Source organism: Oryx dammah, unplaced genomic scaffold (assembly GCF_014754425.2).
Source record: "Oryx dammah isolate SB20612 unplaced genomic scaffold, SCBI_Odam_1.1 HiC_scaffold_8, whole genome shotgun sequence".
Classification (NCBI taxonomy): domain Eukaryota; kingdom Metazoa; phylum Chordata; class Mammalia; order Artiodactyla; family Bovidae; genus Oryx; species Oryx dammah.
In genome coordinates, this window is record NW_024070192.1 from 25005842 (window position 1) to 25150020 (window position 144179).

Consider the following 144179-nt stretch of genomic DNA (forward strand, 5'->3'; position numbering starts at 1 on the left):
GATGGAGGGTAGGGGGAATAAGGCTATAAAATATACTTTTAGCCATCTAAAGTGAATGTAAATTTTTTTCTGCTTCTCTTTGACCGGCATAGCCACTCACTAGGTCAATGTCCATAAACCATGTATTAACACTTGAGGCTGTATTAATTACCTTTAGCAAAGATACCAAGTCTGGCACAGCAGTTTCAACGGAGCTACCATTTGTTGAGTTTGCAGTGAAGCCGGTTTTAATCCCTGAAGCCCAGTCTGTTTTTTGCAAAGGCCAGACTGGTGAATTTAGTGAGGATATAATGGAGATTGTCATTCCTGCCATGTTCTATTAATCATCTCTGTAACTCTTTGCAGATCAGCTACCCTGCCCCCCAAATTTGACACGGCCACTCATTATAATTGAATCCACCTTGCCTCTGATGTTTAAGTGCTACCATCTGCCTCCATTATGTAAGGATCCTAGCATCCCCATTGCTATTAGGAAATCTAGTTCTGTACCATCAGCTCTGGTCAGCAGAGGACAGACACATGGAGCTTCTCAGCCATGGTCTCCCTCTCACCAGAGATTTCTAATTCCTCTGGTAAAAGGCATGAGCTCAAGGTCGTCCTGTGGAATACAGTTATCTGTTGAATTTTCTAGCTCTTCATTGTATGTTCCACTCAAGCATGCCTACTTCTTTGAGTCTCCCATAGCAATTTCGGCTTATCTACTTCTCTTGGTGTAGGCCATTTTCTCTCTGCATTTCCAACAGCCATCCTAGCAGCAGTATATTAGCACCATCTCCTGTGGAGTCTTTGCTAGGGTCCATTTTTAGAATGCTCCCATTTCAAGAAACTGCCATCTATTCAACCTTACACCACTCTATAGCTCTTGATCATAATACTGTCCTGGCTTCTGTCAGTACATGCTGGCCAGGTCCTACAACTTCAGATTATAGAGTCTGAATCAGTCAGAGTCCAATCAGGAGTCAGAAACCTCACTGTAATTTGGACATGGAAACTTTAACATGTAGAATAATGAAGTATAATAGGGAACTGGAATGATAAATGATTGGCTAGTAAAAAAACAAAGAGAACTGAGAAGAGCATAAAGCAGCAAACATAAGGAACAGCCACTACCCTTAATGTTGGGATGGAGCAGTCAGGAAGAGGCCAGCCCAGGGCTGAGATCCAGATCTTGTTTAGAGGATATAGTCATGACTCTCAGGATGGCAGAGAAGTCACTGTGGTGCTGAGCAGGTGGAGCAGGAAATTGGCCCTGCAGACTCACCAAATGCATCCTCCAGGCTGCCTGGCTCAGTTCACTATGAAACTTTCTGATGGGAGTGCTGGGAAAGGCTGCTGGCCACTGGGTGCTGCTGACTGTCTTGCACCAGAACTGGACATGGAAGCTGCCCATGCTGCAGAGGCTGGGAGCTGGAGAAGCTATAGGAACCAGCCAGGAGTGGCACACGAGAACTAGGAAGGAAAGCCCCTTGCTCCTGCAAAGGTTCTCCATGGCCCTCTAGTGCTGAAGCTTAGCATCATGCCAGCCGGCAAAGAAGAAACATTTAAAGGGCTCAGATCCATTCCTACAGAGCAGGCAGAGAAGGGTATTTCTGGAACTAAGAGGCAAAAATTGACAACAGGCACAACTCTTTTCTTCCTTTGGCAAGGCCAGCATTTCTCTGGCTAGGTTATGTTGTGACTTTGGCAAGGCCAGCATTTCCCTGGCTAGGTTATGTTGTGACTTGATCCTAGTTATTGGTCTGGTAGCCAGGAGGAGAGAGGGGTAGACCCAGAGAGATGTGCATTATAGCAAGGCAGAGGTCTCTACATCCTTTTGAAGCAAGAGGGGGATATTAATTTCTTCCAGGAAGGGGTGAACTGTTTCTGCAGTGCTAGAGGTTCAGGGAGACCTGGGATTCCTTGGCCCAGATGTCCCCATCACATCTCTTCCCAACCAGACCCCTGGACTTGTCATAGTAGACAATGGATGAGAATTCATTGGATGAGAATTCAACTTTATCTGGAATTCTGCTACTCTTACATTTAAAAACTGGACCTAATCTTCAGCTTTTCTGCTTTCTGACTGAAGAAGATGAGGATTTGTCCTTATATGTTGCCAAGGCAGTTAGTTTTCTATTGCTGTGTAACAAAAGACCACAAAGAGTTGCTTTAAAAAAGATCCATTTAGTATCATGCAGTTATGTGGTTTAGGAATCTGGGCAGACTGGACTAGGTTCTGCTCAGGGTGTCAGGTCAGCTGTGCCATAGTATATAACATAAATATGGGGGTAGAATCTCATCATATTAATAGGTTCCAAGGATTAGGGCATAGAATCTTGGGAGGCCATTTTTAGAATTCTGCCTTCTATAGTCTATCCTGTGGTCCCCAAAGATTCACATTCCTCCTAAATGCCAAATATACTCAACCCCTTCCAAAGTTCCCAAGGGTCTCATCCTATTACAGCATCAATTCAAAGTCCAAAATCTAATCTAAATATCATCATCTCAAAAGTACAAAGTTTTATCATCTAAATCAGGCGCAGATGAATCTACTGAGTGTAACCCACTAAGTACAGCTCCTGGGCACAATTCTCCATCTATTGACCCGTGAAACTAAAGAAATAACAGGCTCTGGTTCAACAAGCAGGAAATGTCATCAGTCCAAAGCAGTCATTAAATCTAATCAAGCAAGCTCTTAGATTTCAAGGCTTGGGACAACTGGCTCTTGACTCTGCCCTTGGGGCTCTTGAATCCCCTATTCTTCATTTTTCATGAAAGATAGCACAGGTTTTCAGCTGAGATGTTTTATCAACCTGCTTCTTGCCAGTGAAATTTGGGGGACCCAAAAACCTTTTCTCATTTTCCACTCTCTTTCCCTGTGGGTATAAAATTCTCGAGAACCTTGTGGGCTTTGCACTGATTACACAGGGATTAACCAAACATCTAATGAGACCAAAGTCTCTCCCACACATCTTTCTGGAATAATCCTTTCTCTACATTTGGCTTCTGTTGAGATGGCTAAGGAACAATAACCCCTAAGCTTCCTACAGGACCCCTGGTTTGCTTGAGATCTATGACAATGACAGAGACTGAACTGTGTCCTCCCCAAATTCATCCTTGAAATGCTACCTCCCAGTACCTTAGAATGTGATTTTATCTGGAAATAGGGTTACTGCTGAGGTAATTCGTTAAGATGAGGTCAACCTGAAATAGGTGGACCCTTAATCCAATATGACTGGTATCCTTATAAAAAGGGGAAATACACACACACACACATGAAGATACAATGAGAAGATGGAAGCAGATATCAGGATGATGCTTCTACAAGCCATGGAACTCCAGAGATTGCCAGCAACCTCCAAGAAGCTAGAGAGAGGCATGGAACAGATGGTCAGTCTTCAGAAGGAACCAACCCTGCTGACACCTCAATCTCAGGAACTGTGAGACAATACATTATTGTTATTTAAGCTACCAAGTTTGCGGTACTTCACTGCGGCACCCCAGCAAACTAGTACAACCCCTGATCTCTGGTTGACTGGCTCATGGATCTTTCTGAAGTTTCAGCAAAAGGTTTTACAGCCACATACCAGGGCTTTTCTTTAGGCCAGTTTTTGGCAGCCATTTGGCTTCCCTGGTGGCTCAGATGGTAAAGAATCTGCCTGCAATGTGGGAGACCCGGGTTCCATCCCTGGGTTGGGAAGATGCCCTGGAGAAGGGAAAGGTTACCCACTCCAGTATTCTGGCCTGGAGAATTCCATGGACTGTACAGTCCATGGGGTCCCAAAGAGTTGGACACGACTGAGCAACTTTCACTTTCACTTTCTGCATTTTACTATCTTTCGCAATCTAGATAGGCTGAGAATTTCCCAAATCATTGTCTCCGTTCCCTTTCAACAATTCTTCCCTTAATTTCTTTCTCTCCTCTTGTATTTTACTATCATTAGCAAAAAGAAACCAGGCTTTGCCTAGAGAATTTCGGCTAAGTATCTACTTTCCTTGCTTATAAGTTGTTTTCCACATAACTGCCGGACACAATTCTGCTAAGTTTTCTGCCACTACATAACAAGAATCATCCTTTCTCCAGTTCCAATAACATATTCCTCACTTCTGTCTGTGCCCTGTCAGCATCTTGTTTCTATTGATTTGTTCATGGAGATTGAGGCTTTCTCTGAGGCAGTTTAGGATTTCTAAATATTCCTCATGTTCTTTTGACCTGCAGCATCTTGAATGTACATATTTCTACTAAGAGTTGGTTCAAGGCAATCTAGGTCTTTTCTGTCATGCCCCTCAAGATTCTCCTGGCCTCTACCCACTGCCTACTTCCAAAGCCATTTCTACCTTTTTAGGTATTTGTTTTGGTACCCTGCTTCCAGGTACCACGTTTTAACCTTCTATTGCTGAATATCACAAATTGTGTGTGGGGGTGGTGCTTGAAACAACACAGGCCCTTGGCTTTCACACTTGTCTTCAGTTGGTCATTAAGCACCCTCATCCATTCATTATTTTACTCCAGTGTGTCAATGGCATTCACCAGTAGCCTTCAGATTCCACTGTCTTTAGAGTTAGTACTTATTCCGCCTCTCAAAAGCCTGTGCCGTCAACAACCGCTCCCCTCAACCCTCATGCCCAGTGCTTCCCTTCTGCAGGGTCACCACTAGTGAGTTTGAACAGTTGTCCCACCTGTCACTAGTGATCGTGTCATTACCAGCTGCCCAGCAAGGGTCTAAAATCCCATTTTTGACTCTGCTTCTCTGAGCCAGTCCTAGTACCAACTGTATTAGGTCAGGTCCCGATAAAACTTGGAAAGTCTTCAAGGAAGAAGGACTGGACAGAGGTCAAGTTGGACAGAGTTGAACTGTGATGCATTCACTGCAAAGCCCTCAGCTGATCTCACAGGAGGTCAGGAGAGGGCAGCTCTTTAAAACTGGGCCCCCTGAGGCAGTAAGTCTGGGTCTTTATACCTCTGCACTAACAAGTCACTGGAAGCAGGCTGCCCTTGGGGAAGGGAGGAGGTGTGACTTTGGGGGAGGTGGCTGTCTTCAGCTGAGAGCAATCCTGGAGAGACTCAGAAGCTGAGGCACAAAGGCTTTGGAGTGACTGGGAGAAGGAGTGCCTGGGCCCTGCAGCGGTGGCAGTGGGGTGGGGGAGAGGGCAGGGGGTACTTGGGGGGTAGAATTTGGAAAAGCACACCACAGTATCTACTGCAGTTATTGTTTTCTGTATCTGCTTTCATGTAACATTTATACTTTGTATTAATTCTTTACTGTTGCACAGATTACCCCCAAACTTAAAATAACAAACGTATCATTTCATCGTTTGTTGGTCATGAATCTGAGCTCCGCCTAGACAGGTGTCTCTGGCTCAGGATCACCAAGCTACTGGCCTGGGCTAAGTCAATTCCAGACTGTACTGTGCTGGACAGCCCGCTTCCAAGCTCACTGATGTGGCTGTTGGCAGGCCTCAGAAGATCACTTCCAAGTTCACTCACGTGGTTGCTGGCAGGCTTCCGTTCCTGGGCAAGTCATCCATAGGCTGCCTTAAGTGTTTTCATGACACAGCAGCTGGTGATTAAAGAGGGAGAGACCACGACCAGGAGTCTTTTTTCTTTGCTCCCAAGTCTTCTTGTAACTAATCTTGGAAGTGAAGCTGCATCACTTCTGTCATATTCAATTCCTTAGAAGCAAGTGTCTGAATCCAGCCCAACTAAAGGGGAGAGGATTGCATGGGGTGCAAATATCAGGAGGTAGGGGTCATTGGGGCCACCTGTCACAAATACTACCTGGCAAACACTGAGCTGAGCATTTTACTTGCCTGGTTTTATTTAATCCTCACAGTGAACTCAAAGGAGCTATTAATATCTTCCTTTGCAGATGTGGAAGTAGAGTGGTTAGATAACTTGCTCGAAGCCATACAAGTGACTGTTAGAGGAGAGAAAAAACAGAGTCCAGTTTTGCAGACACACACACGTCTATGTGTTTCTATTTCTTATACTGTTTCCATTAATAACATCTCAGGAAAGTCAAAATTGTTGCAAAGATTAAAGCTAGATTGGGGGCTACCAGCTTTAGGTGCAGGGGCTGGGAGTGAGAGGTACCAATCAGAGGGGTCTAAACCCAGGCAATTCCTAACTCAGGAAGCTCAGGAAAAAGGCTGGGGACACAGAAGGCAGGCCAGAAGTCTGGGTAGAGGGGAATTTTGAACTGGTTATGTTCTTGATGAAATCAGCTGTGGACATGAGGAAACCCCTCTTTCCTTTGCGTGTATAGTTGCTGAGTAGGCACTAGAAATAGAAGTAGCAGAGCTACAAGTGAGCTACAACTATCACTTGGTCATGCCCCTCAGAGTTCTTGCATAATGGACTGTGCAAAGTTATAAGCTTTTAATTGTTAGACTTAAGTTTCAACTGTTAGACTTAAATCTTAGGGCTTTTCCAAGTTATCTTATTGCTGTGTAACAAACCACCCCAAATCTTAGTGGTTTCTAAACAAAAATAATTTCTGGTGATTCTCTGAGTTGGCTGGGCAGTTATTCTGCTGGCATCACCTGGGCTCTGAAGCAGGCATTTAGTTGGGAGTGTTAGCTGAGCTGAAGGGTCTGTGATGCCCTCACCTACAGGCCGGGAATCTTGACAGGGACCCCTGGGACATGTTTCCAGCAGTTCTTGTCAGTCAGCGGTTTCACCTGAGTTACCTCAGTCATGTCCCAAGAGAACAAAGGCGGCTGTTGTACTAGGCTCCAGAACCACATCACTTCCTCACGTTCTATTGCTCAAAGAAGTCATGAGACCAGCCCAGGTTCAAGGTAGTTGAGAATGGCCACTAAGTTCCTAGTGGGAGCTTAAGGGAGAGAGGGGTAAGGCCAAGACTACAAAAGGGTATGGACACAGGAGGCATGGCTCATGAAGGATCACTATTATTACCATTTACCATGGAGACCTTGACACTGCAATAAAGTAGTTCTAGCTACCTTGGTACAGGCAGCAGGTTAGAGGCCCCACAAGATAGGACTGCAGTGTGCCCAAGATTGACCTGTCTTCACTGCAGGGCACTGGAATAAGCAATGGCTAATCTGTGCCAGGAGCTTCAGAGTCTGCACCCGATCAGAAATAGAAACATGTAAGACTTAAGATGTTGGAAGACCCAGTCAAAATAACCAGATTCTACATGAAATTGAATTCAGGCTGCTGTTGGGATAAAATAATACACATACATATATACCCTGCTTTAGAAAGATTCTTCAAACTGCAGGTAGAACTTAGTGGGACTTAACATTAATTTTGTAGTTCAAGGTCAGCATTTAAAAAATAGAAAATATCAAAGTGGATATTTTTCTGAATTTTTAATTCACTTATACAAACAAACTCATCAATATATATATTGGATAGCCAACTAATGAGAAAATACACTTCTTACTATGGGCCACAGCCAAAGTTTGAAAGCCACTGATTTAGTATATGCTGGGGTCAGGGGCTATCTACTTTATATTCATGAAAAAAGTGTGTTAACATCAGTATTTAGTTCAGAGTTACAAAATGACAGAAAATAAGAATGTCAGTTCTATGATTTGGGCAGTTATGTTCCATTCTAAAAGGTTTTAAACAAAAGGAACCTTGAACAAAGTTTCTCCTTTCTATGTGCTTAACTCCCTCAGTGGAATTCTTCATCTGAATGAAACAGGGTGCATCCTGAGCTGAAAGGCTCCTGGCAGAAAATGGTTGCTCCTCCAGTGGCTACAGTAACAGCTCATGTGTTGGAGAATTATTTACTTGCTTGTTGTTGGGTTTCCTCCACTGGAACACAGGCTCCATGCGAGCAGAGACTATCTTGTTTATGGTGGAACCCCCAGTGGGCAGATCAGTGCCCAGTATGTGCTGAGCACTCCATAAACATTTGTGGAGCAGACAAATGAGTGCATGAATGAATGGGGAAGGGAGCCGCATCCAAGTACCACATTTTATAATCATCGCTTTTCACTGAATGTGCTTTCTAAGCACTTTCCATCTGGCTTCTTTTTCTTCAGACTGATTCAGAACCCAATCATGATCCTTTCTTCAAACACTGTTTTCTAGGATAGGTTCAGAGTAGTGTTACTGAAACCAATCAGCCCTGAGCCAGGCAGCAGAGAAGAGAGAGAACTAATCACTCTAACTTTGGCCAGCAGCTGTGAAAACACGCTACCTTTCATACAGAGGTCAGCAGGATTCATGGGCTGGACAGCGTGTTATGAAGACTGTCAACTGAGGATAAGGAAGAAATGAAGTGAAGAAAGACACGCAATGGATATGGCTACTTTTTTTTTTTTTTTTTTTACTGTGAACATTAGCATTAAATTGGTTACCGTACACATCCAAAGGCCCAGCATCTTGGAAATATCATGAAATGGCACATCTTGTACCAGAGTCTCACAAGAATAAAATAGACAATGCTACATCAAGTGGTTAAAAATACACAAAAAAGTAGTTTTAACAGTCTATAAATTTTTATACTTAAAATCATGATTGAGTTGAAATAAAAAAAAGTGCATTTCAATTGCTAAAAAAATAATATTGGTATAGTTAACACAAGGGGGGGAATCAGCACATTGAGGGATCTGACAGGATGCTGGAATACAGAGGACTCCGGAAAGCTGGGCACATTTGGAGATGCGGGAGGGAAGTGTGGTTCCCCCTCACCATGGTTCCCTGGGGCCGAGCAGCTCTCCCTCCCCAGTGTCTTTCCCGTCTTACGAGATCCTGTCCCATTACCTGTCACCTCCCCAACTGAAGACTCCTCTAAACTTCTTTGCAGCATGAGAGGTACCTGCCCTACATGAGTCCAACTTGACCTTCAACTGCATCCTCACAGAGGTAGGAGAGGGACACTGCCCTCTTCTGGACTTGACACAAGTACCCCAGCCACATGGCCTTAATCCTTATGACCTAGCAGGCAGAACAGGGACCAAGCAGCTTCTGTTTTGTCAAACTCCTTTGGACAAATGTTCAACATTCAACAACAAACTCTGTAAACCTAATGCTGAACAATTCCTGGCAAGCAAACTGGATTTTTTCTTTAAGAAATGAGGGAAAGTGCAAGTGATTTCAGTACTGTCAGGGAAAACAAAAATAAAGACAAACAAGTTACACCTGGCCCCGTTATCTGAACCGATCACAACTTCAGTTTTTTTTTCTTTTTTTTTTTTCATCAAATGGAGTTACAAGCAGACGCCTCTGTCTACCTATATCACTCAGGGTCAGATTTGGCTGGGGAAGAAGGGCCAGGCAGACACCTGTTTGGAAGGCCATTTCAGGTGCAAATGCCTCCCAGTTCTACAGGCTAAATAGTTAGGGTCTGGGGTTTCCTCTTGGTTGATCACTGACCTGCATCTTGTGAGGAAGACGCCACTATAAGCACAAACAAACCTTGTGATCAGAGAGCTGATGAGGATTAGGAGCCCGAAGACAAATAACTGACACAGAGGGAACATGAGCTGAACTCTTAACTGGGCGGAGTGGATGCCACAGCAGACCTCCCACAGGTCAGGATGAAGAGCTGACCCCAATGACTTGCTCTCTGCTATAATGGACATGTGCTTGGAGCAGAGAAGGGAAGAAGCATTTCCTCATTCATACTCCAGTTATCCCTGCCACTCTTCTTCTTCTCAGAGACATGATGGCCCTGCACTGGATTTGGGAGGAAGAAGTAAGGAGAGTGCTTTGCATTTAGCACATGACAGATCCCTCAAGGGAAGGTTCTGGCTTTCAGTTCAGATGCCTGACCCACAAGGACACCTGACCCACACATCAACCTTTGTTTCCATAAGGCTGAACACTTAGTAATATGGGGAAATGTCTTAAAAACCAAGATCTGAAAACAAATATTGAGCCAAGACAGAATATTCTGTAAGAGACTTAAAAGTGGGATGTTGCTTTAGAAGGTGAGAATAAAGAAGCTGAAGTATTTTGTTGCTCCCTTGTGGACAAAGCCAGTACTGCTGGTGGAGCAGAATCACACCGCCCATGTCAAGAAAAGAGGAAAAGGCGTACTCAAAACTTGCAGAAGATTGAGAATTCCTCCGAGGCTGCATATGTATGGTTGGGGATACGACTCTAGCAGGAAACACCAAAATTATGCCACATACTCTTTCCTTTTCACTTTTGGAAAAAGTCTCAGGAGTTGAATGATCAAGCGTAGAAAAGGTATTTCCAGGTCAGGTTAGAGATTCTAAGAGAATAAAGTATTTCCCCATGAGCTTTCAAATGCAGTTAAACATAGCCTCAAGTCCTATGCAGAACGTGAGTTGGAGTCTCTGGCCTTGCAATCACACAGTCCCTTTCCACCCGTGAAAGGCAGGTAAGAAGGAAGCTGTGTTTGTCAAGGGAGCTGGATATTTAGAAACACCTGGACTCTCTGGCACATCCACTAGAGAGACAGGCTCTTTGGTTGACCAAACCCAACAACACAAGTACCAGACTTCATTCCAACTTTGGAAGGAAAACTCAGCTCCTACTCCTTCTTGCCCTGTCCCCCAAATCATTTTCAAGTAATTTGTAACATCCCTGGTCTCACCAGGGAAGCTCAGATAGTGTGAAACTAGAAAGTGGAAGCAACACTTCTCCGGGGCGAAGACCCTTTGATACCTGTGCCAAGTGTCTCATACAGACGTGGACATGAAACAAGCCAACAGTCTGTCTCAGGGATGTGGCTCCTCAGTGTGAGCCCCCCATCACTCCCACTGCTGTACTGCCCGAGAGTCCCAGGAGAAAAGCCAGATATACAAAGTGGTTGCTTTTGGTAGAAAGTTACTACATGAAAGAGGCAAACTTCTAGGTCAATAATGAGGACTACCAAGGCATATTAAAAGTAAAAGGATTTAAAACAACAAGAAACTTTTGTTACTTATTTCCGTAGAAATCAACTTTTTGCATTTTGTAAACTAGTATTCCCATTCCAAATAGCCACTGAAATCTTCAAATGTCTAGAACGTATTCATTATCAAACATAAGCATTCTCACAATTTTGCACTATCCCATCAATAACATACTGTCACCAGATAAAAAGCAGTAAGAAGTTATTAACAGCTGCCTTCTTAGACTCCCACTTCATGTGGTTATTAGTTAGTCTTGAAAACCTGAGTATTAGAATTATTAACTTTAAGGAAAGAGACATGACATTTCAAGTCAGAAAGGAAAGATTTTGACTAAGGCCAACATACTCAACTCAACAGCCTTCTTTCACTTAAAAAAAAAAGCACAATCTAATTTCCTCATTTGAAAGAATTGAATTTGTTTTCAGTTTTGGAGGAGAACTGAAAGGGAGCAAGAGGCCTGTACACAGCACAAACTACAGTGTTGACCGTGAACGGTGAGCCAATGACTAAAATGTTTTTATCAGTAAGGTGCTCATCTCACATGGAGAATACAAGGAAACCTCTTTTTTATTACATCCTTCATATATTATGTATCAACAATATTTTAAAAATTAATTAGATGAGAACAAGCAGAAGAGAAAGTAACTGAAGTTTTTGAGGGATAGGATAAGAGGCAGATCAAAACTCAGTAAGGGACTTCTGATAAACCCAGAGAGCAATTTGAAATTGGATTAAAATAAAATTATGAGTACAACCTGGCAAAATGTTTCTAGAAGAGAGAGAGAGCACATAGAAAGAGGGCATAGCAACAGCAGCATTCACAACCCCTTACTCAGAAAGGGGAGGCATTCAGGAAGACTAAGATGAGAAAAAGATGTTTGGAAGAGATACTTAGTGACCTTTAATTTAAAAGGACCATCTAGTTTCTGGTGAAAGAAAAACACATGAGGAGTAAGATAAGGATAAAATATTTCATCAATAGAGATGTAATACATGAAGAAACAAGACATAAATAAAAATTTAAAGTGTAATCTAAACGGAACAAAACAGAAATGCATAAAAAATTCACACCCAAGGTTTCAGCGAGCTGGTGGAGACAAATCAACTGGAGTATAGGTGAGTTCCAATAATCATGGAGGATGAAATAATCAGAGGTAGGATTCAGATCAGGAAAAGAATGTTCCAGGATGCTGGCTTTTTGAAGGCACTCAAGAACAGAGTGAGAGAGACTGAAGCTGTAGCGAGACAGATTAGAGAGATGTACACTCACTAACTTGTCATAAGAAAATTAAAAACAACTCCAAGAACACTGTGACAATACATATATTATCAAGTTATACACAGAGTCTAACAAGGTAGAAATCCACTTTGTAAGTAGTTTCTGACAACAGTATAGCTTCCACTTAGGGGATAAGGAAGAGAAGTTTGTTTTCTGGATATGCAATTCTGCAAATGATAAATGGTATACTATCGAATTCTTTAAACAAAAGTACCGAGTTACAGCTTCAAAGCTGGGACAATCAAGGAGTGTGATTTTCCTTTGAATATTGCAAAACTTATCCTCTAAGACAAAAAGATCTGATCACAAAGTCTATAAAAAGTCCGGAGAGTATAAAAGTACAGAACTATGAAAGTAGATATCTTGATGGCAACTTTTATGGCTTCCATAGAAAGTCTAGAGAGGATCTCTGGTTCACTTTATCGAGGTAGTGTCCAGGGTTGGAAGGTCATTGTTATCTGTCACAAATGCTACAGATGACAGAAGCAGGTTAGCTAGGGTGTTGCTAGTACATAATAATGCCAGTATCTCTTAATGGCTAATGACCTTTCATTCCTGAAAAAAAAAAGAAAAAGATCTTTTGGGAAATTTCCTATCTGGGTTCAGGCAAAGGAAAATTAAAACCCAATATTTACTTGCTCAATTTTAATAGTCTGAAGAAATCCAAGTGAGTTTTTGTAATGGGACATAGTTCATAAAATTCCTAAATGTAATTTATCCCTTTTTCATCAAATACTTCTCATACAGTCTGGAACAGCATCAAAATGTTCATCATGTTGGTCAGCAACATAATAATAAAAGTTGTCTCTTCTATACAGTAGCTCAAACAGAAGGATTTCTCTAACTTCAGTTTTTCTTCCTCTCTTTTTTCAAACATTAAAATCCCACCCACCATTCTGTATTTCACTAACTGAAATCTTTAAGATGTGGTAAATACACACACACATACACGTATATATACACACACATCTGCAGTGAATTTCTATTCCTGCTTGATTTTCTTAAAATTTAAAATTTTCCAGTGAAATAAAAATTAAGCTAAACAAGCATATCCATTCAACAAACATAAAAACTGAAAAAAAAAAAAAAGTTAAGAAATAGAAAATCAAAAGCTTACAAGCATCTCTTCAGAGTATTTTGCCTTTAGAATACAAGGGACAATCAACCAAATATAGAGAGTATATATAGGGAACATTTTAACCACCATGAAAATTTTCTTCCAATCAATGTTGGCTTAAGAAAGATGGTATGACTATGGCAATGTCCATGCTCAGTCATTAATTTAGAACAGAAAATGTAAATGGTAGACTGTAAAAGTATATGTAACTGATCTGTAAAGGCTACTGTGAGCTATGTAGTCAAGTTTTACATGGAGACTTCCCTGCCTGCTAAAAATAGGAATCAAATCACAAATATACATGGAAAGGAAGCCATATGCTTTAAACTGTTCATCTTATTTTCTTCATTCAAATGTAAAAAGTCTAACTCTGCATAAACTTGCCCCTCTCAACTTGAGAAAGCAACTAGCAGCCTTTCATTTAGGCTAAGGAAGAGTTTATATTTGAACGACAAATCTACACGAAAGAATAGAAAAATGTAAAAAGAAAATTAAAAAGCAGTATCAATTCAAGCTGGGAATTTCTAAGTCAGTCTTAATTCTGGCAATGATACAAGCCTTTGAAGAAAGTAAAATTTAAGTCATGAAAAACAGCCTCAATTTGATATCTATATAATGCTGAAATGTGGCCTTTGTTGTCTTTAAAATTTAAGTATAGATAAGGGCTGAGAACTCAAACTCCTCCAGAGTTCTTTTTTTCATTAACAGATAACAAATAGGTAATAATTTCTGAAGAAGTCACAGGGTGCTGTACCATAGGTGGGAGGGAACATGCCACACAACTTTTATCTTAGTAAAGGATCCCATCAAATGTTTAACCCTGAGTTTGAGTCTTAAGCAAGTTGAACCTGATGCACATATATGTTTAAGGCTTCATCCTGCAGTCCTTCTATTCAGAAACATTGTTATGAATATTCTTAATGCATTTCATTAGGCATATGTAATCTGACACTGGTGAGCAGCCAATATATTCTAAGCAGTTTTCCTGAAGACCACAAACCCCAAATCAGGGAACGTATACTTAACTAGGGGAAAAATTTGAGTTTCCAGATTGTTCCATAATATATTTCACTAAGAACCGTATTGTGTGACAATGCTGATTTTTTAAAAAAGATAATCCTTTTTTATTTTTTGCTTCTATTAAGGGTGGTAGTGATTTTCTGCTTAGTATTGGTTTTCCTATGTAGCAGATATTTTATGGCTATATTCACTTGAATGAAAAAAGAAATATGACTACCTGGATTTTCCAGTGTGTAATTTATAGTACACCTCATAAAATGGTTGATTCTGTAAGTCTCCAGTTAGAATTCAGAACTGCAGCCCAATACTGTAAATTTATTTAGAATAAAATAAGGTATAACCAATTAATTAAGCTCAATTTACATCTTAAAAATCATTTTAATATTATAAGCTTGGACATGAAAAAATGGTATGTCCACACAAAGGTGTATACCCACAAACTTGTCATGGAATGCCAAGGAAATTGTGGAAGTAAGGGGAGGCAGCCACTAAAGATAGAACAGTCATAAATAATTAACTTTTCTTATTGGTTTGGGTACTTGAGTGTTCAAAGAATGTGTACAAACATTTAAAACAGCATTCTTTAGAAGTTACATCCAAAAATAGGGAGAAAAGTATGATACTGAAGATACTTTTCTGCCTCACTCCCAAATTTTCCTATGCTCACTATAGAAGACAAAGGCAATAATCAGAAAGAAAAAAATCTGGAAGTATTAAAACCAAAAAGCTAGCAGAGAATGCAGCATTTTAAAAATAGGGACTTAACCTCAATGGAGAGTTCCAGTTTTTCCTACCACAGAGCTAATAAGCCAGAAAAGTGCTGCAAATATTTCTGCACACTTAATATTAAAAATAAAAATAAATAAAAGTCAGGGTTCTGAGTCACGCAAATATTTAAAAGCCCGAGGAAAGAAAAATGAAGAAATTTCAAGATTAAAAAAACTGAGGAAGGGAGAGAGAGAGAAAGTAGACTTCGCGCTGGAACTCAGTTCACTGACATGAAAAATTACAAAACTTTTAGCTATACTGAGTCTGGATGAATGTGATCAGTTAAAAATAATCTGTTAGCCCTTCTGCTCAGCCTTTCCTATAATGAACCCCTGACTGACCATGTTCTTTAGAAGTTGCACAAACTCTTCCAAATCTACCCCAAATTAAAGATTGGCTCTTATCACAAGAAGACTGCTACCAGGTAATTACTTGCAGAGGACAGGGCAGTAAAATGTCACTTTCTTCCCCTCACTGCAATCTTCACTGTGTTGAACAGTTTGATGTTGTGACTATATCCACTGATACAAGAGACATTTTAAAAGGCATAGCCCATTTGTGTTCTTATCCAAATTTCTCAGCCACTATCAGCAACATCATGTTTTGATTTTAATGTACTATTTTATCTTTCCACAACAATTCTAGAAAAACAAAGCAACCTCAAAATAAGCAGTGTAGCAGGAGACTTCAATCTGTCATCCCACAAAGGTTGAACCTGAACACAGTTCTGAGGAAAGTGAGACGTGACTGGGATGAAACAGCCTCCCCAACTTCCTCCTCTTGATGGTGAACAGCTTGACTCAGATTTTCAAAACAGGCCAGCTTCAGGTGACTTCCCTGGAAAAGGCTTAACCCCCTGCAAATCATTCCATTTAACACACTAACTGAACCAAACGGAACATGGAGGACAGAGCACGTCCATAAGCCTAACAGACCCCCCAAGTGTTAAGCAGAGATTAAAAAACTACCAAGGACTTAGGTCAAGTTCTGAAAGCAAAACCTCACTTTCTGCAGTAACTTGGTCTGGAGACCCTCTGAGATACATCTACTTTCTGAAGCACCTTTGAGTTGTACGGATGTAAGAATAACTTTGAACTATAGAAGTTATATGCATCTTTAAGAATCACATTTTGATGATTATAAAAATTTTTCTATTTTACAACATAGGTCCAGCTACACTGAAAAAATTACACCGCTTATTGAAATACATTTCATTTTAGAAACAGACTACTAAAGAAGTCTATACAAAAACTCTAAAATAATTTCTGTAGTAAAATAAAGAGTGCATTAGGAGAGCTACACAAAGAAGAAGATTTCTGTCTTTCTCTATAATGCTTGATATACTGTGAAACACAGCTAGCTCAACTCTGAAGCCAGCACCAAAAGCTGAAAATAATTTGTTATGATACACAGTGATACAATTAATGCTCTGGATTAATCTCACAGCCTTCCCGATTAGTACAAAGGAAACCAGGCCTGTCCCCTCTTTGAGGAGAAGTCCAGGATATAAAAGCAAGCATACCTCATCAGCTGATATGAAATTATAAAATTCCACAAGTCTGAGTATTTCGAATTTATAAACGTCACCAGAAAATGCAAGCAAATTGGGCTTTACTTCGGTGGTTCCCTGGTTTAGATGACCGTTCCCTCCGCGAGCTCAAGGTCTTCTTGTTCACTCCCTCGGATGTGCTGATTCACCAAGAAAATGACAAAGCTCTTGGTGGCGGCTGAGAGTCTGACAGCTACAGAAAGGCTCACCAACCCCCTCTCTGCACGCTCACACAGGGGCACGTGACTCGTGGAGAACACCCTTAAGGAGATGGATGTTAGTGATGCTGTGCTGCACTGTTCTTCTCTGCCAGGTGCCGCAGAAACGTGTCCTCACCCTGGCCTCTGTTATTTAAAGGCTCACTCTTAAAGAGAGCTGGAGGTGGGGGGAGGTGCGGGACGGGGGGGATGGGAAGGTGGTGTGGGTGGTGAGGGTGAGCGTGGATGTGAAGGTGTGAGAAGGGGTGGGGGATGGGCCGAGGGGGCAGAGTGCCCACAGGGTTCATACTGACGGGCGGGGCGGGGGTCGTGGGGGTGTTCACCGCAGAAGGAACTGGGGTGGCTGGGGAGGTTGTGAGTGGGATCTGGACAGCAGGCGGCACGTTCACGGGGCTGGTCACCCGGAAGCACTTCTCCTTGTGGGCCTTAAGCATGTTGGAGAAGCGGAACCGCTGGCCGCACACGTCACACGGGTAGGGCTTCTCGCCTGTGTGAGTCCTACGGTGCCTCTTCATGTTGGGGCGGCTGGTGAAGCTTTTGCCACAGATTTCACAGATAAAGGGTTTCTCTCCTGAGATGAACACAGACACAAAGACATGATTAACACACTAGGCGGCAAGTATGTGCTCCAGCTACCCTTCATATTAGATAAGGAGGTTACCACTTCTCTCCCTTACTGCATATTATATTCTGATAGTCATAAAAGAGTCCCCCAAAGTTGGGACTTCACAAAAAACAGCAGACACAACTAAAACTTATATACAACCTACCATCGGGGCTTGGGTAAAAGAAGATTTAAAAAAAAAAAAAAAGGCATCTACAAAAGTGATCTTCCACATCCTACAGGAAGAAGTGGTCAGATGGCTTTCCTGTGCTCAAGGGGATCAAGCCCACAGATGAATCTCTGCCTTTAAGCTAGGCCAGCTGATCTGTAAGCAATTTCTGACATTCCAACACAAGGTAGGACTTTGCTGAAAATGTCCCATGGAGTAAATAAGTCTCCGTATGTCTACTCGTTCCTAATCCTTAGCGTGTGGCTTACTTTTTGGTATTTGGGGAAATACTGGACTGACTCACCCTACAACATGGGTTTCACAATGCAGTGTTTCTCTGCAGGCAGTCTTCCATCACATCTGAAGAGCACTCAGTGGTCCTGGATCCAGTTTACTAAATGCCCCCAAGAAATTCTGACCATCAAAAATGTCCCCATACCATTTCCAAACGCCCACGGGTGTGGGGAGGATTGAAAGGCAGGCTACCGTTCTTGGTGGAGAACCTTTGGGACAGGGAGCCAAAAAGGAAACAAAACCCCATAATTCTAAGTGCACCTAGGGAGGAACTTGGGTTTGGGTTCTAAGGGATTAATTTTTAAGCTTTCCTTTGGACTTACTGCTTATTCTATGCTGTTTGCCTGCTCCTCTCCCCGGGTCATAGGGGAGAAACAAAATGATGTTTGAACATGTGTCTGTGATCACTTCATCCAGAATGCTGTGGTATGGTGTGCAGTACCTTACACATGTGCTTCAGTGACCATGGGCTTGTACTTAGCAATTCCTTCACCAATGCTCAGTGTATGTAGCTTCTATCTTTACTGTAGCTCCTGCTACAAGAGTTTGCTCTCACTTCAATCATTGCTCCCTTTCTTTCTAATAGATGTCCTTATTCTGTTCAGTATAAATAAAAGATACTGCATACTGTTCTAATATGCAGTATTACTTACTTACTGTGTTTTAATCACTTAACATCTCATTAACCTTTGGTGATCCTGACAGCCTTATGAGGGAGGTATGTTGTTATCCCTATTTTACTGATGAGGAAATTAAGAAACTTGCTAAAGGTTCTATGGCTAGCGGAGAGGCAGGATTTAAAATTCTGCAGAATGGCTCCAGACACAAAAACCACAGCACTTTATACCTCAATGCTTTGTGCATTCCTGCACACACAAAGGCATGTCATTTTCTTACTGTTTTCCTTCACTTTGAGACTTCTAACCCTTTGGCAAACACCTCTTTATCCATATTGCAGTCTTTACTTCTCTCTGCCTTTGAAAATGGAAATTTCCTGGTGCCCTCCCCTTCAATGGAAGCTAGAATTGCCCTAACTTCCTGAAGACTGAACTGAACCATCAGGACAGACCAGTTTTCTCCACTGTTACCAGTACTATCTGCTGACTAGGATATTTCTTTTATCTTCCTACCTTTTATTATTCAATCACTGCCACTCTTCACTGTGATTCACATTCATCTTTCTAGATAAATTCTGTACCCATTTGCTTTCCTTCTTTTTAATCCATTTCCTCCAATTAAAAACTTAAAATTCTATGTTAAATGGAATTGATCAACTGTGATATACTTATCTAATGGAGAGTGTCATTAAAAACAATATTTTAAAAAGTATAGAAATGTAATTGTTAACATGAAAATCTATAATCTATTATCTGTAGTCTATTAAGTAAAACAAGCAAGTTATGAAAATGTATGCATGTGTTACCCACTTTTAATGAAAAATGCATATAGGAAAATATTGAAAAAAAATACAACAAATGTTACAAGTGATTATCTTTAGATAATGGGTTTATGAGTGATGCTTTTTTCTCTTTTTTATGCCTATGGATTATGTTTTATTCTCTTTTTTATGCCTATGGCTTCCTGTTTTCTAAGATAAACATGATTCATTTGTATAATAAAATGTTTTAAAAGCACACCTATTTGATAATCTATTAATCCCCTTGACCCTTTCCTCCTTGACTCTCCAGAGTTAATATTCTTCATTCCTAACAGCCATATGGAACCAGAGCCAAAGGACCTAATCTTTGATTATTAATCTAATACAGGCAAACACTCTCCATTTCACTAATTACTTCGTTGGTTCAACTATATGTTTTATTGACTGAAAGTTTATTAAATATATGGACATGTAACTTTCTGTTATGTGTTCAAACCTGGGTCCAATACTGGATCGTTCTAATCATCTCTCATTTGTAGTCTTCAGGCTAAAATGATTTGCCACAGATAGATCAAAAACTATTAGAATTGATCTACCACAAATCCATGTGTTCAAATTTAAATGAGTCCTTTTTACTACTTACTAATCTTTTATCCATTTCTTGAGATCCTACCAAATTTTCCACATTTGCTGTTCAAGACATAAACCCACAATCTCACCTAACTCTCTCATTATTTATTAGGCCCAGTCTTTTAACTGTGCTAATGACTGATGATAAAGTTTCCCTGAAACCTCAAGGCAAGATTACAATGAGGCTGAAACAAGGAAAAATAAAAATATAATACTTGAAATCAACCATGTCCCATTTTAAGGAAATGCTAGCAAATGGGTGGCTGGAGGAGGTACTAACATCTAAGTCCATCAAGGTAACTAGAAACACATATACAATACATCTTATGATGTGACCTGTTACATACAGATAAAGCTAACCTAATTGTAAGAAATAGTATTATAGTGAATCTGAAGATCACACAATATAAATGAAGAGAGAATCTGCAGGGAAGATAAAAAAGAGCAAGAATTTGGCTAGTTAGCTGTCTTCTGCACTGTTCAAAGGAAAAAGTGATCTGGCCAATAAACGTAACCACTGTAGTCTGCTTATGAATATCCGTGAGCAGCATCAGAAATCTGTATATCTATATTTCTGGCCTACCATAAGATTACAATCCTTCACCTGGATTACTGCAACAGCCATCTGACTGGTTTCAGCTTATGTATTCTTGCTCCCCACCCTCCAATCAATCCACTCTTCACACTGTGTAGCCAGAGTGAACTTTCAGACAGTTGTGTCACACTCTGCTTAAAACCATTTAAGGACTTCCAACTGTCCTTAGAATAAAGCTCAAACTTTTCTACATGGCTTATCCTGTGATCCAATACTTGCTTATTGTTCTCAGGTATCATGTCTTATCATATTCCCTGCCTCCTCTCCTCCCCTAATTCATCAAATTCTAGCCAATTTCATTTAGTTGTACTTACTATGCTCTCACTACCAAACCACTGTTAGGCCTTGATTGTCTATCACCCTAAGCTGACAATAAGGTCTGTGAACCTAGGGACTGTTTTAGCCTTGTTCATTACAGTAACCCCACTGAGTAGATTCTTAACATCAATAAATAAATATTAGTTAATTCTAAGACATGCATCCCCCCCAATATTGACATCTGTGAAACATATATACCATAACGATGGCATTTCATTCTTTAATTTGCAGCATTTTCTTAGTGATATATAAACTTTGCTTTGTCATGGAACTGATGACTTCTTGAATTCAATGAAGGTTGGGACTCACCATTAAGATCATATGATTACCTTCCTCACTTATAATTTCCTGTCCCTGACAATCTTGTGATTATAATTTAGCAACTAATATAAATTTTATTTTAGGCAAAGAATATTCTGACCAAAGAACATAAGAGTTCTGAACCACCCATCATTCAGCCTTTTCATTGTAAATTAGCAATTTTATTAAGATATCATTAAGACTATTTAGCATACACACACAAAAAGACTATTTAGCACACACACACACACACACACAGACTATTTAGCACAGATCAATCCCTCTGATCCTGACTGGGTACGCTGACAAATTCTGGAATTTGAGAACCAGACTCTGGGATGGTGCTTTTTGCCCTCATCATGTCCTGTGTATCTTTCCATTTTATTACTTGCTTCATTAAATTTGTATCAGAATGACTTAAGTATGTGTTTCTGGAGTCAGATTGCCTTGGACAAGTTCTTTACTCTCTAAGCCTCATCTGAAAAATCAAGATAATAATAGGTTACTGTGATAAGTTAAAAATTCGAGGAGTATTTGATCAAATTCGACAGTATTTGATACACAGTAAACATTCAATGCATTTTATTGCCACTACTACTATTATTATTACCATTACTATCACTGGACTATAAGTTTTTTAAGGGCAAAAACCAGGCCTTAATTCATTCTATATCTCTAGGTACTTAGCACTATGCCTGGTACAAGGAGAATCAGCAATTATTCTATGTTGAACTCACCCCGTGTCCACACCATCCCAGGAAACCCTGCCTGAGGGCTGGTCGCTTCCCTAGATAAGATCTGCCTCACTTCTGTTTAACTGCAAAGAAATAGCCCAATCAATGTCAGTTCCTGCAATGGCCTTAATCCCCACCAAAACACTCTACAAGTGGTTCCAACCAGCCGTAAAAGAGCTATCTTTTTTCTTCTGTAAAAGCTAACCCTTCTTGGGTCCTCTCCAAGGTACTACTGTCATCCTCATTTAATACTGATACCAATGGAACCCGAGGCCTACAGGAGTTGCACAATTCAGGTAAGGTCACACTGCTAGTGAGTGGCAGTGCTTTCCCAGTATGAGCATCATAAACAATATTAAAAGGCAGAGGACAAACCAGGGGCAAGTATTTTAATACTGCTGTTAAACAAGGTCCAGGGGACATAAATATACACAAAGAGCTATTATATAAAGAGCTACCATAAACAATAAGAAAAAGCCAAACACTGCAATGAAAGGATGGATACAGAAAGGCATAAGCAATTCAGAAAAGGAAATACACTGATGCCCAGCAAGTGCACTGAAATGTTCCATCTTACTTAGCAATTAAGTACACATTAACACAGAAAGAAACCATTTTTCACCTATTAATTCAACAATTATTTTATTTACATTGGACAGGGTTGGGAAAATGAGTGTTTTCACGCACAGCTGCTAAGAGTGTATATGGACAGCTATTTGGCAATACATACCACCAATTCTTAAAAATACACACATCCCTTTGCCCTAGTAATCCCATTTCCAGGAATTTATCTAAGAAAATAATCATGGATGTGTTAGCCAGAAAGTTGTTTGTCACAGTACTATTAATACTTATAACAGTAGAAAAATTGGAAAAATCTAAATGTCCAATGGGGAACTGGTAAAATAAAATGGAGATAATATCCTTAACAGGACTGTGGTAAAGGTTATATTGATTAAATGAGATAATGTGTGCAAAGTGCTTAAGATAATACTTGGCATATATGTGCATAATAAATTATGGCTATTATTACAACAAATTTGTAAGGACTATTACACAGCCATTAAAATGATATTACTGTTAATGACATAATACAGTAAAATAAAGGTAGGTTATAATAGAGGATAAAGACCCAACTTTTGTTTTATTTGCTATACATATATGAATATATAAACAGTTTTTCACAATATCTGTATATATATTAAATCACAGAATTTAAAAAATATATATGCTAAAATGTTAACAGTAGTGATCTCTCACTGATAAGATTATAGAGCACTGTAATTTTCATATTTTCTAATATACTTTCATAAGTATGTACTACTACTTTTAATGAGAAGAATAAACATTTAAGTGAATATAGGTGGCTATATTCCTTTAGAAGAAATAGGAAATGTTCAGGTTGCCTATTTGGTCAAAGAAGAATATGTTAAATATATAAAACTTTGTTTTTATTCAACAAATACATTAATTATGAAACGTACACTTCAGTTTCATACTCTGGACATTTAAGGGCCTGAAAAAAGAAAGAAGGACAAAGGAGAAAGAAGAAAGAGGAAGAAACACAGAAGGAGAAAGGGAGGAGAAAGTCCAGGGAGGAAGAAGCACAGGGAGACAGGCAGGGAAGAGGTGAGCACAGAGGCAGAGGCTCACATGGTGGACATTCCTTCCAGGCTTGCAACAAGCATTAACTGGGCGTCTACTATGTGCCAAGCACTGTTTGTGAGTGTGAAGCAGCTTCTGCCATCAAAAAGACTTATTTTCTGCTGAATAGTTTCCTGCCGAATTAACAAAAAACTGTGCCCTAAAACTGACGCAGAACTGAGAATCTATCCAAGAACCACCAGACTTTAAGGGGAGAATCTATTAAATACTCTGATATATACTGCTATCTGCTTAGGCTTCAAAGTTAGCATTACCTTTTGAAATGTAGTTTACTTAAACTTCTCTCATGACTCTTCCTCTAGCTTATTCCTTAAAATCTGAGGTGCTCTTCTCTGAAGGGGAAAGAAGCTCATCAGGCAGGCCTTCTTCCTTGGACTTTAAATATAGAAATGGGAACTACAGAGATCCAGACATGGGCAGAATTTCCTCACCACTTGTAAGCAGGCTAAGCAAGATAATCTCTTGTGGTTCTTTCTAGCTCTGCTACTTTGCAGACTAATAAAACCTAGAATTCTGTGATTAGATTTTATTTAAAAGCTTGAAAAATGTTTCATACTGTTCAGTTTGTGCACAGACATCTAATTCCAGAGCATCAAGATGAGATGGAGATACAATGCCCCAGTGTTTACACTGGGCTATTATTCTAACCAGCTTTCTGAAGGCTGGGTGATCAAATGCTTACAAGACAATTCTATGCTATGAAGCATATACCCCTGAAAACATAAAGCAGTTAAAACATTATTTAACCTCAGTTGATGGTTATGTTCATGAAAAGTAGTGAATTTTGGTAAATCAATTCCAATCATACTGTAAGAATACTGAGAGGGTATTCTGCTAAAAGCAGTCAATATCCTCCATTTTTTAAAGACCTAGAATCCTTTCCTCAGAAAAATAACATATACACATACACAAAATAAGTTTCATACAATTTCAGGAGATCCTGTGCCCCAAATAGAGTCCATCACCTTGAAGGAACTCACAGTTAAAAGGCACTAACAATACTTTTTGAAATAAATAAGTTGATAAAAGCTTAATTTTTCAATATTATAAATTTGTATTGTTCAATATCAGATTTATGTAAAGCGGCATGTGCACTTAGGATGCAGGCTTGTGGTTTAGAATTTTAAGTAAACGGACTCACAGGTGATCATCAATAAGCGCCCGAGACACGTCTGTACCTTTCTCAAGAATTCCTTACCAGTGTGTGTTTTCATGTGCTCGTCGAAGTACTGCTTCATGTTGAAGTCCTTGCCGCACCACTGGCACATGAACTGTTTGTGCCCGATGTGGATGCTCATGTGGGAACGGAGCTGGTACTTGTACTGAAACCTTTCGTCACAGTTCTGCAATGGACACAGTGGAGACTTTTGAATGCCAGGCATAGCAGCTTTACTTGCGCCCACCCTATATAGTCTGAGATTAGGTTTATTTTTCACACTCAAAACAGAACCTGCTTGTGTCAACTGTTTGGCTCTGCTGTATTTCCCAGCTAAGTTATTAATAAAAGGGAACATTTCTTAAATAATTATCATTGAAGTATATCCAACTTCTCTGAATTAGTGAGAAAAGTAAAATAATTCACCATGTGTTAGTCCCAAGTTTAACCTAATCTAAGAAAGTCAACACTGTGTTAAACATGACTGCTCTTTACCCAGCAGTGGGCTAACAAACACAGCACTCAGCACATGGGTCTGATGGTTCTGTGGAAATGCAGCCTGTGCCTTGCACAAGGCATGCCTCTCTTCCACTGCTCACCACGCATACACACACAAGCCAGCCCCCACAGCTGGGCCTGGGGGCCAGCCTAGGCTCACCTCACATCTGAAGGGCTTCTCTCCAGAGTGCTGCAAGGAGTGCACCTTGAGTGACATACTGCGTTTGAATGACTTCCCACAGGTTTCACAGGTAAACGGCATATCTTTTGTGTGTGCTGCAACAGAGAATGGACTTATACTCAAAATCAGGTCACCAAAAGGCTCAAACTGGAAAAGAGACATGTTCTACTGTAAGGACATCTTAATTTACTACCCTCTAATCTGTGAGGCTGTAACAGCAAAGTTGAAAGAATAACAATGGTGAAAAGAAACCTGGGTGTGGAAGATTCTACCATCCAATCTGGTGATGCTTACTGAAGACATGTTGCATTTGGTTTCAACAAGTCAAAACTGATTCAAATAAGGCAGTGTCTCATATGCTGCCCAATTCGAAGCATAAAACACACCAAAGAACAAGGGAAAATTATAGGTGTTAGAGAAAAGCAACTTACCAACCATATGTTTCCGTACATGAGCCATGGTATAGAATTTCTTCTCACAAATTTCACAGGAAAATTTCTTTTCTGCATATCCATGGACAATCTTGATATGTTCATGAAGGGACCAGAGTTTCTTGAACGATTTATTACAGGAAACACACTGAGCAGGATAAACAGAAATAATCTTTACTTATAGGGGTTTCCAGAAAGCCTCACCTGTGGACCAGCAGCTGAAATTGGCCAAGTTGAATGGGTTGCAGTATCTTAGTTCCCTCAACCAAGGACTGAACCCAGGATACAGCGTAAAAGTGCAGAGTCCTAAGCACCGGACTGCCAGGGAAGTCTCATGAAGTGGGTGTGTTTTAGATTTGCGGCACAGACCAGAACCCAAACAAATGCTATTCTTTCATGAAGTCCAGATTTCAAAACCAACATCTTTATGTTCCATTTCCTAAGATGAATTTTTTTAGAGACACTTTGGGAGTATGAAAACAATGGCAAAAAGTAAGACAAAAAGAAATACAAAGTTCCACTAATATCAAAGAATTGACTGCTTTTATCAAATTAGTATTGTACCTTTGAAAAGAACCTTCAAGTTTTGTTTTTTTTTAAAAATATGGATTACTGTAAGCAGCTGTTTCCTACACATGGGTTACTATGTAGTTAATATGTGTTTACCAGAGGATACAAACTAATTTTAAATTAACATAAAAGCAAGATAAAACAAAGCATACGTGAATGGTTATAGATCTACGGAAGAATAACAATATTTTTGTAGCTTAACGAACATATTCAGAGTCTTCATTAATACAAACTACTGAGATTTTATTATATTTTCCTAATTTTCTCTATTAAACATTTCCCTCTGGCAGAATTTAACATAACCCCTCAGCTGCTGGTATCTTCCCTTTTCCTGAGGAGCTCAGATCCAGATCTCGCACAGGCATCTGTAGGAGACACAGGCAATCCACCTACTGCCCTGTATTATGCATCATTACTAGTCTAGGATATCATAACGTATCAAAATAAAATACTTCTGTTTAAAAACAGTATTAGGAAGTTCTAGGTAACCATCAGACTCTGCAATACATAAGGGAAAAAGTTGTTACTTGCTACAAAATTTAATAAAGATCTCTGAACACACTGCCACTCCAGGAAATGAGGACCAAGAAGAGTCACAGAGATAAGCCTCTGGCTGGATACTGCTGGAGGAAAGGACAGACAAACTCTATAAGCCATTCATTCTGTAGAGCACAGCTTTAATTTTTACTTGTTATTAGGTCATTAGGATTAGAAATGCAAAGAGAGTTCATTCAGCAGAATCCACAAAACTTAAATTATAAGTTTAAATGAAATTACAGTGAGGAACAGTGGATACAATCACACAAAAAAAGGATTTATTAAATGTTTTCTTTTCGCATTTCTTCTTGTTGTTTAGTCGCTAAGTTGTGTCTGACTCTTTGGGACCCCATGGACTGCAGCCTGCCAGGCTCCTCTGTCCACGGGATTTCCCAGTCAGAATACTGGAGTGGCTGCCATTTCCTCCTCTAGAGGATCTTCCTGACTCAGGGATTGAATCCGCATCTCCTGCACCGGCATGCTGATTTTTAACCAGGAGAGCTACCAAGAAAGCTCCTTCTGTACTTAGTGAACCAAAGTTAAAAGAAAAAAACCTCAAAAAACAACTACACAAAGATGAAGATCAAGAGACACCTTTTCAGCAATGGATCATTACAGAACTAAGTCTGACCCCTAGGGTGCAGCACAGCATCGCACTTCCTCTGGCCTGAACTGCTGCAACCAATTGAGAACCAAGTCCCGGCACCAGTAGTTACTGAGTGACAGGTGCCACGATTCAGTCTTCTTTTATTTACCAAGTATGCCAGAGGTCAAGTCGCAACTGAGAGTCAAAATGCAGTGAATTTTTAGCAAATATAATTTATAGATATACTTATTTATAAATTATGTATTTTTGGCAGTGCTGGGTCTTTGCTGCTGCGGGGGCTACTCTCTAGCTGCGGTCAGTGCTTAGGTTTCTCACCGTGGTGGCTTCTCTTGGTGCAAAGCATGGGCACAAGGGTCTCAGGACTTGCAGCACATGGACTTAATAACTGTGACTCTGGGGCTCCAGAGCACAGCACACGGGATTAGCTCTGGCATGTGGGATCTTCCTGGATCAAACCCATGTCTCCTGCACTAGCAGGCAGATTCTCTACTACTGAGCCAGTGGGGAAGCCCCTAATTCATATTTTTAAAAAGCCTCTTTAAAGTAATGATTTCAGTTGTGGATTAAAAACAAGAAAAGAAAAATGAAAAATAGGGAACATTCCAAATCAGGAGTACTCCAAGAAGCACACTGAAACCAAACGATTTCATCTTCTACAAGAAGTTCAGCTTAAGTATGGTACAAGAAATGTCTATTTTAGATATCTTTTGGAGACATTAATAGACTTACCTTTTATGAATGAATATTCATATTCATAAATATGCACTTACATGTGCAAACCAACATAGCTCAACATAATATAGTTCACACAACATAATCAGCACACCTCTTAACCTATCACAATATAGTCCTTTCAAGACACCAACCTGGTTTGAATACCGTGTTGTGTTACTTTAATACTACACCGTAGCATTATATAAGCCTACCGCCAGGTAGGCAATATTTTCAATCAGCTCAGCCTCCTTTAAAGTTTGCATATTCCCATGAGCTTAGCCTCTTGACAAATTTAGTGCTGTCATCTCTCCACTGGTTTAGAAGCAAACTCACTCCTGGAGATCTTCCATTTCCACCAGTCTGAGTCATTATGGTTTTTGTCCCCAACAGCTGCACTAGAACCTGGCATCCTTTCAAACCTTAGAAAAGGACCTCTCTCTACTCCTGACTTTTACTTGATATCTCCCACCTTGACAGCGAAGACACCAGAATGAACTATATTACATGTCTTACAAGAGTAAATCTCAGTGCCAAGTCAGTGTTGACTTTATCTCCTCGTCAATCACCTATAACAGATTCCCCTTTCCAATGGACCTGGGTTCCCACTAGTCCAGCGTCAGTTAAATTTATGCTTTCAAAAGAAAATGTTAAGCCTGGTTTTGAAAATACCAAAGCAGGGGCTTTAAAAAAAAAAAGATAAATTGGTGAAAACTGTCCCTTCAGCCTCTACTGTATTTATTCTCTTGGGCAGATACCAGGTGAGTCTGAAACAGCCAGGTTCTATCCTGGAAAGTTTGCCCTCTTGGTGATAAGACCTACCTGAATATTTTTTTCACAGTCTGTTTGCTGGTGAAGGGACAGCTCACTTTCCAGGACAAACTTCTTGCCACACTTATCACAAATCTGCATGCGCCTATGAGTAACGTTCATGTGCTTCTCCAGGTACCAGCGAGTATTAAACACCCTGGGGCACTTCTCACAGGTCAGAGTCTCTTTCTCTTCACACTTAGCTTTCTGGACTGGTGCTTTGGGCTCCTTTGTGGCCCGCTTCTTACGCTTAGGTGGCTCTACACTCTTCCTACGACCTCTTGTAGCTCTGGGAGTAGGGGAAGTGGCAGCTGCGGCGACAGAGGCAGCTCTCCTCGTTCTCCTCTGTGTAACGCTGACCTTCTCCACCGTCTTCTCCTTTTTCTTCTGCCTTTCATTCTCTCCGTAGTCATTGCTGTCATCCGTGGCCTCTTCCTCACTCTCTTCCTCTTCCTCCTCACTGCTTGTCTTAAGAACAGGAGTCTCTTTGGACTGAGAAGAGACACCCTTCTCCCCTTTAGACACATTTAACGTTTGATTATTAAGGTTTACCTCCACTATGATCTGCTCCCTTTTGTAGGAGACCTCCTCCTCCTCCTCCTCCTCTGTGTCATCAGAACTCTCCTGGTCTTCTTTAACACCGTGCACGTCAGACACTGCTCTTGTTTCCCTGAAATACGGCTGCTCCTCTGTTTCATGGAGATGTGGCTTGCTCGTCTTGGTGTCCACTAACACAGAATAAGGACTTCCTGATTCCCTTTTGTACACTTTGGTGGACAGGTCGAGTTCTTGGTTGGCACCATGATAAAAGGAAGATGGCACTTGACCACGGCGGCTATCTTCTTGTGCCATTCCTGCTCCGTGCACAGCACGGTTTTCAACCAGCTCCTGACAAGAGCTGGCTGTGTGGCTCATTAGTAAGTGGCCTAATGTATTAAGCAGTTCAGACTACAGAGAATATGTTTAAAAGAGGATAATCATTAAGACTCAAATCTTTTTCCATCCATGAAGAATCACTCAAATGGGGGGGAAACAGGTATTCCTGGAACCTCTGTGCAATTCTTCCAGTGTGTTGCAGCACCAATGCATAAGTCAAAAGGTTTGGTATTATGGCAAGAGCAGAGCACTAGTGATTTTCCTTTTGCAGAGAGCTGCAAGTGACTTGGAGCATCTTATCTGCAAAGAAAAGCAAAGAGAAAAAAGATCAGATATCTCTTACTTCCTTCTTATAGCATGCACTAACATCATACAACAAACATACCTTAAATGATTAAACTCTTTATATATACAATTCTTTATCCTGCTCAAATGGTTCAGTGTGGGCCATCATTTTACTGCATTACATGAATTCAATAAACTATTTGTTAGAATGTAAATTCTAAGACAGCAGGAGTCATTATCTGTCCCATTCACTGAGATATCCTTAGAGCTTAGTACAGTGACTACCAGCACTTAGCTGGTATTCATTACATACTTAACGATGCTTAGTGAACATCTGTTTTTGCATAATAGTCATTATCCTGGACATACTGACACGGTAGAATATATGGTCCATGTCCACAAGGAGTTTACAATCTAGATACACAGTATGTGAGGTCCATGAAATACACAAGAACCTCATGCTGGCTGGCTTTCTTTTCAACATCAGACACCACCATCCACCACAGTGAGAGCTTAAGGAACAAAGGTAGTAGTGGTCTAGGCACTGTGGACCCGAAAAATAAAGCAGCTAACTGATGTAACAATAGAAGAGAGAGAGATATATCCCTGGCCTTAAATAATTTATAATCTAGTTATAGATATTATTGTTTTCAAGTTTATTAGAATGATTTCAAAGTTGCTACGTATTTTAAAATTTGGTCTACACATAGCTCTCTAGATTCACTCAATAACCAGATGATTTTCATGTGTCAGCTACACAGAAGTCTAAACTCTAAGAAACAGTAGCCATAAAGCTGATATGGTTCCAGGAAAAATAAAATCATCCATTAAAAAAAAAAAAAAGATGAGAAGGGTACATAATTTGCTTTGTGACATACCTCACATTGCTGCTTAGCCAACCACTTAACTTCTGAGTCACATAAATATTACTACAGGCATATACCCTGTCTAATTAACAAAATGAAGGAAACTAGTACTTACTGAATAGCTGCTGTGTGGACAGACACTGTAAAGGTGCTCATTATTTGTTATTTCTATTTAATATCCACTACGAAACTTTGGGGTTGAGTTTTAAACTTATTTTTAAAGCTTTCATCAAAGTAATCACTAATAAAAAAAGCATCTGCAGTTTCACAAATCAAATATACTGCAAGGTTTATAACAAAAGAAGCCATCCTCTGCCTACTCCATCCCATCTGAGTCCTTTACCTGAGACAAAGTGTTTCTTTCAGCTGTTCCTCTTCCCTTTCCCCTTGTATTTACTTTTATATTTTAAACAATGTGGTTATATTTCTTTTCTTTTTCTTTTTTTTGGCTTTGCCACATGGCATGTAGAGTCTCAGATCTCCCATCAGAGGTTGAGACTGGGCCCTTGACAGTAGCAGCGTAGAGTCTTAACTATCAGACCGCCAGGGAAATCCCTGTGATAATATTTCTATTTCTTGACTTTTTTGTAAAGTATTTATTACTTACATTATTATGACTATAATAAGTAATTCACAACTATTTCTATCATTCCTCTGCTACTGTCTCTCTTCCATTTTCTAAAAAATTATTTTAGGGAATTCCCTGGTGGTCCAGTGGTTAGGATGCTGTGCTTTCACTGTCAAGGGCCCGGGGTTCAATCCCTGGTTGGGGAACTAAGATTCCATAAGCTGTGTGGCATGGCCAAATAAATAAATTAACTTAAAAAATGTATTTTACTTTCATTTTAGTAAATTTTCAGAAAGCAGCAGTGATAAATGCCACCGTGCTTTATTTGACATCTTTATATATATATATATATATTTCTTTATATTTATAAAAGAGGAAATTATGCCTATGAGAGGTTAAATAATTTGTCTAAGATCACATATCTGCTAAATGTCAGAAGCAATATTTGACCCCAGGCCTGACTCCAAAGCTTTACTTCTACTATGACAAATGACATTCCAAAATAATTTAAACTCAACTCTTCCTGTAACCATATAGCTTTTTAATCAGTTTTATACCTTGCATTTTAAGTAGGAAAATCACAGTAGCTTTATTTTGTATTGCCCAAACTTCTGAAATAATGTAAACTACTATAAGTACCAGTAAATAAAACTGACCCACATTAATTATCCAAATTAAGCAAGGGAAGGAGGACAGTAAAATTCAATTAACCAGCAAATAAATAGGAATAGAACAAAATCATGAAGGAAAATAAATGAAAGGATATCCTCTATGGTAGTCATCCATGTGTTCTTCCCCAATATCCTGGCCCTCAGCCTTCTGGACACATGACAGGTCCAGGCACTTTCTGACTCTGCCTGTCCCCAGTAGTTGGGTGGGGCCACAGGACTACTTGCAGCCAGTACAGCTGAGTAGAAGCGACATGAAGAGCAACATGAGACCCTCCAGGCCTCTCCTCCCACCGTGACAGCAACCAGCAAGCCTGAAAGTGATGACTGCTATGGCTGCTATCAACCTAGGACCCTGAGTAACAAAACGGCCCACAGGATATGCACCGTGCAGCCATCATTAAAATTCTTTTGTATTTTATTTAACTTGAGGGAGAACATGATTTCAAAGCCACTGAAATCTTGTGTTGTGTATTACTGCAGCATAATTTGGGTCTCTCCTAGCTGATACAGGTGGAATCCAGAAGTATGGTACTGTCTCATCAAAAAACCTAAAGTATATGGTGAAGGCTAAGGAGCTAGGGAGAAGGAGGTTAAGGAAAAACTTATCAGAGGCTAAAAGGATAGCAGCTTATAGTGTGCAGTGGTGAAGAGAGCTAATATGCCTTGAGAATTTATAGCTCTAGTGGGAAAATGGACCATTAAGAGATTGTGTTGGTTACTGCTGGCTGTATTTAACAAATTATTGGATGAATTCAGAAAAGAATTCATCAGTTTCCAGCGATTTGTGGGGTCAGAAGAATCAAGTGCTTAACCCCAAACTGAGAAGGTCTCTGAGCTACAAATGCTGATCAGAGTTCAGTCTTGAGGCAAGAATCAAATCAAAGATTTGGCCTTTACAACTACTGATAAAACCTCCCAATTGATTAAGGTACTGCTGAATAAAACAGCTTTTCTAAAAAAAGACTAAAGAGGGGTTCTCTCATTAAAACAGCCTCTTAGTCTGTTTTGCTACTAAGCATGTTGCTTTGATGTGAATTAGTTCAAATGCTATTAGTAAATAAGGAAATGATGTCAATATAACACAGAAGTTAAGTTGGTTTATATGCATTTTTCTCTTGTTGGAAGTAACCAGGAAAAAGCTTTCCCAAATTTAAAAGAAAGCCTTAGAATATATGAAAACACTAAGAAAAAAGCTAAACATCCCACTTATGTACCTTCCTTTAATGCAAGTTGTGGCTGATTCAGTTGCTTCATGAACCCACTGCATTTTCCACTTTATATCTGGTGAAGCTGAGGATACATGTTTCTCCTCCTGTGTTTAAAGAAGAAAGTTTTTGACTGCTGAATCATACACCACACCACAGATCAAATTTTTACTGTAATGAAATTAGTTTCTATTGTAAGTGAATGTCTTGAAGACCCCAAAGTCTCAGAGGAAGAAACAAGCATTCTGGAGACTGAGTCTGTAAAGCTTCAGCCAACTGATGCTGACTGCATATGCCAGTGGAGATTTAATATGCTATTGTTTTTATTTTAATTACTTTGTTTTTATTAGTGTACTGGTTACAGTGGTCCACAGATTTTGAGTCTGCAAAATCCTATTTTTTCCTATAAGCCCTGTTTATTTTAGTGTGCAATTTTGCAGAATTCAGGAAAGCATACATGCCGTTATAGTAGAACTACCTCTACTCAAAATTAAGTCAAGAAAGAAGTATGAGACCAATAAGGCAGAGCCACACAACAAATCTATGAAGTATGGTTAGAAAGAATTATGGATGTGGCTAGGGCACCTGGTGGGCTGCCGTCTATGGGGTCACACAGAGTCGGACACGACTGAAGTGACTTAGCAGCAGCAGCAGCACCAGGGCACATGGAGCTGACTGGAAACAAACAAGTAAAAAGCCAACTAAGTTTTTGAGGGTTATACTTCTAAAAGAACCACCAGCCTACACTTGAGAGGCTGTGACTATTCAAGACTTTTTCTTTTTGGCCACACCATGTGGCATGGAGAATTTCCCGGACCAGGAGATCAAACCCATGCCCTCCTCAGTGGAAGAGGAATCTTAACCACTGGACCACCAGGGAAGTACTCAAGACTTCTAAAACTGATCTTTGGGTTCCCAAGCATCCATGGCAGGAAGTGGATTAAAAAAGCTGTTCATCCCCTTAAGGGGGAATATTCCTCATTGTCCGTTTGGAATACAGCCAAGGAACATAACAGGAAAAAAGGAGGAGGATCAAGAAGATAAGCCAGGGAGCAGACAACTGAGTTAAGGAGCAAACTCGGGATCTTGTCAAGAACATTCACCATCCCTGGAGGGGGCCCTTCAATGACTGCTCAGAGGGACTGCAGTATTTGCTGTATGTCTCTTGTGCTTCCCTTTTCAAACGGGAGGTTTTTTTTTTTTTTTAATCATCCTGCCACTAGTCACCCCTGTACATTGTGAGGGCAGCCAATCATTTGTCAATTTTTTTCTTAAGTCTATGGATCAAAAAGAGCAACATTTGGGCCCTATGTAGAGATGACCGTGCATCATCTCCTCACGAACAGACTACCAAGATCACATCCTTGCATATCTGCTCAGAGATCCTGGACTTCAAGCTTAATGTCATGATTGGACAGGAACTTAGGGTTTCGTACCTGGGGAGGAAGTGAGTATATTTTTCCTGTGTGAGAGAGTAGATCAACTAACTGGTGGTCAAAAGAATCGTGCTATTAATCAAATATTTTCAGCTGTCTGCCTGGCATAGGCATGATGTTTCCTGGCCCTGCCTAGTTACATGGGACCATCATGTTGTGAAATAAGCAATGTGAGTCATTTCTGAGCTCATGAGAGACCCTCTGGATTTCATTTCCCTCTTCACTTCATGACCAGCAGAGTACAAAAAGGTGGCTGGTGGTTCCATCAGCCTGGGTCACTGAGTGGCACAAGCAGAGCTCCCCTGCTGATCTATCACAGCCGCGAAGTGAGAAAGAAAATTCCTTCATTGTTTTAGTGAACACAACAGCTAATGCAGTTCTTTACGAATATATATACAGACATCAATGGTTTCAGTCTTAAGCTAGACAGAATTGCTAGGTGAAAGTTAAAAAATCAGAAAGATAATGAGATCAATTCTCTACTTAATAAGTTAGAAAATAAGACTTTTCCTTTTTAAAAAATAATTAGACTTAAAGGGCTTTATTCTATTTTTTGGGGGGGTGGTGCTGCATGGCTTGTGGAATCGTAGCTTCCTGAGCAGGGATTGAACCTGGGCCCTGGAAGTGAAAGCACCGAATCTTAACCACTGGACACCAGGGAATCCCCTCCCCTCCTTTTTTGGCTTTATTCTATTTTTAACGACATACACATATATGGGAGCTTCCCTGGTGGCTGCAGTACAAGAGATACAGGTTCGATCCCTGGGTCAGGAAGATGCCCTGGAGAAGGAAATGGCAACTCACTCCAGTATTCTTGCCTGGGAAATCCTATGGACAGAGGAGTCTGGCAGGCTACATGCATGGGGTTGCAAAAGAGTCGGACACAACTTACCTACTAAAATTAGCAACACATATATGGATTCCCATATGAAACTGAAAGTGACATCTCTCTACTAATAAAATCAGGAAAGCTCATAGAAACATCAATAAATGACATTGTTACAATATAAGAGGCAGTCTAATGGTTCACTCCGAAATACCTATGGGCTTTCTGCTCATACTTTACTTTCTTCATTTGATTTTGGCACCTTTTCCCTTGTCTGAGTTTTGATGATAATCTTCTTGTATTTTCTTTCCAGAAAACTTAAAAATATCTCATAAGGGCACAACTGAGTAATTTTTAAAAAACCAAAGCCACATTAGGGAAATTAAAACCTTCCATGTTCCATTATCCAACTCTTCATGTGTAACTTAGGATAGAGTTCTATCCTTACTTACAGAGTAAGAGTTCTAACTTACCTATTACAAATCATCTTAGCTTAGTTTTTAAGAAGACTAAGTGAATATATTGAGCTCTAAGAAACTAAAGATAGAAGAGGCAAATGAGAAATAACTTTCACTGATATTTAAAGCTGTTCTATAGTATTAAAACAACATAAGTCCATCAGTTCTTAAAGATAATTTTCTAAAGTGTCATAAAATAAATTCTAAAATAAAGTGGGTCATTCTTTAGTGTTTTGTTATAATTAATGTATATAACTTGGGGGTAAATGTAGTATGAATGTCAGGGGTACACAAGCTGAGAAGCAGTCAGTCCTTGTACTCTATAAGTTGGACCAGCTATCGGGAAGAAAATACAATTTTTTTTAAAAGTTGGAAAATATCTCAGCATATATACAGGTAGTAAAGTACAGCTTCCAGAATGTGCTTTTTTTCAATGCCATTTCCCCCCAAGTGGACTACAAAATAAGTTTATGCAGTCCTCAAGGAATTTAGTTTTAAAAGGAAAACAATTAATTTTGTTCCCTGAAAATTTTAAGTTAATTTCAACAAATTTAACTTTTTTTTTCTTCTATTAAAATATGTACCTGTGCATTCTCCTTGTATGTTAAAAAGATTCTATTTGGGATGAGTCTTTTCAAGTTGAAAAGGCAATCTTGTAAGGTATATCAATCTGGTACCTCTGCTTACTCCACTTCTTCAGAGCCGTGGCCTCTGACCTGTTTCCAAAGCTCAAACCACCTATGTGCTGCCAGACCCTGGTCCTGCCAAACGGAGAGGTTTCTAAAGCATACAACTACCTACAAGGCTCAGGCCAAAACTAAAACCATCAAGAAATGGAAAGGAAAAAGGAGGGAGAGATAAATATGTATCAGCAAAGTTCTTTTGAAAAATAATCCATTAGGAAGAATGGATAAGATGGCTTTGTGATAGCAAGGGTCTGATGTTTTAGTCAAAGCTTTCTTGGTTTTGCTTAAGGCTATTCATTTCTTTCTTACTGGTAAAGTATGTTAGGGACACATTTATCAAATAACAATTAATCTCAAAGTCTTTGGATGGTCAAGTAATTATTTAACAACTACTAACTATATGTTTAATATGAATTTAAAAAGTAGAAATCTGAAAGTCTGGAAGATAAATTGCATTCGGGGGTAAAATCAGGAAAGTTCTGTGAGGGATAGTACATTTCAGGAAAACCTGAAAGGCAGGTAGGTTTCAGACTGGCAGAAATGAAGGCAGAAGTAGTCCTTTCTAGCATAGGGAAATAAGAATGGGCTAACAGTGAGGTACACTCCTGAACAAGAGACAGTATAAGTTGTTTAGTTTTACTAGAATATAGGGCTTGAGCAACAGAGAGATGGCAAGATAGGTGAGTTATTGCCATATAGTGACAAGCCTTAAACCCTGGGCTGAAGAGTTTGTAGTTAATATGGATGACAAAATAGAGCAAAGGTTTTCCAAGAAGGAACTAATATAATTAGAGTCATGTTTTAGGGGTCAAATTATATCATAACAAAAAACTGCAGACCTATATTTAAGTGTGTCTTTGAAATATATCTGTATGTACTGTGCTTAGTTGCTCGGCTATGTCCGACTCTTTGAGACCCCATGGGCTGTAGCCTGCCAGGCTCCTCTGTCCATGGGCATTCTCCAGACAAGAATACTTAAGTAGGTTGCCATGGTCTCCTCCAGAGGATCTTTCCAATCCAGAGATCGAACCCAGGTCTCCCACATTACAGGTGGATTCTTTATCATCTGAGCCACAAGGGAAGCCCAAGAATAGTGGAGTGGGTAGCCCTATCCCTTCTCCAGGGAAACTTCCCAACTCAGGAATCAAACCAGAGCCTCCCACATTGTAGGAGGATTCTTTATCAGCTGAGCTAACTGGGAAGCCCAACATATACATGGTAAAACAAATATACAATTAAGCAAAACAGAATAAATTTAAAATATGTAAATAAATTGAAGCAGGAAAATAAGATAATACCAGGAATTAGGATAAAAACAAAATGAAAACACAATTTTATTCTAAATCCTATATTAGTACAGACAAAAATTTAAAATATCCAAATGGTAACTTTAAAGAGTTCTTTAAAAGAATGCATTCTTTATGAAATAATCAATTCCCTACTTAGTGATTAAACTGAGTTTAAGACTCATGTTCACACTAAAATTTATACATATATATTATATAAATATAAATATATAATAAATATATATATTATATAAATATAAATATTATATAAATATATATATTATATAAATATATATATTATATAAATATAAATATATATATTATATAAATATAAATATATATATATATATAATACTGCAGGTTCTACTTTCAGTAGGCCTAAAATAAGTGATATCTTACCGCATCCTGTTTTTTCCTTAAAAATAATCTGTGAAAGCAGCCACTATGAAAAACAGTATGGTGATTCTAGCAATTCTACTCCTGGGTAATTATCTGAAGAAAATGCTTATGTTCATTGTAGTATTATTTACAATAGCCAAGAAAAGGAAGCAACCCAAGAGCCCATCAATATATGAATGGATAAAGAAGATACAGTGTGTGTGCACATATGTGCATGTGCGTGCGCGCACACACACACACACACACACACACACACACACACACACAGAGGAATAGTACTCAGCCATGAAAAAGAATGGGCTTCCCTGGTGGCTCAGTGGTAAAGAATCTACCTGCTAATGCAGGAGACATGAGTTCAATTCCGGGGTTGGGAAGGTGCTCTGGAGGAGGAAATGGCAACCCACCCCAGTATTCTTGCCTGGGGAATCCCATGGACAGAGAGGAGCCTGGCGAGTTACAGTTTATGGGGTCACAAAAGAGCTGGGCATGACTTAGCAACTAAACCACAAGAACAATGAAAAAGAATGAGATCTCGCCATGTGCAACAGTATGGATGGATCTAGAGGGTGCTATGTTAAGTAGAGTAAGTCAGACAGATACTGTATGACTTCACTTATATGTGGACTCTAAAAAACAAAACAAGTGAACAAACATAACAAAACAGAGACAGAGTCTCAGACACAGAAAACAAACAGGTGGTTGCCAGAGGGGTGGAGGATGGGGGGAGAAGAAACAGGGGAGCAAGGTTAAGAGGCACAGACTATCACTTACAAAACAACTGAATCGGGAGTATAAAATGCACAGTGTAGGGAATATAGTCAATAATTATGTAATATCTTTGTTTGGTGACATATTTGTAACTAGACTTATCATGGTGAAATTCATAGAAATACTGAATCACTATGTTGCGTACCAGGAACTAACATAATGTTTTAGATCAATTATAGGTCAAAACCAAACAAACACACTCACAGAAAATAGGATCAGATTTGTGGTTACCAGAGGCAGGGCATGGGAGGAGGGGGAACTGGATAAGGTGGTCAAAAGGCATAAACTTCTAGTTATAAAATAGTTAAGTAACATACAATATGATTAATATAATTAACACTCCCATACATTATACATGAAAGTTGCTGAGAGTAAATCCTAAGAGTTCTCATCACAAGGACAATTTTTTCTATTTCTTTCATTTTGTGCTTATGTGAGATGATGGATATTCACTAAACTTATGGTAATCATTTCATGATGTACATACGTCAAATCATTATGCTACACACCTTAAACTTATACAGTGCTGTGTGTCAATTACATGTCTATAAAACTGGGGGGAAAAGGTCTTAAGAAACCTTTCAGTATACAGTTGGCGCCCCCTATCCAGGGGTTCCACATCCACAGATTCAACCAACCTCACATTAAAAATATATATATTTGAAGGCAAGGGTGGTATGCTTTGAGAAATAGTGCTGAAACATGTATATTACCATATGTGAAATAGATCACCAGTCCAGGTTCAATGCATGAGACAGGGCGCTCACGGCCTGTGCACTGGGATGACCCTGAGGGATGGGATGGGGAGGGAGGTGGGAAGGGGGTTTAGGATGGGGGACACATGTACACCCATGGCTGATCCATGTCAGTGTATGGCAAAAACCACTACAATATTGTAATCAGCCTCCAATTAAAATAAACAAACTAATTTAAAAAAAATAAAAAAAATTTTTTTTAATTGCAGAAAGTTCCAAACAGCAAAACTTGAGCTTGCAGCACCCAAGCAACTATTACACAGCATTTACACTGTGTATACCTAGTACAAAGTAATATAAGTACTTAGAGATACCTACAGGAGGATGTGCACAGGTTATATAAACACTATATACCATTATACACAAGGAAGCGTCCTTGGATTTTGGTATCATGGGAGTTCTGGGATCAATCCCTCATGGATACTGAAGGATGACTTTACCTTGTGGTATACACCAGAGGTCTGAACTACTTAAGATGATAAACTGCTACATAATTTTAATTAGTAAGAATCATTTAGACCCCTCTGTCCTTGTTCTTTTAAATAAAACAAAGCCATATTATTATGACAAAGAATGCATGATTAAACAGCCTTAACGATGGGATTGATAACCAGGGTTCATTTTTAACCTAAATTTTAGTATTGTCAACCCTAAATTTTAGTCATCAACGTTTCAATCTGCTAATCTGGAAGATGGGAGTTAAGAAAACAAACTGAGAAACTTGGTAAATTCTACTCTCTGATCTATGAAACATATACGGTAGTGGAGATAATTATACACATTTACATACTTTACATATTATACAAAGCACATTTAGCATACATTTGTTAAACATTAACTAAGTGCCTACTTTCTAAAAGTGCTCACAAAATTGATCTGGGTTACACAAGAAAAGCTACAAACACCAACATATAAAAGGCAAGTTTACAACAAACAAAACCTCAAATGATATATATCACTGAACCATACTTTAGATGAACGTCAGAAAGTGTTCTCAGATGCCTATATTTTATATTTTTATATTTCAATATAGTTGAAAAATGTAACTAATGTTAATGCTGTCTTATCTAACAAAAGTTAATATGTCAAATAATTATTTTTTAAGCAGTCCATTTAATCCATTAACTGTTAAAGATGAAATTGAGAAATGCCTGTCACCTCTAAATTTAAACAAACGTTCTGTAAAAATAAAATTTCACTGTGGTTTCTTACACATGCATTTAAATGAGACTGTCACTGTGTTTCTTGGTAACATGCAAGTGAAGCTAGCGAAAGAGGACAGGGAGAGGCACTCTTCCTAGGTACTACCTGATTACCTTCAAGCACCAACAGTCTCCACATTTCCATATAAGACAATAAAAACTAAAGTGCATTACTCATCACACTGTCGGCTTAAGCAACCTTCAGTTCAGTTCAGTTCAGTCGCTCAGTCGTGTCCGACTCTGTGACCCCATGAATCGCAGCACACCAGGCCTCCCTGTCCATCACCAACTCCGAGTTCACTCAGACTCACGTCCATTGCATCGGTGATGCCATCCAGCCATCTCATCCTCTATCGTCCCTTTTTCCTCCTGCCCCCAATCCCCCACAGCATCAGGGTCTTTTCGAATGAGTCAACTCCTTGCATGAGGTGGCCAAAGTACTGGAGTTTCAGCTTTAGCATCATTCCTTCCAAACACCACCCAAGGCTGATCTCCTTTAGAATGGACTGGTTGGATCTCCTTGCAGTCCAAGGGACTCTCAAGAGTCTTCTCCAATACCACAGTTCAAAAGCATCAATTCTTCGGTGCTCAGCTTTCTTCACAGTCCAACTCTCACATCCATACATGACCTTAACTTTCACCAATAACTTTCTGCTGCTACTACGAAGTCCCTTCAGTTGTGTCCAACTCTGTGCAACCCCATAGATAGCAGCCCACCAGGCTCCCTGGTCCCTGGGATTCTCCAGGCAAGAACACTGGAGTAGGTTGCCATTTCCTTCTCCAATGCATGAAAGTAAAAAGTGAAAGTGAAGTCACTCAGTCGTGTTCGACTCTTAGCAACCCCATGGACTGCAGCCTACCAGGCTCCTCCATCCATGGATTCTCCAGGCAAGAACACTGGAGTGGGTTGCCATTTCCTTCTTCAATGCATGAAAGTGAAAAGTGAAAGTTAAGTTGCTCAGTTGTGTCCGACTCTTAGCGACCCCATGGACTGAAGCCTACCAGGCTCCTCCATCCATGGTACAAGAGTACTGGAGTGGGGTGCCATTGCCTTGTCTGAATTCTCAGTCTAGCTTTGACCAAAGATTGTTTTATGGAACAGTTATTGCATTTAATGTACTAGCCCATTTTCAAAATTGCTATCAATGTGAGTATCTTGCTCATTATTAGTTGATATCCTGCCTATGAGAATGAGAAAAATTAGACGTGAAAGGCCTTGTGCATCTTACATTTCTTAAACTCCTAAAGATAACGTGTTAAGTTAGAACTGAGACCTATTTAGCAGGTATAGATGTTCATACATGGCTACCTATATGGAAGCCATCATGAGAGGCCTATGTGTATGTTGACTAGATCACTATGAACTTGAATTAAAAGCTCATTTAGAAAATGAAAATCAAGAAATTCTCTCATTACATTCATCCATGATACTTTACAAAAATAAAAATTGCAGTATTCAGATGCATGACCAACACCAGGAAATCACAGAATTTATATATTTGACCTGCATACAAGCCTGTTCAGTCATTCAGTCACACCCTACTTTTTGTGACCCCACAGACTATAGCCCACCAAGCTTCTCTGTCCATGGGATTTTCTCAGCAAGAATACTAGAGTGGTTACCATTTCCTCCTCCAGGGCATCTTCCTGACCTAGGGATCAAACCTGAGTCTTCTCCACTGGTAGGTGGATTCTTTACCACTGAGCCACCTTGGGGTGGGATATTTGACCTACCAAAAGACAAAGGATTGTTTATGTTTTCTCACTGCTGTTGCTGTTGTTGTTCAGTTGCTTAGCATGTTGGATTCGTTGCGACCCCATGGACTGCAGCACACCAGGCTTCCCTATCCTTCACTATCTCCTGCTCAAATTCATGTTCATTGAGTCACTGATGCCAATCAACCATCTCACTCTCTGTCACCCCCTTCTCCTGCCCTCAATCTTTCCCAGCATCAGAGTCTTTTCCAATGAGTCAGCTCTTCGCATCAGATGGCCAAAGTTTTGGTGCTTCAGCATCAGTCCTTTCAATAAATATTCAGGGTTGATTTCCTTTAGGATTGACTGGTTCGATCTTCTTGCAGTCCAAAGAACTCTCGAGTCTTCTCCAGCACCACAGTTTGAAGGCATCAATTCTTCGGTGCTCAGCCGTCTTTATGGTCCAACTTTCACATCCATACATGACTACTGAGAGAAACCACAGCTCTGACTATATGGACCTTTGTCAGTAAAGTGATATCTCTGCTTTTTAATATGCTGCTAGGTTGGTCATAGCTTTTCCTCCAAGGAGCAAGTGGTTTTTAATTTCATGGCTGCAGTCACCATTCCCCAGTGACTTTGGAGCCCAAGAAAATAATGTCTGTCACTGTTTCCATTGTTTCCCCATCTATTCGCCACGAAATGATGGGACTGGATGCCATGATCTTCATTTTTCGAATGCTGAGTTTTAAGCCAGCTTTTTCACTCTTCTCTTTCAAGAGGCCCTTTAGTTTTTCTTCACTTTCTGCCATAAGAGTGGTGTCATCTGCATATCTGCGGTTACTGATATTTCTCCCGGCAATCTTGATTCCAGCTTGTGATTCATCCAGCCCGGCATTTTGCATGATGTACTCTTTGTATAAGTTAAATAAGCAGGGTGACAATATACAGCCTTGATGTACTCCTTTCCCAATTTTGAACCAGTCTGTTGTTCTATGTCCAGTTCTAACTGTTGCTTCTTGATCTGCATATAGGTTTCTTAGGAGGCAGGTAAGGTGGTCTGGTATTCCCATCTCTTTAGGAATTTTGCACAGTTTACTGTGATCCACACAATCATAGGCTTTAGTGTAGTCAATAAAGCAGAAGTAGATGTTTTTCTGGAATTCTCTTGCTTTCTCTATGATCTAACAGATGTTGACAATTTGGTATCTGGTTCCTCTTGCCTTTTCTAAATCCAGCTTGTACCTCTGGAAGTTCTCAGTTCACATACTGCTGAAGCCTAGCTTGAAAGATTTTGAGCATTACCTTGCTAGCATGTGAAATGAGTGCAACTGTATGGAAGTTTGAACATTTTTTGGCATTGCCCTTTGGGACTGGAATGAAAACAAATAAATGAAATGAAATGGGCTGTCTGGACACTAATACTTCAAAGATGGTCCAAAAGAAAAGATGAAATTAGGTATTCTATATAAAAATGACATTACTGATTTACTGGATAGGTCATAAGTGATGAACTGGACTCTTAACAGGAGTGATGCAATGAGACTGAGTGGAAAATTTAACACCACCCACAGTACTAAGGTCACAGGATTTAAACTGGCACTATTTTGGGCTCTTCCATTCCACTGGGCAGGTTACTTTACCTTTCAAACCCTCAGATTTCTCATCTACATACTTAAGGGTATCCCTTCCACCAGTGACACTTACCGTTTGCACTATTGTTTCTTTCCATTCTCTTGCCTATTTCATCTGGTCACCTAATGCTGCACAGTAACCCCAATCTTTTCAACATGAAGGGCTATCATTTATACTCCCCTTGCCACTCTCATGATGCCCCTTCCATGTTTGCATGCAGCATTGTTTTTAAAAGTTGTGTTTAGGAATTTGCATTTAGGTCATACTTTAAAAAAAATTTTTGTTGACTCGACTTTCTGAACACTAAAATTAGTTTATTAATCTCAGGATGGGGATGCCTGGGTTAAGGGTATATATTACCTACAGTCTTGAAGGAAGTATGACACTAAATGGGACTGGCTCATAGCCTGAACCACAGGATAGGTAACTTATTCCAAAACCAACACTGGGTCCACCACACTTTCTCAGAGTAGAGATAGATATGACCATGTTTAACACCATCCCTTGGATGATTCAATCCTCAGCCTTGATCAGAAGGCATTTACAACAACATGCCAAATAGGATGTAGAAGAAATCTATGAAGCCTCAGATACCTGCCATATCCATTGCTATCTTACTTTTAATGGTCCTTAAAAAAAAATAAGTTGTAGGCTGAGTGAAACAAAACCAGGCAGCAATGCCACAGCTGTGTCACAAAGGTAGAGACACGTGGTAACAAATCGACCCAATGGCTCTTCCTTCCCTTTTGGGAAGTACAGCTGAATATAGAGAATAGGTTGATACTGGGATGTGGGCTGTAACCCAAACCACACTGAGTTATGGTTAAAGAATTGTCACGAGACATCCAGTGAGTCACAGTCTTGGAAGTGACAGGACTCTACCAAAACTGCAGCTACTCAAACATAGGGTTTATTTGTGATTGCCCAGATATCCTTTCTTCCTCTAAGGAGAGAAATGTTTAACTTTTTTTTTCTGATTATTACAGGCAAAGTTTACAGGTCAAATGGGTTTATACACTAAGTGTTTTCTGTCCAGTTATAGAACTCTACTCTCATTCACATCTGTCATCTACACACAAAGTACCAAGAGTCTAATAAAAGGAGAAGATATGTATTTATTCCTTCAAATAATTATTGTATTGACCCCAGCCTTCATATGCTTAAATTTGTTTGGAGAGCAAGAACAAAAAACAAGTCACAATTGCCCAATAAAACAAATGGTATTTTTTAAAGGCACCACATAACTATTTAAAAGGGCAAGAAAGATGGAGAATGTGCAGCTGTGGGGGACCCCATGAAGAGCATGAGATCTGAGCAAGGTCCTGGAGGACGGAGGGATCTCAAGAAGTAGAGAGGAAATGAAAACACAGGCTGAGGAGAGTAGGGCTGTCATCATGCAGAAGCACAGTATACTCCAGGGCTTATAAGCTTATAAATGTGATTAGCGCAGGGACAAAAAATGGAAGGGCTTGACTACAGGGCTGAGAGATACGGGCAGAGAGCCAAAAAAAAAAAGGGGAAAATCAACAGGATTTTCTCATCATATGTGAAGGATAAACACAGAAAAGTGATGGACTTCCTTAGTGATACAGTGGATAAGAGTTCGCTGCCAGTGCAGGGGACGCAGGTTCAATCCCTGGTCTGGAAAGATTCCACATGCTGCAGAGCAGCTGAGCCCGTGTGCCACAAGTACCGAGCACCCACCCTAGAGCCCACACCACAACTACTGAAACCCATGCACCTAGAGCCTGTGGTCCACAGCAAGAGAATTCACCGCAATTAGCAGCTCATGCCCCACAGTGAAGAGTAGCTGCTGCTCACGGGAACTAAAGAAAGCCTGCGTGCAGCAACGCAGACCCAGTGCCGCCAAAAAGGAAAGAAAGAAAAGTATCAAAGATGACTTAAGACAATTTGAATCTCCGTATCTAAGGCATCCTAATTTATACAATCATGTTTGAGATGCAAATTAGCCATGCAAGCAAAGATATCAAGTAATCAATTGGACAGAACATCAGGGTTGAAGTCAGGACTGGAGTTACATATTTTGGAGGCAGCAGCATACAGAAAGAATTTAAATTGGAGGACTGGGAAGACAGGATAGATAGAGAAAAGAAAGCTGTAGGGCACTCTAAGAGCAGAGGAGAAAAAGCCAACAAGGAAGAGCGAAAAAATTAATACTGAGGTAAAATGAAAATGCTAAACTGCAACACACAGAAACCAAGCAATTAAAAAGAATTTTTTTTTTTCCAAGAAGGAAGAGCTGGTCAGCTGTATCAAATACTGCTAAAAACACTGAGTAAGACGGAGACCTGATGTGAAGAACAGGCCCACTGGAAAAGACCCTGATGCTGGGAAAGAGTGAAGGCAGAAGGAGAAGGGAACGACAGAGGATGAGATGGTTGGATGCCATCACCAACTCAATGGATATAAGTGTGAGTAAGCTCTGGGAGTCAGCGATGGACAGGGAAGCCTGGCATGCTGCAGCCCATGGGGTTGCAAAGAGTCGGACACGACTGCGTGACTGCACTGAACTGAAGACAGAGACAAGTGACCGCTGAATTTAGTGGCAGAATAATTCCTTAACGTGAAGGCCCCCTTGTCCTTCCACAGCCTTCTTCTCCCTGGAAAAACAGGCGTCTTGAGTTAATTAGCACAATACGTCCCCTACATATGAATGAGTTCCATTTTGAGTACATATTTGGAAATCCAATATGCTTTTAAGTCCAACAAAGTTAGCCTAGGTACCCAACTAACACAATCAGCTATGTAGTACTATACTGTTACAGGTTTATAATACTTTTCACACAAATAATACATAAAAAAATAAAGAAAAAGTTTAAATCTTACAGTACAGTAGTACCAGCTACATCGCTGCTCTTACGTTTGCTTCAGGACATCCTGGGCTTGAGATGTAGTACGGTACATACTACAAGCCTGCATATAGTACTGTACAGTCAAGCACACAGAAGCACAACCACCTGTAGAGGATGCACGCATATGACAACGTATGGCCACACATATACCAGACATGCGAACTAACTTACGTGACTGGACGTGCGAAACGTCTCCACCTTGGAAAGCCTGCAACTTGAAGGTTCATATGTACAGGACTTACTGTGTAATGCTTGAGGGCTCAGACTTGAGCTGAGTTCTAGAGCTTCCACTCCTAGCTGTGGGGCCTACTCCAACTAAAGAGCCCGTCCTGAGAGGAGGAGGGAACGGCAGCTAAGGAGTGGAAACTGAAACAGGACTCCAAAAAGACACAAAGTTGGATTTGGTTTTCAAGGATGGGAGAGATTTGAGTGTGTTTAAATGCTGATGGGAAGGGACACCTTTTACCACAAAGAACCCACTAAAAGAAAAGATTTTAGAATATTATAGTAGGTTAGTTTATTAAGCTTTAAACAATTCTATACAGAAGAAAAACTATGATAAAGTCACAAACTTAATCTCCACCTCATTTCAGAACATATCAACCAAAAAAAAAAAAAAAACCACACAAAATCTATCTACCACAATAAGTAGTAACAGTATATAAATGAAAAGTAGAAAAGTACCTAATCTTCTCTTGGTTATACTAAAACAGTAATCCCAATATTAAAACACTAGGTACTAAATCATAAAAGTTCAGATATTTTAAAAGCTAAGGAAATCTGTAACACAGCTACCTAAAACTATTTGGAATACGCTCCTAAAACACTTTCAGTCTTTAGTAAACATCCTCAAATCTTAAGCATTTTTTTCCCTTTGGTCTTATTGAAGAAATATGCTGTCTAGAGATAAGCTTTCTATAAACTTGTGTACAACAACCACATAAAAAATACTAAAACATTTTAATGTTCACTTCAGAAACGTCTAAAATTTAAAACCACTCCAAATTAAAATATGACCACTTCAAAGAAAAAGGGATAATTTCAAAGTTAAGACCAAAACAGCGTTTGATGCAAACCACTGCATGTTGCAGAAGCAGTGACCTAGTTTCACTTTGAGTGTCGAGTCTGTTGCCCTCAAGGGATCTGCAACTTTCAAGAAAAAAATTTTTTTCACTAAATGCCATATAACAGGTAAAGCAGTGGAGAAAAAAAAAAGGTCAAACACGTCTCAATAGTTCAGTTTAAGGAAAGAAAAGCACACTCCTTACGAACACATACATGTACAAACATGCATATATATACATGTATCATACTGACAAACTTATGCTAGGTACTGGTGACTAAACACTAAAATTTTAACTCAAGGCCAACCCATAAAACATGTGGCAATTTAACAATGTGTTTGTGAGGAGCAAGAATCCCTCAGCATCACACAACATTATTCTTCACTATTTGCTCTGTGGTTCAATAATTGGTCAGGGGTAACCTGAGCAGAGAAAGCTGGTGAAAGCTGGTGGAAGATGTTCAAATATACAGAGGTTTTTCCACACAGAATTTTTAATTACTTTTCCCCAAACACGGTTCTCTATATTGAGCTGTGAATGACTGTGCATATTTCAGTAAGACAAAAAATCCAAATATCCATATTTCTGAGCGAACAACCTGTTTCAAGGCACTATCTCCCTATAAGCCCCAGAGAGGTTACTTTCAGGGTATAAAATAAATTAACTAGTAACTTTAAACATTTTATATTTTATATAAACACTTTAAACATTTATATTTTAAACGCACTGGAACGTCTGAAAAATGAGCTTATGAACAGCAGAGGCACTGAGCCCAAGCGGAAATGAACAGACTCCTGGCTTGCAGACAAATGAGTGGGCAGAGGAAGCATTTATGTGGAGATGATTTTTACATGATGCTTTTCTTAATCTAAAGAAAACCACAGCTCTTCACAATATATGTGCTATAAATAGATTTAATCAGGCAAAAATCTGAATATTTATTTGCCTACTTTTTTCCTTTTAAGTAACTTTTGTCATAACCCAAATCCAATGAGCGATCAAGATAAGCAAGCCAATATGACCAAGCAGGTTGCCCAGTCAAAGCCTTATGGACATAGGACCAAGACAAATTCTCCTTCACCTAAACGCTGAAGAAAATATTTTAAAGAGTAATGTGGATTTTTATTGTAATATCTTTAAATATACTTCCCTCACCAAAATCGAAGTGTTTTCACACTGGTTCACATCAATGCAAAATTTCTATCAACTATTTTTGGCAATACTTGAGAGTTTTAATCACATAACTATTGTTCAAGTAACTGCTTTCTCCTTCCCCAGCTCCCCTCTCCCCCGACCAAAACCCCACATCAATCTAAGAATTACAAAGTTCCTGTCAAATGGGTATAAGTCTCCTTTATAAATAGAGGAAATTAAGGTCCACTGGCTAAATGGTGAGTGAGAGGGACTCTGAGAGTTAAGAACTAGTTGAGTATATAACTGCTATGCTCTTCTCTCCCTTAAACTAAAATCCAATCAAAGATGTTGTTATTCTTTAGTTGCTAAGTCATGTCTGACTCTTCTGTGACCTGCCAGGCTCCTCTGTCCATGGGATTTCTCAGACAAGAATACTAGAGTGGGTTGCCATTTCCTTCTCCAGGGAATCTTCCCCACCCAGGGACTGAACTGGCATCTCTTGCTGAGTCTCCTGAACTGCAGGCAGATTCTCTACCGTTGAGACACTGGAGAAGCCCATAATCAAAGAATAGATGACTTTTTTGGAGGAGGGAAGTGGAGGTGAGAGTTGCTGGTAAAGAGGTAATGTACATATTCTAATATTTTTACAATGAACATGTATTATTTCTATAATAAACAGAACAACAGATCCTAAACTTAAAAATTAAATGAATTCATCAAATCTTTTCAGGTTCAACGTATAAGATCCCTTAGACGGAAGTGTTGATAAAACCTGGAAGAAAGTGCAAACATAATTTAACAAAGCGTAAAAAGCACTTAAATCTACAGCAAGCCTCAAAATACCAGCAGATTTTCAGTAACACTCAACAAGTATTTACGGAGCACCTACCACATGTGAGTTACCACAGATATAACTAACATGCTAATATGATCCCTGGTCTCTGGAAGCTTACAATATTGCCAATTAGTTTATAAACAGGGTGGCTGTATAGTCCTGATTTATACCTGTTTCTCCCAGAGTAATTATTAATAATGCCCCTCTCACATTTCTCCCAATCTAGACAATAAATTATATGGTTACACATTTATGCAAAAAACAAACATACTATTGTTCCTGCGTGGCAACAGGTTTGTAAAATGTGTATCATTTCCAGGTTTTATCTTTTTAAAGTCATTCTATTAATTTTTATTACATGTTAAATTTTAAAAAATTATTTTAGACCTTCTTCTCATTCTGATATATACCTATCATACAATAAAATCAAAGATTTGCTTCAATCAAATAAGAGAAAATCGAAATCTGATTTTACCACATCAAAATGCATGCAAAGTAAATAAACCAAATGAATAAAAAAATAAAAACTTTAAAGACTATAAGCCCCTTGAGATCAGGTAGTTCTTTTTGAAATCCTACTTCAGCATTCTAGCCTGTGTCTAGCTCAGTACTGAGAACATACTGAGGTTCAGATATTTCCCACTAAAAGGAGACAGGACAGGAAACATCTAAGTCTGAAACATCTTGTCATAATGGAAAGCAAAGAAGCTATCAAAGACTACCAAGGTTGAGTCAAAAGACTCAGAAGCCAGCCTGATAAGCTCCTAATGGATAAAAACAGGACAACTGAGTACCAACAATGATGAGGAACAGAGTGCATCGAAACACATCAAATATGCTTAAACCCACTGGTCACCTTTAGGGGATGACAAAAGAACAAGCTCATTCTTCTGAAAACTGGTTAGTGAAGGACAAGAATCAAGCATTCAACCTGCCATTCCCATCAGATCTGTACTTCAAGGAAATTAAATATTTGTTCAGGGGAAATTTCTTTTTATAGAAGTATTCCAATTCAAGAAGAAATTATTTTTGTATCATTTTGCAACCCATAATGAATTAATACATATAGACAAAGATCATCAGTGGCTGGTAACAGTACCAAAGAAGAAACAACCGACACCGCCCATCTCCTGGTAGCATTATACACCACCACCTATTAGTCTTGCCCCATACCCACACGAGAACTGAACCTTAATCTGATCAAGTCTGTAGATCTAAAAACCAATTTACAGGAAATAAAAAGGGACCAAGGAACATGTTAAATGGTGTCACATGGATACAATCACCACAATCCAGACTACGGAAGATTATCCAATAAATGACATGCATTCCTCAACAAAAATTCCAAGGAAAAGGAAAAAGAAAGGAAGGAGAACCTATACATTTAAAGAGATTTGATAGACATATTAACAAAGCTAGTGGAGGTGATGGAACTTCAGTTGAGCTATTTCAAATCCTGAAAGATGATGCTGTGAAAGTGCTGCACTCAATATGCCAGGAAATTTGGAAAACTAAGCAGTGGCCACAGGACTGGAAAAGGTCAGTTTTCATTCCAATCCCAAAGAAAGGCAATGCCAAAGAATGCTCAAACCACCGCACAATTGCACTCATCTCACACACTAGTAAAGTAATGCTCAAAATTCTCCAAGCCAGGCTTCAGCAATACGTGAACCATGAACTTCCAAATGTTCAAGCTGGTTTTCGAAAAGGCAGAGGAACCAGAGATCAAATTGCCAACATTCGCTGGATCACTGAAAAAGCAAGAGAGTTCCAGAAAAACATCTATTTCTGCTTTATTGACTATGCCAAAGCCTTTGACTGTGTGGATCACAAGAAACTGTGGAAAATTCTAAAGAGATGGGAATACCAGGAATACTTGACCTGCCTCTTGAGAAACCTACATGCAGGTCAGGAAGCAACAGTTAGAACTGGACATGGAACAACAGACTGGTTCCAAATAGGAAAGGACTACATCAAGGCTGTGTATTGTCACCCTGCTTATTTAACTTATATACAGAGTACATCATGAGAAACTCTGGGCTGGAAGAAGCATAAACTGGAATCAAGATTGCCGGGAGAAATATCAATAACCTCAGATTTGCAGATGACACCACCCTTATGGCAGAAAGTGAAGAGGAACTAAAAAGCCTCTTGATGAAAGTGAAAGAGGAGAGTGAAAAAGCTGGCTTAAAGCTCAACATTCAGAAAATGAAGATCATGGCATCTGGTCCCATCATTTCATGGGAAATAGATGGGGAAACAGTGGAAACAGTGTCAGACTTTATTTTGGGGGGCTTCAAAATCACTGCAGATGATGACTGCAGCCATGAAATTAAAAGGCGCTTACTCCCTTGGAAGGGAAAGTTATGACCAACCTAGATAGCATTTTGAAAAGCAGAGACATTACTTTGCCAGCAAAGGCCCGTCTAGTCAAGGCTATGGTTTTTCCAGTGATCATGTATGGATGTGAGAGTTGGACTGTGAAGAAAGCTGAGTGCTTAAGAATTGATGCTTTTAAACTGTGGTGTTGGAGAAGATTCTTGAGAGTCCCTTGGACTACAAGGAGATCCAACCAGTCCATTCTAAAGGAGATTAGTCCTGGGTGTTTTTTGGAAGGACTGATGCTAAAGCTGAAACTCCAATACTTTGGCCACCTCATGCAAAGAGTTGACTCATTGGAAAAGACTCTGATGCTGGGAGGGATTGGGGGCAGGAGCAGAAGGGGACGACAGAGGATGAGATGGCTGGATGGCATCACCGACTCGATGGACATGAGTTTGAGTGAACTCCGGGAGTTGGTGATGGACAGGGAGGCCTGGCGTGCTGCAATTCATGGGGTCGCAAAGAGTCGGACACAACTGAGCAACTGAACTGAATAGACATATTAGCCAATCACTCATTCTTTGGACCTTAATTCAACATTCTAGCCTGTATCTAAATGTTGAAAAAACAAACTGAAAAAACAATTATGAGTCAACTGGGAAGTATAGATACTGATTACTTAATGATGGTCTGGAGGTTTTTTTTAGTATAATGGTATTTGTCTTTTTTAAAAAAAGAATTTTCATATATAAAAATAATATGATATGACATCTAAACCGCTTCAAAGTAACCAGAGAGAGGGAATTACAGTGAGGGTGGATATATATGAAACAAAATTGTGTATGTGCTTGGCTGCATCCAACTCTTTGTGACCCCATGGACTGCAGCCCACCGAGCTCATCCGTCCATGGAATTTTCCAGGCAAGAATACTGGAGTGGGCTGCCATCTTCTACTCTCGGGGAATCTTTCTGAACCAGGGATAAAACCTGCGTCTCTTGTATCTCCTGCACTGGCAGGTGGATTCTTTACCACTGTATCACCTGGGAAGCCCTATGAAACAAGAGTAGCCGTATACTAATAATTGTTGGGCTTCCCTGGTGGCTCAGTGGAGAAAAAAATATTTTATAACTATAATTAACTCTAAATTAACTTTTTGATATGACTAAACTAAGGAATTACAAAGGTAAAATATAGTTTGAAAATCCCCCCATAGTATGACATTTTCTTTTCCATAACTTAAATTTCACATCTCTAAAAACTATAATATAAAATGTACCAAATATGGTATATGTTTGATAATCCCAAATATGCTAACAGAGAATAAAAAATGTTAAATATGTTTGAATAAAACAATTTGCCTAGTAAGATCATCACTCAGTCAAGACTGGTTAGACAGTAGACACTACTGTACCCTATACACTAAGTCAACTTTTGTCAATGAAAAGACAATAAAACTGAACTACAAACTTCTGTCTTCATGTGGAACTCCCTATGTAGCTCTGGCTACAGGTAAGGTTTTAGGTCGGTATTGTTTACATGCATAGCCAATGTTTTAGTAAGAACTGGCATTAAAGCTGCTTTACCTATGTTCTCTAGCTGATGGACTACACAATACATTCTGTCACCTTCATATACACAGGTCCAACTAAGAAACCATTAACCAAACAAAGTATGTGTATGTGTATAGAGAGAGGCCCACGGGTGAGCAGCAGACGGTTTTAGACGACCTTCTATATCTGCTGTACTATAAGGTCACAGGATTCTCATCTTCGGTCAGGGCTGTGCTGTTGCTATCACCATAAGCACAGTATGTGCTCAGTCACGTCCAACTCTTGTGAGTCCATGAACTGTAGCCTACTAGCCGCCTCTGTCCATGGAATTTTCCAGTTAAGAATACTGAAGTGGGTTCCCATTTCCTTCTCCAGGGGATCTTCCTGACCCAGGGATCAAACTCACATCTCTTGAGTCTCCTTCGGATTCTTTACCACAGTGCCACCTAGGAAGCCCAAGCAAGAATACTGAAGTGGGTTGCTATTCCCTTCTGCAAGAGATCTTTCTGACCCAGGTATTGAAACCAGGTTTCCTGCATTGCAGGTGGATTCTTTACTGTTTGAGCCACCAGGAAAGCCTGTAAGTAAAATGGCCTACACCACTGCACCGTATAAAAATCAGATGCAAGTACAAGCCATAGCAATGGTTCTCCACTGTTAAATGAAAAACTACCTTTTTCCTTCCCTGGTTTGCTTCCTCTATCCTGAGTCAGTTCTAAGCTGCATTTTATGGTTTCCAGAACAAGGAGACTACATACTTTTCCTCAGTTCTAGGATGTTACTGATTTTAAGTTCTTATTTTATGGTCAATGTTGTGGAAGATCCAAATGAAGCACCTGTAGTTTGACTGAGGATCCAAACCTTGGGTTCCTTCTGGGGTTCCCTCTACCTTACCCCAATACCTCATGAACCAACAAGTCCTGTTCTTAAAAACTGACATGTCCTCCCTATTCCAATTGCTAACACAACCTCTGAGTTCAGGCCCAAATCATCTCATACACACATTACAATAGTCTTTCTGCCTCCGTCTTTTAAACCACCTTACACAGAGATTTTCTAAACTACATTTTCCTAAAGAATTTGGATCATGTCATTCCCTAGCTACAAAACTAGGTATTACTGGCTTCTAGAGCCTTGGAATAAAGTTCAATACCTTAGCAAATCGTTCCAAAGCCCTCCTCCATCTGACCCAACTGAGTTTTTCAGCCTTGGATCCCCAAAATCCTTCTCTCCCACCTAATGTCATCGTGCTATTTCTAAAGTGCACCCTGACTTTTTCCACTTCTAAACCTTTGGTTATGTCATTCTTTGCTTCTACCTAGAACACCACCACTCCACCCTCACGGCCTATATGACTGTAAAATTCCAGGCACCATTGCAGACCTAGCTCCAAAGTACCTATCTCCTCATGAAGCTTCTGTTGACTACCACTTTTGTTTCCAAGAATGCTTAGGGAGATTTTTATTTACTTTTGAAAGGACATGTAAGCTAATGGAACACCTAACAGTTTTGTTTAAGCTGGGAGGAAAGTGATTTTTAAAAATCCACACCCATGTGATGTTGCCAATTTCTTCTGCCTCTTCCATAATGTAAACTGTTTCAATAAATCATTTAAATATACTGAGTTTGGATGCCACAGTTTGCCTCAGGAGAGATTCTCTGCATTAGCAGGTGAAGAGTGAAAGATAGCCAAGTAAGTACCCCCTCTATAATGGTTCAATTCAGTGCAGTCACTCAGTCATGTCTGACTCTTCGTGACCCCATGGACTGCAGCATGCCAGGCTTCCCTTCACCAACTCCCAGAGCTCAGTCAAACTCATGTGCATAGAGTCAGTGATGCCATCCAACCATCTCATCCTCTGTTGTCCCCTTCTCCTCCTGCCTTCAATCTTTCCCAGCACCAGGGTCTTTTCCAATGAGCCAGTTCTTTGCATCAGGTGGCCAAAGTATTGGAGCTTCAGCATCAGTCCTTCCAATGAATATTCAGGGCTGATTTCCTTTAGGATTGACTGGTTTGATTTCCTTGCAGTCCAAGGGACTCTCAAGAGTCTTCTCCAACCACAGCTCAAAAGCATCAATTCTTCAGTGCTCAGCTTTCTTTATGGTCCAACTCTCACATCCATATATGACCAACTACTGGAAAAACCACAGCTTTGACTATATGGACCTTTGTCAGCAAAGTAATGTCTCTGCTTTTTAATATGCTGTCTAGGTTGGTCATAACTTTTCTTCCAAGAAGCAAGCGGCTTTTAATTTGATGACTGCAGTCACCGTTCCCCAGTGACTTTGGAGCCCAATAAAATAATGTCTGTCACTGTTTCCACTGTTTCCCCATCTATTTGCCATGAAGTAATGGGACGAGATGCCATGATCTTCATTTTTTGAATGTTGAGTTTTAAGCCAGCTTTTTCACTCTCCTCTCAAGAGGCTCTTTAGTTGTTTTTCTCTTTCCGCCATAAGGGTGGTATCATCTGCTTATCTGAGCTAATCGATATTTCTCCCGGCAATCCTGATTCCAGCTTGTGCTTCATCCAGCCCAGCGTTTCACATGATGTACTCTCCATATAAGTTAAATGAGCAGGGTGACACTATACAGACTTAATGTACTAGTTTCCCAACTTTGAACTAGTCCATTGCTCTACGTCCGGTTCTAACTGTTGCTTCTTGACCTGCATACAGATTTCTCAGGAGGCAGGTCAGGTGGTCTGGCAGTCCCATCTCTTCAAGAATTTTCCAGTTTGTTGTGATTTACTTAGTTAAAGGCTTTAGAGTAGTCAATGAAGCAGATGTTTTTCTGGAATTCTCTTGCTTTTTCTATGATCCAACAGATGTTGGCAATTTGATCTCTGATTCCTCTGCCTTTTCTAAATCCAGCTTGAACATTTGGAAGCCCACGTACTGTTGAAGCCTAGCTTGGAGAATTTTGAGCATTACTTTTCTAGCATGTGAAATGACTGCAATTGTGTGGTAGTCTGAACATTCTTTGGCATTGCCTTTTTTTGGGATTGGAATGAAAACTGACTTATAATGGTATTCTGCTGCAAAACCAGCACCATTTTCTCTTTCAAGAACTGCTTAATATTTATATTCTGTCAGAGCCAGACAGTGCAACCATCCAGCACAAGTTAATTTCTTAGTAAAACAAAAGGTAGTTATGTGATCCTGGAGATAGAGACTTATAACTGGACTGAAAAGGCTATCACTGTGCAAGAACTATTCTTACTCATATTATAAATTATGCTTCTGCATGGACACAAGAAGGTGGGGGAAAAAGACCTCCAAACCTACCCTAATATGGCCTTGGGCAGACATCTGTGAACATCAAAAGATAACTTTCAAAGATAATAACATCAAAGATACTTTAAACTTATCTAGACAAATATAGAGATCCGGATACATTATACACGGTACAAATGTACAATGTATGACTAAAATTAATCTATGAACAGATATTCAAGCTTATTTAAGCACAGAGTTTAAAAGCTTGATTTAGGATGTTTCCAAATGGAAAAAGAATATTAGTTGAAAAACTAGTGAAATCTGAACTAAATCTGGAGTTAACCTGATAGTAATGTACCAGCGCTGCTTTCTTAGTGTATGTAAGACTTTAACAATAACAGAACTAGATGAAAAGAACCATATTCAATATTTTGTAATAATGTGTAAGGGAAAATAATCTGGAAAAAAGATAAAGATAAATATCTGAATCATTTTGCTGTATATCTGAAACTAACACAACACTGTAAATCAATTATACTTCAAAAAAAATAAAGTTAAATTAAAAATTTTTTTAAAAAGAATTAATATATGAGAAAAGTATCTCAAACTCCTACTTGTTGCTGTTGTTCAGTTACTAAGTTTTCTGACTCTTTGCAACCCCATGGACTGCAGCATACCAGGTTCCCCTGCTGTCCTTCACTATCTTCTGGAGAAAGTTCAAATTCATGTCCAAAACCCTATACGAATGTTATAATTATCACTATGCTTTGTGTTTATATGATTTTCAACTTTATTCATGAGATATAATCATCTGGAATATTTTCATATTCTACATTTATTATAACTTAATGTGAACAAAATGTCAACACAATGAAGTAATTTTCAAATGCTAATTTTCATAGTTTGCCAAATATACAATAAAAATATACCAACTTTAATGTTACCATTTTATTTTACCTGTTCTAACAACTATAAGAGAACAATGAATTTAGCTAAAAATAATTACAGATTCATTTCTCTAATATAAAGTACTCAACTTCTAAAATCTATGTAGAGCAAGTAATAAGCTCAGAAACACCAATATGTAATTGCTTTTTAAGTAATAATTTGTTTTCAATTTGGTTCAGAGTAATGTGAAAGACTAAATTATATTATTTTAATGGCTGTTAGGTAAAACTCTCAGTATCAGAATTAGGTTAGGAAACGGAAACACAGTCATAGAAAAAAACAAAAATAAACCTTTAAAAGTACTGGACCTTAAACTCTACCATTATTCCATAAACCACAAGAAGACTATAAAGTTACTGAAGATTATCAATAGCACTTATTCTATTTATATAGACAGTTGTACTGTGTTACTGTAACATTTTTAAGTATATATTTTAATCTAAGGCTTTCTTTTTATAACCAAGAAATAAATGCATATACATTCATCTTAAGAAAAAAGAGAACTAGATGAGGTGATATACAAGTACCTGTTTTAGTCTACAAACAATAAATGCTGGAGAGGGTGCAGAGAAAAAGGAATCCTCTTATACTGTTGGTGGGAATGCAAACTAGTACAGCCACTATGAAGAACAGTGTGGAGATTCCTTAAAAAACTGGAAATAGAGCTGCGATACGACCCAGCAATCCCACTGCTGGGCATACACACCAAGGAAACCAGAACTGAAAGAGACACGTGTACCCCAATGTTCACTGCAGCACTGTTTACAATAGCCAGGACATGGAAGCAAACTAGATGTCCATCGGCAGATGAATGAATAAGAAAGCTGTGGTACATATACACAATGGAATATTACTCAGCTATTAAAAAGAATGCATTTGAATCAGTTCTAATGAGGTGGATGAAACTGGAGCCCATTATACAGAGTGAAATAAGTCAGAAAGAAAAACACCAATACAGTATATTAATGCATATATATGGAATTTAGAAAGATGATAATGATGACTCTATATGTGAGACAGCAAAAGAGACACAGATGTAAAGATCAGACTTTTGGACTCTGGGAGAAGGCAAGGGTGAGATGATTTGAGAGAAAAGCATTAAAATATGTATATTATCATATGTGAAATAGATGCATGAGACAGGGTGCTCAGGGCTGATGCACTGGGATGACCCTGAGGGATGGGATGGGGAGGGAGGTTGGAGGGAGGGAGGGTCAGGATGGGGAACACATGTACACCCATGGCTGATTCATGTGAATGCATGGCAAAAACCACCACAATATTGTAAAGTAATTAACCTCCAATTAAAATAAATTTAAAAAGAAAAAAAGTACCCATTTTGCATCTTTTCTGTGAATCTAAAGTTATTCCAAAATTTAATTTTTTTTTAATTTTAAAAAAGAGAACTTACAGGGGTAGTACAAATTGAGGTATAACTACATTAATGAAAAGATTTTCTTTGAATTAAAAAAACAAACTGCTTTCTTAGTTTTTCTCAAAAGTGAGGGCTTTTTAAACTTTTTTTCCCATGCCACGTGGCTTGCAGGACTTCAGCTCCCCAACCAGGGACTAAACTGCGGCCTTCAGCAGTGGAAGTAGAGTCCTAACCACTGGATCACTAGGGAATTCCTTAAAAAACTGCTTTTTTTAACTTTGATGTTTTTCAACATTTTCAGGTTTACTTGGTAAAGACTATCAATTACCAAATGGAACGAGTTTTTTCAGCAGGATCCACCTACAAACATGTATAGATATGTTTTATGGCTTAAAACCCAAACTGGCTAATGGCAAGATAACCTGACTTCTGACATCAGCTGGTTTGGCCAATATAGACCAGAATGCTATGTGACTATGGAATCACTAACCTTCATTAGAGCAACTCAGCACTATTTTCCTAAGTGTGAAGTGTGCATACTTTTGGACCCAGCTATCGAGAATTCCTCATTAGTAGATAATAACACAAGTATAAAAAGATATGTATACAAGGGTATTCATTTTATAGCACTACTTAATATAACAAAATCTTGAAACATAAATAATGATACATACAGATCCTGGCATACTACACAGTCATTCAAATGGTGATGTAGGTTTATATTAATTGACACAGAAATATGTCCACGTGAGAAAAAATAAGTGTAAAGTACACGTGGGAGTGGAATCACGCAATCCCACTATGTAAGACTATGCACGTGAGCTATGCATATGTATGCTCACACTGAGAGATACCTAGGGTAGGGGCAAAGATGAAGGCGGAGATACTTTGTTCCTTCGTATATTTCTGTAATCCTTAAATAATTTTGGATAAGCTTGTATAATTCTTTAGAAAAATAATAAACTATTCTTCACAACACTATAGAAGCAATTTGCTTCACACTCAAGTAAGACACTAAGTACCCAAATACGTAATTTAAAAAAAATGATCCCCTGTTCATGACTGAAAATGGTAAAATATTTGTTACTGAACTTACTGTAAACAATTGCCCTACAAAGCTGAGAAATAGTTCTATTATGAAAACATCCAACATTAGCCAAGGACTCTAGATTGTCAATGTTAACTGCAACATTAGCTATATAATTTTAGCTTATAGACATGACAGACACATTTCAGTATTATTATGCTTAGCTAGAGCTAAATTACAGTTATAAATATCAAGTTATTTCACAGATTCTACTTACAAACAGACATGTATTGTTTATAGTGTTTATACCTTAGCTTAGATCCATCAATAGACTTTTTTTGCACAAGCAACAAAATCTGTCCTGTTGCCAAGGATTTATGCTTCCATACCAATGAACTGGAGAGCTGCAAGAGAACTTACAACATATTCAATATTCTCTATTATATGAGAAATGAAGAAAAATGAGGCTTTAAAATGTTAAATGGTTTCTGTAAGGTCAACAGCTAGTTGATGGCACAGCTTGGTCTATTACCCAGATTCTGGTCAAAATGAATTATTTCTACATACTCATTAGGACTCAGGCTTCCCTGGTAGCTCAGAAAGTAAAAAATCTGCCTGAAATGCAGAACCGGGTTCGATCACTGGGTTGGAAAGATCCCCCGGAGAAGGGAATGGATGGACGCACTCCAGTATTCTTGCCTGGAGAATTCCCTGGACAGAGGAGCCTGGTGGGCTGTAGTCCATGGTTTGCAAAGAGTTGGACATGACTGAGCAACTAACATTTTCACACACACACCCATTAGGACAGTGAAGATAAAAAATACAATTTCAAGTGTGAGCAAAGACGTAGACCAAACAAGACTTTCGTATGCTACTGGTGGAGATACAAAAGGGAACACTCTCTGGAAAACAGTTTGGCAGTTTGTTACAAAATTAAACACACACACCTATCATCAAGCAATCCCACCCCTAGGTATTTACTCCAGAGAAATGAGAATTTATATTCACCCAAAACTAGAAAACAATCCAAATGCCCTTTAAGAATGAATGAAAAATCTGTGGTGTACCCACACAATGGGATATTACTTGGTGATAAAAGGAACAAACTATTGATAACCAAAAAACTTGGATAAATCTCATAGGCATCATGCTAAGTGGAGGAAGACAGTCTCAAAAGGCTACATACTGACTGATCCTATTTACACAGCACTTTCCAAAAGAGAACACTATAGAGATGGTCAACAGATCAATGGTAGCCAGAGTGGAGGGTGGAGGAGAGTACCGATGCAAAGGGATTACAGGAAACAGCCTTGAGTGATGGACTTGTTCTGTATCCTGATGTGGTGATGGTAACATGAATACAAAGAACTGACACAAAGAACTGTACACATGCCAAAATATCAATTTACTGTACATTATTTTAAAAAATAAAACAGGGACTCCCCTGGCGGTCCAGAGGTTAGGACTTCAGGCTTCCACTGTAGGGGGCACAGATTTGATCCCTGGTCGGGGAACTAGGATCCTGGACACTACACGGCATGGCCAAAATACCGTTTTTAAAATAACAATTTAACAAAATTACTTACATAGTCTCTGGCTTCTAAAAGCCAGAAATATTTATGGATTTTTAATTTTAAAACTAATTTTTCAATTACCAAAATAAAATCATTTGATGGGTCTTTTCCTACAAAATCTCAACACCAAGAAAAGAATACACTCACTTTGGCAAGTTATATAACCCCCCTTTGTCTTAATTTCCCTGTTGAAAAATGGGAACAATAATACCTACCTCAAAGGGTTATATGAGGATTAAATGGTAGATAAATAAAGAAAAATACAGCCATATTCACAGTACACATAAGTACCTTTAAAGTTTTGTCCTTCCACTGAACCAGGTTCTGATGATTGCTTTTCTGACAGAGCTATCTCTGAAATATAGTCCAAGCCCACAGTCTGATTTTCATACAGAGGTAAAAATTCACTATCGAGTCCTTGATGTATTTTTATTCTGTAACCATTTTACACAAGTACATTGATATTTAAACCACACTTTGTGTTAAAGGTTATGCTGTATATATTTATTACATTTGTATAAGTTTATATGTATTTGTATATATTTCTTAGTCCACTCAATTCTACCTAACAATGAATAAACAGGTAGCCAGTGCTTGACTGTATGTGTGTGTGTATTAAGCAAGAGTAGGTGTCCCATCTTTTAGAAGAACGTAGTTTAAATGCTAGGCAAAATGAGAATCCAATTTTAACCTTTCTAGAGTTTCATCTTTAAGAATGAACTCTCTTTATGCAATAACTGGGCTCCCCTGGTGAGGTTGGACGGTGAAGAATCCTCCTGCCGACGCAGGAGATGCAGGTTCAATTACTGAGTCAGGAAGATCCCCTGGAGAAGGAACTGGCAACCCGCTCCAGTATTCTTGCTGGGGAAATCTCGCCGAGGAGCCTGTTTGTGGGTTATAGTCCATGAGGTTTCAAAAGAGTCTGACACAACTTAGCAACTAAACAACAATAACGCGGTGACTAAGGTCATAAATATGATGATTTCCTTCATGCCACGTTTCTTAACACTTCAAACTCATACCATTAAGCACAGCTTTTCAATTTATCACTCCCGCCATCCCCATTTACTCCAGTAAGCATTTGTTTAGCATCAACTTCAAGAAAATACTTTTTGTTAAGTTCTATTTAGGGCAGTGATTTTCAAACTGTCTGTCCCAACCCAATTTTTACAAATGAAACAGTGTAAAATAACAGACTGTCTCACAGATGGTAAGGCTAAGTACTGTTTCTGGAGCTTTGTTTCAGTTGTAGGTGGTGGAACACATGTGAGGGAATATACGTGGGCATGCATATACTGCTTCTCTCTGTGGATCATGGTCCAAAAGTTTGAGAAACAGTGTTACAGAGAATTAAATAAACACCAGTTCTAGATTTAGAAGAGTCCAACCCTGCAACAGCTGGCTCCTGTGGAATGTCTTTAGGACTCTCTGTACCACCTGACCTTAGAGACATAAGACATCTTTAAAGAAAAAAAAATCTAACTTTCCATTTGAGGTGATGAAAAGTTTGAGGAGTTTCTGAAAGGCAGAAAAAACTATTTTTGGATGCAGTTTTAATTCCTGACAAGTTGGAATGGATGCATAAGTGTATATGCTGCTTACCACAATCTGATAGGAGGCAACTAGCCATTTGAAATTATATAATTTTTTAATCAGAAAAATTATTTAGTATACACATGCAAGGATCAAAAAATTTAAGTACAGAAGAGAATATAGTGAATACAGCAGCATTACTCATGACAGCTACACCAGAAACAATCCAAATGTCCATTAATGGTAGAAAGTGAAAGTGAAGTGAAGTCACTCAGTCGTGTCCAACTCTTTGCAACCCCATGGACTGTAGCCTACCAGGCTCCTCCATCCACGGGATTTTCCAGGCAAGAATACTGGAGTGGGTTGCCATTTCCTTCTCCAATTAATAGTAGAATGGAGAAATAAATTACAATGTATGTATACAATGAAATATTATATGAGAATAAATGAAGCATTGTTACACACAATATGAGTGAATCTTATAAGCCATACTCAAATGAGTACATACTGTATTACACTTAAATTTGGCTTAGAGATTTTTCACAATAATATATAGCTTCTTCATTCTTTTCTGTAGCCATGTAAGATTTACTCAATTACATGAATATACATTAACTTATTTATCCAATTCTTACTGTAAGGATTTAGGATTTTCCTAAACACTTACTGAGTTAATTTAAATGACTTTGTATGCCTAATGCGTATACCTGGTATGCTGAAGAAAACTGAAGAGCTCAGGATGCTTCAGGCAAGGTTAAGTTCAAACTCTTGTTCAGTCACTCATTCATGTCTGACTCTCTGCAACCCCATGGACTGCAGCACACCAGGCCTCCCTGTCATTCACCGTCTCCTGGAGTTTCCCCAAACTCATGTCCATTGAATTGGTGATGCTAATCAATCATCTTATCTTCTGTTGTCCCCTTCTCTGCCTGCCTTCAATCTTTCCCATCATTAGGGTCTTTTCCAATGAGTTGGCTCTTTGAATCAGATGGCCAAAGTATTGGAGCATCAGCTTCAGCAACAGTCCTTCCAATGAATATTCAGGGTTGATTTCCTTTAGGATTGACTGGTCTCCTTGCTGTCCAAGGGACTCTCAAAAGTCTTCTCTAGCACCACAGTTCGAAGGCATCAATTCTTTGGCACTCAGCCTTCCTTATGGTCCAGCTATCACATTCATACATGACTACTGGAAAAACCATAGCTTTGACTATACAGATCTTTAGGCACAGTAATATTTCTGCTTTTTTTAAGACGCTATCTACATTTGTCATTGTTTTTCTTCCAAGGAGCAAGTGGCTTTTAATTTTATGGCTACAGTCACTATCTGCAGTGATTTTGGAGCCCCCAAAATAAAGTCTGTCACTGTTTCCATTGCTTCCCCATCTATTTGCCATGAAGTTATGGGACCAGATGCCATGATCTTAATTTTTTGAATGTTGTTTTAAGCTAGCTTTTTCACTCTCTTCTTTCACCTTCATCAAGAGGCTCTTTAATCTCTTTAATTCCTCTTTGCTTTCTGCCATAAGGGTGCTGTCATCTGCATATCTGAGGTTATTGATATTTCTTCCCTCAATCTTGATTCCAGCTTATGATTCATTCAGCCAGGCATTTCGCATAGTACATGAGCCGTGAACTTCCAGATGTTCAAGCTGGTTTTCGAAAAGGCAGAGGAACCAGAGATCAAATTGCCAACATTCTCTGGATCACTGAAAAAGCAAGAGAGTTCCAGAAAAACATCTATTTCTGCTTTATTGACTATGCCAAAGCCTTTGACTGTGTGGATCACAATAAACTGTGGAAAATTCTAAAGAGATGGGAATACCAGGCCACTTGACCTGCCTCTTGAGAAACCTATATGCAGGTCAGGAAGCAACAGTTAGAACTGGACATGGAACAACAGACTGGTTCCAAATAGGAAAAGGAGTACGTCAAGGCTGTATATTGTCACCCTGCTTATTTAACTTCTATGCAGAGTACATCATGAGAAACACTGGGCTGGAAGAAGCACAAGCTGGAATCAAGATTGCCGGGAGAAATATCAATAACCTCAGATATGCAGATGATACCACCCTTATGGCAGAAAGTGAAGAGGAACTAAAAAGCCTCTTGATGAAAGTGAAAGAGGAGAGTGAAAAAGCTGGCTTAAAGCTCAACATTAAGAAAATGAAGATCATGGCATCTGGTCCCATCATTTCATGGGAAATAGATGGGGAAACAGTGGAAACAGTGTCAGACTTTATTTTGGGGGGCTCCAAAGTCACTGTAGATGGTGACTGCAGCCATGAAATTAAAAGATGCTTACTCCTTGGAAGGAAAGTTATGACCAAACTAGATAGCATATTCAGAAGCAGAGACATTACTTTGCCAACAAAGGTCCATCTAGTCAAGGCTATGGTTTTTCCAGTGGTCATGTATGGATGTGAGAGTTGGACTGTGAAGAAAGCTGAGCTCTGAAGAATTGGGTGATGCTTTTGAACTGTGGTGTTGGAGAAGACTCTTGAGAGTCCCCTGGACTGTAAGGAGATCCAACCAGTCCATCCCTCAAGGAGACCAGTTCTGGGTATTCTTTGGAAGGACTGATGCTAAAGCTGAAACTCCAGTACTTTGGCCACCTCATGCAAAGAGTTGACTCACTGGAAAAGACCCTGATCTGGGAGGGATTGGGGGTAGGAGGAGAAGGGGACGACAGAGGATGAGACAGCTGGATGGGATCACCAACTCGATGGACATGAGTTTGGGTGAACTCCAAGAGTTGGTGATGGACAGGGAGGCCTGGTGTGCTGCGATTCATGGGGTCGCAAAGAGTCGGACACGACTGAGTGACTGAACTGACTGACTGAACTGACTCTGCATGTAAGTTAAATAAGCAGGTTGGTAATATACAGCCTTGACATACTCCTTTCCCAGTTTTGAATCAACCTGTTTTTCCATGTCTGGTTCTAACTGTTGCTTCTTGACCTGCATATAGATTTCTCAAGAGGTAAGGTGGTCTTGTATTCCCATTTCTTAAAGAATTTTCCAGTTTGTTGTGATCTACACAGTCAAATGCTTTAGTGTAGTCAATGAAGCAGAAGTAAGATGTTTTTCTGGAATTCTCTTGCTTTTTCTATGATCCAATGGATGTTGGCAATTTGATCTCTGATTCTTCTGCCTTTTCTAAATCCAGCTTGTACATCTGGAATTTCTTGGTTCACAAACTGCTGAAGCTTAGCTTAAAGGATTTTGAGCATTATTTTTCTTGCATGTGAAATGAGTGCAATTCTGTGGCAGTTGGAACATTCTTAGGCCTTGCCCTACTTTGAGACTAGAATGAAAACTGACCTTTTCCAGTCCTGTGGCCATGGCTGAGTTTTCCAAATTTGCTGGCATATTGAGTGCAGCACTTTAAGAGCATCATCTTTGAGGATTTGAAATAATTCAGCTGGAGTTCCATCACCTCCACTATCTTTGTAGTGATGCTTCCAAAGGCCCACATGACTTCACACTCCTGGATGTCTGGCTCTAGGTGAGTGATCACACCATTGTGGTTATCCACGTCATTAAGATCTTTTTTGTTCAAACTCCAGCTCTTAGTATATTAATATAGGAGAAGTCCATGGGCAGCTGGGACATAGTTTTAAGAGGAACCGGGGGAAAAAAACAGATTTATCTACAAAACTGAAGTCACAAATGCTGTCCTTGCCACCCCCTCAAGAAACAAAACAGTATTTTACTGTATTATTTTTTGCATTTCAATATTTATAGGCCACTGATATTATTCTAGATATATTAAAATGATATATTCAAAAGGGTAAGAACAATTTATAAGGGCCTAGTTATAAATCTCATTTTACAGCTCACACAGTATAATTAAGAAGTTATATGCTGGGACTTTCCTGGTGGTCCAGTGGGTAAGAATTCACCTGCCAATGCAGGGGACACAAGTTTAATCCCTGGTCCAGGAAGATCCCACATGCTGTGGAGCAACTAAGCCTGTGAGCCACAACTACTGAAGGCCCTGCACCTACAGCCTTTGCTCCCCGAGAGAAATCACCACAGTGTGAATCCCGTGCACCGCAACTCTAGAGCAGTCCCTGCTCAACGCAACTAGAGAAAACCCATGAGCAGCAACTAAGACCCAGCAGAGCGAAAAATAAACAAAAAATGTTTAAAAGATTATTTAAAAAAAGAAGTTATATTCCATTGAATCCCCCAAACTGAATCTACATCACAAAGCTGAAAAGTATAAATGTGTTGAAGATTATATTCTACATTAGCATTGAAGTCAAAAGCAATCACCCACACTGCCTATCTTGGTGAAATCCAGGTAGAGTCACAATTCTCTGATACCATGGTCTTTACATCCATGGTAAAGACCAAAAATCATGCTCAGGAGCCATTCTTTGGATTATTTCCATTCTTATTCTCTTCCAGCAATCCCTTCTCACCACACACTGACTGGCCTATCAAGAAACTGACAAAAGCAACAAGCCATCTACTGAGCCATTTGACTCCAGTAAACTAGACAGAAAAAAAAAAATAGCACCACTTCCCAAAAAAAGTTTACTTGGCAAAATGTACTATAGTTGAGAAAAAATTATGTTAACTCAATCATCTAAACCTTATTTAGTCAGTGGGTTCACATAGCATAAATGCTGCTGTTATACATTCTGGCCAAGACTAAGTTTTTTTCAAGTGTTCTGCAAAGTCTAACTTTGCCAACTCCTCTTTATCAGCAATCCAATACTAGTGACTGATTCCACTGATGGGCAAGCCCCTAGGTGGCTCAATAATAAAAGAAAATAAGGCTTAGCAGATTCCCTTGAGCTATTTCCTAATGCATTACTGATGTGCCTACCTTATCTGAAAAGTCTCTAGGTTATGGACTTATCACAGTGATATTCTGCAAAAATGACAGAATAATTTAATTCTATAGAACTCAAGAAACTATTTTAAAAGTTCTGTGTATTGAATAAAACTGTATACGTGTCCTGAATCTACTTTTCAAAGTAACCAGACTCTTATGTTTATGTATGTGAAATCGCTCAGTCATGTCCGACTCTTTGAGACCCCATGGACTGTAGCCTACCAGGCTCCTCCATCCGTCCGTGGGATTTTCCAGGCAAGAGTCTGGAGCGGGTTGCCATTAAAAAAAAAAATAATGTACCATAAACTTGCCTTTTTGATTAAGAACAATGCTGGGAACTATATACACAACCTAAAGGTATAGGTCTAAAGTGGAGAGCCGATCAAATTTGACAGGTAAGGGACCTTACTTTTCTTTCCTTCACCCATCAAAGCAAAAATGCCTTAGGCACTCAAACTTACAGCCCTAATAACAGTTTATGATCAAAACCTCAGAAAAGCAATGAGAATTTTTTAAGAAAAAAATGTTCATAAGTGTTTTCAAATATCAAAGATAACTGCTATATAAACAAACAGATTAACTAAAATAAGCATTGGATGTCTTCACTGATTCCACCAAGCACTTTATGACTTGCATTAACCATGAAAATTTACACAAGGCTTTGCACGTGATTCAACTCTGGACACAGAACTCATTGAGCTACCTTAGTGTCCTAAAACACCCCTTTCACCACGTAAGCTCTGAAAAGGCTTAAAACAAGCACAGCCTGTGGGTAACACTGTTGAATCTGGAGCTAAGTTTTATTGTCTCCACCAAGTTCAGCCAGCCATAGAGCAACAAATCAAAGTTCCAACAAGCACAGTGCACCTGCAAGACTTAGCTATGCACCAAGTTAAATATTTGCAATTTTTTCATCTCAAATCAGCACAAATTAAAGTATGCAGATCGCAGCACCAGACTTCTAAATCCTGTAAGCCAAAATGATCTGCAGTTTCACTCCCACATCACTCCTGTCCTACCATTGAGTCCTTAATGTGTATATGTGCCTGTCTTCCAAAAGTTCATATATATTATCTCTAATATCATAACAAACCCCACTCTTCTGATGAGGAAACTGAGGCTATAGAGAGCTCAAGGTGACTAGTCCAATGCTGTAAAGACAGTGGAGCTTTATTCAAACCTAGTTCTGCCTGGCTCCAAAGAACCCTCTCCCTGATCCTCCCTCAGCTAAAGTCACTAACTCCAACACCAACTCACTTTTATTAAAATAAATTCTGCTTATCAAAATAATTTTATTAAAATGCTGTCTGAAATGATGACAATAGATGAGAAAAACATCATACCTAAAACGGTAGCATAAGACTCAGGAATTCCTGGCGAGGAAATGCAGTCACCTCCTTTAGTTCCAAAGGCTATGATTCAAAATATGAGAGAATCCAGTTAAGTTCTTTTTTGCTTTTGGTTGTCTCTCAACTGACTTTTTAGAACAAGGGAAATGAAACTCAAGAGTATATTCACATTTTGGTGAAATCTTCTGAAACTCTTGAGAAAAGGGTGATTTGTTTTTAAACAGTTCACTTTTACAAGTTTGCTTCTTCAAAAGGCTTCAGACATTCAAAAACAAAATCACATCAGCAGCATTACTAATCAACTTTTTTCTACAGACTTGAATAAGTATTTTCTTACCACACTACAAGATTACTTCCCATACTGAGAGCAGAAATGGAAACAGCTCTGGGTGTCACGCAGCAGATCTTGAGGCCACAGTTGCAGAAAGTAGGTGCTGTTTCCCTTGAGTAGAAGCTGCTGATCTGAAACCTCCTAAGGGAAGGGTGTCTGAAGAAGAGCGTTGAAAAAACTACAGCAAGCTGTTTGTGTTAATGAGAGTGAGCAGCCAGCACCACGACTCCATGTTTCACTGCTATGCAATTGTTTTCCAGCTGCCAAGCTCTGAATTTGGCAGAGAGAATGCTGTCCTCACAGCCATATGAGTTATATGATCAGCTGCTTTGTGGTGTGTGGGTGTTTACCTAGCTAAGTGACTGGTTAGAAGAGGTTCTGTGATGTTAAATCAAGGAAGCACACTGTCCCCTGAGATTTTAATGATTTGTCATATACTACACTGAAAAAAAAACAATAACATATTTGCAATTTTGAAATTCCTTGGGCTTAGGATAGGCAAATAATTTCTGACAGTAAAACTTTAGGCACGACATGAAAAAAAAAAACATTACCTGCAATATAAGCCACCTCAATCCTGTTTATTAGATAATAAAAATGCAATATTTGCAATCTCAGCATACTTTCAAATTTCATAGGATATACTGCATAATTATTAGAATAAATGCTATTCTTCAGGTGAATGAAACAGGTTTTATGCAAGATTCCAAGGCTCCCTTGCCATCCAAAATGCTGTTAATACCATAAATTCCTTAGCCTCTCAGAAACTCCAAAATATCAAAAATATGAAAGTCCTAAAGGATTTTGTAAGCAAAAAAATATTATCAGAATTACAAGCTCCTGGAGAGCTGGGGACCTGTTTCTTTTATCTCACTGCCCATCATAACACTATCACACACTGTCTCCTGACTGAGATATGGTCAAAAGGCAAAGGCTGAGGGCAGGGTGATTTAAACAAGAATAGTTGATATTTATCCCCTGCATATTGTAGAATAGTGCAACATTCATACCTAGTTCTATATTTTAAACATGGAGACTGAATTTCCTTATTATAATTAAAATCCTTCCATTAAAACAAAATTTAAAAATGGATGATTCTGATGGTAACATCACTCTGAAAAAAAGACATGAAATCACATTTAATAAAGCTGAAAAATCTTCACAGAGCAGGTACTCTACCATGGGAAAGATAAGGCCTTCTTTTAAGAGATCAGATCAACCTCAAACAACACAAAATGATTCCAGATAGGCATTAGAAAATAGACCACTGATTCTGCTGTTGAAATCTGCTACACTTAGAAGATAATGCCAGGCACATTTAGACGCATTTAAACAAGTTATTCTGACTCCAGTTTTAACTTTTTCTGAAATTCTCACATACATTTCTTTACTGTAAGACAGGAGAAATGATACCTTACAAATACCTAACTCACTGTAATCAAAGAACAAAACACGAGGATACATATTTCATCTAGTTTGTTGGTTACTGCTCAGGACCAAAGTAATGACAATCCTCAAGAAAGAAAGCAAAACACAAAACTCAAAGTCCTTTCAATACAGATTTTAACCTCAGGGCCCAGGACCAGGCTCAAGATGATTGTAATTGCATACAAAATTATGAGTGTCTATTTCCCCTGGAAGAGGGTCCTAAGGGCTTCCATGAATCCAAAGAGAGGTTAGGAATCACTAAAACAGACATTTTCAGAATCCCCAAAACACATCAGTGTACATTTTCAACAAAAACCCACTCCAGTGTTCTTGCCTGGAGAATCCCAGGGACGGGGCAGTCTGGTGGGCTGCCGTCTATGGGGTCGCAAAGAGTCGGATAGGACTGAAGCGACTTAGCAGCAGCAGCATACTAAAGGCAGTATCTATCTGAATATATGTGCACAGTCCTGATACAAACATCCCAGATGCCTGCCAGCCCTATCACAGTACAGCTCACCACTCTCAAATCAGCCCTATATGGGAACACAACCAGCATTCAGTGCACACACTCTCACACGCCAACCACAGCAGCTCTTCATTTCCTAAGCACACACATGTTGTCAACAAAGCATGTGCTATTTGCCATTCCCAGAACAATACGGACCATGCCATCTCTGGAAAAGAAAAGAAAAAAATCATCCCAAAATATTATCCTATATATTTACTATGCCTTGACTACAGATGTTAAACATTACAACCAAATAAAATTTTTTTAAAAAATGAAATTCCCACACATCATACGTAATTAACTGGTGGGGGGGAACCCATCACTCAGGTATTACTGGGGATCCACGGGAGATGTAACGTATATAGGGGAAACACTGGAAAGATGATAGTTGAACACAGAGGCAACCTGAGGACAATCAAAGACAGACTCACACAGCAATATCCTGAGAACGTGGTTGTGGAAAGCGCCCTTCTCCAAAGGCAAAAGCACATTCCTTTGATTGGCACAAGCCATTCCTGACAATGGATCCGCGATGACAGGGACTGTTCAGCAATCAGGAAGTGTGTGTGTGTGTGCGTGTGTGTGTGCGCGCGCGCGCGTGTTGTAGGGGAGGGATGTGCTAGATGTGATCAAAGACTGGCCCTCTTCAAGAAGAGCAGACGGGATCTTAAATTGTAAAGACAGTGTTCCAGGGTGAAGCAGGGGTATTTTTCATTTCTGGCGGAGACATTCCTCGACAATGAACATGTTCTGTGCAGATGTAACGGGGGTGTCACTACCTTTAGTGGCTCCCATCTAAGAATCTTAAGCAGAGCCTGATTGGAGGGGAGGCTGTGGTGGGGGTGGAGAAAGGTCTGCATTACCCTCTGGGTGAGTATTGGGCGGGTGTACACTTAGATGCATTTTTATCTCAGGCGGCACAATACTCCCGGGGGTTGGTGGTTTGGGCGCAGCCGCAGGACAGGGGAGGCAGTGGGTGCAAGCCACCAGCTGCTGGGCAGGAGAATGCTCGAAGGAGGACCGGTGCAAACCTCCCCTCGGCCCGCTACCCCATGCAACCCCAGCTTCCCCTCGGGCCTCCGGGCGAGCGCACTCTGCAAAACTGGAGCCCAGCCCGGGTCCGAGAAAGAGGGGGCGAAGGGACAGAAGCCGGCGCCTCCAGCCAGGGTCCGGGCCAGAAGAGCTCAACGCCCGGGGCCTCCCCTCCGGATGGGGGCTGCTCCGGCCTAGTGCACGCAGCTGCCTCGGCGAAGGGTTAACCCGGCGCCCAGAGCCCCTGTCGGCTCGGAGGGCGGCGGAGAGGAAGGGCTGCTGCCAGGGGCGCAGCCGCGACTGTGGCGTGTACGTGGGGGGCAGGGGCCCCTACTCACCCGGGCCGGCCGCCTCCGCCTCCGCCGCCCCGACCGCCGCCTCGGCGGTCCATCCCTGCGGCGGGGGGCCTGTAGCCGCGGCGCTCGAGTAACAACCGCCGGCCGGGCCGGCCCCTCCCCCCTGCCCAACGTCTGTCCTCAGGGCCGCTCCGCAGACCCGGCCTCGGCCGCCGCCGCCGCCGCCGCCGCCGCCGCAGCGCTACGTGGCCGCCGCTCCGACGTCTCGCGACTCCCTTCCGAGCGCGCGAGGGCGAGCGGGGCTGGCGGGGCGGGCGGTGCGCGGGGAGGGAGGCAGGGGAGGGGGGGGTGTGCGTGTGTGGTTGTGTGTGCAGAGAGGGGGGCAGGGAGAGAGGGAGGGCGAGCGGCGGCGAGAGCGCGCGCGCGCCCGCGGCCCCTTCCCTTGCCGGCCCCCCCCGCCCGCCCAACAGGGAGCCCGACACCTCCCTCCGCCCGCCCCCCTGGCATCCCGGCCGCTGGGCGCGGCGGCGCGCATGCGCAGCCCTCGGGGCCGGCCCTGGCGCACCTTTTCTCCCTCCTGCCACATTGTGAGCTCTTCGCCTTCCACACAACCGCCGACTCCCGCTCCACGCCCGCCTCCCCTACTCCGCCCACCGCCGAGCGCCCAGGTAAAGGCGTGGGGTGCGCGTGCGCGCCGCTCTCCTTGGGTCTGGGGGCGTGGCTGCTGAAAGGAAGCCAAAATGTAGAGTAGGAGTGAGCTTTGGGCTGGAGAGTGGGGGCGTTCCACGAAGTAGAGAGCGGGTTAAGATTAGGGAAAGTGAAGTTCAGAAAGGGGGCCAAAGTAGAAAAGTAGGTCCAAGCGGGGTTTAGTAGAAATCAGGAGGTCTTTTGGTTTATAAGGTAAACAAACAAAAAACAACTTGACTCTGGCCCCCCTTGTTACTGAAGGGCGGTGTGGGTAACAGAAGACAGAAATAAAAAAGACAGAATGTAAGCAGTAGTGGGTTATTTGTTTGATGAATGAGACAGCTAATAAAAACGAGAAATTTAGAGATCGCCCAGACTTGTCAGAAAAACAAATTTAGAACCCTGCTTGTTCTGCGGCCAGAAATAGGGAAGGGGATTGTGTGGTGTGGTGTGGTGTGTGTGTGTGTGTGTGTGTGTGTGTGTGTGTGTGCAGGCGCGTGTACGCGATTGTGCTTGAGATATGGAGCTGCCGAAAGAAAGGAAGCCTCCACTTAAGCATTACAGCATCATGACTAATTAGCTATTAATCATTAATATAATTAATGGTACTATTAGCTAACAAGGTAGCATTTATCCAAGTTCATCGCCAAGAGAAGCTGTCCATAATTGAAAGCGCTTGGAGTACAGGGAGGGGGAATGAAGCAGGCAAAGTAAAGGCCTCCAGTGGAGTAGAACCAAGTCATGACCTTTCCCACCATAAACCAAAGTTCCCTGATGTTTTCCAAATTTTATCTTAATTGGAATTCCTTATTATTCTTACACTACGCTTAATAAATGTTCTTGCACTAAATCTGAGCTCTCAACATTTTTAATACATATGCAGCTACTTCTCCAAAAATTGCACCCCCAAAAATTCCCGTGGGGAATAAAATGCCCTGAGTCTGGGAAAAGGGAAGAGATTGAAACTTTATAAATAAAAGGGTTCCAGGGCTAACTCTATCCTTGGCTACTTCTCAAAACAGATGCTTCGTTTTTATTACACTTGGACTCCAGGGATCATAATTTAGCAACTTTGGGTCACGTTCTTCAATAGTGAGTGTCTTCAGTGGAGAAACACTAAAAATAATGTCATATTGAAGCAGGTGAGAGAAAATCTTCAAGAAAAACAGGAAGAAACAATCATAAGTAGTAAAAGGAAAAAACTTCGATTCAATGTGAGAAAAACCTTGGCATCCATGGAGGCTAGTGAGCCTAGAACATCTCACTGAGATGTCTAACTTTGCCTTTTGGACATTTGTGCCATCCCTTCTCCCACTCTGCCTCTTGGAAGAGGGGTATGCAGAGTGAGGGCTGAAGAACCAAGTCTCTAGGAGTTTCTACCCATGGGCCAAACCTATGAAGGGCTCCTAGTCATTGGAATAGTAATATTATCACCTTCCGCTTGAAGAGTGCTTTACAGTTTTTGCAGACAGGTTATATCCATTATCAGATTTTCCAACAACCCCATGGTGCAAACAGAACGGGTATTATTCCCAATGAAGGCAATTCAAGCCAAGGTGTGTCTACTGGCTCAGCCTAAGTCACCCAGCCCAGTCAACAATGGAGGCAGGGCAGGATTCAGTCTTCTGACTCCCAACATGCTGTCCTCTCAAAGGGCTTCCTGGAAAAATGGCTGCATTTTCCTGTGGAGTGAAAACAAGTAGCCGCACCATGTGAGGGATAATAGTTCTAATATTCAGTTTTACATATCTCCTTTATTTCATGTTTTTTTCCTCTTCGCTCTCTCCAGGCACTTGGGACTTGACCAGTGTATTTGAAGTGTTGGTGACAGGTACTTTGGAAGGCCTTGGGCCTGGCATGGTGATCCTAGTTCCTCTGCTCCCCCTTAACTCTTCCCCCTTGAGAACCTACCAGAAGAAGTGCTGTCATCATTTTGCTAGTTTCAGTGCCTCCCTTCTTCTGCTTGGCAGTCATTACAGGCAATATTTAGCAACCACATCTGGCCTTATTGGAAAATGAGACTTCTGTCATCCTGGTTTCCTGGCCCTGGATAATTCTTCACCATCTCATTAAGGCCATCAGCCAAAACCAGCAAAACTCCCTTACCCCCACCCTTTTATTGGCCATGCCATGTAGCTCGTGGAATCTTGGTTCCCCAGGGATTGAACCTGGGCCATGGCAGTGAGAGCCCAGAACCCTAACCATTTGGCCACCAGGGAACTCCCACCATTTCTTTTTTTTTTTTTTAATTTAAAAATTTTAGTAAAAAGTTCTGTATATTTTGACAGCTCTGAAAGTCTTACACATTTAATTTAAACAGCAGCAGAGCTATCTGGTTCCTATAAGGTGAGCTGGACAGCCTGGTACAAGCTCCCGATTCACTGCATTTCTTTGCTCCCCAAGTTTCCAGGGATGTAGCCCTAGTCAATACTAGTTCTTTCCACGTGGAGGGGCAGTGGCTATGGCTCCCTGCCTACCCATTGACTAATGTTACCGTATTGCACCAGAGTTGGGGCCAGAGTTCTGTTCGGGGTTTCCTAGGCCCTCATACTTGTAGTGCTGTGACCTTTGTTCAATCACTCCACCTTTGAGGTTTTGTAAGAAGAGGGGATTATATGGCTCTTAGAGCCTTTCAGATGTAATACCTAGGATTCTCCTTTAGAAAGTTGACTGTGTTCCTTAATACCTTGTAATTCCATTCCTTTCCTAAGAGTTACTATCCAATTCTCATCTCGAAGCCCCTGCTATAGGAAACTGCCCCTTGTACAGAATGGGTAAAGTTGTCCTGGACTTCCCTCTGGTAGCCACTTTTTTCTCAAGTGATAATGTTTAGAGATACCCAGAAAGCTGGACTCTTGCCTTGTCTGCCAGGGGGCTTGTGTGTGTGCACTTGTGTATATGTGTATGTAAGGTCCATGGGCACTTTCATTCTGCGCCGTCTCAACTTGCACCACCCCCACTAAAATTCCAAGGAAAAGTTAAAACAAATGCCAGAATGCACTAAAAAGGTCAGGTATGTGAGTGGAGCTCTTTTGCTTTGGGGACAAAGATGAGGGAGGCTCTTGAGGCTATTGGCTACTTTGATCTCAGCTGATTTAGCTGCAGCATGGCCTGGGACCATCATCTGGTTCAGAGCTCCATACAGCTGTGGTCTCTACACATCAGCTTCTCCAACTGAAACATCTCAGAGTTTGGGTCATAATTGCTCTGGTGTCCTTATCATCAAAATGCATTTTATAATTTTTTTTTTCAGTTCTACCAGTTTATTGCTATCAACCCATCTCCCTCCACCCTCATGCACGCATGCTCCGTTATGTAACCCCATGGATTGCAGCCTGTCAGACTTTTCCAGGCAAGAATACTGGAGTGGGTGGCCATTTCTTTCTCCATATAATTTTTTTTTAAAATGCACTTATGTGACAACTTCTACAAATCTTTCTTTTACAATATTTCACTTAATTCTTCCCTCAGCATTGGAGGGTAGGAAGGGCAGAAAATGTTTGTTTCTGCTAATTTTTTAAAAACAATATATTAAAAACAAGGTCCAGATTTTAAGGGTAACGTGGGCAGAATGAAATCCTGGGTCTCCATGGTCCAAGTCCAGGACTTGTCTGTGATACTGTACTGCAGCTCTTTGCTGGACACCATACAAAGCAAATGGAACACATGTGGTCTCTGCTCTCTGGAAGTTTGGACTCAAATGGCCAGCCACGATTCTGGCAAACATAACAGACTCACAGGCGACTCACATATGCCAATAAAGAAATGAGTTAAATAGATAAGGAGAGCCACGTTTACCTGGCCTACTAATGTGTTTGTTTGTTTGTTTAATTCCAGTTGGGTAGAAAGGACAATGTTAATGAAGCTAAGGTGTTAGACCAGTCCCATATGCCTACTTGCTTTGCACATGGAAAAGTGTTTGTTGATGTACTGCGTGCTCTTACCCCTTTCTGTCTTCAGCATTCTATGAACCTTCCTGAAATATCTACCAAGTGTCTGTCATGCCAGGTGGGACTCAAGGACCATTAAGAAATTATCTCTACCCTCAAGCAACATCTGTGACCGTTTTCCTAATTCAAACCACTGTGAAAGCGTTAGTTAAGCCTGTGTCTACTATCTCTATGGATGGAAGGACAGATTAACTTAGTCCCCATCCTGTTGTGCGAGGGCCTCAGATTCATCTTTATCCACGCAAGATGGCCAATTAGGACAGTAGAGAGGCGGGCTTTGGAATTTGAGAGACGTTGTTACTACCCTAGAGAAACCACCTGAGCTTCCTGACTATTTAAGCAAAGGCCAAGAGGAACCCTGGGGTTAGGGAGCGTGGGTGGCCCAGGGCAGGCACCCACAACAAGAGAACATCTTCCATTCCTAAGTGGACTGCTGCAGCTCGATTCCTCCCCTGGGTTCGGCCTCAAGGTCCATGTACAGCTGAGTGATCTAAGGCAGTTAGGCTCGAACTGTGTTTGAGTTGTTTAAGAGGCTCAACAGCTTCTTTAGGCAGCAGACTTAATTGTTGTGTGTAATTGATGTGACATGTGCCCCAGAGGCATGCACTGAGGTCCAAATGAAGAGATGATTTTTCAAAAATTGGAAGTAATTAATTAAAGAAGGCAGCTGCACGGGGCTGTGAGTTAGTGCCAAACTCCGTAACCCTAAACCAAACCCACCCAACCGGCCTCGCCACCTGAGGAACAATCCTGAAGGTCTCAACGAAGGTGGGATGCAAGACCTGGGATGCAGTGAAGGACATGGGGAACGCAAGGGTGAAGGACAGGGCTCAAGGAACCCCCTCTTAGCTTTCGTGATCCTCAAAAGCCTTGGCTCTGAAGAGCAGTTTGGGAGTCAAAAGAAATGTGTTGGGAGTGCTAGAAAACTGCAGAAAAGGGGAGACAAAGTCAAGAGAGGTGTGTGAGATTACATGGGGAAGAGGCAGCAAAGGGGATACGGGTGTCTGGAGCTGGGAGCAGTGGAAGCTGGAGTGTTTGTGGGACTGAAGAATGATGGAGGCCCTCAGGTAGGGCCTGGGAAGATCCTCCAGGTTTCGAGGACCCTGAAGGTGGAGTTCCTAGGAGGTGGAGCCTGGGTGTGGGGGCGAGAACATAGTGCCTGGGGCCTCAGGCATTCAGAAGAGGTATTCATTAAACCCCTGACCTGAGGTCACTAACAGAGCTGTGGCAGCTTTTCACAGGAGTTGGGTTAAGAACAACAATAACAAAAATAATAACAACAATTAACGATAATGAGACCTTATCTGCAGCAAGTTGTTCCTAGAGCTTTGTAGGCATTAAGTCATTAATTCCCCTGGCCCCTCAGGGTCACTTTTTCAAGAAGTAATGGAGGTGCTAGAGAACACAGTTAATCCTGTGTGGTTAGGCCTCCTGCCTTCAGCTGGGTGGGTCAGTTCACATCCAGAGGGGCTAAAATTCCTTCCTGTTTCGTAAACTGTTATAATCTTTTGCATTTACTTACAGTTTCTGAAATGATGCTGAAATGAGGGTGAGTACAGAAATGCAGAAACCAGCCATCGCTGCATGTCTAAACAACTTGGAGGTGAAAACTCAAGTCCCACCTAACAGCACCAGGCTGAACAATATGCTGCAGTGGAGAATGGCTGCAGATGACCAGGAAGTGGCCTGGAAGTGATCATCTGCTGGAAGCCCTAACTGGCGGCAGGGCTGAGCCTCAGCCTGCAGACAAGGTAAGTTGGAAGATTTCAGGTGTTTACCCCCAACTCCCCGCCACAGACCAAAGTTTACAGGGCTCACAGTGAAAAAAAGGAGGGTCATTCTAGATTGGAGGAGTTACATGGGATGGAGCCTGAGAGCCAAACCTTGAGCAAACGTAGTGCCAACAGTGACTAGCCTTGCAGATTTCAGCTGTTCTTTCATTTATGTGTTTCATGTAACAGTGACTGCGAATTATACACACCCAATCCAGAGACACACTTCCACTTACATCCCACAGATGGTGAGAGTCCTCATCATTATCCTAGTCCAGATCAAAGACAGCAATATAGACAAAATAATCTCAATATACTTAAGCAGAGTGGGTATCCTGGTTATCCTTGGGTCCTGGAGCAGCAGCGATGATCCTCCCCATTAATGTAGAGGGCAGATGCGATACGGAGCAGGAACTGAGTTTCTCTGAATCTCAGAGTTGGGCAGAAGAAGAAACTGTATCACAGCTATCACCATTCATATCAGAGAAATAGAGGGACCAGTCCTCACTATTTGGACCCTTGCCATCCCTCTGGAAACAGTCTTCCCTCCTTTCCCTGTGTTAGTACAGAGAATGTCTACCCACAGAAGGGATGAAAACTTTCAGGGCCTGAATACCAATCTGGCTTGTAGATTACATCGAAGAACATAAAGTATTATATGATGAATTTAGGGAGCAGAGTACTCTGGTTAATCAAATAATCTGGTTTTTAAAGTATTACTAAACATATAGTAACATTTGAGACATACTAAAATCATTCGTTGTTTATCTGAAAATTCAGGTTTAACTGGGTGTCCTGTATTTTATCCATTTGCAGGTAAACTTCTAGGCAATCCAAAACTGCTCCTTTAGAGTTCTGTAGAGAAAAAAACTGGAGAAGGCAATGGCACCCAACTCCAGTACTCTTGCCTGGAAAATCCCACGGACGGAGGAGTCTGGTGGGCTGCAGTCCACGAGGTCACTAAGAGTCGGACACGACTGAGCGACTTCACTTTCACTTCTCAGTCTCATGCATTGGAGAAGGAAATGGCAACCCACTCCAGTGTTCTTGCCTGGAGAATCCCAGGGACGGCGGAGCCCGGTGGGAGGCCGTCTATGGGGTTGCACAGAGTCAGACACGACTGAAGTGACTTAGAAGCAGCAGCAGAGGGAAAAAACAACAAAAAGGAGAGATTTTCTTTGATAGCTTCAGGTTCATTGGTACCAGAAAATGGAAACAGAGAAGATAGGGAAGAAGAGGCCCCAAACCAGTTGTCCATCAACTCAGAAGCACACTCATGGTCACACTGGGTATGTGGCTGAGATGTTGCCAGGTCTTTCACTGGCCCTGTGTCAAATCAAACACTTGTTCCAGGGATCTCAGGGAAGAGCTTAAGACAAAGAAAGCATCACCTACACTCTAATATTATCCAACACAGACGGAACCCCACCTAAGGATAGGAACAGATTGGTGCAAATTCTTTCCCTCATTTCATTTTTCCAGCAGAGAGGAAGAAGGTGAGAGCTCCGCTGAGCAACGTGGTGCCATTCGGAGGGCCTGCATGATTCCTCTGTGCCATAGAATCCCCTGCCACTTGGAGACCTCTTTCCTACTGTATTAATGGTCCTGTGGAAATGGGTCCCCTAGAAGCTATGTTCTGCTCTGCACGCCGTTGACCGCAGTCTTTTTCCTGGCCATTGCTGTTCTTAGCATGTACTGAGCACCAGGATGTCCCCAGCTTATTGAATGCTTTCCACTTTCCTAAGTGTTGCACCTCTGTTAGTCTGCAGAATCCTTCCGACTGTCTTTTGAGGTAGGTATTCTCATTTCACAGATGAGGAAACAGAGAGAAATGAAGTAGGAGGTGATATAAGGTCACATAAGTCTTACATGATGGAGTCAGAATTGAATCCAGGAGGTCAGACTCCTACAGCTGCTCTTTGAACCGTGATGCTGTACTACCTAACACTCCAATTACCCCCACGCTCCTGCTCAGAATTCTGGCATGGCTCCTGTGATAAGCAGAATAATAGCCTTCTAAATATGTCCACATCCTAAACCTGGAAGCTGTGAATATATTATTACCTTATGTTGGTGAAAGGGGTTTTGCAGATGGGATTAAGTTAAGGATCTTGAAATGTGGACCTTAACCTGGATTATCCAGTGAAAGAAAGAAAGAAGGAAAGAAGGTGAAGTCACCCAGTTGTGTCTGACTCTTTGTGACCCCATGGACCTCATGGGATTTCCCAGGCAAGAATACTCAAGTGGGTTGCCGTTTCCTTCTCCAGGGGATCTTCTCAACCCAGGGATTGAACCTGGGCTCCCGCATGGCAGGTAAACTCATTACCGTCTGTCAGGGAAGCCCCGTTATCCAGTGGGTCCAATCTAATCACAAAGATCCTTAGAAGAGAACATTAGGGTCAGAGGAGAAGGGACCAGGAAGTGGAGGTCAGAATGGTGTGATTGCTGGCTTTGAAGATGGGAGAGGGACAAGCGCCAAGGAATGACGGCAGCTTCTAGAAATTGGAATAAGCAAAGAGCCGACTCTCTCCTGGAGCCCCCAGAAGAAACACAGTCTGCTGACACCTTGACTTTGGCCCAGTGAAACTCTTGACCTCCAGAACTGTTAGATAATAAGTCTGTATGGTTTTATGCTACCAAGTTTGTGGCAATTTGTTAACAGCAGCAGTAAGAAACTAATTCAGCTTCCACTGCTTAAAGGGAAATCTGAACTGCTTTGCAGGACATTCAGGGGCCTCATGTTATATTCCCCTCGTCTAACTGCCTGGTTAGCTTATGCCCACCCCACCCCTGTGCCACCCTCGCCGTTCTTTACAGATTGAATTGCTTCACGATCCTCAACAGCCATACCCTTTCTTATGTCACTACCTTTGCCTGGAACACCCTCTCCTCACTTGTTTGTCTGGCAAACTCCTCATCCTTTCTGTCTCAGCTATTATAAAACAATACCTCCTCTGTGAGGCTTATCCCACTTCCCCCAGAGGAACGTGAGACTCCTTTCCTGTATCTCATGCCTCTGCTGTTTTTCACATTCACTCCCGTTAAAGCAGATTGTAAGAACCTGTCTGTCCCCTTCCTGGGTTATGAGCTGTTTGAGGGCAAGGACCTCTCTTTTCAGCTTTGATCTCCTTTAGCACGTAGCATGGACCCCAGCACATCAAAAAAGGTCCCCAGAGAACAGAACTCTTACCCTGACCTGAGATGCAGCCCCTCCAACCCCATTTCACCATCAGTACCAGACCAGCTAACCTGCCTCTTGAGAAATCTGTATGCAGGTCAGGAAGCAACAGTTAGAACTGGACATGGAACAACAGACTGGTTCCAAATAGGAAAAGGAGTACATCAAGGCTGTATATTGTCACCCTGCTTATTTAACTTATATGCAGAGTACATCATGAGAAACACTGGACTGGAAGAAACACAAGCTGGAATCAAGATTGCTGGGAGAAATATCAATAACCTCAGATATGCAGATGACACCACCCTTATGGCAGAAAGTGAAGAGGAACTAAAAAGCCTCTTGATGAAAGTGAAAGAGGAGAGTGAAAAAGTTGGCTTAAAGCTCAACATTCAGAAAATGAAGATCATGGCACTCTGGTCCCATCACTTCATGGGAAATAGATGGGAAAACAGTAGGAACAGTGTCAGACTTTATTTTTTGGGGCTCCAAAATCACTGTAGATGGTGACTGCAGCCATGAAATTAAAAGACGCTTACTCCTTGGAAGAAAAGTTATGACCAACCTAGATAGTATATTCAAAAGCAGAGACATTACTTTGCTGACTAAGGTCCGTCTGGTCAAGGCTATGGTTTTTCCAGTGGTCATGTATGGATGTGAGAGTTGGACTGTGAACAAGGCTGAGCGCCGAAGAATTGATGCGTTTGAACTGTGGTGTTGGAGAAGATTCTTGAGGGTCCCTTGGACTGCAAGGAGATCCAACCAGTCCATTCTGAAGGAGATCAGCCCTGGGATTTCTTTGGAAGGAATGATGCTAAAGCTGAAGCTACAGTACTTTGGCCACCTCACGCAAAGAGTTGACTCATTGGAAAAGATTCTGATGCTGGGAGAGATTGGGGGCAGGAGGAGAAGGGGACGACCCAGGATGAGATGGCTGGATGGCATCACAGACTCGATGGACGTGAGTCTGAGTGAACTCCGGGAGATGGTGATGGACAGGGAGGCCTGGCATGCTCTGATTCATGGGTTCGCAAAGAGTCGAACACGACTGAGCGACTGAACTGAACTGAACTGAATTGAACAAGCATTTCAGGACATCATCCCTTCCCTTCCCTGGTGAGAAATAATGACAAAGAAAATCAGACATGGAAGTGTTTCAAGTTTTTGTTTCAAAAAAATAGCACTAATCAAAGTTTTGTGATATTCCAGCTGTACCTACGGTAGAAAATGCTTCCTGTCCAAGTCTCAATTTTTTCAGCTGAGAAATTTTTTCAGACAAGCTGTACAGAGACAGAGGCTGTGGCCACTTTGCATCTTATTGTACCCCTGCATCTACCCTGCTCTTGACTCGCATGAATCCCCTGATGTTGGTTGGTAAAGGTCTCGAGGGAGGTTTTTCCACATTCTTTGGATTCATCACTTCTCTCTAATGTGCACACCCGTGTTGGGTCTCTTGAGCGAAGGTTTCCCCATGTCACGTTCTATGTAACTGAGTTCCAGAACACTGAGTCAGATGAGCCTTCCAAGCCTCCAGACTCACCCGAGGGCTCTCCCACAGACACATCAGATACGGGGCTTCTCACCAGTAGGAATTCTCTGATGTATAAAATGTTTGACGACTCCACCCAAATGGAGGCTTACTCACTTTCATTATTTTTATTTTCCTGTGTGAATTCTCTGATGTTTAATGAGAAGTAAAGGGCAAGTGGAGGTCTCAATAAAGGCCTGTTAGATACCCAGCTCTGGGCTGAGGGACTCTAAAATGTAAGGAATGGCCCCTGCCCTCTAAACGTTTTCAACCTGGTTGGGGAGCACCAGGCACTGTGTAGTCATACCAAGCAATTCAGAGAAAGGAGTGGACAGCCGGAGATTGATTAGATGGGAAAGCTGTGTGCAAGAGGTTAGCCTTTAGCTTGACCTGGAAAGATGGTAGAATTGAGGCTGGAAGAGAGGAAGAAGGTGTTTCCATTGAAAGAGAAACAAAAGGAAGGATGGAAATAAAGAAGCAGGGGGAGGCAGGAAAGATGGAGGGAAAGAAACTTTCTAGTGTAGGGATTTGCCTGTTGGTTTAGGAAACCCCCACAGACTTAGGGCAGCGGCCTTTGAAAGTTTTCTTCTGATGCTTTTCTTGTTTTAGCGCTCACGCCACTTTCACTTCTGCCAGGCGCATCTAAAACGGAACACTCTACTGCTGCCTTGCACAGGCCAGCTCCACCCCACCCACCACCTCCACAACATTCTTAGGGCCCACTCCAGTTCCACAACCAGATGATAGAGGCACCAAATGGGGAGAGACCCCCACCCACCAGAAGGCCCCGGGGAAGCACCCAGTAGGCTTATATTCAAGAATATGGGAGCTCTCTGCCCCCACCCTCTTACGCCACCATCACGTCCTCTAAAAAAGTTTCTGCACCCTTACAGAGAATGAGGGTCATCAGCTCTGAAAGCCTTTTACTTTTGTCAGTTTTATAGATGTTTTCTGAAAACATTAGGAGTAGGGGATACTTCATAACTTTTCCTTATTTTCCCCATTCCACAGAGAGCAGTGGACAAGCAAGCCAAGTGGAATATGTAGTGTCTCGCCTTGGTTAAATTGTTGGAGGACTTTTCTGCAAATTATAGTGGTTAAGCACTGACTCAACGTCCAACAACTGCATAAGAGCTTAGAGCCTTCATTCATGGACAAGTTTCAAAATGAAACAGCGTCACCAGCTCTCATGGGCGATGTAGTCAGAGAACAGAAGAGAGTGAATCTCACCGTTAACAAAGTGGCTGCTTTCTGGAGAAGTGGCAGGATCTGGTATTTCCCAGCACGGTGAAATTGGGAAGTGCCTTTTGCAGCCCTTCTCACTTTCATGGTTTGTTTGGACATGGAATTCTTAAGCTCTTAATTCCGTCCCTGCTTCCTGTGTCACTTCCCTAGGAGACTGAATTCAAGGAGGGCGGGACCTCCTCCCCACGGGAGGGGAAAGAACAGAATGGGGACTGATGCCTTTGGGCTCTTACCGTGTAGACATCCTGTTGGCACATTCTCCACTCCTACCCAGCAAAGCACACTCTGCTCTGTGAAGAATCCAGGCAGGAAGTAAAAGAGATCTGTGCAGCCACAGTGGAAATGCCCGGACTCACAGGAGCCCCAGATGGCCATCCAGTCTGATCACACGTCCCATTCTGTTTCCATTATTTGTGTCTGTCCTGTCTGTTCATGGCCTCCCCCAGGACAGAAGGCACGTCTACCCTAGTCACCATCAGAGCCATTTTAGTACGTCACAGTGCCTGGTACAGAGTGGCTGTTAGTAAATATTTGTTGAATAAATCAACTATAAACGTGGAAGTGGTTCTCTTAAAGAGCTCTTTGCTCTTTCTCAGCTACTGAGTTACAAGACGAGTGTGCTGGTGGTGAGAAGAGACACCGTTGGGTTATAATAAAAGGAGCTAGAAATGTGTGGGAGGGCTCCTAAAGGTTCCAGTTGTATCTACTAAGCAACAGGGAACCTCTGCGAGTTCTTTAGGTCACCAGCAGGAGATGGTGAGCGGTGGGGGCTGTGTTATTGTTGTTGTTCAGTCGCCCAGTCGTGCCTGACTCTTTGCAGCCCCATGGACTGTAGCACGCCAAGCCTCCCTGTCCCTTACTATCTCCTGAAGTTTACCCAAGTTCATGTCCATTGCATCAGTGATGCCATCCAGCCATCTCATCCTCTGACACCCTCTTCTTCTGCCCTCAATCTTTCCCAACTGTAGGTGACCCCTGGGAGTGGGGACTTTGCAGGCTGTATTTGAAGTACATCTTCAAGTACATCTTCTTGAAGAAGTCTAATCACAGTTGCAAACTTCAGAGATGACTTTTGTGCCTGAAGGGTGACTATTTTAGCTAGGTAAGTGTCAAGAAAGTGGTAGGAATTCTGGTGAGCCTTGCTCCTGAGTGAACTCAGAGCTGGTGGTGGGAACAGAAGAAGCAAGCAAGTGCAGTCATGGTCAAAAATGGCCAAAGAGGAAGATGCCTCAGGACTCAGCCCAGAATCCTGGTATTGCACTACATGGAGTGGGGGAGTGAAACCAAGTAGGAAGATTTCTTTATTCTGAAGGCAGAGGCCATGTCTTAAGGATCAAACGCACGGCTCAGAGCAGAGTATGTGACATACCATAGCTGCTTAATACATGCTTGATAGTGAATGAATTGGGCTTCCTAGGTGGCTCAGTGGTAAGAATCTGCCTGCCAACCCTCAGGAGACACGGGTTCAATCCCCAGGTCAGGAAGGTCCCCTGGAGAAGGGCATGGCAACCCATACCAGTATCCTTGCTTGGAGAATCCCTTGGACAGAGAAGCCTGGCAGGCTGTAGTTCATGGGACCGCAGAGTCAGACAGGCCTGAGCACACGAGTGCTTGGGTAGTTGGCTGGCTCTGGGACTCACTGAGAATGCGAGAGCTTGTGGCGGCCTCCACAGCTGTGTTTACTATCCTCTCTCTTCATCCTTCTCAGTCTGCCCTCTGTGGTCCCACCTCTGCATTAAGCCAGAAGACATTCCCAAAGCTCACTGCTCTCTCGGTGGACAGCACCAGCTGGGTCTCAGCCTCAACTGATCAGGGCATTCCGTCCCTTCTCCTGGGGGTTCCCACTGCCAATAAGATCCCTCTCAGTCCCCCACCCAGTCATCAGATTGGTGTTCACATCTTTTGCTCTTCGATCTCCTCTGGGCAGGCAAGGACATGCCACTGCTAGAAGCCTGGCCTTAGCGAACGCGTGTGTGTATGCACACACGCCCCTCTCCCTGTCTCAGAGCCTCGTCTGGCCCTCCGCCCCCCTGGCCTGGCCCGTCTTTATGAGACTCGGGCTCTTCCTCTCCAGGTGCTGGATGTAGTGCCTGATTCGAGAGAACCAGGCATTTTGCAGGTCTGCATCTGTGGCCTTGGCCTCCCTCAGGGGCTTGGGTTGATCCACCCATAAGGAGGGACCTTCCAGAGAGACGCCAAACCAGGAGTCTGACCTCATGACGCCCGCAGCACCTGGCAAGGAGGGTACCAGCTCTGCTGTCCTGGCCCAGACCCAGTTCTCTCTTCTAGCATCCACACCTTCACCTTCTCTGGCTCCCCTCCAGGCCAACAGGACCTGCCCCATCTGGGGAGGGATAAGCCTGGTCTGGTGAGTAGGGCCAGGATAGTGAGGGCCCCCAGGATCTTGGTCAAATCATTCCCTGGCTCCATGCCTTAGTTTCCCCCCTGAGAAAGTCTGCCCCTGGTTCCAGGGTTAGGAAGTTAGTTCCCTGGTCTCACTGGGCAGAAACCCGAACTAGTGTTGTGTTTCCTTGCAGCCAAGACCTGCCTGCCCCGCCCTGCCCCAGGAGGGCCTTGCTAGTTGGTGACGCCTTGCTAGTTGGTGACTCCTGGCCAGCAAGGCAGGGTCCTGCAGGATGAAAGCTCAGAGAAGCCAGAGCAGGAATAATAATGATAATCATCAGCTGTGGCGTCTCAACCACCCGGGAATGCGAGGCCCACGCCCTGTGCTCCCCACACCCCGAGACACTCTGAGGGCTCCTCTCCCTTCATTTTATTGCAGTGATCCCACACTCAGCCATTCCCAGCCCAACCTATTTGGGTTCCCAAGGACTGCAGTCCAGCTACCTGCTCACTCAAGCCCCATGGGAAGAGTGAGCTCGACAAGACCCACTTGTCGAAGGTAGGACGCCTGGCTCCTCGGAGACTCAGCCTCCTGGGTTCCCCAGAGAAGCATCTGGCCATCCCTGGCCTGAAGCACTTTCCCACAGACCCATTTCTGTCGGGTTAGCGTCAGGTCTAGGAGCTTTGCCTGTGTCAATATAAATCTGCATTCAAGTCCTGGCTGGGCCACAGATTAACTCACCATAGGACCCTGGGTGAGTTTTGTTTTGATTTTGACATTTTGTGTCCACTGCCTCACCTGCCCCTTGCTCACTGCAGATAAACTCTGAATCTTGTAGTCCAGCATGTGGCTGTTGAAAATCTGGTTTTAAATCACTTTTCCAACCCCACTGTTCATCCTCTAGATGCCAGCCAAAAGTGACTCCTCACTGCTCGTCATGCATATCCCATGCCTTCCCCCTCCAGAACATCTGTCCTTCTTTGCGAATGTCATTTGCTCTGTTTCTACCTTGTCAGACCTTCCTACCCTTTGAGGTCCAAGCCAGGGTCATCACCTCCATGACTGCCTGACTCCCCACCCACCTCAGGACGCTTGCTCCTCTTTGTCTGAGCCTCAAGCCCCTGGGTCTGCCCTGTACATGCTATGTGCAGATCTCAGTTTGCTCACTGAATCATCAATGTGCGGGAGTCTCCATCTCTGGGTCCTCCTGGTGCCTTGTATAGCACCCTGCATACACAAACACAACACATGCTCAATAAGTGTGTTGGGCATAAATTGTGGGAAATAATCATCCCCACCCTATTAATTTCCCCATGCAAATGTGCTTTGAAAAAGTAAAATAGTTATTTTAACATAAAATTGTGTGCATGTGTGTTCTGCCCAGTTTCCTCGGGGGCGGTGGGTTGCAGGTACTCAAGCAGCAGGCGAAGGCATTCGCTCCCTGGCGTTGGGCCAAAAGGTGGAAGGCTTTCCTCAACCAGTCTGGTCCAGTCCGGTCTCGGATTCTGGCTCAAAGGAGATGAGCACTTCCCTCCTCAGAGAATAGCAATCCCATCCCTTTGGGGCTTCTAAACCGTAGCAGCCTCCATGCCCCATGGGACTCACACCAGCAGGACCCCTAGATTCAAGTGTTGTAAAGAGATGAGAGTAGTTGGATGTGTTTAGAACTCTCTCAGCTGGATCCTTAGGAGAACACCTTGGAGCAGCGTTCATTGCTGCTACCTGTTCAGTGTTGCGAATGATATTAATAGTAACGTAACTTCGGCAACGCCTTGTATTTACTTAATGCTTTTCTCCAGGGAGCTCAACTAATCTTTCCCTCATCTCCAGAAGGAAGAGAAGGACCAAGGCGATGAAAAAGTGAACCATTGGGGCCACACTTTGAGTACAAGCATCCTTTGTTCTAAGAGGTAAATGTAATCCGTAGCATTTCAGATGTGTGGAACTGATAAAGTAGGAAACCTGTTCATGTCCTGGGACCTGGAACCTATGACTTAAGAATTTTCCCCCAAATCAAAGCCTGTGTGAGATGACAGCTCTCATACTGGGAAGTTACATCTCATCAGTAATGAAGTTTGAGAATGCACCCTTAACATAAGTTCAATCACTTACAAATCATACACACGACCCACTATCATTATATTTCAAGACACAAAGTACACTTGGGTGAGGTCTGTTTTTAACAATGGTAGGAAGAGTAATTCACATTTCAAACAGTGACCTTGATAATGAAAAATTATAAAGCAAGTTTGCTGGTCGTCATTGTGTTAGATCTGACCAGATTGTCCCTGTGTTACCCTCCCAATGGCGCTGACCAAGAGCTCCCGTGAGAAGCACCAGGAGTGCCACTTTTTTGTGTGCTAGCACTTGCTGAGTTACAGAGATCTTTAACCTGCAGCTCCTTTGCAGGAATTATTTTAATTCCCATGTCCATTATGTGAAGTTAATTTAGTTCAAGTTGGATAATATAATCCATAACATCATTTAACCAGGCAATGGAAACTGTGATATTAATACTTTGTGGTTTTCTAGTCTCTTGATGAAAGTCAAAGAGCAGAGTGAAAAAGTTGGCTTAAAGCTCAACATCCAGAAAACTAAGATCATGGCAGCTGGTCCCATCACTTCATGGGAAACAGATGCGGAAACAGTGGAAACAGTGTCAGACTTTATTTTGGGGGGGGGCTCCAAAATCACTGCAGATTGTGATTGCAGCCATGAAATTAAAAGACGCTTACTCCTTGGGAGGAAAGTTACAACCAACCTAGATAGCATATTGAAAAGCAGAGACATTCCTTTGCCAACAAAGGTCCCCGTCTAGTCAAGGCTATGGTTTTTCCAGTGGTCATGTATGGATGTGAGAGTTGGACTGTGAAGAAAGCTGAGTGCCAAAGAATTGATGCTTTTGAACTGTGGTGTTGGAGAAGACTCTTGAGAGTCCCTTGGACTGCAAGGAGATCCAACTAGTCCATCCTAAAAGAGATCAGTCCTGGGTGTTCATTGGAGGGACTGATGCTAAAGCTGAAACTCCAGTACTTTGGCCACCTCATGCGAAGAGTTGACTCATTGGAAAAGACTCTGATGCTGGGAGGGATTGGGGGCAGGAGGAGAAGGGGACGACAGAGGATGAGATGGCTGGATGGCATCACTGACTCGATGGACGTGAGTCTGAGTGAACTCCGGGAGTTGGTGATGGACAGGGAGGCCTGGCGTGCTGCAATTCATGGGGTCGCAAAGAGTCAGACACAACTGAGCAACTGAACTGAACTGAACTGAACTGAGCTATGAGCTAAGGATTCGGGGAGCCCTGTCAGGCCCTCTCGTGTCAGCCCCTCTGGTATCATCCCCTCTGGTGTCAGCTCCTCTGGTGTCAGTCCCTCCGGTATCAGCCCCTTTGGTATCAGCCCCTCTGGTATCGGCTCCTCTGGTATCAGTCCTCTGGTGTAAAACCCTTTGGTATCAGGTCTCTGGTATCAACCACTCTGGTGTAAACCCCTCTGGTATCAGCCCCTCTGGTACCATCCCCTCTGGTGTCAGCCCTCTGGTGTCAGTCCCTCCGGTATCAGCCCCTTTGGTATCAGCTCTTCTGGTATCAGCCCTCTGGTGTAGACCCCTCTGGTATCAGCCCTCTGGTATCAACCCCTCTGGTGACAACCCCTCTGGTATCAGCCCTTCTGATATCAACCCCTCCGGTATCAGCCTCTGGTGTCAGTCCCTCCGGTATCAGCCCCTCTGGTATTAGCTCCTCTGGTATCACCCCTCTGGTATCAGCCCCTCTGTGTCAACCCCTCTGGTGTCAGCCCTCTGGTGTCAGTCCCTCTGACATGCCTCCACGCCTCTCCCAGCAGCCCCCTGGTGTCTACTGTGGCCTCTGGCTTCATGTCCCAACTTGCTTGATTCAGGCTAAAGGGAGTCTTCTGCAACTGCACCTCATTTCCATCACTGAACTATCATTTCTTCCATCTCCAAGCCCCTCCTGGCTATCTCAGCCACCTCAAGCTCACCCTTTTCTCTTCCCTTTTTAGAAAATTTTAGTGATTTATTTTTGGCCGCCCTCGGTCTTTATTGCTTCAGGCAGACATTTTCTAGCCGTAGCTCGTGGGCTCAGTAGGTGTGGCACACGGGCTTAGTTGCTCCACAGTTTGTGGCATCTTCACAGACTAGGAATCAAACCTGTGTCCTCTGCACTGGCAGGAAGGGTCTTAATCACTGGACCACCAGGGAAGGCTCTCTCTTTCTTTCTCTCTCTTCTTTTTTTTTTTTTTTTCGACTGTCCCATGGGGCTTTCAGGATCTTAGTTCCCAGACCAGGGATTGAACCTGGGCCCTCTGCAGTGAAAGCGCTGAGTCCTAACCCCTGGACTGCCAGGGAATTCCCTGAAGCTCACCCTTTCTAAACCTCCTCTGTCAAGCCTACTTTGTTCCCTTTCTTCCCCATCTCTGATAAGGACACCACTAAACACTCATACTAGAAACTACAGGGGCATTTCTTCTCTTTCCTCCTTGCTATCCTTCCAAACGAGTCCACTTTCTTTCGTTTTCTTGAGCAGTATTTTTATTTTATTATTATAATTGTATAGTTGTTGGGCAATACTATATTGGGTTGGCCCAAAAGTTTGTTCAGGTCTTTCTGCAACATATTACCTAGTATGTTGTTGTTCACTCACTTAGTCATATCTGACTCTTTGCAGCCCTATGGACTGTAGCACGCCAGGATTCCCTGTCCTTTACCATCTCCCAGAGCTTGCTCAAACTCACATCCGCTGAGTCGATGATGCCATCCAACCGTCTCATCCTCTGTCGTCCCCTTCTCCTCCTGCCTTCAGTCTTTCCCAGCATCAGGGTCTTTTCCAATGAGTCAGCTCTATATCAGGTAGCCAAAGTATTGGAGCTTTAGCTTCAACATCAGTCCTCCCAATGAATATTTAGGACTGATTTCCTTTAGGATGGTCTGGGTTGCTCTCCTTGTATGTTATAGGTGTACAATATAGTGAGTCACAGTTTCTAAAGGCTATTCTCCATTTATAGTTATTATAAAATATTGCTGTATTCCCCATGCTGTACTATATTTTTTATTTTCTATTTTTTTACATTTGTTTTTTATTTTATATTGGAATATAGTTGATTTCCAATGTGTTAGTTTCAGGTGTACAGCAACGTGATTCAGTTATATATATACATATATCCATTCTTTTCCATATTCTTTTCCCGTATAGGTTATTACAGAGTATTGAGTAGAGTTCCCTGTGCTCTACAGTAGGTCCTTGTTGTTTCTCTTATTTTGTATAAAGCAGTGTGTATGTGTTAATCCCAAACTCCTAATTTATCCCTCCCCACATTAGCCCACTTTGCAAGGGTCCTCCTTTTGGTGTCTCTGGCCCTTACCATTGCTGGGCCAATAAACCAACTGGCCTCCCTGCCACTGATCTGGTCCCTCTCATTTCCCCTCCACATTTCTGCTGGAGACTTCTTTCAAATACACGAGTCCGATTTGGATCTCTCCCTTCCTAGCCTCTCCACATGCCTCAGACTTAAAAGGTGAAGTTCCACCTCTCAGCAGAGGATTGTATGGCTGGGCCCTACTGACCCTTCTAAGCTGGCCACTCCCAGCTACTTTCTCTGCTCCCGACCCCCAGGCATTCACCCAGGAGCCACACCTTGAATACCATGCTCCCTTCTCAGCCCGCTAACTTACTCTACTCGACCTCTAAGACCAGTATACCCAGCACCTTCCCAACACTGAAAGCAGGGAAGTCACTCCATCTTTGTGCACTCTAGCACTTGGTATGAAATGCTTTTGTTTTATGCTGAAATGTGATTGGCTGTCTGTATCCTCTGTTGGTTCCTGAACGCTTAGGTTACATCTATCTTAGTTCTGTCCCCTGCTTCCTCCCCTTCCTGCCTAGCCTGGGGTGGTGCGGGCTCTCTGCGAAGCGCTGTCCGCTGGACATGAGGCATTGGGAACTCCTTCCCACCCATCAGCTGCACCATCTTCTACTCCAGTCCCCAGTGGCTAATGCTGAAAAAGCAATACTCGCTACCAGGTACTGTTCTAGAAGCCTTGGGCAAACTAGCTCACTGAATCCTCCCCACAACAGCATGAGGTTGTCCCTTTTGGCATCTCCAGTTACCGAGGAGGAAGTTGAAGCACACAAAAGTTATTTGTCAGTCCCAGGTGGTGGGGCTAGTAAGCGGTTGAGTCGGGAGTCAGACTCACATCCTGGATACAGGGGCTGATGGTCACCTCTGGTCAGTGGCGTGCCACCTCACTCAGCCCTCTCGCTGTTCTCCCTCCCCTGCACAAGAGTGGGTGTTCCCAAAGCCAGCTGAACCCCCTTCCACCCTGTCCAGGGGTGAGACTGAGGGTCTGGTGGCTCAGCTGGCTCTCTCCCCACAGAGGGAAGGACCGACATGACGGTCTCCCACTGGTCACCCCTGCCCCACTGTCCCTGGGGGCACTGCTTTCCTGGGCCAAGGCTCTTTGCAGGGGATTTGAGCCCTGGTCTCAGTGGATCCAAATCATTTCTGTGGGGATGTCTGCCTGAACCCTGCCCACGAGCCTCTCGGGCACCTGGGGGGCTTTCCCCACTTGATCAACTTCTGGCCATTACTAACATCTCATTCTTCTTCTCTGGGGCTTTTTTTCTATTCTGCCTTGCTTCCCCACACTTCCTTCCTGTTCTTCTTTCTCTTTACAAGAAGACCGTGTATTTTTAACCTGAGGTTTCCACTCACCTCTTACTGTCTGGTTGGGACTAGGTGGGGCTGCTGGCATGGTTTGCCAACCATGGGGGTTACAGTCTGTGGCCTCCCTGCTGAGCCCAGCTTCAGCCCTCACCCTTAGCCGTCTCCCTAAGCTCTCCCTTCTCCACTTATAGAGGAAACACCCTAAACGGGCTGTTCATCAAAGCTTTGGAAATTGTGCAGGTCAGGTAGGGAGCTGACTCCCCCCACCTCCTGCAATGCTGGGAGGCTTCTGTGGAACCAGGCGAGGATCACTCACCCTGGAGCCTCACCAGGCCTCCAGGGTCAGCTCTCGGTCCACCCATGTGGCCCTCACTAGGAAGCGTCGGGGGGCTGCTGGTCCCTGGTCTGTGTTGTCTGCGCAGTTTCGGAGAGGCAGCTCTGACTCCCTCTCTGCCCTCCTGTGCTGTCCGACATCTCTGCCTCCTGGCAACGCTTCCTGCTTCACCTTCTGCCTCAGCCCCAACCTGGTCCCCCATCCTCTATACTCACCAGCCTCCAGCCATCCCCCCGCCCAGGCTTCCCTGCCCTGCCAGTGCTTAAAAGAGAAACTTTTATTTGAAGACCAAACAACTGCAAAGGGAAGATAACTGGGCTTTTAGAGTTTCCCAGTTATTGTTGTTTATTTTGAAGTTTGGTTTCTGCTTTCTTAAGTAAGAGAATAGTGGCAACTAAATGAGTTGATGGCTGAGATTCTCTTTTAAGCAACTGTCAGTGACTCACTGCAGGCTGCTGGGCCCACGGCTAATGTTCTCTAAATAATTGATAGGCGTAAGGACCGCCCCGGGCAGCGCAGTATCCCGCTGCGCCCTCTGAGTCACCACGAAGAATTAAAAGTATATTCAGCATTGTTTTTATGTTGTGCATGTGTGCGTGCTGAGTCGCTATTAGTCGTGTCCGACTCTTTGCAACACTATGGACTGTAGCCCGGCAGGTTCCTCTGTCCATGGCATTCTCCAGGCCAGAATACTGGAGTGGCTTGCCATGCCCTCCTCCAGGGGCTCTTCCTGACCCAGGGATCAAATCTGCCTCTTTTTTTTTTAACCACTACTGCCACCTGGGAAGCCTGCTTTTATGTTGACTGTGCTTTAAAAATTTGAATTCCTTAAAAAACAGGCACTCTAGCCCCCCAAGCACTCCCCCGCCATATAACCTATATAGTAACTAGCTGATTACTGATTGGAAATGGGCTTTTGGGCCTTGTAGACCTGACAGAGTGCAGCCCTCATCCCTGGCCTCGGCCCCAACCGCTTCTCTGCTTCACACTCTCTTAACTGACCCACCACTCCCCCTGGTCAGCTGCCCCACGGTCCACTCCGAAGCAGCGGTGCCTTCAGGCTCCACCATGATCTGGACTGCAACCCTGTCCTGCATCCCTGTTCCCTGGCACCCCTTTTGGAGTTGGTCAGTCATTCAGTCTACAGACAGACACTTATTGGGCATCCCCCATGAGCACAGTGCCATGCTGGGTAGGTGCTGGGAAGAGACAGAAGAGGTTGGTGCCACCTTCAAGGGGAAAGCGCTCCCACCACAAACACCCAGAGAGCTGCTTTCTGCAAGTTCACAAGAACTCTATCTCACAATCAAAGAAGAAGGGGGAGTCAAACAGGGGTGGGCTTTATCAGAAAAGGCTTCTTGAAAGGGAGAGGCTGGAGTCTAACTGATTCTCAGTAGGGCCGTCCCAGCTGGGCGAGTAGATGCACAGGGCTGCGGAGCTCATCTGGGAGTGGGACCAGAATTCCCCACCACTTCTGCCCAGCAGCTAGCTGCCTTGTGAATCCTGGGCTGCCCCTTCCCCCTGGGCCAACTGGGTGATAAGGACGGGGGACTAGCCCCAGCAAGGAGGAAGTGGCCTGGCTTCCTGTTTGTTTGTAAATCTCAGAGTAGCACCATGGAGCCATGAACCTCAGCTAAGCAGAGCAACCCCAGCCTGAGCCAAGAGCTCTGGGGAGCTCGCCAACCAATCCAGCAAGCCCTCAGCCAGCTGGGACTCCAGAGCAGGGACCCATCCAGGGCAGCCGCGCTTGGATGGCCAGCCTGGTAGCAGCCATGCCAGCTTGGCAGGGATAGGAGGTGGAGTAATGACTTCTCCAAAGAAGTTAGAGTCACACACTCACAAAATGAAGCCTCTGGGCAGCTCCAAGGGCTCAAGTAATACCATCCCCCCACCCCAAAGATTATTTCCTAGGACCCTGGGCACATCTCTTTTGCAGAGATCATTGGACCCTTTGAAAAATGGAGATGCATGCATTGTGGTTTTGTTTTTTATATGAAAAACCACCACCAAGTCATACAAAAGCCAGTTGGTGACAACAAAATATGATAGATTCAGGGGAAACGCTGCAGCCATTCAAAAGAATGGGGTGGATTTGTTTGTGCTACTGTGGTGAGATGTCCAAGATAAGTTCAGTAAATGAAAGCAGGCAGATACGGAAGAGCATGATCGCCTTTCTGTAAATAATCACAGAGGACATATTCATATAGACTTAGAGATGGATGTGCTCCTGAATGCTTGACTTTTTGTTTTCTGAAAGGAAATTTAAGTGACCTAATAGTGATTATTTTGGGAAAAGCAACTGTGGGAGAAAAGTGGTGGAAAGGTATTCAGTGTTCACTATTTATTTTCCTGTGCTATTTTCATTTTTAGGTGATATATATATGATATTAAATATAATATTTAAAAAACACTACCTGTGGGCACTGGGGTTGTGGTTTACTCTGTTTAGTTCTTTATACTTCTCTGTATCATTTAAAATAAAAAATATTAGGCTTCCCTGGCAGTCCAGTGGTTAGAACTCTGTGATTCCACTACAGGACCCCTGATGGGGGAAGATCCCACATTCCGTGTAGCCAAAAAAATAAACAAATGAAATTAAAATATCAAAGCAATAAGTATTATTTTTAAGCCAATTTAAGGAGTCAGGCAGTGTGTATTTGCAAGATTAAATAGGGTAGAGCTAGGATCACACATTCTCCAGAAAAACTGACCAGAGGAGATGGGGAGAATGCTTTGCTTTAAGATCTGTACAGTTGGTAAGAGTGGAGCCAATTCAATGCTCCACTTTATGGGTTCCTGCTTTGACTGTGAGGATCACAATAAACTGTGGAAAATTCTGAAAGAGATGGGAATACCAGGCCACCTGACCTGCCTCTTGAGAAACCTATATGCAGGTCAGGAAGCAACAGTTAGAACTGGACATGGAACAACAGACTGGTTCCAAATAGGAAAAGGACTACATCAAGGCTGTATATTGTCACCCTGCTTATTTAACTTCTATGCAGAATACATCATGAGAAATGCTGGGCTGGATGAAACACAAGCTGGAATCAAGATTGCTGGGAGAAATATCAATAACCTCAGATATGCAGATGATACCACCCTTATGGCAGAAAGTGAAGAGGAACTAAAAAGCCTTTTGATGAAAGTGAAAGAGGAGAGTGAAAAAGCTGGCTTAAAGCTCAACATTCAGAAAACGAAGATCGTGTCATCTGGTCCCATCACTTCATGGGAAATAGATGGGGAAACAGTGGAAACAGTGTCAGACTTTATTTTGGGGGGCTCCAAAATCACTGCAGATGGTGATTGCAGCCGTGAAATTAAGATGCTTATTCCTTGAAAGAAAAGTTATGACCAACCTAGATAGCATATTGAAAAGCAGAGACATTACTTTGCCAACAAATGTCCGTCTAGTCAAGGCTATGGTTTTTCCAGTGGTCATGTATGGATGTGAGAGTTGGGCTGTGAAGAAAGCTGAGTGCTGAAGAATTGGGTGATGCTTTTGAACTGTGGTGTTGGAGAAGACTCTTGAGAGTCCCTTGGACTGCAGGGAGATCCAACCAGTCCATTCTGAAGGAGATCAGCCCTGGGATTTCTTTGGAAGGAATGATGCTGAAGCTGAAACTCCAGTACTTTGGCCACCTCATGTGAAGAGTTGACTCATTGGAAAAGCCTCTGATGCTGGGAGGGGTTGGGGGCAGGAGGAGAAGGGGACGACAGAGGATGAGATGGCTGGATGGCATCACTGACTCGATGGACATGAGTCTGAGTGAACTCCGGGAGTTGGTGATGGACAGGGAGGCCTGGCGTGCTGCAATTCACGGGGCCGCAAAGAGTCGGACACGACTGAGGGAATGAACTGAACTGAACTGATGGCAAATGTTTGAACTGTCTCTGTTTTCCTTTTAACCATTCCATTTCCCTGTTTCTCCTCCCATTTCATTGCCTCACAACCAAACAATAAGAAACAGAAATCTGAAGGGAGAAGAAGATACACAATATGACTTCAATACACACGACCAAATCACCTGTCATTTGACTTAAGTTGTATTCACTTCTTTATAAAAGATCTGTGTTTGACTCATCTTCTGGGCCCCTGAAGCATCTAGCCCAGGACTGTACCCAGTAGGCAGTCAGTAATCATTGTTGGATGAGTAAATGGACCAGCTTGTGTATATGACACTTTTCCTTTCCAGGTCTATTCATTCACAGAGCATCCATGCAGTGGAAGTCCAAACTACCCCTAAGACTATCATATTTTATTTTGCTTTTTCTCATGAGTGTTTGGGGAGTTGGAGGGAAACTTTTGGGGTCTCAGAAGGAGAATGTGATATCCCCTCTGTGTCTCACTAATTCATTAAAAACAAGTTAGTTCCCCTAAACTGACCTCAGGCTGCCAAAGCCTGAGTATCCAACACAGTAAGAGCCTGTCTGGTTTTAGAAAGAGTTAAAGCTGAACTAGTGGCGATCTCCCACCTGGCAAAGAGAGGGGTACCACCAGTTTGGCTGGTGGTTGGGGCAGAACATTTGGTATATTTACAGTCACAGATGCCCAGGGGGTTCTATATCAGGAAGTTGACTGCAGAGGGTCACCTCTATCTATTTACTTACCCTCTGGTTAAGGCTAATGTTAGCTGGTGCTAACATCCTCCTGGTCCTTTCCCTGGGATCTTTTTCTGAACATCTTGTACTTGTCAACACAGCCTGGCACCTGCAGCAGCAGGCAGGTTGCTGCCACCTGGTGGAGAAGAGAGGCCACAGTCTTGCCGGGCTGGGCCTGAAACAGACTTGAGAGATGGAAGTGAGTGAAGTCGCTGAGTCGTGTACAACTCTTGGCGACCCCATGGACACCAGGCTTCTCCGTCCATGCGATTTTCTAGGCAATAGTACTGGAGTGGGCTGCCATTTCAAACAGCTTCCACAGGACAGTGGATTTCAAAATTTTGTAGCCATGGATCTCTTCCTTTAAGACCACTAAGTGACTGAGGCCTTCCTGTAAGACCTGCTAAACTCAACACTGCTGTGGCTGTAGCAGGGGAAGGAGGGATTCAGAGCCCCAGGGGACACGTTCCACACTCCCCTGAGCTCAGCTGGCAAACAGCTGTTTACTCCCTCATTGCAAGGATGGGGAAATGGAGACTTGGAGATTTAACGAGATTTGTGCAAATCCTTTGTATGAAACACATTTTGGAATATGTGCAGCCAACTTGTACCCCCAATCTCAAATAAGGAAGGTCTGAACGCAGCTTTCTGAGTGCTAGATCAAGCCTCCTACCTCAAGACATCTGGGCTCCGGGGAGGAGGAGCCTGGTACTCAACTCCTCCAACACCGTCTTGTTTGAATCAATCCAGGGGCAGACCCATGATGGTCCCTATGCCCCCTCTTCAATAACTGGCTTCGAATCAGGGGCCTGTAGATGCCCAAATAAGTTTTTTGATATCTGATGTTAGGGAGAGGCAGGCAGCACCTTCACACACAGATGGGGACAGGAACGAGGAGATCTGGGGCATCTCCTGTGTGCTGGGCCCTGTGCTGAGCATTTTCACATCTGTCGTCTCACTTATTCCTCAACAACCCTGCAATGTGGATATTTGTGTCCTTTAGTTTTAATGAGAGAGACGAAAAGGATGGTTAAAGTTGTTGAGTAATTTACCCAAGGTCTCCCAAACTAGTAAGTGGCAGAGTCAGAATCCCAACACGAATCTTTCTGATTCTAGAACTCATATTCTTTTACAAACGTAGTTGTCTTCTGGGGTGAGAAACCTGGGACTTCCAGGCCAGCTCAGAGTTTCAGTGTCAGCAAGGCTGAACGTAGTGCCCTGGCGTGAGGGCCTTAGAAGGCATAAGTGCTGTCTCTGCCTCCTAAGAGCTGTGGTCTAGCTGGGGATGGAAGTGCACCCACAAAGGGAATGAGGACCCCACACGCACTTGCATACCCATGAGTACCAAGGATTTACAGGACAGGGGCTCCTGGGTATAGAATCCTGGAAGCTGAGAGATGGGATGGAAACAGTACTAGATGGAGTGTGGACGCCGGATTCCACCCTTGGCCCTACCACCTGCATCCTGTGGGATGTTGGGCAAGTCTCCTCCCCTCCTCCCCCAAATGAAGGGGCTGTTCCTGAGGCCCTGAAAACCTTCTGCTCAATTCTGTGCTGTTGTGACTGCAGTGGAAATTCTTGAAGGAAGTGAGTGAGCTGGAGGGTCGTGGACGTGGGAGAGGGAAATAGCATTTCCTACTGAGAGGCCGGCGGAGGCAAGTAAGATAAAGAAGCCATCGTTAGCCAGAGACGGCAAGCTCTTCTGCTCTTGAATGTTTGGTGGAGAACAGGTTGGCACAATCTACAGTGAGGAACATCTGTGGGTTCTTTTGGGGTCTCTGATTGTCCAGGATAGACACCGTCTTAACCAAGAGACTCTCCCACCCAGCGGCTAAATGTCCCAGAGGCCCCATCTCTGAAGTCATTGCTGCACCAGTCTCCCTTCCTTGGCTGTGGCCTCGCCTGGCTTGGAAAGGACAGTCCAGCAGCAAACCCTCCTGGAGGGCAGACAAATGGAAAAGAAGTGGTTTTACCCCAGGCCTGGAGATCCTCAGACCCCTCAGTGACTATGGGGTCACCTAACTCCCATCTGTCTCCTACCCCATTCCCACTCTGCCTATTCCAGAACCATGTGCAGCCATGGAGACAGCTGGTGTTATAAGTCTGTGTGCCAGGGCCTCAATGTTACTTTGCTTCCTATTTCACTATAGCCTCGGACACAGTCAAGGACTTGGGTGACAATTACATTGTATCTGACATAAAGCAGTCAGGCCTGAGACTTCCAAATTTCAGGGTTCACCCCATATTTAAGGCTATCTAATCTCCTTAAGTCAGAGGTCAGCAAACATTTCCTATAAAAGGACAGACAGTAAATACTTTAGGCTTTGCAGGCCATATAATCTCAGTTATAAATATGCAAGTCTGGTACTGCAGTGGCAAGCATGCATAGTTATTTTCCAACAAAACTCTTACTCAGGAACACTGAAGGCTGATTTTCATATCTTTTTCATGTGTCACAAAATAGTATTCTTTTGATTTTTTCCAACCAGTGAAAACCACTGTTAGCTCATGAGATGTACAAAAACAAGCAGTGGGCTGCATGTGGCCTGCATGCCAGACTTTGCCAGCCCCTGACCCAAATATTTGCAGCTCATTCAGGCAGATTTAGATGGTCCAAGCCTTGTCATCAATAAAAGGCTTTTCTGGCTAATCCAAGTGGTTTGTCTGATCTTTCCTGGGTGACAACAGCTTCCAGTTCCTTCAAAGTAGCCTTCCCTGTTAGCTGTACTCTCTCTTCCCAAGTAGCTTGATTGGAGGATGCTGGAAATACACCCTCCTCCTTCTCCACACAGCGTCCTGGGCAAAGTCGTCCTCTTTCAAATCTAAACTAGCTTCCCCAGGCCAGTATATTTCCAGTCTCTCTTCCAGCTGTGTGCATCTGGGCCTTGCCAAAGCATCCCAGCCTCTACCAGCTGGGACAGGCCTCTTCACTCCTTTTTTGTTCAGTCCTCAACCCCTCTGTTGCCAGAGTTCCAGAGCTAAAGTCTTTTGAATAAAAGGAGACCTTATGTGTAAAGAAAGGTGGGAAGAGGTCAGCCACAGGCAAATTCCTGGAGAAGAAGGATATTAAGTTGGGCTTGAGACAAAAAGGGACTGGGATTGAAAGACGGAGGTGAGAGAGGAGAAGTGCTCCAGACAGAAGCAAGGGAGGGCAGAGGAGAGCGAGAGGAGAGTCCGCACATGCAGGCCACAGGAAGTGAGAGGGTGGTGGGACCTTTGTGGATGGGTCCGTCTGCAGGACTGTGAGCCCTGCTTCAGAGCAGCCTGAGGCAACCTAGGGCACCTCACCTCTAACCTCTGTCCTGTATGTCTATTCTTCATCTCATCTGACAAACATTCAGTAACTCCCACCATGAGCCAAGGCATGTTTGACTTGGGGGGAAAAGGTCACGGGGGTTGGGGGAAAGAAGAGGAAGGGGAAATGTTGACTCACATAAGGGGCCTGCCCTCCTTAAACGTAGGGCTGGAGGGAGGACATGCACACCTGCAGCCCAAATGAGCACAAAGGGCCTCCCGGGCCTGTGGGTCGGGGAAGTTTTGTGTGTGTTAGAGAAAGAAGCTGAGCTAGCACTCAGAGGATGTGAAGAAGGAAACAGAACAGGCTGCATCTTGAAAGCAGGACTCCATCTTGGGCCGGACTCTGGACTTTGAGCTATATGCCCAGTATCTATGGAAATGACATACCAACTGGAAAACCAGACCCCCTGGATGGAAGAGCCCCAGGGCTCGCACCTAGACTCTCTGTTGCCTGAAAGAATACCCTAATTATCTGTGTAACCGAATAGAATCATACATTCTCTTGTGCTTATTGGGGTATGACCATAGGCCTATTAATAATTGTCCACTGTTAACTACCTAGGCTTAAGGCATATGAATCACGGGTTAACTTTGATTGTATCTTTTCCTTTGTTCAGTCTAGTTTCAGGGAATTTGGGGAGGTGGGTTTGGGCATGTACACTTAGGGTATATAAGGTTTTCACAAGAACTGGTCAGGGTCCTTGGCTAAGAGGAGACTCTGCCTTGAGCCCGCCAGGGTAATAAACTGCACTCCACTATCTGCATTGTCCTTCTGAGTGAGTTTGTTTCCCAAACATGTGGCTACAACAGGTGGGGGACATCTGGACTTGTGAAGTGTGGGGGAAGGGCTGACTGGAGGAAGTGACACTGTGAGCAGAGGGGTGCAGCGAAAGTGGGGGGTATGCCGACAGGAGCAAGGAACTCAGTTTGGCATGTGTTTTCAAAGGGGGGTTTCACCGGCGTTACATTTGGAACAGCTTTTGTCGTGTAAGTCTGTCCCATACGAGGTAGGCTTCCTAGTGTCCCCGCCACCTCTACTCGCCATCACCTAAAGCTAGTAGCAGCTGCCCCTCTCCACTTGCATTTTCAAACAGCACTCCCCATCCCATGGGAGCCACTAGGTAGGTATGCGACAGTAAGCAGTCAAGTATGTTGGACTAGAAAGGCAGCGAGGGCCTTGAATGCCAGAACAAGGTATTTGCACTTTATTAACCAAGGGAGGCTTCCCTGGTAGCTCTGCTGGTAAAAGAATCCACCTGCACTGCAGGAGATCCCAGTTTGATTCCTGGGTCGGGAAGATCCACTGGAGAAGGGATAGGCTACCCACTCCAGTATTCTTGGGCTTCCCACGTGGCTTAGCTGGTAAAGAATCCGCCTGCAATGTGGGAGACCTAGGATTGATCCCTGGGTTGGGAAGATCCCCTGGAGAAGGGAAAGGCTACCCATTTCAGTATTCTGGCTTGGAGAATTCCATGGACTGTGTAGTCTGTGGGTCGCAAAGAGTCGGACACAACTGAGCGACTTTCACTTCACTTCAATCAAGGGAGGAGTAGCTGCTGAAGGTTTTTCAGGAGAAAGGGGAAGAGATCTACTTAGAAAAATGAAGTTTGTGGACATATACTCATTACTAAGTATAAAATAGAAAACTGATGAGAGCCTGCAGTATAGAACAGGGAACTCTATTCAATGCTCTGTGCTGACCTAAACAGGAAGGGAATCCAAAAAAAGAGGGGAGATACACATATATATATACACATACATACACACGTATGCATGCTAAGTCACTTCAGTCGTGTTCGACTGTTTGTGACCTTATGGACTGTAGCCCACCAGGTCCCTCTGTCCATAGGATTCTCCAAGCAAGAATACTGGAGTGGGTTGCCAGGCCCTCCTCCAGGGATCTTCCCAACCCAGAGATTGAATGTCTCATTGTCTCCTGCATTGCAGGAGGGCTCTTTACCACTAGCGCCACCTGGGATGTGTATACATATAGCTGATTCATTTTGCTATATAGCAGAAACTAATACAACATTGTAAAGCAACTATACTCCAATAAAACTTAATAATGAAAAATGAAGCTTGGAACAGTGTGCAGGATGAACAGGAGGCCAAGGAAAGGCAGGGACATCAATTACAGCTTCCTGTGACTGTCTCACCCAGGTTATTTTCAGCCAGGATGGGCTGCTTTGCCCACAGTACTGGCAGATGGGAAAGGTCCAGGGATGGCCTAGACACTCTTGCCTGCTGATGGCTGGACCACTGGCTCATTAGAAGAACATCTGCTACACCAAGCTTGGACAATATTCCATTCTCTCTCTCTCTTTCAGTTTGACCCACCTGGGGATGGGAGGAGCAGCACAGCTCCTGCCACTTTGGTCCACACCAGCAGAACGTGTATAAAATGCAGCAACCTTTGAGGGTCTTCTTTCCCGGCTCCCCCAGTTCAGGGCCCAAACAAGGGAACTATTCAGCCTGACCAAACAAGGCAGGGATGGAGACACTCCTGCTTGGCCCCTCCCTGGGCAGGACAGGACCGGGCTTCTGATCCAAGGCCAAGAGAATCCCGAGCTGATAAAAGCCCATTGTGGCAGTGTCTGGAGAAACCCGGAGGCCTTCAGGGGACGCTGGGGCTAGGCAGTCAGTTAACAGCCCTTGAACATTTGTGAAAAGAATTACTTGGCGGAAGTCAAGGCAGAATGAGGCCCCGGGTTACCACTGGCACCATCCATGGCAGGAAGGCTACAGACAAAATCAGCAGGAACTGGCCTGCCTGCTGCTGAAGGGCTGACCTGGAGGCAGAAAGAACCCAGAAGCTGGGGAGGGCTCCCCTCACACACCTGGGTGGGAAATCCAATCTCCTGCCAAATGCAAGAAACAAGCTGCTCTTTTAAAAAGGGCCTGGGGAAGAGAGGCGCCTCCTGCACCGCCCCCCTCCCCGCCCCCCCACACCCCCACACCCGCCAGGGTGTCCGGAGCAATAAACAGCAGGAAAGGAGGAAGGCCGCTGAGTGGAAGCAGGTCTGGAACCTATTTAGCAGTCAAGCTCTTTCTGCTCCAGTCTTCCCTGGATTTTGAGTTCAGGCACCTCACCACTTGCAGGCCTAGCTACTCTTACAGCAAAAAACACAAGTAGGAAGAGTTATTCTGAGATAACTGATGCCAGGGAGGTGGTGAGGTGACGGGCGGAACGAGGCTCGCTCAGCATCAGAATGAAGCTTTGGTGGGAAGTTCAGCTGAGGGTCACGAGCCCATCACACTCCTGTCGGTGCTCACAGTGGTGGGAAGGGACGTGATCCCTGCGGAGGGGCCCTGGAAGGGGAGCAGGGTGTAATGCCGGCAGAAGTCAGGCCCCAGCCCACCCTGAATCAGTGCATCTGTCCCCTTTCCCAGCTGACAGCTGGCCCTATCACTCTGGGAGAGGAAACGCAGAATCCAGGTCACAGACCAGCCTGCCGAGTCCTCTTAAGAGGCCGCTCTCCTTGGCCAGGTGGTGAGCCTGGGATTAAACCGAGAGCAGAGGTTAAAGCACAGTCAACGTGGGTGCTGACTGCACTGTTGTTCCCGTTCGGTTCCTGAAAGGATCTGAGGTGGGTGACCGGCACAGCTCATTTCTCAATCCTGTCCCCTCCCTCCACCCTTCAAAGACCAAGGCCTTGCCACAGCAGAGTAAAGCGGAATAAGCAATACAACCCCATGACAGGCAACGCACCTGAAGCCGTCTACTTTGTGTCAGTCTAACCAGAGCGCACTGCGGGCTTGGCACAGTGTATTTTATGTCAATCCCTCTCTCAGTAAATGCGTCTACAACTCCCAACTCAAAGATAACAAAGGAAGTTAACAAGCCTCCATCCAACCTTACCTCCTAAGTACCCATGTCATGATAAACCTCACTTGACACCGATTAATTTCAGGCTAGGGATGGATCTGGACGGCAACCCAGTGTTTTCTGAAACCAAAGCATTTCCTGCCCTGCTGGAGAGTCTGTCCTCTCTGGTGATACAACTGTGCGCACACAGACTACTGGAATGTTCTATCCTGAGCCCATGGCTCCCACAAACAAACCAACAAAATAAACCCACAAGACTGAGCTGGAAGGTCTGGGTGTCATTTATTGGTAGTTTACACACATTTGTCTTCTCATGGTCATTTCCTTCAAGGCACAGGCACAGAGCCCTCTAGAAGGGCAGTCTCTGAACCAGGGAGCCAGGAACACGGGATGCACACGTCTTTGGCAGGCCTGTACAGCTCTGGCCGGATGCAATCCTTCAAGCTGGAAATCCGCCGGGTATTTGAGACACGAAGGTGGGAGGTGGAGAGGAAGGCCACAGGACTCTCATCTCAGTCCAGGCCTGCTCTCTCTATTCAAATCCATTCCAGGACTCTGAGGCGGGGGGAGAGCAAATCAAATCAGGCCCACCCACCTTCACAGAGGCAGATTCTTCAATCCGTGCCATTTGTACACACCTGCTTCCGCTGGTCCCACAGTTAAAAGAGCATCAGCTTTATGTTAAGGGATGGATCACTTCCTCTCTGACCCTCCCCAGCACCTCTCTTCAGCTGGGTCTGTGCAGGAGCCACTGGAGAAATCCAAGGCCTGTGTTCACCATTCACCTGCGTCTGCCATCTTCCTCAAATCCTGAATGAAGGGTTGGTTGGAGGCTACAAGTTTACTCAGGCCTCCCACTGACTCCCAGCTCATTACACACAAGGCCCTACCTTTCTTCTGCCAATTGTCAGTGCCTGGGCGGGAGTGCCAGCCGGCCCCAAAGACCGGAACCAAGCTGTCTGTGTAGGCACTTAGCAATTTTGGGTAGGAAGGTAAATTTAAAAAAAGGGGATGGAAATGAGAAGAATCAAAGAGCTCCATCTGATTGAGTAATTAAGAGATCTGAAGTGATTTTACTTTTATTTCCTTCACTTTAAGCCAATCATGAAGTTTCACAGTGATTTCTGGGGCAGGAGAAGGAAGGTGGTGCTGAGCAACTTCGGGGCTGTGGTCCAGCTGGCCCAGGAGGTGTAGGCCTCACTGGGGCAGCTGGAGGAGCACCGACTGCCCGGCAGGCAGGTAGGTGATGTTCCGCGAGCGCGACAGCTGGTATGCGATGTCTTCTGCGGCCTCCAGCTTGCGCAGCTCGATCAGGCCATCACCTGCAGTGGCAAGCGAGTTGGCGATTAACTCGGCTGCCTTGGAGTCGCCCTCGGCGGAGATGATGGCTGCCTTCTTCTGCTGCTCGGCCTGCGAGGGTGGAGGTAGAGACCAAGATGACACTCTGGGGCGTGGATGGCAGGTTACAGCCTCAAAAGCACTGTGTTAGGCACCCTCTCTGGATCCTGAATGAGCTCTGGGATTTTACCTCTCCCTTCAGAAGGGCTCAACAAACACCGTTCACTCAATTCTCCTTGCCCTCGTCATGCCCACTGCTCACTACTATAGGGACACGTTTCTGTTGGCTATATAGAGAGCTGTCTTATTTCAAAGTCCTCAATAACATTAATAGCAACTGAGGCCAGCCACCTACTCTGAGCCTGGAGGATCCCAGGCCAAGGAAAGCAAGAGAGAAAGGTGGACTCAACCTCATCTTTCCCTCCAGGCCCAAGTCAAAGCGACTTTCATCAAAACCAGTGCAGCCAAGTAGGAGCAACAGGCACAGGATGCTCCTTAGACTGTGGGCTGAAGGGGTTCCCGACCAGGAACCTGGGCACCCAGTACAAGACCTCCTGGCTTTCCCAGCTTGTATCAACAGGAAGACGTCTATCTACAAGGCATGACCTTCAGAAGGGTGGGAGGAGAGTGCGGTGCAGGGCCTCCCTGAGATTAACACACAGCTACTCAACTGAGGCTCTGGGGCTGCTCACTCAACAAATGTTTACGGATACCTAGTATCTACCTGAGGCGTGGTTTTGGATATGTTCTAGATGCTGGAGAGAGGAAGAAAAAAAAAAAAAACTCCACCCACATGGAATCTATATTCTCTAAAGTTAAATGTCTACCCATATATCTTTCTTTGGTTGATTCTAAGGATGAAGGAATCTTGGATTAGGAATAAAAATCCAAGTGTATTAGTGGTGGGAAGAAGGAGATACATGAAATAAATACACCTTTGCAAAGACTGAAAGACCAGGCCCTGTGCAGATCCACTGCATCCCAGCACACTCTGACACATCTGGATGGATTTAGTGCTTGAAAAAAAATCCAGTGACAGTAGTGTATCTGGTGCAATGCTTGATCCTTTATGCTGTCAGCTTTCACTGCATAACTAAGGTTAAAAACAACTTCTCAGTGAAGCTGAAAATACTCCAGAAGAAACATTTTTATTTGTGGGAGAGTGTTTTTGATCTTAGGGACGTGGAAAAGAAATTATTCTTTAATGATTTAGGAACATAACCTCACATATCCCTGACTAGACCCTAAAGGCTCTGGAACCAATTGCAGGAGTACAGTCTTTTCAATCCCCTTCCGATGATCCCGGAAGAAGAGATGACAGATGATGAATTTCCAGGCCACCCAGCAAACGGGGCGGCTGAGCACAGGAGAAAGGGGAGAGAGGCTCCTGCCATCTGGTTGAGCACTCACCTTTTCCACCACAAATCTGGCCCTCTCTGCTTCCTGCTGAGCCACCTGTTTGGCTTCCACCGCTTCTGTGAACTCCTTCCCAAAGGTCAAATGCGTCTAAGGGGAGAGAGTGAGAGTGAGATGAGGCATTATAATTGCTTCGACAGGGCTGCTGCAGAGCCCCCATGGCGGCTGGAGGAAGAGGCCAGGAATGGCTCTAGCAGCTGGAGATAACATGAGGCCAGAACACCCTTCCACCTCCACATCTGTGTCCAAACTGAATTCACAGCCCAGAATCCTCAGCTGCCCAACGTGCTCCTGTTCATCACTGTCCTCAGGTAGGAAACAGCCATGGGGACCAGAAGGTGTCTACTCAACTGACCACCTCCCCAGGGGAGGAGAACGGTGGGTTCCAGGACCCCCAGCACCGACAAGCACTCTTCCAAGGCCCTTTGATGGCCTGTTCAAAGCCCCAAGAGAGACCAGATGGAAAACTGAGCCCCTGAGAGTGAGGCACACAGCTGGTTCTCAGGGATTCAAGAGTGTGAGGCTCTCTGCTCATGGATTAACCAGTCCACTGCTTTCTCACAGCATCTCCATCACAAAACAGGAAGAGGATGAGTGAGACTTCCAAATCATGATTTTGCAAATCACAGTATTCCTATGAGCAAGTCCTTCTGGTAAAGGGTTTAAAAGAAAGAGAAAGCAGGTAAAGATTATTGCTTAGGGTGAAGGTTTAAAATTCTGATTATGCATAGCCCTTCCCTAGTAACATAAGTGACCAAGTGCAAACAATGGGAACAGAGCTCAGCACTCCTAAAGCCTAATTTATTTATCTAACTTTTTATTAAATGGGAAGAATAAAGGGGAGAATAGTATGGGTTTTGCTATCAAATTCTACTTGTTTCATTCCACCCCCACACTCCCAATCTCTGCTTTAAAAAAAAAAATTGGCAGCTCAAAACCTCTTCTGGAGAGTAAATTGCAGTCCATTGTCTTTTCAGAATTTTTAACACTCCTAAGTCTTATACTGCAGCTGTTCTACCTTGCTTGCTCCATTTCTGGACTCCTGTTCAAAGTTTGGGGAAGAAAATATGACCCTGAGAAATGAAAATGAAATATGCAATTAAGGAATAAAATTTCTTTCCAGAAGGGCCAGCTGAAGGCAGCAAACTCCCCATGAAACCTAATTTTCTCCTCACACCTCTTAGACACTGTTTCTTGTGGTCAACCTGCATTTCCCCAGAATGGACTATGTGGTTAAAATTTAGCAAAATGCCAAGGTTCTCCTTAGGTTTTTACTTACTATGTTCTCATGGCCAAGGTGTTTAGATTAACACTAAGTGGGAGGGCCTGAGAAACTGCTCTGGTTGCAAGGGCCAACTGGCTGCAGCCTGGCGTCTTGCCAGTAGAGGGAACCCAAAAGCCTTCCACGGAGGCAGTGCCCTGGGGTGAGCAATGGGTGTGCACAGGGTGACTGTTTAAACAGCTGCACAGATGCTGAGTGGGAAACGGTGCCTTTCCCCAGTGACACGCAGAACGGAATAGGAAATACCCTACCTCACTACCCGAACAAATCACTCCAAATGATTTTTCCCAGAGAATCAGAAACACGACCCCTTTCCTTCACCCTCCCTGATCTGAAATGCTATCCTGCCTGTATTGCTTTCTGTCTGCACTGCGGCATTCAATGTCGTATAAATACACAGACCACACAGTCTCAAGAGGGTAACTCGTGCCTCAGAGATGCCCCCATACCAGGCTTTGGGGGACAGAACCATTCATTTACACTCTATCACCTTTCACGGGGAGTTCTCAGAGTTCACGTCACTGCACTTCAAACCCTAGGTGTTAGGAAATTCCCAGGGGTCAGGCTGGGAGGTCTGTGCACGGGAGAAAAGACTATGCAAGCTGCTCCCTAGTCTCTATCAGGCAGTTTCTGCGTCAAACGAGGTAAACGTGACAACAATTCTGGGGAGCCGTGAGCAACACTCAGTCTGGGGAGGGAAAAAACCTAGTGGCTAGGGACCACCTGGGCAGGACCAAAAATCAGAACAGAAACGTCTGGGGCACAGCGGCAGTAAAAGAACCCTCATCTGAAAACAAACCCAAGGAGACTGTCTCATACCACTAAGAAGGTTCCATGTTTTCCAGTCTTCATCAAGGAAAGTGGAAGGTAGGACTCACAGTATCTACCCAGAAATGGAGCCAGGTACCCCCCTACCCCCACCCCTCCGGCTCCCCAAGACCCTTACCAAGGATACGTCATCCAGGATGAGCCCAAAGGTCGCTGCTCGCTCTGTGAGGTCATCGCTCACCTGTCTGGAGACCAGCTCTCTCTGTGTGATCAGTTCTCCAGCATCAAAGCGAGCCTGGTTCCAAGGGAAGGCAGAGGAGCCAGTCATGATCGCAAAGAAGCAGAATCCCAATCAGTCATCACCAAGCTCTTCCTGCCACCAAGCGTGCTCTTGGGGGCTGGGCTCGAGGACAAGGCCCTGCTCACTCACCACCACGGACTTGAGGATCTCTGTAGTGATGGACGGCAGCACGCGCTCATCGTAGTCCTCTCCGATGCTGGTGAAGATGCGAGGAAGCTGACTGGCAACTGGCCGGAAGAGGATGCGCAGGGTGATGTTGACATTCTGCAAATCTGAGGGCAGGGCACAAATGCTGGAGTTAAAAATACAAATCACATGGCCTCCTAGACCTCCCCTATGCCAAATCTGCTACAATTTATAAGTAAAGTTGCTGATTAACAAACCCTTCAAGGTGAGGTGCACAGGTTCATGGTCTCTTTGGTAGAGAACCCAGCAGAGCACCAGTGCTAATAACTTCTCAAAGGATTCTGGTGATGACAGCTTTTCCATGTCCTGAATGCCCTCTGACATGAGCAAATTCAGATTATAGGTCTAGTAGGTGCCGTGGAATCTGTGGAATAATGACTATGTTAAGCAAAGAGATAAGCCAATGCCAAGAATACTAGGATAAGGCCAGGTAAACGTGGCTCAAGGCAGGAGTATGCCTCAGAGAGATGACTGCGAGTCCAGTGGACTCACAGTCCAGGGCCCGTCTGTGCCTTAACTCTAATGGTTACTTACTACACAGCCTCACTAAACCTTAGCCTCTCTCAGCTTATTTCCTCATCTGTAAGAACAGGGATGATATCATCTGCCTTCCAGGCACGTTGGGCAAAACTGAAGGAGGAGACAATATAAAAGCACTCTGTCAAATATGCAACAGAGGTGAGGGGTTATCAGACTCATTGAGAGGCCGCTTCTCATTACCAGTCAAAAGACCAGGGAATTACAACTTCCCCTGACAATCCAGTTGTGCTTGGAGCCGAGGCACTGCTTGCAGTCATCAACAATATGGACCAAGTGCCCATGAGATGAGTTCTGAACCAGGCACCAGAGTGGGCAATGGTTATACACGCACTCGTTAAGGCCTTTAAGATAAATTATTTAACTTCTATGCAGAGTACATCACGAGAAACACTGGGCTGGGTGAAGCACAAGCTGGAATCAAGATTGCTGGGAGAAACATCAATAACCTCAGATATGCAGATGACACCACCCTTATGGCAGAAAGTGAAGAGGAACTAAAAAGCCTCTTGATGAAAGTGAAAGAGGAGAGTGAAAAAGTTGGCTTAAAGCTCAACATTCAGAAAACGAAGATTGTGGCATCTGGTCCCATCACTTCATGGGAAATAAATGGGGAAACAGTGGAAACAGTGTCAGACTTTATTTTTGGGGGCTCCGAAATCACTGCAGATGGTGATTGCAGCCATGAAATTAAAAGATGCTTATTCCTTGGAAGAAAAGTTATGACCAACCTAGATAGCATATTCAAAAGCAGAGACATTACTTTGCCAGCAAAGGTCCATCTAGTCAAGGCTATAGTTTTTCCAGTGGTCCTGCATGGATGTGAGAGTTGGGCTGTGAAGAAAGCTGAGCACCGAAGAACTGATGCTTTTCAACTGTGGTGTTGGAGAAGACTCTTGAGAGTCCCTTGGACTGCAAGGAGATCCAACCAGTCCATTCTAAAGGAGATCAGCCCTGGGTGTTCATTGGAAGGACTGATGCTAAAGCTGAAACTCCAGTACTTTGGCCACCTCATGCAAAGAGTTGACTCATTGGAAAAGACTCTGATGCTGGGAGGGATTGGGGGCAGGAGGAGAAGGGGACGACAGAGGATGAGATGGCTGGATAGCATCACTGATTCGATGGACGTGAGTTTGAGTGAACTCCAAGAGATGGTGATGGACAGGGAGGCCTGGTGTGCTGCGATTCATGGGGTCACGAAGAGTCGGACACGACTGAGCAACTGAACTGAACTGAAGATGTTTCTTAATGAACCCCACCCCACTGTTGATTTCCTCTGATGTAGTAGGCAGGCCAGACCCTTTACAGGAGGCTCGTCTCCCTTGTTGGGAGAAACAGGACAGATTAGACAATACCCTGTCCCCTCCCCTGTCCAACACACTTCTCACTCTCAAGCACCAGCACAGACGCCCGTTCCTCACAGCTCCCCTCTGCTCCCCTCCATGCTGCATACCACACCCCATTCCTAACGCCTGTCCACGCCTGTCTCCCTTGCTAGATCGAACTCCTAAAGGCTCCCGCTTTACTCATTGCTGAAGTACCCCACCCTCCGACCCAGCACAAAGCCTGACACTACTATAGAAAGCAAACATCTGCCAAGGACCAGCAACATCCACGCGATCCCCTCTCCCTGCACAGAAAGGTCACAGCCGAGCCAGCACCTGCCACTCTGTTTACTGCCGTGCACCTCTGTGTGCATGAAGGGGAGGGGAGAACTGTGACAGCAATTCATTTCGGGCTCCAACCACGGAGTCAGTGGCATGTCAGACACCAAGTTGCTCAGGGCATGGGCCCCGGCCCAGGAGGTAACAGTGTGGAGCCAGCACTGCTGGAAACACAGGTCTGGAAGCAAGGCCAAGGGCAAGCCAGCTGAGAAGGCAACACAACGGCTGGATCAGCGTACAGTCACCTCGGGGGCAAGAGCTGACGGGAAGGGCCAACCGAGAGAGCAGAGGCACACTCAGATTTCTTTAAAGCTGGACTGCGATGTGACTACTGAAATACGTCCATTCATTTCTCTAAATTCATACAGTTGTGTGTGTATCTTGAATATACAGGCACACCTCATTTATTTGTGCTTTGCATACACCGTTATTTCCTACAAATTGAAGGTCTGGGGCAACACTTTATCAAGCAAGCTTATTACCACCATTTTTCTAACAGCACCTGCTCACTTCATGTCTGTATCACATTTTAAAAAATATTTATTTGGATGATTTGGGTCTTAGTTGTGGCACACAGGATCTTTTGCTGCGATACGGGGACTCTCTAGTTGTAGCTCGTGTGCAGCCTTAGTTGTGGGATCTAGTTCACTGACTGGGGATCGAACTGGTATCCCCTGCATTGCAAGGCAGATTCTTAACTACCAAGAAAGTCTCTCTGAGTCACACTTTGGTAACTCTTAACAATATTCCAAACTTTCCAATATTATTACATTCACTATGGTGATCTATGTTGTTACTACTATAATTCACTGAAGGCTCAGATGATGGTTAGCATCTTTTAGCCATAAAGTATTTTTTAATCATGGTATGTACACTGTTTCTTTAGAGACAGAGCTGTTGCACCTGTAATAGGATACAGTATGGGATAAACATAACTTCTATATGCACTGGGAAACAAAAATATTTGTGTGACTCACTTTATTACAACATTTGCTTTGTTGCAGGGGTCTGGAACTGAACTCATAATGTCTCTTCAGGTATCCTTGTATACTTCTTTTTCTGTAGCCACATAAAACTCTTCAGGAAAAATATTTAGGGAAGTTCAACCCATTCTGGATCCCACAACACCTGGTCCACACACTCCACTTTACCTGACCCACAGATGAGACTTACCTTTGCTCCCAGTGATTACTGGCACGTTACGTGGTCGAGAGCGGCAGTCAAAGATAATTGGTTTCTGTACCCAAGGGATGAGGAAGTGAGTCCCTTCTCCTACGACAATGTCCTGCACTCCCCGGAACCGGTCAAAGATGACAGCTCTGTGCCCAGCATCCACTGGGAATGAAGGATAACAATGGGTCAGAAAAATCCCCTCACCCTTAACCAAAAGGATCGTGTCTGAAAGGCCCCTGGTGTTTTCTGTTTATATAGTAAGTCTCTTGCTCTGTCTTCCCACACTTCAGGACTCCAGAGGCTTCTTAACAGCTACGAAACAAAGCAATCACTTTCTGTCCCATGTCCTCCTAAGGACTTTGGTAACAGGATCTATTCTCAGCATTCTTCCTCCTGGAAACAACTGGCTGCTGATTTTCTGATTAACCACTCCACCTGTGAACTCCCACCAACACATTCCTAGGAACCAGCTCCCAAAACTTCCTTCTAAAACTCACAGTCCATCCTGGTTCCAATTTAACCCAGTGTTCCCAGAAGCAGCACCCTTCCTATGGCAATCCTAAAATTTGGAAGTCCTCATTTTTTTCTTTCCAACAGCTTGGTTTCTCTAAAATCTGAAGGGGTTAAGGAGCTGTCTTGCTAATTTCAGAGAGAAATTAATGATGGTGATTACAGTCTAGCCATGCAGGGTGGCCAAAAAGATCAGAGTATAAAGCTGGGCCACAGAAGCAGAGCAGGCTTTTCTGATCAGCCACTTTCTGTCTCTGCCTTTTTGGGCTTTATAGTTGGTCCAGTATCTTCACTCTGAAAGTAATCCTCCTGCTGTCAGAGTCTCGCGTGAGATGGGTCAATCTATTGCTGCTTTCCAACAGTGAAAAGTTAAGAGAATATCAAAGCAGGAAGTGTCTTAGACATAAACTAGTTCAATCCTGCTGCTTGACCAATGAGAAAGCTGAGTCCTATGGAGGGGAAGGTGACTTGCCTAAGGTCACACAGGAAAGTGGAAGAAAACCTAGCTGTTTTTATTTTTTAAATTTTTGGCCACACCGCTCCACCTGCAGGATCTTAATTTGCCAACCAGAGACCAAATCTGCCCTCCCTGCAATGGAAGGACAGAGTCTGAACCACGGGACTGCCAGGGACGTCCTCAAAAGACAGCTTAAAGCCTGGTTACACTGTTAAAAGCTGGGCAATGCATCTCAAAGATATTTCTTGGGAACAACTCAACTAGAGCAGAGCAAAAGTTTTTGCTCAGATCAAGGTCACCAAAGGTCTAAAGCCCTTGCTGAGTTACTCCCCACACAGGCAGAAGAGAACAGACTCTCCATTTCAACTGGCCAGCAAAATCCTGACATGCTGATACTTTAACAAGAGAAAGTGGAAACACCCAACTAGGTTGGGAGGCTCTTTGTAAAGAAAGGCTCTGAGAGAACCTAAGGCTCCAAGGACAGAGGTTCTGATGACAAGGCCATCATATGGTGCAGGATGGCAACAGGTGAGCCTTCGTGGTCAAATATATTCCCAGCAAGTGGTTGCCAACAGGAGTGTCACATGGGCTAGGCAGACCAATGAAAATCCTCTGGCAAAGGTCCGTGACCCACCACCCCCTCAGTGCCTCACCATTATACAAGGCAGAGTTCACCACGCCTCCTGCAACGGCTAAGGCAAGACCAAACTTGCCAATGGACTCAAACACTTTGGCAGCCATGTCTCCTTTGGCTGGACCCACTCACACCTAAGGGGGTAGAAACAAAAGAAACAAAACAACTCAATCCCCAATCCTCAGAGGAAGCCCTCTCTGAGGCATCACATGCGTTTCTCAAGCTAGCTATTTATTTCCCCACTCCTGAGAGCTCTAAATCTTCAACTGAAAGACATTTCATAAATAACACTCTGCAGCTTGTAAAAGTGTATAATCAATTCCTCTGATCTTCTTTTTCCACTGCTTTCTTCTTTTTCTACTACTTAAGAAATGGCGTCTGGGGTATTGGTTCAAAATGGGAAGGAGGCATGGGCTGGATTACCCATAGAAAACAGCACCATACCAAAACAGCCTCTCATCTCCTGGACCTGCAGGCCCCAGAAGAGAGGCTGTGGGGTTGGTTCTGTGTGATTTTGATTCAGAAAAGAACGTGATTCCAACAACAAAACAACAGTAGCAGCTAACCTTTACAACAGGCAGTCTTCTAACAGCAATTGGTGTATTTAATCTTCACATCAACCCCTATGAAGTAGAGGACTACACAGATGAGGAAACTGAAGCACAAAGAGAGGTTAAGTTACAAGAGAAGCCTAAGATCACGCAGCCATGAAGGAGGCAAAGAGGATTAGAACCTGGAGGTCTAATTCTAGAAGACACAGCTTAACTCCTCACCACGTTTCTCAACATCAGTTATTAAGACTGAATAACATGTTATTATGGAAGCAGGCTCTGGATGACGTTCTGGGGCCACCGAATCACGAGAAATAACAGGGCCAAAAATGTACTAAATAGCTGCACCGCGAGCAACAGCCCTGAAACAGGTGGCGAGGGGGCAGAAGCGGGGTGGACGGGAGCGCGGCTGACCTCTCTACAATCTGCTCTTGCACTTAAACTTTGTCTTCCCCGCCCCATCGTCGTCGGCCACTTCAGCCCCTCCCGCTCCTTCTCAGGCCTCAACTTCTGAGTATCTTCATCTCTATCCGTGCACTTAACTATTCCATTCCCGTGATCAGGACGCCTAGTCCTGACCCCTCGGCCTTTCCATTCCTAATATCTTCTGGATTATTCCTCACCCTGCCCCCATACACACCTACCTCACTCTACGTAACTCCTGGCTCCTCCCAGGCTCACCCGCTTCCCCTCCGACACGAGGCGGACCCAGGCACACACTCCGCCCGCCCAAACTTGAGGAGAATGGGAACGCAGAGCGGGGAACTGCAGAAACGCCAGAACGCGGACCACAGCCGCTCCCCAGCTTTCTCACCTGCTTCCACTCTGACCTCCACATGAATTCCCCAACCACAGACAGCGCGTGCGCCGGACAGCTCCTCCATGTCCCCGCCCTACTTCCAAGATCCGCGCTTCGGATTGGTGAGGACGAGCGCCATGCATTCTGGGAAGGGTGGCTTGCTGCCTTACTGTTGTTCCTAGACTCTTCGCAGATGAACTACAATTCCCAAAAAGCCATGCGGGGGCTGATCCGCGCTGAAAAACCTTTTGTCTTTGGTAGTACTGAAGGCCCAGAGGTTGCCGCAAAGCATTTGGGGGGCTGTAGTTTCTTGGGGGATAAATGCACGTGCCTGTTGTGAACTGAAGCTGGAGGCTACCAGAAGATGAGCCCTAAGGCCCTCAGAAAGAGTAGCTGGGCCTGCTGGCTGGTGGACGAGATGGGCAAGGGCAAGTTTATGGCTGATGAAAGAGGGCGGGTGTGCATGGGGGATAAAGTTGTGAAGTAACTGGTGGACTGAGAGACAGAGGAGATATCTTCTTTCCAAAGCCCTGTCTAGAAGCGACCTGAGTTGTGGGACATTGATTGACAGAGTCAGAGAGAACCTTAGAAACCATCTGGACTAGAAAATGAGGTCCAGAGAGAGGAAGGGAGTCATTCAGGGTCATGCAACAATTTAAAAAAGGGATTGGGCTTAAAGTCTGGGTTTGGGGGACACATTTTTAAAAGTCTTATTTGGAGAATTTGCAAAGATAGTGCAAAGAAGATGTGTAATCTTTACTCAAATTCACCTACTGCTAACAATTTGCTCCGTTTACTTTTTTGATCTAAAGCAAAAAAATAGCCAGTTATTTTATCAGCAAATTGGGTTTACTTGAGAACAGCAAAGAATTGCAATTCTGGCTGAGCAATCTATGGCAACCCACAGGCAAGTCTGCAAAACAAGGCAGAGGACTTTTCTTTTTTAGTGGAGAAGGGTGACTTGGAAGGGACTGTCATAAACAAAGAGTTAGAGGGAACTGGGAATTTAAAACTGTGGCTTTTTGTTGTCTCAATTGTGACAGTCTCTTTCTTATTGGCTGGGCTGTTTCTGAGCAAGGAGAAAATTTTCCTTCTTTCTGCTGGAAACTAAAGTAGTAACCTTTCTATTGGAGATGCAAAGCTGTCTCTTCCTGTTGAGTCTCTACCTGTTGGTAGGTTGTGAGAGTTCCCCTTTCTGTTCTCCTGACTCAATTTAAAATGAGGTTTCTGCTTATTAATTTTCACATCTTATCATTTGTTCCCTCCTCTCTCTCTGCCTCCTTTCTTCTCTCTCTTTGTATTTTCAAAGAATAAGGATATCCTATTACATAACTTGAATAAATTTAATATACCTTCTGCATCCCATTTTTTTGATTGACCCAGTAATGAACTTTATAGCAGTCTTCTCCTCTCAGCCTCCAATATAGGAGGCAGTCAAGATTAGGTACTATATTTATTTCTCTTGTCTCTTTAGTCTTTTTAATTTGTCCTCAGGCTTCCTTGCCTTTTGTTATATTAAAATAGAAAAAAAGAATGTTCTGGTATTGGGTTTCTCTAATATTTCCTCATAATTAGATTTGTTGTTTTGCATTCTTAACTGAGGTAGCTAAGTGGTGTATGGACACTTAATTTTAATGAAACCAGGCCCGTTTCTGGATTCTAGTATGATTGGATTCTTTCAACTTCTTTTTCCTGCATTCCTCTCCTCTCTGTCTCTCTTTTTTGTCCCCGCTTGGCACCAGTGGGGTAACAAAGGGCCAGAGATATGCAGGGGCAGCACTCTGCAGGTGGTAGGTATTTACCCCCAGTGCCCACAGGCTTCTCCTCTGCCTACCAGAATGCAAGCTCTATGAGAGCTGAATATTTAGTCTACTGTCTTCGTTGTTCTGTTCCCAGAATGTACAACAGTGCTTGGCACACAGTGGGCACTCAATAAGTATTTATTGAATGAATGAATAATGAAGAGCATTGAAGTGGCTGGCTAGGCAGACTGTGGCCAGACTGTGGCGTTTGCAAAGCAGGATGCTCCAGAATCCTGCAAGAATAGCCTTAGTATTGTCTGCTTCTATTCTCATCTCACTAGCAGGAATGCTGAAAATATGAAACAACAACAACAACAACAATTTTTATATGTTTTATAACTTTCAAGTCTGTGTATCTACAACATCCCACATGAGCATCATTACAACCTCTTATGTTCTGCAGATAAAGAAGTCAAAGTTCAGAGGTTAAATCACTTGTTTGGGGTCACTCATCTAGTCAGAGCCAGACTGAACCGCATCACACGTCTTCCAGGTCTAAGCCCTGTTTCCACTTCCCCTCTATGTCCTGGGAAGCAAAGGGAAAGCTTTTCCTGTGTCACAGGAAGGGCACTGTGTGGACCTGGCCTAGTTGTAGGTGGAGAGATGGGAAGGATAAAGGATAATCATACTGAGGGGGGTATCTGGGAAGAATTTAATTGGGCTGAGGCAAAAGTTAAGGAAGAGCAGCATTGGGGCAGTGTGGAGATTCCTTAAAAAGCTGGAAATGGAATTGCCATACGACCCAGCAATCCCACTGCTGGGCATACACACCAAGGAAACCAGAACTGAAAGAGGCACATGTACACCAATTTTCATCGCAGCACTGTTTACGATAGCTAGGACATGGAAGCAACCTAGATGTCCATCAGCAGATGAATGGATAACAAAGCTGTGGTACATATGCACAGTGGAATATTACTCAACTATTAAAAAGAATGCATTTGAACCAGTTCTAATGAGGTGGATGAAACTGGAGCCTATTATACAGAGTGAAATAAGTCAGAAAGAAAAACACCAATATAGTATATTAATGCATATATATGGAATTTAGAAAGATGGTAAGGATGACCCTATATGCGAGACAGCAAAAGAGACACATATTTAAAGAACAGACTTTTGGACTCTGTGGGAGAGGGTGAGGGTGGGATGATTTGAGAGAATAGCATTGAAACATGTATATTACCATATGTGAAATAGATGACCAGTCCAAGTTCGATGCATGAAACAGGGCACTGAAAGCCAGAGCACTGGGACAACCCTGAGGAATGGGATGGGGAGGGAGGTGGGAGGAAGGCTTAGGATGGGGGGCACATATACATCCATGGCTGATTCATGTCAATGTATGGCCAAAAAAAAAACAACCCTACAATGTTGTAAATTAATTAGCCTCTAATTAAAATAAATTAATATTTAAAAAATTTAGGGAAGAGCAGATTTGGGGCACCAGCTTCAGGGGTGGATCCAATTTATTGCTACACAAGGCATTTCCCCTTCAGTTCTTCTTCCAGCCAGGTGTGCACATTGGTGTTAAGAAGAAATAATCTTGAACACTGACTGTGAACCACTTGCTTCATAAATACACAGTCTTATTTCAATTCAGTTCAGTTCAGTTGCTCAGTCGTGTCCAAGTCTGTGCCACCCCATGGACTGTAGCACACCAGGCCTCCTTGCCCATCACCAACTCCTGGAGTTTACTCAGACTAATGTCCATTGAATGGGTGATGCCATCCAACCATCTCATCCTTTGTTGTCCCCTTCTCCTCCCACCTTCAATCTTTCCCAGCATCAGGATCTTTGCAAATGAATTGGTTCTTTGCATCAGGTAGCCAAAGTATTGGAGTTTCAGTGTCAGCATCAGTCCTTCCAATGAATATTCAGGACTGATTTCCTTTAGGATGGACTGGTTGGATCTCCTTGCTGTCCAAGGGACTCTCAAGAGTCTTCTGCAACACCACAGTTCAAAAGCATCAATTCTTTGGCATTCAGCTTTCTTTATAGTCCAACTCTCACATCCATACATGACTACTGGAAAAACCATACTTTTGACTACACGAATGTTTGTTGGCAAAGTAATGTCTCTGCCTTTTAATATGCTGTCTAGGTTGGTCATAACTTTTCTTCCAAGGAACAAGCTTCTTTCAATTTCATGGCTTCAGTCATCATCTGCAGTGATTTTGGAGCCCAAATAATAAAATCTGTCACTGTTTCCACTATTTCCCCATCTATTTGCCATGAAGTGATGAGACCAGATGCCATGATCTTAGTTTTCTGAATGTTGACTTTTAAGCCAACATCTTCACTCTCCTCTTTCACTTTTATCAAGAGGCTCTTTAGTTCTTCTTCAGTTTCTGCCTTAAGGGTGGTGTCATCTGCATATCTGAGGTTATTGATATTTCTCCCAGCAATCTTGATTCCAGCTTGTGCTTCTTCCTGCCCAGCGTTTCTCATGTACCCTGCATAGAAGTTAAATAAGCGGGGTGACAATATACAGCCTTGACATAGTCCTTTCCCTATTTGGAACCAGTCTGTTGTTTCACATCCAGTTCTAACTGTTCCTTCCTGACCTGCATACAGCTTTCTCAAGAGGAGGTCAGGTGGTCTGGTATTCCCATTTAGAATTTTCCACAGTTTGTTGTGATCCACAGTCAAAGGCTTTGACATAATCAATGAAGCAGAAGTAGATGTTTTCTGGAACTCTTGATCCAGTGATGTTGGCAATTTGATCTGTGGTTCCTCTGCCTTTTCTAAATCCAGCCAGAACATCTGGAAGTTCACGGTTCACATACTATTGAAGCCTGGCTTGTAGAATTTTGAGCATTACTTTGCTAGTGTGTGAGATGAGTGCAATTGTGATAGTTTGAGCATTCTTTGGCATTACCTTTCTTTGGGATTGGAATGAAAACTAATCTTTTCCAGTCCTGTGGCCACTGCTGAGTTTTCCAAATTTGCTGGCATATTGAGTGCAGCACTTTTACAGCATCATCTTTCAGAATTTGAAATAGCTCAACTGGAGTTTCATCACCTCCACTGGCTTTGTTTGTAGTGATGCTTCCTAAGGCCCACTTGACTTCCTATTTCAGGATGTCTGGCTCTAGGTGAGTGATCACAGCATCGTGATTATCTGGGTTGTGAAGATCTTTTTTGTATAGTTCTGTGTATTCTTGCCACCTTTTAAAATATCTTCTGCTTCTGTTAAGTCCATACCATTTCTGTCCTTCATTGTGCCCATCTTTGCCTGAAAAGTTCCCTTGGTATCTCTAATTTTCTTGAAGAGGTCTCTAGTCTTTCCTATTCTATTGTTTTCCTCTGTTTCTTTGCATTGATCACTGAGGAAGGCTTTCTTATTTCTCCTTGCTATTCTTTGGAACTCTGCATTCAAATGGGTATATCTTTCCTTTTATCCTTTGCCTTTCACTTCTCTTCTTTTCACAGCTATTTGTAAGGCCTCCTCAGACAACCATTTTGCCTTTTTGCATTTCTTTTTCTTGGAGATGGTCTTGATCACTGCCTCCTGTACAATGTCACGAACCTCCATCCATAGTTCTTCAGGCGCTCTGTCTGTCAGATCTAATCCCTTGAATCTATTTCTCACTTCCACTGTATAATCGTAAGGGATTTGATTTAGATCATACTGGAATGGTCTAGTGGTTTTCCCCACTTCTTCAATTCAAGTCTGAATTTGGCAATAAGGAGTTCATGATCTGAGCCACAGTCAGCTCCCGGTCTTGTTTTTGCTGACTGTATAGAGCTTCTCCATCTTTGGCTGCAAAGAATATAATCAATCTGTTTCAGTATTGACCATCTGGTAATGTCCATGTGTAGAGTCTTTTCTTGTGTTGTTGGAAGAGGGTGTTTGCTATGACCAGTGTGTTCTCTTGGCAAAACTCTATTAGCCTTTGCCTTGCTTCATTCTGTACTCCAAGCCAAATATGCCTGTTACTCCAGGTATTTCTTGACTTTCTACTTTTGAATTCCATACCCTATAATGAAAAGAACATCTCTTTCGGGTGTTAGTTCTAGAAGGTCTTGTAGGTCTTCATAGAACTGTTCGACTTCAGCTTCTTCAGCATTACTGATTGGGGCATAGACTTGGATTATTGTGATATTGAATGGTTTGCCTTGGAAACGAACAGAGATCATTCTGTTGTTTTTGAGATTGCTGAAAGAGATGGGAATACCAGACCACCTGACCTGCCTCTTGAGAAACCTATATGCAGGTCAGGAAGCAACAGTTAGAACTGGACATGGAACAGACTGGTTCCAAATAGGAAAAGGACTATGTCAAGGCTGCATATTGTCACCCTGCTTATTTAACTTCTATGCAGAGGACATCGTGAGAAACGCTGGGCTGGAAGAAGCACAAGCTGGAATCAAGATTGCCGGGAGAAATATCAATAACCTCAGATATGCAGATGACACCACCCTTATGGCAGAAAGTGAAGAGGAACTAAAAGGCCTCTTGATGAAAGTGAAGGAGGAGGATGAAAAAGTTGGCTTAAAGTTGGCTTAAAGCTCAACATTCAGAAAACTAAGATCATGGCAGCTGGTCCCACCACTTCATGGGAAATAGATGGGGAAACAGTGGAAACATTGTCAGACTTTATTTTGGGGGGTTCCAAAATCACTGCAGATGGTGACTGCAGCCATGAAATTAAAAGATGCTTACTCCTTGGAAGGAAAGTTATGACCAACCTAGATAGTATATTGAAAAGCAGAGATATTACTTTGCCAATAAAGGTCCATCTAGTCAAAGCTATGGTTTTTCCAGTGGTCCTGTATGGATGTGAGAGTTGGACTGTGGAAAAAGCTGAGCGCCGAAGAATTGATGCTTTTGAACTGTGTTGTTGGAGAAGACTCTTGAGAGTCCCTTGGACAGCAAGCAGATCCATCCAGTCCATTCTAAAGGAGATCAGCCCTGGGTGTTCATTGGAAGGACTGATGCTAAAGCTGAAACTCCAATACTTTGGCCACCTCATGTGAAGAGTTGACTCATTGGAAAAGACCCTGATGCTGGGAGGGATTGGAGGCAGGAGGAGAAGGGGACGACAGAGGATGAGATGGCTGGATGGCATCACTGACTCGATGGACATGAGTTTGAGTGAACTCTGGGAGTTGGTGATGGACAGGAAGGCCTGGCGTGCTGTGATTCATGGGGTCGCAAAGAGTCAGACATGACTGAGCGACTAAACTGAACTGAACTGAACTGCATTTCAGACTCTTTTATTGACCATGATGGCTACTCCATTTCTTCTAAGGGATTCTTGCCCACAGTAGTAGATATAATGGTCATCTGAATGAAATTCACCCATTCCAGACCATTTTAGTTTGCTGATTCCTAAGATGTTGATGTTCACGCTTGCTGTCTCCTGTTTACCACTTCCAATCTGCGTTGATTCAAGGACATAACATTCCAGGTTCCTATGTAATATTGCTCTTTACAGCATCAGACTTTACTTCCATCACCAGTCACATCCACAACTGGGTGTTTTTGCTTTGGCTCCATCTCTTCATTCTTTCTGGAGTTATTTCTCCACTGATCTTCAGTAGCATATGGGGCACCTACTGACCTGTGAAGTTCATCTTTCAGTGTCCTATCTTTTTGCCTTTTCATACTGTTCATGGGGTCCTCAAGGCAAGAATACTGAAGTGATTTGCCATTCCCTTCTCCAGTGGATCACGTTTTGTCAGAACTCTCCAACATGACCCGTCCATTTTGAGTGGCCCTACACGGCATGGCTCATAGTTTCACTGAGTGAGACAAGGCTGAAGAAATGGAGATTCAGAGAAGCCAGCTTACAGTCACATGGCTGGCAAGTGGCAGATATGTCTTAAAACATAGCCTGTGCTATTCCAAGCTGTGGGACTGTGCAATCTGTAAGTAATATCCAAACAGAGGTTGATTCTACTTCCAGGATCAGTGCCATAATGGGAAGGATGGTAACTAAAGCACGTCATCATAGAAAAACAACTCTTTCTTTATTCATTTGACACATGTTTATTGGAGGCCTCTTGTATCATACTGGACACTGGAGATAAGTGATGAAGAAGATGGAGAAGGCCCCTGCCCTCATAGAATTTACATGATGGAATGAAGGGAGAGTGGTGTATTCAGGCAAAAGATAAGTACACAAAGGAATAAATGATATGGAATTTTGACTAGCTTCCTGAAGGAAATAAACAGACAATAAGACAATGATGACTCAGTAAGGAAGTAATGCAAGTAACAGAAGAGTGGACTCAGTTGACTTAAAGAGTAAAGAAATATATCAACTAGCAAGTCCCAGGGGAGACCTGGTCTGGTGCTGGTTAATTTAGTGGCTCACCAGACCCTCAGTGACTCAGAATGTTTCCATCTTTGAGCTTTGCCATCTTCAGGTGTTGACTTTCATCCTCCTGCTTGTCCCCACAAGGACAAGAGATGACTGTAGAAGGTTCAAGTTTAATGTTTTCACACAACACTAATCAAAGGCCAGAAGGCAAGAAAACGGTATGTCATGTTTTTGGTCCCTTTAGATGAGTGAGGTAAAGTTTCTCAGAAGCACCCAAACAGACTTCCACCCATGTGCTGTTGGGCAGAATTGTGTCATCTGTCCCTTTACAGAACAGTCACTGGCAAAGGAACAGCATTACAGTGTTGGAATTTGATGAGCCAAAAGTCAGCCTCTGGGACTGGGGAGGGCTGGCCTCTCTTCAACCACATGACAGCCTAACATGCTAAGAAATCAAAATGAGGCTGCTTGTTAGCAAGGAACAGGATGCAAGGGAGAATGGATGTTGGAATTGCAACCAACTGTGTCTGATACAGTGTGTCTGTTTTGAGTGAGCTAGTCAAGGAGGGCTCCATGAGGAAATAACATTTACAGCAAGAAGTAAAGAAGTTAGATGTGAAAGGTTGGGTGGGATGGGAAGAGAGAATAACATTGACATGTCCAGCCCAAGGAAAGGCATGACAGAGAGATTTGGCTGGTAAAGAGACAAGGAGCCCTGTTTAGATTCAGACAGTTTACTTATACAGACACCAAAAGGAAGAGTAGCCAAAGATGCTAACTGGTAATGACCTTTGAGCAGTACATCACAGAAACAAATGGGGCCAGAGGTTAGGATGCCCTGTTGCTGAGGAGCCCACGCCCTAACAGGTGACAGCCTCAGACCTCACTAGAACCCAAAGGCTAGGAGAAACTATCTCCTGACAGCTTTAGATAAGGAAATGAGTAAAAAATGGCCTTGTAGCAGCTCCTCACCGGCCTCTCTTTTGTCATAGGAGGATCACATGGTATTCTTCAAGACAAATTTCACTGAAGTTCCAGCATTGCTGATATGGACTCTGTTGAGACGTGTAAGGTTGCCAGGGTGCCACGACGGAGCTGTTTCCCTACACTGCAGAGACCTCCAGGCAGGCTGGACCTTGGTGCCCTGAAGGAACCCAGTGTGGTTGAACTATAGCAAGTGAATGGGACTGGGAGAGGTACCCACCATGACAGTGATGAAATAAGCAAGCCCCAGATGCAGGCTTTCTAAAAATGTGCTAAGTGCAGTGAGAGGGCTCTGAAAGTTTCTAAGCTGGAGAAAACCCCACAGATGCTGACAGCTGGAAATCCCAACTCGAAGAACCCTGGCAGGTCATCTTTGTGCAATGGTTCTTAAACTTTTTGATCTTAGGAACGTCTGTGTTCTTCAAAGTTATTAAGTATTCCAATGAGCTTTTAAAAATGGATTATGGATGGGGCAGAAATTAGGAGTTTTGGGATTAACATATACATATTACTATATATAAAATAGGTAACCAACAAGCACCTACTATGTAGCACAGGGAACTATACTCAATATTTTGTAATAACCTACAAGGGAAAAGCATCTGGAAAATATATATATTACTTATTTATATATAAATACTTTTTCAGATATATGTTAATCCCTGGACTATACACCTGAAACTAACACAACATTGTAAAGCAACTATACTTCAATTTTAAAAAAGATGGATTATACATATTCAAGATTGAAATGAAAAAATTAAAGAATATTTACTTATTTAAAAATAACAATAAACTATGTGTTAATGCATTTTTATGAAAAATAACTATAGTTTTCAAATAAAAATATTTAGTGAGAAGAGTGGCATTGTTTTACATTTTTGCAAATCTGAGGTTCTTCATTCATTCTGTTAGGCTATCACAGGTCATGTAGCTTCTGGAAAACTCTGCTGACACTCAGGAGAGAATGAGAGTGAAAAAGGTAAATAATAGTTTAGTATTGTCATGAAAATAATTTTGACTTCAAGTACCCTCTGAAAAGGCCTCAAGAACCCCCAGGTTATCTGGACCACACCTGGAGAGCCACTGCCTTGCAGTGAAACTCACCTCTGGATGTTCACACCAGTGAAGCTTCCAGCCAGCTTTTCAGTGCTTGTATTAGCTGAAATATCAGAGCAGAGTTTGATTTGCTGTACCAAGGAGACCCGCGTGCTGCAATTCATGGGGTCGCAAAGAATCGGACACGACTGAGCGACTGAACTGAACTGAAAGAAGATAGAATTTAGTTTCTCTTTGTTCCACAAGTCATTCACAGACCCGGTTTCCTTTCATTGGTTTGTCATCCCTTAAAAGATTGTCTTCATTTAATCATGGGCCATCTGTGTTCCAGCTTACAGGAAGGAAAACAGAGCAAAATCAGGGCAGCAGTTTTGTTGTAAGCATATGAGGCAGAAGCAGCACATAGAAATTCCACTCCAGTTTATTGGTGAAACTTGGTTGCATGACTTCATCTAGTCACAGAAGAGGCTAGAAAATGTATCCTTTAGCTGGGCAGCCAAGTATCCGGGAAGAAAGGATTTGGGGACTAATCAGCAGTCTGCAGTACCTCACTTTCAAATATGAATAGACAGTGATGTAAGTCCATTTGAGAAAGCCATAAAATGAAAAAGAAAAGCAAAACAAACAAAAATAACTAAGCAAAACAAAAACAAAAAACTTGGCAGAATCAAAAACAAGGCAAAGAGCATCGAAAACCTAAACCAATAACCAACCAATACTATAACTGATATCCTCAAGTAAAGGCAAAGAACCTTGAAAGATGCATGAAATGAGAGCAGATGCTATTAAGAAAAATAGGTAGAGATGAAAGGTGTTTTCCCTTAAAATCAAGATCAAGGTAAACAGGCCCACTTCCATCACTTCTATTCAATATTAGGAGGTCTTTGCCACTACAAAGGTATAACAGGCACAGAAAAATAAATAGGAGGCATACAGATAGGAAAAGATACAGTATAACTGCTTTTATTTATTGTATGAAGAAAATCCTAAACGTTTTGGAAGGAAACAATTAGAACCAATAAGTGAGTATAGCAAGGATGCAAGATGTAAGGCTGATAAACAAACTGAAAGATGGAAATTGAAAATTAAAAATACCCTTTACAATAGCATCAAAAAAATGAAATACTTAGGGATAAATTCAATACCACATGTCCGATAAAAACTGCAAACATTGGTAAGAAAAAATTTTAAAGACCCCTAAAGAAATGGAGAGATCCACCATATTCATTGAATAAAAATTCAATGTTATTAAAATATCAATTCTCCTCACATTAATCTATAGATTCAAAGCAATCCCAAACAAAATTCCAGCAATCTTCTTTTGGATAAAAATTGACAAATTAATTCTAAAATTTAAATAGAATTGCAAAGGACCTAGAATTAGCAAAACTATTTTGAAAAAGAAAACAAAGAAGATTTAGTGTATATGGAGGATATCGTGTCCATTCATCCATAAAGCTACAGTAATCTAGAATATGAATTGATTCTCAACAGAACAGAAGAGAGGATCCAGAAATAAACCCACACATCTGTAATCAGTTTTTTTTTTTTTTTTACAAAGATGACAATGTAATTCAATGATCAATGGATCGTCTTTTCAACAAATGACACAGGAGTAAGTGAATATCCATATGGAAAAATGAAAGTACTTTACCCTAATCCTTCTCCACACACAAAAGTTAATCTGAAGTGAATCACGGACTCAAACATAAAAGCTAAATTCATAGAACTTCTAGAAGAAAAGCAGGACAAAATCTTCAAGACTATGGTAAGAATTTCTTACATAGGACACAAATCATAGAAGAAAAAAATGGGTAAATTAGACTCCATTAAAATTTAAACTTTTATTTTTTGAAACAGACTGTTAAGAAAAAAATTTAAGCTGCAAACTGGGAGAAAATATCTGCAGTACATTTATGTGACAAAGGACTGTATCGAATACATGTAAAGAACTCTTAACAACTCAAGAACAAGAATATAAACTCAGTTAAAAATTTTTTTTTAAAGATTTGAATGGATCCTTCATCAAAGTTTCTTAGCACCAAAAAGCTAGCAAACACATGAGATTAGTCACCAAGGAAATGCAAATTAAAATACAACAAGTTACTACTATATATCCTCTAAAATGATAGAAATGAAAAAGCCTAAAAATATCAACTCCTGGAAAGAATGTAGAATAATTGGAACTCTGTTGGTGGAACTCTAAAATAGTACCACCATTTTGGAAAACTGTTTGGCATTTTCTTATAAACTTCAACATGTAACTTTGCAATTCAGCAATTTCATTCCTAGATATTTATTCCAAAGAAACAAAAACCTATGTCCGTACAAAGACTTGTGTACAAATGTTTATTTCAACTTTCTTCCTAATCTCAAACTGGGAGCAACCCCACTGTTGGTCACAAGGTGAATAGACAGAAATCTGTGAGGTGCAGTGGAATGCTATCCAGCAGTGAGACAAAATGACTGATACAGCAGCGATATAAAAGCCTGAAACCATTTTCTTCCTGAGAGAAGCCAGGTGCAAAAGAGTGAACATTTAAAATTCCTTTTATATGAAACTCAAGAAGAGGTCAGCCTAATCTGTATTGTCATAAAGCAGATTGGTGGATGCTTGAGACCAGGATAAGAGGATGATCAAGTGCAAAGGGACTCAAGGGAACTTTCTGGTGTGGTGAGAATTTTCTATATCCTGATTGTGGTGGTGGTTACATGGGTGTATTAACTTGACAAATTTTACCAAATTTTATCACACTTAAATAGGTTCCTTTTACTTCATGTAAACTACACCTCAATAGAGTTGCTGTTGTTTTTCAAAGACGTAGAGTATAAATAGACCCAAAGGAACAGCAGTTTTTGTCTTTCTTCACTGTTAGATCCCTGTCACCTAGAAGAGTGCTCGATTCTCCATAAATATCTGTTGAATGAGTTATTGAAAACATTAAAAAGCTCTTGGAGATTAACATTTTGAGATAAAATGTAACATAAAAAATTCAATAGAGGAACTGGGAGATAAATTACTCCCAGAAAACAGAACAAAAGATAGAGATGGGTAGTAGGAAAGAAGAGATTGGAGAACTAATTCAGGTCTGACATCTACTAATAAGATTTGCAGAAAATAAGAACAGAGGAAAAAAAGAAGGAAGATATGATAAAATAGACAACATAGTGAACTGAAGGATATGATTTTCAGACTAAAAGATCACAGCAAATGAAAAAGAGTGCTTGACACCAGCACTCATCATGAACTTTCAGAACAATGAGGACAAAAGGGGGATTCTCAGTGCTCCCAGAGAGAAAAGAACTGGAGTGGATGGCGTGAAGATTTTACCAGTCCCACTGGAACTTAGGATATAACAGAGCAATGCTTTCAAATTCTAAGGGAAACTGATTTGCCATCTAGTATTCTATATGCAGCCTTCCAAACACGTGAGAAATCAAGATGTTTTCAGAATACAAAATCTTACAATTTTTACCTTCCATGCACCATTTCTCAGGAAGCTACTTAGGGATGAGCTGTATTGCAGCAAAAGAAGGAGAAAAAATTTTCAAAGGACTTAGGAAATAGGAGATCTAACCACAAGAGAGGCAAATGGGATCTCTAGAATGATGGTTAAAGGAGCAGAAGGAAGCAGGTCTCCAGGAAGAATATTGTGAGGAAAACTATTTTGTCTGGGGCTTTCCCGGTGTCTCAGATGATAAAGAATCTGCCTGCAATACAGGAAGCCCAAGTTTGATTCCTGGGACGGGAAGATCCCCTGGAGAAAGGAATGGTTCCCCACTCCAGTATTCTTGCCTGGAGAATTCCATGGACGAAGGAGCCTGGCGGGCTGTAGAATGGAATGGCTCCCCACTTCAGTATTCTTGCCTGGAAAATTCCATGGACAAAGGAGCCTGGAGGACTACAGTCCATGGGGTCGCAAAGAGTCGGACATGACCGAACAAATAACACTTTCACTTTCCCTCAGTGGTAAAGCATCTGCCTGCAGAGGACACAGGTTTGATCCCTGGGCTGGAAGGATCCCACATGCCCTGGAGAAAGTAAGTCCATGTGCTACAACGACTGAGACAGTGCTCCAGAGCCCAGGAGCCATGACTACTGAAGCCTGTGTACCTTAGAGCCCGTGCTCTGCAGAAGAGAAGCCACCGCAATGAGAAGCCATCGCCCCGCAACTAGAGAGGAGTCCACACAGCAGCTAAGATCCAGCACAGCCACAAATAAATAAACAACACTGTAAAAGTCTGTTGGAAAATACTGAGATTTTAATTTCTGTCAAAGAGTGTGGGGATTAGCAATAAGCACATAGAAAATAAGCAACTTTTCTAAAAAGACAAGTTTAATTCCAGAGAAAATGAAGTTTTTCAAGGGAGGAAATAGTATCATAGTACACTAACTGGCTCAACGTGAATAACATTCTCATAGTCATAATAATACAAGCACTTAATGAGCTCATAAAAGGTGAGACAGCAGCTCTGTTGGGAAAATGAGTAATGAAGATGATGTGTACGTGTATGAGCTAAATCTCCAACTTCCATAAGTAATACTGACAACTAAACTTTCAGCAAATAGTTCTACAAGCGCGTGGTTTAGAAATGTGAAGAAAATGCCAAAAGAAAAGATAAAGGACTCTGTTTGTCTTTGTAAGGCTTCTGAAACTCTTTGAATTATTTAACTATGTACATATATATCTTTGATTAAAATGAAACTAAAAGAATAAGAAAGAAAGATGGTAAAAAGGAGAAAGCATACACAAGAATATATGACAAAAGTTGTCTCCCTAAACTTCTAACAAATAATTACAGAAGATAAAAAGCTGTGACGACTTAGCAGTACAAGAAGATATGTATTCTACTTAGGCAGTGACACAACAGACTTTTAGTTAAAGACAGGCTTCTAGTCTCTCATATATATTTTACTTTTTTGGATTATAAAAAGGTAAAATGTGTTCACTGTAGAAAATAGGAAAAAAGAAAAGCATCCCAAGCAAACAAAAATCACCTCTAATCCCAACATTCACAAATGACCACCGTTAGAATTTTGCTCTTTCCTTCATTTTTAATGTATAAATAATTGGAATCAGACAGAATATGCAGCTTTATATCTGGCCTATATTCACTTTACATTCTCTTATGAGAATTTTCCTGTCATTAACTATTCTTTGTAAGCATGGGGGAAGAAAAACAGAACAGGAAGTAGGGAAGTGGAAACTGAGCGTGTCAACAATTCTTTGGGGAAGCAGAGAAGAGAAATGAAGTAGAAGCTGGAGAATGACGTGGGGAAAGGGGGGATCCCCCACCCCTAGGAGTTACTCAGTCCTGTTTGTAGACTGACAGGAATTATCAGGTGGTGAGAAATGACGTTCAGGTCAGTCACTCAGTCGTGTCCGACTCTTCCAGGCCTCCCTGTCCATCACCAACTCCCAGAGTTCACTCAGACTCATGTTCATCGAGTCTGTGATGCCATCCAGCCATCTCATCCTCTGTCGTCCCCTTTTCCTCCTGCCCCCAATCCCTCCCAGCATCAGGGTCTTTTCCAATGAGTCAGCTCTTTGCATGACGTGGCCAAAGTATTGAAGTTTCAGCTTTAGCATCAGTCCTTCCAAAGAAATCCCAGGACTCATCTCCTTTAGGATGGACTGGTTGGATTTCCTTGCAGTCCAAGGGACTCTCAAGAGTCTTCTCCAACACCACAATTCAAAAGTATCAATTCTTCAGCGCTCAGCCTTCTTCACAGTCCAACTCTCACATCCATACATGACCACTGGAAAAACCATAGCCTTAACTAGATGGACCTTTATTGGCAAAGTAATATCTCTGCTTTTCAATATACTATCTAGGTTGGTCATAACTTTCCAAGGAATAAGCATCTTTGAATTTCATGGCTGCAGTCACCATCTGCAGTGATTTTGGAGCACCCCCCGAAAATAAAGTCTGACACTGTTTCCACTGTTTCCCCATCTATTTCCCATGAAGTGATGGGACCAGATGCCATGATCTTCGTTTTCTGAATGTTGAGCTTTAAGCCAACTTTTTCACTCTCCACTTTCACTTTCATCAAGAGGCTTTTTAGTTCCTCTTCACTTTCTGCCATAAGGGTGGTGTCATCTGCATATCTGAGGTTATTGATATTTCTCCCAGCAATCTTGATTCCAGCTTGAGCTTCTTCCAGCCCAGCGTTTCTCACGATGTCCTCTGCATAGAAGTTAAATAAGCAGGGTGACAATATACAGCCTTGACGTACTCCTTTTCCTATTTGGAACCAGTCTGTTGTTCCATGTCCAGTTCTAACTGTTGCTTCCTGACCCGCATATAGGTTTCTCAAGAGGCAGGTCAGGTGGTCTGGTATTCCCATCTCTTGAAGAATTTTCCACAGTTTATTGTGATCCACACAGTCAAAGGCTTTGGCGTAGTTAATAAAGCAGAAATAGATGTTTTTCTGGAACTCTCTTCCTTTTTCCATGTTCCAGCGGATGTTGGCAATTTGATCTCTGGTTCCTCTGCCTTTTCTAAAACTAGCTTAAACACCTGGAAGTTCACGGTTCACGTATTGCTGAAGCCTGGCTTGGAGAATTTTGAGCATTCCTTTACTAGCGTGTGAGACGAGTGCAATTGTGCGGTAGTTTGAGCATTCTTTGGCATTGCCTTTCTTTGGGATTGGGATGAAAACTGATCTTTTCCAGTCCTGTGGCCACTGCTGAGAAATGATGATCCCAGAGGCTAGTTCACTGAAGGAGCAATCTTCGGAAAAGCAAGGAATATAAGTGGAGGCATCGCAATCTGAAGCTGAGAGGAGGAGGAAGGATGGTGTGATGCAGGATGCAGGAAGTTTAGGGTCTGGAGGTGGGAAATGGCAGTCAGGTCAGATGGGTTCTCAGTTAAATAATCACAACCATGTAGGGTCATTGGTTGAGAGGCGGGAGGAGGAGGAGGAAGCAATGAGATGTCTTGGGGAGTGAAAGCAAAGCTACCAGAGAAACACAGCAGGCTGGGCAGAGTCAAGCCCCCTGAGGTCTGTGAGCATTAGTACCCAGTGACCTGCTCAGCATCGAGATTCTCTGCAGCCACGGCCAGCTACTCGCGCCAGGCTTGAGGAATGTGGATGGCTGACTGATTCCAGTGTTGGGATTTTGGCTCATGGGTTATGACAACAGAAAGAGGAGAAGGGTGGGTAGAGGGACTGACTGCCAGGGGTGGACCTCAGAATCCAGGCTGGGCTAAAATGAGGCGGGGCAAGTCAGGAAGGGCTTAATGGCTAGTGAGAAAGTGGTACCCGACAAGGAGTCTCAATGAGCTTGAAGTGTGGGCACAGCAGGACCTGAGAAGCAAGTTGGAAGGACAGGAGGTGGCGTTTGGAGTTAGAGATTTCAGAGGAGACGTAGTTTCTGGTGAGGATGAGGTTCAGGGAGGTGGATTAAGGAACAGATAGTGACAAGTTGGGGAGAAGGTAGATGGATCACAGGAGCTTCAATAAAGAAGGAAAAAAGAAGTTGGAAGCAAGGACTCTTGTCTCCCCTCCAAGCTGCAAGGTGTTCAGGGTGTGAGAGAAGAAAAGCCTTCAACTGAACAGGCTTCAGGAGGGGCTTCCACGTGGGACCAGTTGCTCCCGACAGAGGGGAAGATAGAAAGGAGTCTGCCCGCCACAGGCTGGGAGCCCCAGGGGGCCCTATAGGAGGGCCGGGAGGACTGGGGGCCAGGGTGGAATTTGGGTCCATTGGAGGGATGCAGAGGGATGAAAGTCGGAGTGACCTGGGGTGACTTCTGGTGGAGATGGAGGTGAAAGAGGAGTGAGGCTGGGGACTGGTCTGGAGGTTTGGGGGTGGGGCTGGGTCGGGCTCTCTTCCTGTCCTGATGCTCCCGTCCCTCCGGGGCTGGCCTTCCTCGGCAACAGCTCTCAGATCCTGCTGCTGGAGGTGCCCAGTCGTGGTCCCCTGCTGCTCTTCCTCTCATGGGTCTTCTGTGCTGCAGCAGGACCTGGAGGTGCCCTGTCTTCCCTGCAGGATGGAGCCACCACAGCCCTGGATCGTTCATGTCTTGGGTTGTTGGTGTCCCTCGCCCTGAAACCTCTGGAGGCCACGCTGATTTCCCTTTGAGCGTGCTGTGCTTAGACCTCGCAATGCTCCAGGCGGTGCTCCCCAGGCTCCTGCTTGATTAAACTGAACTCATTCAGGAGGGGAGAGGGGAAGGAGGCATGCTTAATGAGCGCCTTCTGCATCTAGGCGTTTGTTAGACCCTTTTAAATCATGTTTGTGGTTTCTCTAGCGGAGCACTGCCACTCAGCAAATGTTAAGGGTTATTACTTAATCTTCCTAACACCTCACTGGATGATATTAACTATTCTAGTCTATGTAGTCACGTGTTTCTTGAGTGCCTGCTGCATATCAGGCACTATGTTAGACTCCTGTAATACTAAGTGTATACGAGTGTGCTGGTCCATCTTAGTTTAATCCCAGATCCATTCTGCCCTGCCTGTAGGTAGGGAGGCCAGTCATTTCATGTGCATCCACCCAGCTTGCCCACTACTTCCTGGTGAGTTAGGCCTGTGGGAGGCTCTGGTAGCAGACGGGGTGAGATAGAAATTGAAGTGGTTCCTCCTCGCTCCTCCCTTGCTTTGGGCTGGGTTTCTGGCAGTAGCACAACTACCACACAGGGCCACCCCCTCCTTGCAGTTCTAGCTCTTAAGGGACTTTGGTAACAATATTCCCCTCCCTTCCTCGGTCTCTGAAAGGTCACAGATAGTGTAAAGGGGGCAACTCTGTTGGAGAGAAAAGACAGTGGATTTGAGAATCAGGAGACATAGGTCCCAGCTTTGTCCCTCTTGCCAGTTCTATGACCTTGAGCAACATATTTGCCTCAGTTTCCTCCTCTGCTAAATGGACATGGGAGAACATACCTTTCATGTTCAAAAGTCTTGCACGGAATCACCTCAGGATTTGTGCAGATGTTAGTTGCTGTTATAATCACATCCAACCTTGTCCCCAGGGCAGGACGTCCCCATCACACAGGACATTTTCTTCTCGCTTCCTCAGAAATGCAGGCACAGCCAGGAATGATGAAAATGTTGCACCCTGCTTGGATGCCACACACAACTGACTCTTTACATAAAAAGGGAGGAAAAAATCATGAAAATCACACCAGCTCCCCTCCCCCAGAATTTATTTTTTAATTTTTATGCTTTTTCCTTTTTTTTTTTCAGGATTGTTGAATAAGCAAAAATCTTCAATTTTTAAAAAAAACGTGGGAAAAAAGAGAAGGATGGGGTCTGGGAAGTGCTGACAAAGCCTTGATAAGGTCTCTGATTCACCTTCACTCTCTGAGGTGGAGTCAGGGAAGGGGGCAGGGAAGGCTGGAGCCTGGAGGGCTGGGGGTTCGGTGCAGATCTGTTCAGACAGCTGAATGCAGTTCTGGGAGGTGCTTCTCCATTTCCCCTGAAGCCTGGAGGGACCTGGCACCAGCCAACCAGAGTAATCTGGGTTTTTTAAAAGGGGGAGCTTCATGATGAGCTGAAACTGAGAGGAAGATGCTGGTCCTGGGAGTGTGTGCAAAGAGCAGGCGATCTGAGCCCACTGGGCGTTCATTGAGCACACAGTATGTGTGAGTCCCTGGGTCCGAATCTGAAGAAATAGAGGTGAAGTAAGCATGATGCTTGCCCCGAGGAGCTTTCCGTCTGGCGAAAGTATCTAGGTATAACAGGGTGGGATGTGGATTTATAAGCCATGGAAACACATCAGTTATGGCCCAGGAGTCTGTCCTGGAATAGAGAGGGTCTTGCTGGGGTCAGGCCTCAGCTCTGGTGAGAGTGAACGTCCCACAGTTGCAGTCCTCTGTTGGGGAATGAGGAACAGGGAGTGCGCCCATTCTCGAGATTGGTCAGAGGGAACTGGGGTCCTATGCTCCAGGGACTTGGGACTCTACGCAGACCTGGGACCAAGAGCAGTGTTCCTTGAGACCACTAGGAGGAGCCAGTGTCCTCGAGTGGACTGCAGGGTGGCGCTCTCTAGGGAGAGGGAGCATTCAGCAGGAGGGAAGGGAGAGCCCCAGAGGCCTGACAGAAACACCTCCCCTTTGACCTGGGCTCTGGCTGCCTCCTCTGTCACACTCAGGGTGGTGGGGGCAGTGGGGTACCAGGTTCTGTGGAAATGGGCAGATTGAGGGTAAATCAGAAGCAAATCTAATCACCCCTCCAACCCAGAGGAGGAGCAACTTGGGGGGCAGTTTTAGCCAGGCCATTCTACCCACCTGAGCCTCAGTTTCTCCATCTGTAAGATGTGGGGATTCGATCAGCTGGATGATTTTTGAGGCCCTCTGCTACGGTTGAAAACCATGGGGCTCCTACCATCCGTGGTTCCCAGCAGCGCCCCTTCCCCAGGACCCCTGGCCTTCCCTGATTCCTGTAGGTGCACAGTGCGCACAGCGTCCTGCCCCGACCTCCCCCTCTGTCGCCCCTAATTCAGGGGCAGTTCCCTGTGGCGGGGACTGTTGTGAGAGGCAGCATCCCTGGGAGACTGGGGAACCTACGATGAGATCCTCGCTGCTCTATCAGTATCTCATTTGCAAGCACAGCCTGCTTCCCAGCTGACAGCCAGACCCCCCTGCCTGCATCTGAATGCACCCAGGCTGAACCCTCCACACCGATTCTAAGCTGCTCTTGTTCTGTGCTGTTCCTCCCAGGGGCAGTCCTGCCACTCTGCCAATCACCCTGACCTGAGGTATGGGTATCAGCATCAACCTGTCTCTTCTCACACTTCACTTTCTCATATTCACCAAAAGTCCACACAGTCTTACCTGGAATGGGCCCTTTTCTCACTCCCTGCCACCCCTGCCCTGGCTCAGCCTATGTTGTTTCTTTCCGGAACTGGTCTGTCTCTCTGACTCCAGTCTGTCCTCTCTCTAATCTATCATCCATCTGTGTGGCTGCCAGAGAGCTCTTTCTAAAACACAAATCTGATTATGCACATCTCTGCTTTAAAATCTTGGCTGTAGCCTTGTGGCCTAAAGATAAATCCAAAGTCCTAACGAGCTTCCAAGTCCATTCATGGTCTGACCCTTGCTTCTGCAGCCAAGTGCACTTCCCAGCATGCTCCTTGATCCATCCACACCACACTTTGCCCCACCAAGCAGCCCATGTTCTTTCAGGATTATTGCCTTGGCAGACATCACCCCCTCAACCAAAAATTCTGACCCTGATTTTTGCTTGGTGAACTTGGGCTCCTCCTTGAAGTCTGATCTCAAAGCTGTGAAGTCTTTCCGTTTCCCAGGCATATCTCTACTATCTGTCTGCCTCCCCTACTAGACTGTAAGCCCCTGTTTAGCTCTGTATCTCCATATCTAATCAATGCTTGATGTGTGGCAGCGATTCAATACCGGAGTCTGAATGAATGAATAAATATATGAATGGCCTGGGAAATCGCACGCTGGGTTGAAATCTTCTTTTTTCTCTGCTAGAGCCCACTGAGAAAAGGAAAGGCAAGAGCGGTAAGAAACGAGGTGGGAGAAGTTGGGGAGGCCATTCCAGCTGGGTCCTGTGGATCAAAATGAAAGAGTTTGGGTTTCTGTTTTCCTTACTGGATCTCAGGTCCACAAATTTAATCATTCAGCTCACACTCTTACAGTGATCTAGTAGCATCATCCTCAGCCTTCTAATTTGACTATTTTCTTGATGTCTTCCCTCACACTCAGTGAGAACCCACCAACATCTATCTCATGTGAATCTTCCATTCTCCCTGCTCCTGTTGGATTGACAAAAAAGCTCATTTAGGTTTTTTCGTAACAGCTTATGGAAAAATCCCAAAGAACTTTTTGGCCAACCCAATAAAGAAGAAGTTGAGTTTCATTCTCAAAGCAATAAGTCTTCAGAGATTTTTAAGCAAGGGTGTGACATGATCTAATTTTCACCTCATAAAGATTGCTCTGTCTCCTCTGTGGAAAATGCATCATAGGGGACACAGTGGAGCTGGAACACCAGATAGAGGCCACCAAAGTGGCCCAGATGCCCAGTGGTGTTAGTTGGAGAGTGATAGTGGAGGCAGACAAAGTGGGCAGGTCAGTGTAGGTTTGGGAGGGAGAGCAGATCAGATGGGTGGGTTGGTGCGTGAGTTGTGAGGATTAAGAAAGAAAAAGAGGAGGGTGCGTAAATTAGGAGTTTTGAATTAACATATACACACTACTATATGTAAAAAAGATAATCAACAAGGACATATGTATAGTACTGGGAACCCTATACTCAGTATTCCATAATAACCTATATGGGAAAATAATCTGAGAAAATAATATAACAGAATCATTTTGCTGTACACCTGAAACTGACACAACATTGTAAATCCTCTATATTCCAATAAACAAAAAGACTTCAGTAGTGAAGGTTTCAGAACTTCAATATAGGAGGGTTTTGGGAGCAGTCATGTTTTTGGAAGGGGAGCCAGGGATCATCAAGCAATTGTGTGCATAGCAAGCACTGTTCTTATTTAGACTGTGGTTATCTGGGGCAGGTGAAGAAGGATGCTTAGGGGTGTAATGGAGAGGGCAGTTTTGGCCCTCCAAATTACTTCTGAATACCATCACAGGCCACAGGGCCTTTACATGGAAGGCTCTCACTCTAGCCTCGCTGAAGGCTCTCACTCTAGCCTCGCTGGAGAGAGGACCTCTGCACGCCTCTCCCACCATCACTCTGTCGTGTCCTTTTAGTTTCTTTGTAGCATTTATCAACACGTTGGCAACGTTCTCGGGTATAGCCCCTTTCTGGAGCTTTTGGTGCATTTTCAAGGCTCCTCTCTGTCAACTACAAACTGGCACTTGCCATGGGCACTTACCTCTACAAGGATTAAGTCACACGCTGCTGTAGTTGCTAACTGTCAACCCCTGAAAGGCGTTCAGGGTAGAGAGCAGAAATGAGGCACTCTGTGCTGGGAGTTAGGTATTTTCGGGAGCCGATTTCAAGAGCCCAATTCTCGTATCTCTCATATCTAGAAAAGTACTAAAACCCTTCATGGTGACGACGGCTCCTCATGACTACCAGAAACTTTCTGGAAAAATATGTGCTTGATTGCAGGTATTCCCGCTTCACCAAAATGACAAATATGCTGACCTTTCACCACCAGCCTCTTTGGAGCAGTTTCTCAGAGCTATCTGAGCTGCTGTCTCCTGGGCTGCAGTCCTCATTTTGCCCCAAATTAAACAACTCGCGGCTCTCACGTTGTGCATTTTTGGTAAGTTGACATTCTCCCTGCTGGGGGACCCGGGCAGGTTGGATGGCAGCTGAGAACTGAGCAAAACTGGGCTTTGTGGGGAACTGGTGCCAGTACCGCACCAGGCGCATCCAAGGCGGGAGGACAGTGACCGGCTTGGCAGTCAGGCTGGAGTAAGTCTAACCCCAGAAGGTGGTAACTGTCCCCTACCTCTACTGTCACCCCTCCCCCAGCTCAGCCAGCTGCTGGGGAGGGAATCTGGGGAGGAAGGAGGCCTGGTGATTAAGAGCTCCGGTTTTCAGGGCTGGGGCCAGGGGGCACGCCCCCTGGGTGACATTTTCTCGCATTGTGTCCTCAGAACAAAAACGAGTCTTATTTGAGGAGTTGGAGCGGGGCGGGGGCAAGGGGCCGAGTGGAATCGTGGCTCCAGGGAACGGCGATTACTCATCAAAGGCCAGGGCAGCCCGCGTCTTTGTGTGCCCTCCGCAGCCCGCCCGTGCCTGGCCACAGGCCCTCAGCCATCGACTCCCCCGCGTCCGACCTCCCAAGAGCCCGGCTGGGGATCGTGTGTGGGCAAAGAGCCGCTGCAGACACGGTGGGGGGAGGGGGTGTCCAGGCAGCCTTCCTGGAGGAGGGGAGACGGCTAAAGAGAGAAAAATGGAGTGGGTCTCCAGAGATCAGAGGGTGAGTGCAGGGGGAGGGCGGGGTAGAACCTCTAAGGTGTCAATTCAGCCCCCGGATGGAGAGTCCTGGAAGAGTCAGGGGAGGGGGCTGCTTCCTGCTACGAGGGCTATTTTGGGGCCTGAAACAAATCAAATCCGCCGCAGCCCCCAGAGCCCCCAGCAGCTGCGCACAACAGCTGTCCCGCGGAGGGGCGCTGAGGGGTGGAAGCTCGCTTCCTGCCCCCAACTGATCTCTCCCGCCGCCCGGGGGTGTGGGCTTCGGGGAAGGGGGAAGAGGGAAGAGGATGTGACAGGGTTGTAGGCAGGAGTCAGAAACCTGGGCGAAACGTGGGCCTTTCCTCCTCCTGTACTGGGCTGCCCCGGGGCTTAGACTGGCTATTCCATCCGTCTTTGAGATGCTCCTGATCATGGGAGGAGAGTCACCCCAGAAGCTCTTCCCTGCACCCCCCACCCTTCTTTGAGCCCCAACTGGGTGTCTGCCCAGGTCCAGACATTCCCTGCCCACAGTCCCTGCCCAGAAGCTCACCTACCTCTGGGAGAGGTAGGTGGGATGGGCCGGGTCCTTATCTAGCCCCTCCCACCTCAAAAGCCAGTCACCACGCTCGTCTCCCTGGGTCTCGGTTTCTGAACCGTGATGTGTGGGTGCGAACTGCCCCAGCAGACTGATCCTGCCTCTAGTGAGGGCTGGGGGCTCTGAGAGCCGGACGGGTCTTAGCAAGGAGAGGGCAGGAACCAAGTCCTTTGTTGGAGTAGAGGCTCCCTGGAGGCTGGGGACACATCTCCTTTCCCCAGGGTGGTGCCCAGCTGGGTGGTGTCTCTCCACCGAACTAGCTTCGATTCCTTCCTCTTGACCCACAGGGACTGGCATGTGGGAGCTCTGGGACATTGTCAACTCCAGGGCAGGAGCTATGCAGGCTCCCCACTGCACTGAGCCGGGAGCCCCATGCATACACCCCACCAGGCCCACCCATCAGAACCCCAGATGTGGGCGTGTCAAGGAGCTGGAGGGGAGGATTGACCCCTCCTCCAGGGAGCCTTCTGGGACAGGCAGGAAGGAGAACCTCTCTTTCTCTTTGGTCCACCCTGGCTCAAGGCCAGTCAGTGTCCACAAGTGTGACCAAGGCTGGGATATGCCCTGGGACAGCCCTGTCCCTCAGGTCACAAGTCCATGCCAGAGTCCCTCGTGCCCATCTTGTGCAGAAAGAGCCCCGTTGTCCTGGGGGCATAGCTGAGGGGTGAGTTCAGAGCCCAGAGATGTGGACCACTTGACTGGTCACAGGCTTTCTGACCACAGGAGGAGGGAGTCAGGGAGAA

The 144179-nt window shown here is 43.3% G+C and overlaps 2 protein-coding genes and 1 long non-coding RNA gene across 5 annotated transcripts; 1 reads left to right on the forward strand and 2 right to left on the reverse strand.

Annotated features, from left to right (window-relative positions):
- Positions 1 to 8271: 8271 nt before the first annotated feature.
- On the reverse strand, positions 8272 to 74102 carry ZNF652 (zinc finger protein 652). Of its 2 annotated transcripts, none has more exons than XM_040245642.1 (6): positions 73868 to 74102; positions 28976 to 30139; positions 25729 to 25876; positions 25277 to 25392; positions 24661 to 24805; positions 8272 to 17346 (listed from the first exon to the last, which is right to left on the reverse strand). In XM_040245642.1, exons 2-6 carry the CDS (start codon positions 29876 to 29878, stop codon positions 16835 to 16837), a joined length of 1824 nt encoding a protein of 607 aa, XP_040101576.1. In that variant the 5' UTR covers positions 29879 to 30139; positions 73868 to 74102; the 3' UTR covers positions 8272 to 16834. The 2 variants fall into 2 exon arrangements, with proteins under 2 accessions (XP_040101576.1, XP_040101574.1); XM_040245640.1 differs by lacking the exon at positions 73868 to 74102 and adding an exon at positions 33444 to 34257.
- Positions 74103 to 79834: 5732 nt separating this feature from the next.
- On the forward strand, positions 79835 to 83203 carry LOC120867308. The gene is made up of 2 exons (XR_005721848.1): positions 79835 to 80213; positions 81051 to 83203. It is a non-coding gene; the product is annotated as an uncharacterized LOC120867308 (long non-coding RNA).
- A 24331-nt stretch (positions 83204 to 107534) lies between these two features.
- Positions 107535 to 118988, reverse strand: PHB (prohibitin). Of its 2 annotated transcripts, XM_040245644.1 has the most exons (8): positions 118903 to 118977; positions 118104 to 118192; positions 117557 to 117671; positions 115937 to 116098; positions 112506 to 112648; positions 112254 to 112370; positions 110020 to 110115; positions 107535 to 108681 (listed from the first exon to the last, which is right to left on the reverse strand). In XM_040245644.1, exons 3-8 carry the CDS (start codon positions 117642 to 117644, stop codon positions 108469 to 108471), a joined length of 819 nt encoding a protein of 272 aa, XP_040101578.1. In that variant the 5' UTR covers positions 117645 to 117671; positions 118104 to 118192; positions 118903 to 118977; the 3' UTR covers positions 107535 to 108468. The 2 variants fall into 2 exon arrangements, with proteins under 2 accessions (XP_040101578.1, XP_040101577.1); XM_040245643.1 differs by lacking the exon at positions 118104 to 118192 and having other exon boundaries at positions 118903 to 118988.
- Between the last annotated feature and the right edge of the window lie 25191 nt (positions 118989 to 144179).

What these genes read in the sequence shown, in the direction of transcription:
- ZNF652 (XM_040245642.1), bottom strand. Translation starts at nt 29,878, where the DNA reads ATGAGCCACACAGCCAGCTCTTGTCAGGAGCTGGTTGAAAACCGTGCT. An exon ending in TGTACGGAAACATATGGTTG is followed by an intron (nt 25,393 to 25,728) that starts GTAAGTTGCTTT and finishes TCTCTGTTGCAG; the next exon opens with CACACACAAAAGATATGCCG. An exon ending in AGAAGCCCTTCAGATGTGAG is followed by an intron (nt 24,806 to 25,276) that starts GTGAGCCTAGGC and finishes TGTCCATTGCAG; the next exon opens with AACTGTGACGAAAGGTTTCA.
- PHB (XM_040245643.1), bottom strand. Translation starts at nt 117,644, where the DNA reads ATGGCTGCCAAAGTGTTTGAGTCCATTGGCAAGTTTGGTCTTGCCTTA. An exon ending in TCCTGGATGACGTATCCTTG is followed by an intron (nt 110,116 to 112,253) that starts GTAAGGGTCTTG and finishes CTCTCCCCTTAG; the next exon opens with ACGCATTTGACCTTTGGGAA. An exon ending in CCAGATTTGTGGTGGAAAAG is followed by an intron (nt 108,682 to 110,019) that starts GTGAGTGCTCAA and finishes CCACCCTCGCAG; the next exon opens with GCCGAGCAGCAGAAGAAGGC.